Below are 144,179 nucleotides of genomic sequence, written 5' to 3' on the forward strand. Positions count from 1 at the left end.
CGCGCGGACCAAGATTGAGTTGCCAAGTCACGGGAAAAGTCTTACGAAAGCTTTAAACGCTTGGATCTGAAACGAAACAGAAAATTAAGCTTAGAATCAATTAGATCTAAAACGAAAATACTTAAAATAATAAAGGATCAGCCAAGAATCAAAAACACTTATGAATAGCTATTCTTGGAAGCCAAGAACACGAAATTGAATTCAAGAGAGACTCCAAACAGCCGAATCTGAAAAGAATAACACCAAAAATAGCAAATTAAATTCAAAGTCCAGCAAAATGAATTGAATCAGAGTTAGGATGATAGGACGGCAAGATCAATTAAAAAGGATGACTAAGGAACGTTTCTTGCTGCCAAGAAGGGTGCCGATCAGATTCTTGAAGAGTATAATGGCTGGAAACACACAAAGAGATCAAAACAAGTTAATCAATAGATCGGCACAAGCAGAAAAATTTAAAGAGGAATAAACAGCAAGAAAATAAAGAAAAGTCCTAAGAAGCCTTGAAATAAAAAAAAAGATTTCACAACTCCCTTCAAACGGCTCTAATCTCCCCTCCAATGTAAGCACACGGCAAGAAGAAGGCTGAAGATGGCTCCCACAATAAAAAAGATTGTTAAAACTACTTCTAAAGAAAACTTAAGAGAGAATTCTTGGAGAAACTCTAAGAGAATTTTAACTCAACAAAAATCTGAAATTTTAATGTAATGTGTAATTCAATGTGTTTCATAAGGGTGGTCGGCCAAGCCTTAATATAAGCCTCCTAACTATTTTCCTAACCCTATTAGGAAATCTAAAAAAAAAAAACACCTAATTACTAATTTCAAGGGGAAATTCGGCTAAGGCTTTTAATGGGCTGCTTGGGCTGAATTTTTTTACATAGGAATTAAATCATAAAGTCTAAAAATTAAAACTAGGTATTTAAAAATTTACAAATTGGGTCTCTTTGACAATTTGGCCTGCTTTTCAACTAAGTCTAATTTAAATTTCTTGATTGGGCTTGGAACGTCTTATTGGGCCTTGCCTTCAAGAACTTGGGCTTGTAATTCGTTTTCTACTAAAATTGGTTCGTTGATGCTCGTAACTGAGATCCAATGTGCCTTAGCTGCAAGATTCGGTTTCTTGGACGAAGATTTCTAAGATTTGAAATCTTGATTTTCTTGATTCTTGAAATCGCTCAAAACAACAAAATTGGACCAAGATTCGGTTTCTTGATTTTCTTGAAAATAAGAAAGTGAATCTTGATTTTCTTTTCCTTCGTATACACATCTAAGGCCTTGCTAATAAATTCTTGAATGGTTCCATTTAGTTTTGAATGCATTTGCCTGACCTTTGACCTCGTTATTGGGCCTTGTGGTAATTTGAACCCATCACGTTCTTGAGCTTGAGTTGGGCCTTTGTGACTCGTATAGCATTTACATGAGCACGATCTGAAATTGTATTATTATATACTTATATATGGTATCTGTTAAATCTACATCTACATCGGGATTGGGTCTGAATAAAGAAGGAAGTGTGAGCAGTTTAACAATCTACCAACTCTAGTGGCTAAGCCACAAACATTTCTGGTTTTGGTAATTTAACGCATTCTGATTTGGCAATTAGAGGTGTTCATGGGCCGAGCCGGGTTCAACTAAAAATTTAGGCCTTTTTCCTAGGCCTGACCTGAAAAATGGGCCTAAAATTTTGCTTAAGCCCAACCGTATTAATTTTTATATTTTTTATATAATTTTTAAATATATATAATACATGAAAAATACTAAAAAAATCAAAATAAATATTTCCCAACAAATTGAAAATAAAATTTAAAAAATATGTATACTTAAATAACACTAAGATAGATGCAACTTAACAAACAAATGGCTCTAAAATAATAAAAAAATTAATAAATGCCTTTAAAATAATAAAAAAATTAACAATAAAATAAGTTTTATACAATATCCAATAATACCAACAAAATAGTAGCAACTTAATAGTAAAATGGTAGCAAAATAGGGAGAAAACAACAAGAAAAACAAAAAAAAGGCATAAGTTTTTGGTCCTTTAGTGAATTCGTTTCGAGCCCGGGCCGAAAATGCCTTACCCAAGGCCTGAACCATTTTTTAAATGGGTCTTATTTTTTGTCTAAGCCTATTTTTGAAGCCTATATTTTTGCCTAAACCCTTCCACATTTTAGGCGGTCCTTCGGGTTGGGCTATCATTACGCGGTGTGTAGGGATGGATGAGTACTTGATGCCTTATATGGTGTGGCATGGACGGAGATGGTGTGTAGCAAATGGGGGTAGGAATTTGCATCTATATCTTATTTGTTTTGTATCTGTACATGATATTCTCTATTTCTGTTTCTGTATCTCTTTCTGAGGAATAGTTGATCTATGGAAAGTGAAACTATGTCTGTATATTACCAATTACTATTGAATATAAGTTACACACACATTAAGTTATAAACTCATTTGGATTGTTTGTTTAAATTTCTGTAACCCAAAAACTTAGGTTGGTCGGCGTGACAAGAGCTCAGTCATCCCATTTCTTTTTACTTAATGTTTTTTTAGACTTATGCTTTTATGCGCTTAGTTCAGATTCCAATTTGTAAATTGGAGTTCTACGTTGGTTTGTTTATATAAATGATTTCGACATTTAACTTTAGATAATTAAGGTTGGATTTTTCAAATAGTTTGATGTAACCTCCAGACATGGTCTTAATGTCTAGGCCAAGTACGGGGTGTTACATTTAATGGCATCAGAGTCAAGTTCACAAAACCTGGGTTGTGTTTCTAGGCTTCTATTTTTGTTAAAATGTGGTTCAAAGGAAAATTTTATTTAAGTAACTCTAAAAACTGATTTTATAAAAGATCGAGTATTCGGCGCTGAACCTATAAGTACTTCTACTATAGCTATATTATTTAGCTAGAAAATATTGTAACGAATGAACTTGTGGTTCTAATTAGAGACTGTGATATGAACTATGAAATAAGATATCTAATGAGAATTCTAGACTGATCTGTGAACTTCTGGCATTATAGATAAGTTGGTATTATGAGTTCGCGTAGTAGTCGTGGATGTGATTCAGTGGGCGTCGTGGACACCGAGGAGGAGCTCGAGTGGAGCTATCCTTTATGGGCAGTATGCCCAATTTAGAGACCAACGAGATTGTTGGTACTCCTACTATTGAGATTAGGTCTTAGACTCTGACAGTTGAGGATGACGTACTGTCCCAGGCTATGCTGCGTATTTTAGAGAGGTCGTTGCCCCATTCTGAATCCGGGGGTCGAGGGTCTGATACTAAACGATTCCGGTCGAATGGTGTTGAGTTGTTCAAGGGTGTCACTAGAGTCACCTCTACAATGGCCAAGTATTGGTCAGAGGTCACCGAGCATATTATAAACGACATTGATTGCACTTCTACACAGAAACTGAGGGGTGCCGTATCTCTACTCCAAGATAAGGCTTACTAGTGGTGATTGACAGTTGAGCAAAGTGTCCATCCTGAACAGGTTACGTGGGATTTCTTCAAGAGAGCCTTCTAGAGGAAGTATGTGGGGGCGAGTTATGTAAAGGCTCGTAGAAGCGAGTTTATGAGCTTAGTTCAGGGTGAAAGGTTTGTGGTTGAGTATGAGGCCAAGTTTTTGGGATTGAGCAAGCATGCTCGTGGTCTGGTTCTGAACAATTATGAGAAAAGTATCCGGTTCGAGAAAGGATTAAGGTATGACGCAAGAGTTCTGATAGCTCCTTAGAGGGAGCAGGTTTTTGTAGCCTTAGTTGACAGATAAAGATGGTCAAGGAAGTGAAGTGCACTAAGCTCGAGAGGAGAGACCGAGAGAGAGGTCAGAGTAAGCTTTAGAGGGATTCAGGTCCCTCTAGTTCTATTCAGTGTCCTAAGAAACAGATTAGATTTGATGGGCTTTAGTGGACTAAAGGTCCAGCTACATCGACTAACATTTAGAACTATAGTGACTGTGAGGGATGTCATCCGGGAAAGTGTTGGAGGAAGTCAGAGGCTTATCTTTAGTATGGATTGATAGAGCACCATGTTCGAAACTATCCCCAACGATTTAATCAGGTGCAAGCTTCTGCACAGGCTCCGACTCCAGGTCTCATTCAGCTGCCAAGAGCAGCTCAACAACCACCTAGAGGTCGTGGTATTGTCAAAGATGATAACCATTTTGGTTGAGGTCAGAGAGCATCGAGCAGAGGTGTGGGTTAGACTGAGGCAAGACAGCCTGCCCTTGTGTATGCGGCGAGGCACAGTGAGTACAAGGACGTTGTCGATGTTATAGCAGTTATAGGCTAAGCCGACCTAGGTTGATCAGATTCGAGCTAAACAGTTGAGTGATGAGTTTCTAGTTTCTCATTTTTTTCAAGTCAAGGGTCAAATTTATGTGCCTAAAGATGTGGAGTTGAGGCAATCGATTTTGCGGGAAGTGCATAGTAGCCCTTATGCTATGCACCCCAGTGGGAATAAGATGTATAGAGATCTCCATGAGTTTTATTGGTGGCCCAGTTAAAATGGGAGGTAAATGCTTTTGTTTCTTATTGTTTGACATGTTAGAAGGTTAAGGCTGAGCACCCTAACTTTAGGTTTGCTACAACCGGTTAAAATTCCTTTTTGGAAGTGAGAGCGTCTGACTATGGACTTCGTTAGTGGACTGCCTTTGACACCCACTAAGAAAGATTTAGTTTGTGTCATTATGGATCGATTGACTAAGTCTACTCACTTTCTCACAGTCTAGATTGATTATTCACTTCAGAAATTAGCTAAGTTGCATGTCTTTGAAATCATAAGATTGCACGGAGTTTCAGTTTCGATACAGTGATCCACGTTTTACTTTTCAATTCTGGAAGAAGCTTCACGAGGCTTTAGGTACCCGATTGAATTTCAGTATTGCATACCATCCTCAGACCGATGGATTGTTTGATCGAGTTATTCAGATTCTAGAAGATATGTTGTAAAGTTGTGTAATCGATTTCCAGGGTAGTTGGGAGGAGTATCTACTGCTGGTTGAGTTTGCATATAATAACAACTTTCAGACTAGTATTCAAATTGCACATTACGAGGCTTTGTATGGTCATAAGTGTCGTACCCTCTATGTTGGACAGAGTTAGGTGAACATTAGGTTCTAGGTCCCGAGCTAGTATTTGAAATTAAAAATACGGTTAGATTGATTCGAGACTATCTTAATGCAGCTTCCAATCGGCCAAAATTGTATGCAGATTTAAAAAGACGAGATATTGAGTATTCTGTGGGGGATTAGGTATTTCTGAAATTTCTCTGTGAAAAAGGTTCTTCGGTTCAGACATAAGGGTAAGTTGAGCTCGAGGTTCTTCGGTCCGTATTCTAAAACGTATCAGACTTGTTGAGACAGTATCAGTTTGATCCATCTCACCTTATTCTTATGGAGGAGATTGAGGTGCGATCGGATCTGAATTTTGAGGAGGAACTTGTTCAGATTTTGGATCGAGACATCAATGTCTTGAGGAAGAAAGTCGTCCCTCTAGTTAAGGTTCTACGGAAGAATAATGTTATTGAGGAAGCCACTTGGGAACCTGAGGACTCGATTCATTAGCAACACCCTTATCTATTTGAATCAGGTAAATTTCGAGGCCGAAATTTCTTTTAGGTAGAGAGAGTTGTAAAGCCCAAAAAATTTGAGTGTTGCTTGTTAAAATCTGATATAATTAAAACTTTGTATCTATGGCTAAGTGCTATGTTTGTGTGCTGGAGGTTAAGGGCCTAAACCTCACTTTTGGAAATTTAGTTATTTTGTTTGACTTGATCTTTATCTTTGAACATTTGACTTAAGTTTATTTCAGTGCTAATCTGTGTCAAGAATGAGCCTACTGATTTGATAGTTAAGTTTCTGTATACTTCCTAATCTTGTGTTTGAGTCTCTGCGTAAGTGAAACGAGGATATGTTTTTGCTACTCTGCAGAATTATTTTATTTTAAAAAATTAAATGGTTTCCTAAACTTTATTTTTTTCTTTTACATTATTTTTTTGTCTTCTTTTCCTTATTTCATTTTCCCTTCTTTTCTTTTGTTTTCTTTTCTATTTTCTCAATCGTTGAAGTTTGCCATTAAATTTTTGCTGTTGTGTGCTCGGGAAAGTATGCATTTTATTGTTGTCATCTGAAAGGTTAATTGTATGAGTTTTATTGCAGAATTTCTGTTAAACTTTCACTTTTGTCAGTTTCTAGCTTGAATTCTCTGCTAAGTGTTCGTTTGATTTTCTTTTTAGGTGTAGATATTGATAGTAACGATCTCCAACGCGCTAATTCGAGCAATTGCTGTTGACTCATCGATAAGTGTTAGTTTCGTTTGGAGGTTTTGCGTCGAAGCTTTCGACATAGTTAGTTAAATGCTAAATCGTGTGAATTTTGTCGATTAGGTTGTTTAATTCGTTATTGAATGGCCATTTTAGGTGTCGAGATGCTTTTGCATTGTTTCTACATCGAAACTATACCAGGCGTGTAACAAAAATTGATTTTTTACGATTACATGAAGATACTGCAAAATCCTCTGGTGAGATCCAACTATCTCCTAAGGCAACTCCCACATACCGGTTCAATGAATCAAAACAAAGAATTTTGTTTGAAGACACTTTAACAAAGTGTTTAGGCCACCAAACCCCACACCCGAATACTCTGCATTATGGTTAAAAAAAATAGAATGTATCCCATCGCAAACTTTTTTTTTTGTGTATCTCATAATGATGACTTAATTGGTAGCAGACTCGTCATGTTACTATTCTCGCATATGAAGCCTCCCCTATATATACCTCTGATGCAATAAAAGAGGGATCGACCCTCAAGCAATCAAGCCCCCATATCATCCTCAACTTACACGTTTGTATTCTCAATTTCCTTATTCACTTACATTCTTTAACTCTCCGCTAAGACTAGATAAACCGACCTCCATCAACTACACCACATCTTTTTTCGTATCTCCTCCTTTATTGATACTTAACATAAAGGAGTATATTTTCAAGTCTCATAAAGTTCATCCATATTTTTTATTCTTTTCTAACTTATGAAAAATGGAAAATAGATTTTTCATATTAAATTTAAAACCACAACAGATAATCCAATCATTTGTTTTCCTTAATTTTGGCCGTCAACCCAACATTATAATCACATTTATTTTACCATAGAAGATTTGCTTCTAAAGTTTTGTAATTTTGTCTCGCAGCCTAAGTTTGTAAAAGAAAAATATTTGGCCAAATCCGATCTTCTCGTGGCTAATATGCTTTGAGTATATACATAAATATGATCCTTTTCAATCATAATGGCACTGATCAAAATCTGTTTAATTACTTTTCTTACCACTCTACTCACTAATTTATTACTGTGTTTTGGTTGTTGATTAGTAAGTAATCTTTTTCATTGGGAGAAGGCATATCACCTAAGTGAGTTAAGTATTTCTTTAAGACTTTATAATTAAAAGTACAAACTCAATGATAATTAAAACTAACACTTATCAATAACTATAATTATTAGCAGCCTAACCTACTCCAAGATTGAAACATTGGGGTTTTGTCACTGTTAAATTAACAAACACGCTCTTTAGTAACTCTTGTCTACTCCAAAATTGGAATTGCACATTTCAACCAACTTCGACCATTTTTTTTCTTTTGTTAAATGCGTTCAAAAGCAAAATGCTGCTGAACATTGACGTTTCATTGGCTTCCTCTCTTTAGGGATTCTTGTCTTTGCAGTTACGATGTGTGGATTGTGTGACAAATTTATTCTCCAAAACCATCATTTCCAATGTATAAAATATAAGCAAAACAACAAGCAAATGCTTCATTTTAATACAGACAAAATGAGCTATGGAAGGAAGTATACCCTTTTCTTGGGAGGACAAGCCAGGGGTCTCCAAGTCCGAGCCCAAGGTCAACCATTATGATCAAGACTGTCCCATTGGTTTAGAGTTATATGACTTGAACCAAAAAAATTATGTTTCTGATCCTAGTGGCTCGTCCAGCATTTTGGTTCTTGAAAAGAAAGTTCCACCTCCTCCTCCATTATCTGTACAACTGAAGGGGAGCCCTTCCGGGAAAGGCGGCTTGAAGTGGTGGCAAGAGGACCCTTTTCTTCTGGCCTATAAAGAGTGCACCAAATCTGGGGGAAATATGAAGCACTTGTCAAGTGAAGCTAAGGAAAGCACTGGTAGCTCCAAATTATCAAGGAAGAAGAAGATAACTTTTTCCTGCAAGAAATCTTGTGATGTCAGTAATGATAATTTTGTGAGATTGTCTAATCTCCCACCTCTTCCTAAACGTAGAATTCGTGGTTTACATGAATTTGTCTAACCACTACCAAGATTGATGAAACTCTTATAGGTTGTGGTTAATTTAGGTTTAAACATGGCGATTATCAACTGTAAAAATAGTTAGTCTCAAACAGCTTATTGTATTGTTGAATATATTTACATATTAAAGAAATATCTCATGGTTTTTTTTCTTAGAAAACATTGTTAGGTCCTATGCTAGCTAGGGATGTCTATGAAAATGTCAGTGAGCAACTTAAGCATTGATGAACTTGTATTCAACAAATTCTTAAATATTCATAAAGGGTTCTGCAATAAGAGCTTTCGATTTCATAACAAAATCTTTACTGTTTGCAATTACACATGGTACCATCACACATCCTGACAGATACACAGACAACATTGGATTTTGGTGCAATGTCTATGGGATCGATAGTGAGTATATATGATGCTAAGTATTTTTTTTATGTGAAATTAAATTCTACTAATGTTTTTAAAAATTTCAGCTCTCATGCTTTTTGCTTGTAGCTTTGTTTTTGAGTCGATTGTGTGTGAATCGGCTATTGTGATGCCATTTTCTCTTGCAAAGCAATGCGCGTTTGATGTCATTGTCTTTGTTAAGATGTTTTGGTTTGCCATTGTTACACATAATTTGCATGAAGTTACTGGTTCTATTCTATGATGCGTCCCCTTCTAGGACTCAATTTTGTTATCGGATAGAGGTGGAGCATGACCAAATTGTTGAAGTTTGATGGAGGTCAAGATCCCGTGAGCAGAAATGGATGTCTAGGATCATATTAGTTTAGACATTTCAGTGTGTAGATTCATTCAGAACCTGCACACACACACACATATATATATTGTAAATATATGTGAATGTAGCATGACATGTTAACAGACTTATTTAGGTGACATACCATGCATCAACTTCTAATTATTAAATTGATTTTCTAGAGACTTTTTATCTTGTTTTTAAGAAAAAAAATACGAAGAAATAGTGGCTGAAAATGATAATTACGACCTAACAATAAAAGCTTAGCACTTGTGAAAAGCATGAGGTGTTCATAATGGCCACCCTCTAAACGAGTGAAAGAATGAATGGCATGCTAAAAGTCCTCAATTACCTATCGCTTTTCATGCCACTTTCAGTGATCTGCCAATTTTTTCTCACGTCAATGGCTGAGTTTTCAGACCATTACCATTTCTTTAATATACGCAGCAGATCTCTCATCTTTTATATTGATATCTTTTTACAATTCAAATAAAATAATCATCACATAACGAAGATATATAGAAGAAATTTCTTTTTCTTTCTTAAATAATTAATCTGCTCCATAGAATCGAAGAAATTTAAGCAATTCTAAAACTTTTGTATTCAGAACATATAAAATAATTTCATTAAAATTTAATTATGGTGTATAGTTATTATCTATAATTTCAAATAATAAAAAGATTTTGTAAACCTAAATTAAATTTTTTTTATCCCACTCGGCTCCACTTTCCCTAAGGTCTTCTATATTGTGAACGCATGTCAAATGATATTGATTTATTAAATAGGAAATTGGAACAACATTCCATCCATGACGAGAAAAGGAACATTAAACAATAATTCAGCACCTTGCGACTACAATATTTAAGATTTTCGACCTGTCTCATTCAAGTTGGTGCCGTTATCCCTGCTTATGAATATCTAGGTATAATCCCCTATTTGACCCTCTAATTTTGTGAACAAAAATAATTTTGGTTCTCTCTTTAATTTTTTTAATTTTTAAATTTACATTTTTTTGTCAAATCACCCAAACGGATAAAAAATTTATATTTTTTAACTTTATTGACATGAAATACACGTGAATGTCTAAAAGAATAAATTTTCAAAACATTAATTAAATGTTGACATAACATCCACATGACAATTCATGTATATTTTACGTCAACAAAGTTAACAAATGTTAATTTTTCCATCAATTTTGAGTGATTTGACAAAAATACAAGTCTAAGGACTAAAAGTAGCGACAAATTAAATGAATAGCTAAAATGTTTTTTTTGTAAAGTTGGAGGCTAAAAAATCATTATGCCTAATATCTATTATATATATTTGATTGAGTTAGTGTCACGAATCAACTTTCAATCAGTGGAATTACTTAAAAGTTTTTTAAAATAAAGTATTGAATATTAATATAATGGTGTTTTCATCTTATATTATTTTTATATAAAATACTTAAATAAAACAACAAAAAATGTAATGTTTAAGGATTGAATTCATGCCTAAATAATAATTATTTTGCAAATACTTTACTACATCATGTTGAACTTTTTTATAGATATAATTTTAATATTATTTTTTCTTTCACTCACATCATGAGTGTGACAGAATCAACATAAAAGAAATAAATCTCAAAATTATACATAAACTTTGATTTAATGTGTAATGTTATAAATAAACTTTGATTTTGTGTAATTTTATACATGAAGTTTTCATTTGATTCAATTTTACAAATCACTAATACAAATATCAATGTAGAACCATTTTACATTTACATATTGCCTATAAAAATAATTATATTTATCTAATATATATTTAAATTGATATATTTATTCCTTTAAATGTGTATAGTAAAATCAAAATTAAAATTCATGTATACATTTGAACTACAATAAAAATTTCATATATATAAAAATTAATGTGTTTATTAAAATCAAACTTCATAAATTAAATCAAAATTAATGTGGTCTAGATTTTAAATTGATGTATAAATTTTAAAATACTTTAATTGATTCTCTAAAATACTTTTTAAAGAAAATTTCTAAAATGTAGTAATATATCGGTTAGATTTTATTTTATTTTTATCAATTTATACATAGATTAAGAGTGGTTTTAGATGGACGGTGCGTTTACTTGCAATTAGTGTAAAAACAGCTATGGTGGTGAGATTAGATACTATAGTGATACTGTAGTGTGAGACAAAAAGTAAGCTAAACGCATTGCACCGCACCCCACCGCCTATCCAAGCCCACCCTAAGTATTAAATATCTATTCAAATTTAAAGTGGAGTGTATTTATATTGTATGGATAAAATTGTAAATATATGCCTTTATTACTTGGACAATTTGTATCTAATGTGTTAAAAAATAGATTTCTCAATTTTTTTTTGGTAAAAAGATTAAAATTTACACTAAAATGAACCGATCACAAATACCATCTACTGTTATCAAAATGTAGGACTTCTAAAGCCTCCCTTGGCAGATTGTCATAAATCCGTAATTTCTGCTAAGAGCCATTTTGGTTAAGCAATTAGCAACTCGGTTATTTTCTCTAGAAACATGTCTTAAACTTCAATGCTTTACATGCCACAAAATTTGATGAATCCATCTAATCAAACTAGAGTTTGATTCCACCAATACACTATCTTGGATACATTTAATCACCTGTAAACTATCAGAATGATCACAACCTTGTTATATCCTTGCCATTGGATAAGGCCCACACCATCCAATATACCCCATAATTCAGCATCAAAGACCAGCCCTTTCCCCACATGCCTATTATACCCAATAATCCACTCTCCAGCTTCATTTCGCAACACTCCCCTAGCACCACCTAATCTTGAGTCCAATTTTACAGCTACATCTGTATTTAAATGGACCTAATTTCCTGACAAAAACTATCTTCATGGTGACTGATTTGAGTATCATTATGAACTAACATGTATTGTTTTGCCCAATTGTTCGAGACTTTAGCAATCTCAAAAAAGCTCCAAGATACACCTTGGAAAATGGAAATATTTTTATTTTTCCATATGTATCATGCAAGCAAGCAAGCAAACAAACAAAAAAAAAACACAACCAGCTAACCTCTCTTTTATTCAACATCGAACCATTTTGCAAATTAGAAACAAACCAAACTTGGAGATTGGCTGAGAAAAAAGTATCATGGTGATTTACCAGAAGGACCTGTGACCAAACATCCTTTGCAGCTGAACAACCCCTAAGCACATGTAAGATATCTTCCATAGCATAACCACAAAGAAGACAAGAGCTATCATGACCAACACCTTTTCTCACACGCTTAATATTAGTAAGTAATCGTTGTTTGAGCATTAACCACAAGAAAAAACCTTACCCTTTGGGGCCCTTCAAACTTCCAAGCCAAATTCCACTTCGTATTTCTAGGGGACCAAGATCTTTTCCGTATCATCCAATATGCACTTTTCACTAAGAAAGACTCTGTTGGATTATGCGTCCAAATGATCCTATCTGACCCCGCAGAAGGATGGGGAGGAGGAATACTCACAATATTTTTAATGAAATCCTTTGATAGCCAAATCCGAAAAAGGTCTAAATTCCATGTACCTTCATCTGTTACCATGTCGCTAAGTAAAGAACCCGAAGTAATATTGGCCTAAGAAGGAATCTGCTTGATTAAAGGACCTGCTCTCGGAATCCAAAGGTCTTCCCAACAATGAATACTATTTCCATCTCCTACTGGCCATGTTAAATTATCCCATAGCAGGGCCAAAATTTAGAGAGTCATTTCCAAAGAAAAGAGCATCTACTCATTGCAATATTATCTGAGAGTATATCCTTCATGTTATATTTAGATTGAAAAAACAGACCTACAAGGACTTATCCTTAACAACTATATTATAAACAAGTTTTAGTAGAAAATGAGATATTTTGATCTCTCAATTGCCTACGTCTTAGGCCACCACAACAACGTGGTTGGCACACTAAATCCCAGCTAACAAGAGGCATCTTATTTCATCCATTAAAAGAAACCCAATTGAAATGTCTGACCATGCGTTCAATCTCCTCACAAATTCCTTTGGAAATCATTATGGATTGCATAAAATACATAGGAATTGATAATAGCATTACTTGTGCCAACGTAACTCTACCTGCTAGCGAAAGTTATCTAACCTCTCAACTCTGCAATTTGCCTCGAACCTTTTCCACTACAAACCTTAGAGTACTGTTAGTGACTCTTTCATCAAACAGATGAACCCTAAAATAGTATCTCAGATCCTCCACTTTTTGGAAACCAAGCATGTCACTGATTACCCTTCCCAAAATCCTCCCCAACTTCACTTAAAAGGAAAAAAAATCTTCCTAGCATTAATCACGTGTCCATAAAAAACGCAAGAAGTCTCTAAATTATCTTTAAGTAGTCTGGCATGGTGGACATCTGCTTTGCTAAAAATAACCAAGTCATCTACAAAGAAGAGATGAGATAACTAACTTAACTAAAAGCTAACAACATTAAAAGCACTTAAGACATATATTAATGACTCATACTAAATAATAATTAATAAAAGTTGTGGAATTATAAATAAAATGAGATGAACGGTTTGGCCTCAAAAAGCCCAAATGAAAATGTTGCATGGGTTTTGAACGATTTCATCTTACATTTAGTCCCTTCGAGCTTAGGCCAATCTTGAGTCCTTATTGTCAAGTCACATGATGTGACCGGAATCACATCATTCCCTCCCTTTTGAGAATGATTTCTCCTCAAATCGGGCCATTAGCTCGCGAAAAATCTTTCACAGTCACGATTACTGTTGGACTTCGACGCGACAACATCTCATTCAGAAACATGATAATCAAAATTAGATTGAAAATATAAATGGCTAATTGAACACCTCTCCTTGTACGAGCATACAATTATAATGCGAACTTTAGTTAAAACCTTCTCAAATCCTTCCTCTTTAAGAGGGTACCATGTCAAGTTGTCACCTACATATAAAAGAGACAAATCAGTGACATCATGAAATATAATCACAAGATATTTCTTCGGATCCCTTTTCAAAAATGGGATAAACAAACAAACTCCGGGATCAAAGACGAAGTGTTGTCTTACAATTTCAATATGACTCGAAAGTTTTGTTGTTGTCGGCAACTAGAAGAAACATAAAGCATTCGAAAGTCAATCACATAATCATGCAAAACAGAAATCCGATGCTCGAATCCTTTCAACAACAATACAGAATAACAACTTCTGGGATCAAAGATTTGGTTCTGACTTTGCAAGTCATCATAGTTCACATACTTTGTTTTAAAATATAACGACAAAAAATTGAGCAAACGAAAGTGACCATCACAATTATACAAAACAAAATTATGATGCTCAAATTTTCTCAACAATGACTTTGAAAAACATGCTCCGAGTTTAAACACATGGTTTTGTTCACTTATTTATAAATACAAAAAAAGTTTTTCTTTCAAAAACGAATCACACATGCTAAACAAATAAGATTTAGATATATGAATGTTCAAACTATCAAAACTATCAAACTTCTTTTGATTAGGCATGTATATCCACAAAATTTCACCATATTGATTCAAAGAATTCACATAATAATTGGAATAAAATAGAATAATCGATTTATGTGAAAATTCTTTATCACTTACATCAATCGAATTGGTTGAACAAAAGATGTCAATGGATATATCAAATTGTGGTTTAATGTCACGTAATCCAACATAATGTCTGTCATGAGAAAAATATTGCTAAACATTATTCGGGATAAACTTATCAACAATAATAGAAGAATAACAACAAACCGAAACTTTGTAAAAAGGTTCTTTGAGAACAAGATCATTGGCAGCCTTATCAATAACATTCAAAGAATCTAAACTTGGTATTGAGTCCTAAAATTTTCCTTACCTAGCTTACATTTTGTCTCTCATAAAGACCTTTTAACTTTCAACTTACCTTCTTCGATCAAATGGAATCGTCTCTTAGAAGTGGGGCAATGTAATGAAAAAATCGACATTGGATTTTTGCAAACCTATGGCAAAGAAACATTACAAGACAAACTTGAGTTATGGTTAGTTAAAACTAATTCACTCATCACTTTTTCTTAGACATTTTCTCGCCCATTTTCTTTTCCCGCATTGGCATTCTAATCACCCACGCTTTCATTTCTTTCCTCACTCTCGATCTCATTTTCCTTTCTCTCATGCTTTTTTTCAATTTTTGTTTTCTTTTCACTTTCTCTTTTCCCAACTTTTCTTCTTTTACTTCATTTTTCTCAAATTTTCTTTTTCAATTTCATTTATTATTCTTTCAATCTCTCATATTTTTCTTTCATTTTCTCTCATCAACAAATTTTATTTTTATTTCTTTCAAACTCTCAGATTTTTGAATCTCTTAATAATCGATCTTGATCTTTACAAAATGATGTTGAGACGTAATAATCCGAACAATTGAACTTTCTTTGGGTATGAATAGAATGATTGTCATTTGAGGCACACTCCTCTCTTCTTGATGGCAAATCCACATATGAATACTCTGGACTATGCGAAGTAGCATTTGTAGATGTAATTTATGATCGACCAGGTTTATTACCTCGGGAAGTTTCAAACTCGTGATTCACTTTACTCCGACTATGATTCCTTAATGAATAGGAATCAAGACGTGGCTCTCTTCTAAACAAATCATTAGTTGACTACCTTCACAACATTCTTTCCATTTGATCAAGACGTTGCCTCATTTCTCGATTACTATCTATCAACCTTCGCATCTCCGCGTTACGGATTCTATTTGTAGATTCAGAACTTGCCTTCGTCCTTGTTCATTATTCACTTAATCTCCTTGTGGCATGTTTTCAACAAAATATTAAAAGTAAAATAATAAATAAGATGTATACCTCACCAATTCAGAACCTCCATGATTCTTTTCGGAAAGAAAATTTTCTCGACTTATGTTTTACTTCAAGATTTTGACTTTTACCTCTTGGATGCTCTTACCACACTCGAGCTTTTTTCAACTCACAATTTTCTCTCGTAGGTTATTAAGAGAACTAGAAGAACTTTTTCTTGGAAATTGGCTTGGCAATTCATGAATGCTTGTAATAAGAACGCACGTTAAAATGTTTACAAAAATGATTGAAAATACTCAAAATGATATCAACTTTATGAAATGAATAGAAACTGAATTTTTTTCACTCGAATTTTCTTTTAGAAATTTTTTTTTGCTAACACCAAATGATGTAAAATTGGTTAAAATGGTATTTTAGGGGTATTTCAGGTATAAGGCTAAAATGGTAATTTTCTATTCAAAAATTTTTGGTAATGTAAATTTTCACTGAATAGGGTAAAATAGGCTCCAAAATATGGAATGAATGAAATTTCTACATGAGGGTTCCCAAATTTTTTTCTATTCGTAAATCGTCTTTTCCTTTCCTTTCTTCTCTCTTTTTTCACTTCATGATTTTTTTCAAAGGCTTTTTTAAACACAAAAAAAGATAGATACAAACCTAGTTTCAATTTTACTGAGCTCTGATACTAAATGATATGATTTCTCAAACTTGACTGGTTCAGAAAATTGCTCGATTGGGTTGGATTGACTTGAAATGGTTCAACGGATGGAAATCTTGACCCGTAGTAGTAACAACTAAAGAACCTTAGCTATTGTAAAGTTAAGACCCACTTAACTCATGAATCTACAAGAACCTTGGTATAAGTGAAGTCGCCACACCCTGGGATGGTGAACAAATTGATAAGACAATTGAATGCCACAAACATAGAAAGTTTGATAAGTTCGGTATAGTTCGATCAAGAACTAAAGAGAAAATTCTCACAAAGCAATGTGTAATTTAGAAATATTGTGTGTAACCCTACAAATGTTCAATCACTAGCATTATATAGAGCTATAAGTGACCTGTCAAATTTGACACTCAATTAGCTATTAACACAAACATTTAAATTCAGTTTATAACTTATAGTGGACAGCTAAAGAGTCATGTCTTTTCACTTAATTCATGTGTAGCTGAAAAGTCATGTTTCTTCACTTGATGAAGGATTAATGTTCCTTAAATGTGTTGTTTATTGTCCCTTCATTTTCCTTATGGTTGAATGTTATAATTCTTGGCATTCATCTCTTTTAATGGCACCATAATAAGCTTTGAGTGCATGAAATCGATCAGACTTGAAAAGTCATTCCTTGGTTAAATGAATAGTCATCTACAACAAAAATAAATAGATATTAAACATTTGCAACTATTCATAATCTTATTCAACTAAAGCATTTAACTAAAAAAAATACACATACATATTTATGATAGAAATCAGCATACTATAAACACACACAAGCACGCATTTATTTATGAATATGTGACACAAACTAAACCCTTGATTCAATCATGCTAGAATAATCCATGTATATTGTGAAAATTGAACGTCGATAATAATAATGAATTGCAAAGAAAGAGATAAAATAAAACACATAAAATTTTACTTGGAAACCCTTTTGGGAAAAAAACCATAGGCAAAGGAGAAGAAAATTCACTATGTCGAATTTGAATGATATACGAAAAGTATAGACTATGTTTATTTATAGGTTTGTAAAACTATATTCTAATCAAAGTCTAACAGAAGTAATGCAGTAAGGTTAAAACACCTTATTCTAATCAAATATCAAATAAAGGAAGTAAACTTCTATACGGATTCCACTTGTGCAGCCTATACCATACTGTGGGAGCTTCGACTTTCACCCTCGCAGATCCCCTTATCTTGCCACTTGTATTTCACTTTAACAAGAATTTGGTCACACAACTCTAACACATATTTATATCATATGACTAAAACAACAACATCAGATGACAAACACTCCATGCGTATGTAAATATGAACATAGAACTCTAACTCATGCTTAAACATAATTAACATATGGGGCAAATAAATATAATGCATGACATAATTAAATGCAAACTAATTAAACTAAAGCACACTTAATTAATGTTACATTTCACACATATTAAACATGTAATAAGCATCGTTTCGATAGTTCACAATTACTAATCATGGAGTCAGTCCACAAGAAGTACTATGATTGAAAACTCTTTACTGTATACTCTTTACGAAAGTAATTCATTCAACTGATTTGTCCAATGACCTTGTCATGTGTATGTTACTTTCATATGATATCCTCAATTTCCTTGAGTTAAATCCGTTCACTCAATACAATCTTATTTTATCTCATTGTCACCATTGTGTCTTCTTAATCATTAATATGATCACTTTCAACAAATGACAGTGATAAATTGCTTGTTTAAGAATAAGTAACCCGTGGCCACGTTTCATATTTATTAATCCACACAATGCCAATGAGAGGATATCATTAACTCTTTAATTTAGCTATGAATTCCACTGTTGCTAGTAAATTCATGTCATACACAAGTTATGTACCCAACATACCGCTATAGGTTCGATCATCTTTAGAGCATAAGCCTCTATTTATATCAAAGCACATAAGTTCCATATGTATGGTCAATGACTAACTCAGGATTTAGGTAAATCACACCATGAACATTGCAAGTGAATTAATTCACAAACAGATTCAAAATTAATTCATCTTGGGTTCAGTCCAATGTATCATCTTACCAATGAATACATCTATGTCTCTTCTCGTGGAGGCAACTGCTCCGATAGCCAAGACTAGTCATTTCCCCAATTGGAATTGTAAACGACATAATAATCCTTCTCAGTATTTGAATCTCACTTTGACTCTTTTGTGGGATTACGGACTCATTTAGATTATCTACTGAAGTAAGTTGTCTTTCTCGCAATGTAAATGTTCTTTACAATGCCACTTATCTTCAATTTGAATTTTAGACAATCAATGAGCTAATATTTGCTTGTTACAATTTCGCTATGTATACAAAATATAAAAGACATAACTACAAAAGACACAATAGTGAAATGTAAAATTAAATTTATTTATTTCTTCATCGTTTAAATAAATAGAAAACAGTCGTATGTCTACTACAATATGGGCATATTTCCCAACAAGCTCCCACTTGCCTTAGTGAAGTAAATGTGTCATGTTTCGCATTACCATATCCTCGACGTGTTTTTTAAAACTCTTAGTTACAAGAGTCTTAGTAAACAGATCCGCAAGGTTACTTTCAAAAGCTACTTTCATCATATCTACAATTCTTTCAACTACTAGCTCTCATATCAAGTGATACTTCCAATTAATGTGTTTCGTCCGCTTGTGACTTCTCATTTCCTTGGTATTCGCTATAGTAGCACTGTTATCACAATACAGTGTTATAACTTTTTCCATACCAGGAATAAATTCAAGTTTAGTTAAGAACTTTCGAAGCCATATTGCTTCTTTCGTTGCCTTAGAAGCAGCCACATACTCAACCTCCATAGCAGAGTCATCAATGCAAGTTTGTTTTACACTTATCCATATTATGGCTCCACGACCAAGAACGAATACATTTCTCGACGTCGATTTCCTCGAATCTTTATAGGTTTGGAAGTTTGAAACTGTGTATCCAACAGGAGTAAGGTCTTTCCTAGAATACACAAGCATATAATCACTGGTTCTTTTAAGATACCTTAATATATGCTTTACAACTTGCCAATGCTTGAGACCTGGATTCGTCTGATATCGACTAACCATTTCTATTGCGAAACATATATCTGGACATGTGCAAAGCATCGCATACATAAGGCTTTCAACTGCCCAAGCGTATAGAACCTTACTCATATGTTTTCTTTCTTCTGTTGTATTAGGACAATAATCTAAAGAAAGATGAAAACCTGATGTACTCGGCTGAACGCATGGTTTTGCAGCGTTCATTGCAAAATGTTCTAGTACCTTATCGATGTATAAAGCTTGAGATAGTGCTATCATTTTATTCTTTCGATCCCTAATGATTCGAATTCCAAGAATATAACTAGCTTCACCCAAGTAGAATATAACTGTTGAGCTAACCACAATTTAACTGATGAAATTTCTCCTACATCATTTCTGATAAGTAGAATATCATTAACATAAAAAATGAGGAAGACCATCTTTTTGTCCTTTATACGCTTATAAACACAAGGTTCATCAGCATTTTACTCAAATCCAAAAGTCTTGATCGTTTGATCAAATCTTTTATTCCATGAGCGAGACGTCTACTTAAGTTTATAAATGAATCTTAGTAGTTTGCAAACTTTTTGCTCCTTTCCTTTGACAACATAGCCAGTGGGTTGAGCTATGTAAATGGTCTCATCAAAATAGTTATTCAAGAATGTTGTCTTGACATCCATTTGCCAGATCTTGTAATTGAGAGCAGCGAAAATAGATAAGAGTATGTGGATAAACTTGAGCATGGCTGCCGGAGAAAAGATCTTATCGTAATCAATGTCTTCTTTCTGTGTGTAGCCTTTCCCTACAAGTCTAGCTTTGTGTGTTTCCACTTTTCCTTTTGTATTTATGTTCTTCTTGTAGACCCACATTCACCCTATTGTTTTAATCCCAATTACTAAGTCTACAAGTTCTCGTGCCGTATTGGATTTCATAGAATACATCTCGACATTCATGACCTATTTCCAGAGCTTGGAATCAACATCTTGCATAGCCTTCTCATAAGTGACTGGATCATCATCCTCATTATTGGTTTCCATATTATAAATATTACCATCATAGATCAAGAAGTCTGGTTTCTTAGAAACTCTCTCACTAAAACAGATTCCTCTATGTTGTTGATCGTTTGCAGGTAGGGGTGTTCATTCGGTTAACCGACGATTAACCGACCCGAAATTGCTATAACCGAATTAACCGACCTTCTAAAACTTTTAACCGTTAACCAAACTTATTTTTTTAAAAAAAATTAACCGAACCAAAATTTTTTCGGTTAATAAGGTCGGTTAACCAAATTAACCGAAAATGATGTACTTTTTATTTTTGGTTAAAAATTACCCGAATTACCCAAATTAACCGAATTAACAAAAAATACCCGAATTACCCGAATTTTTTATTTTTTTATTTTTAAAATTTAAAAAATTTATAAATTATTAACGTGGCATCTAAGTGGTAATTCATATGTTAGCAAACATTATTCTTTTTCAACTATTTTGAGTTATTTAACAAATAGAGCAAATTTAAGTTACAAGCTCTTCAAATTGCTGAATACCCACCTGATTTCTCCATCCCTGAAGAAACCAATGCTAAGATACAAATTATAAGTGCATTGGCAAGAATTACGGAATAAAGAACAGCACTAGCAGCTGATAAGAAGATGACCCAATTGGGAGACGATGAGAATCCAAACCCATTAAACAAATGGAACCCAAAGAATAAAAGAGAGAAGCTGTTGAATTTGCAGAAAAAAGCATGAAGAAATTGCATATGAAAGTGGATAAGAATTAAGAAATTGCATATGAAAGTGGATAAGAAATTGCAAACATTAAATCTGCAAAGGATTGCAGCAGTTACAGAGAAGTAGTGATAGTATTGAAGGAAAGTGTAGATAGATCTTCTAATGAGGCAGGTGATTGATTTCTCCATCGGAGATGAAGAACCGCTATTCACTTCCACGACTGATTTTAGATTAAAAAAAACTCAGAGAAGCATGGAAGCTTGTGTTTGAACCAAAGGGACTTCTCTTGTATATCATAAACTATGCAAATGCAAGCAACGCCCTTGATGTCTCCCCCCGCTTTTTAACTTCTCTTCAATTTCCTTTTTTTTTAATTTAATTTATTTATGAGGGTATATTGGAAATGAATGGGATTGGCCAACTATAAGCTAACAAATTTGCAGAGGTAAACCTCTTTGGGGGGATTGTTTATAACAATGAAGACCCTATTTTTCTTAGGGTTTTCCATTTTTTCCAATCTACAAATTAGTTGTTATTTATTTAACAAATAAATAAAAGCAGAGAAATCAGAAATGGAGATTTATTACCTTTTTTGAAAGTTGCAAGGAGTTGAGGCTTGAGGGTTGACAAAGTTACAGAGAAGAACAAGAAAAAATAAAGAAAAAGAAGAGAAAAATTAGGGAAAAAGAATGGCAGTTGAATGGTTATGGCAGGCAGGCTATTAGTTTTTAGTTTTAGTCTTTTAGACTTTAGTAAATTGGGTTGGGTAATTGGGTTTGGGCTGGGTTGGGTAATTTTATTTATTAATTTTTTCGGTTAAACTAAAAAATTTCGGTTAACCGACCGATTTCGAACTGAATTAACATTAACCGAAAAATCATAAAAAGATTAACCGACCCCCAACCGAAAAAATTCTATTAACCGATCGATTAACTGAATTCAGCCGGTTAACCAAATTTTTTCGATTTTACCCGAATTATGCACACCCCTATTTGCAGGTCCTTCTACAACTTTTTGGAGAATTAAACTTGAGGCTTGTTCTACCACTCCCAAAAGTTCCTCGAGTACCACTTTACTTCGAGGCTTAAAGTTATCCATATAGCTTTCCTCGAGGAAAGTAGCTTGAGTAGAAAATTAAATCGTATTATCTTTCGGGTTGTAGAATAATCCTCTTTTTGTTCCTTTTAGATATCCTACAAACATGCACCATTTTGTTTAAACATCATTCAGAAGTAGAGTGGGGACTGTTAATAAGATGATAACTTACAAGATGTCTTATTAATAAGATGTCTTACAAGAAGACTTGGTTGGTACATCATTCAGAATATAACAAGTCGTTTGCATCACAATACCTAGAAGGAAGTAGGAAGTTGTGAATAGCTTAATATTAAACAAATCATGTCAAGCAAGGTTCTATTTTTTCTCTTAGTTACAACATTTTGTTGTGGAGTGCCTGGTGCAGTCAATTAGGATAAAATCTCATTCTCTGTGAGGTATCCTAAGAACTCATCGAAAAATATTCCCCACCTCAGTCAGACCAAAGATTCTTTATGGATAAACCTAATTATTTTTCCACTTCCACACGAAACTCTCAAAATTTATCAAAGGTTTCGCTTTTGCAGTGCATTAGATACACATATTCATATCAAGAATAGTCGTCAATAAAAGTTACGTAATAATCGTAACTTCCTCGGGTAGTGATACTCATGGGACCACATACATTAGTGTGCACAAGTTCTAAAGGTTGGTTGGCCATTATACCTTTCGCATTAAAAAAACCTCTTAGTCATTTTACCTTCCAAGCAAGATTCACATTGTGAAAGACTAACTTCCTTAAGCATACTTAAGGGACCATCTTTCACGAGTCTAGTGATTCTTTCTTAGTTAATATGACCAAGTCTTAAATACCATAGGTACCCCTCATTAGAATGAGAATTTTTAAGCTTTTTATTCACTATTTCAGTTTGAAGCATCAAGTAGTTATTTGGTTTGATAAAGTAAAGATTGTTTTTCATTCATCCATTACATATTAAAGAACGATTTCTATGAATAGCAATATCTTTATTAAATGTCACAGTATAATCGTCATAGAATAAACATGCTACAGATACTAAATTCCTCTTAAAATGAGGTACATAAAACACGTTCCTTAAAACAATCTTCCTAAAATTATCAAAGTGTAAAATAACTTATCTCACTACTTTAACTGAAACATAGCTCCCATCTCCGGTCCGCAACGAGAGGCTCCTATGACGCAGACCTTTCGTTTCGCTGAACCTCTGTAAAGAAACACACAAATGGTTAGTGACTCTAGAATTAATAACCCAGTTGTCAAATACTTCTTCCACTAAGCAAGTTTCAACCACAAAGAGTTTCATACATTTGCATTTTTCGGTTAGGTAATTCAAATACTCCTTGTAGTTTGATTTGAAATGCTCTTTCCTATTGTAGAGAAAACATTTGATCTTTTTAGAATCTTTTGTCTTCTTAGCCTTCTTCCTATCCACACGAGGTGGAACCGAAGATTTAGTCTTTTTATTCTTTCTCTTAGCTTTCTATTTCCCCTTAGAGGATGAAAGATGCACAGCTAAGTTTGCCTCAGGTTTTTCCTGAACCGGCTCATAACCATTTAGCATCAACTCATAGGATTGTGATTCCTTCATGAGCCGAGTTAAGGTAAGCGCCTTGTTCCCTAAGTTGTAAGCGGGCCTAAAACCTGCAAACTCCTTGATTAAGGATTTGAACACTATTTCAATTTGTCAGTTCACGTCTAGTTCAGCACCATTGTCCTCCGCTTTTGTAAAGAATCCCATAAGCTTAAGCATATGTTCTTTGACCGGAGTATAGATTTTCAGTTGAGATTTCATCAAATTTGTAATAGTGGATTGTCGAGCCAATGCTACTTGGCCTCCGAGAAAATTCTCCAAATTTATCATTATCTCTTTAGCAGCACAAAAATTTTCGTGTTGCTTTTGCAACACACAACTCATGCTCGCTAACATATAACATCGAGCAATCGGGTCAGAATCTTTCCAGTGATTTCTTGCTTTCGATGAGCTTCAAGAGGGCATGTTTCGTCAAGAATGAATTTATGTTTCTCGCAGTTGAGAACTATCAGCAAGTTTCGTTTCTATTCTCAAAAGTTATCCCCATTTAATTTTTTTCAGTAAGAATGATAATAAGAGGAGTAAGAGACACATTTGAACTGAAAAAATAAAGATTTCACTAATTACTATCTTTTTATTAAGTAAATATTTTTCATTTAAACAACATATCAAGAATGTAGTATGATGCATGAGTCTTAAATTAAAACCTTGGAAAAAAATTTGTTGCTACGATCTTTCTCACACCCATCAACCATGATGACTTGGGGTCCTATAATTAACTAGCAAGAACATAGATTACATCCAATCAATTCGTAAACCTTTGTAACAGCCTGATTTTAAGGTTAGTTAGAATATTGGTTTTGGGAGCACAATCCAAGGTCAAAATAATTATTTTATTAATGTTTACGATATGATAGAATGTTCGTGTGAAAATTTCGTAAAGAAATTTTATCGTTTGAGTGGTTAATTCGATAAAAAGGATTAAATTGCGTAAAGCGTAAAACTTGTGTTCTATTAGCTAAAAGTGTCAAATAGCTATAGAACATTAAAGTAAAGGTCCTTATGTGATAATTAATCCAATTGTGAGTTAGTGGATGATATTTGGTTTGGAATTTGTGTAAATTTGATTAATTTTAAAGGTTAATTTAGTAAAAAGGTAAATAATGATAATAAATAAAATAAAACCAAATTTCATCTTTCTATTCATCATCTTCCACCAAAACTGAGAAAGATGAATAGTCAAGGAAGCTTCAATATTCGGCCAAGTTTTGTGCTTTATTTGGTGAGTCGTTTTTGCTCGGTTTTTAATAATTTCTACGTTTTTTAGATCGTTGCTTCGTAATCTAGCTAGCCCATACCTCCGATTTCAAAACTATTAAAGATTTTGATAGCTGCCACTATTGAATACATGTTTTAATTGATTTTTGATGATGAAAAATGAAATTTTGATGATAGTTTTACATGTTTGGTAAAGTGATTTTGAGTAAAAATGTCAATTTTAGACTATATTGGGAAAATTGATAAATCGTGTGGTAAAAGTGTGAATAAATGAAAAATGTGGGCTGTTATGGGAATAATATAAATTCGGCTAGCTTGGGTTTGTGTTTAATTGCATGGAATTGTGATTTTATGTGATAAGGATTAAATTGTAAAAATGTGAAAGTATATGGGCAATAGTGTAAAATATCCCTAATGTGTAAATTGTGTTAAATTGAGTGAATTAGTGATTAAATAGGTAAATTTTGTTATCATATAGATTGAGAAAAAAAATAAGATTTGGACCTAGAAATAGGAGGAAAACTACGTATTGGATTAGTCGACCTATTTCGTCGTTTCAACGAATGAGGTAAGTTCTATGTTAAATAATATTCTTAAATTGTGTTCTAAATGTTCATTTATCATTGAATTGAATTGAATGTTGATTAGATGAGTATGAGCATGAATCGACAAAGTTACGATGTCTGAAAGTCCCATACGAACATTAGGAATAACTTAGGATACTGGATGTGACTACGTGTAAAACCATGTCTGGGACATTGGCATCGTTATGTGATTCATGTAAGACCATGTTTGGGTAATTGGCATTGATATGAGATTCGTGTAAGACCATGCCTAGGACATTGGCATCGATATGAGATTCGTGTAAGACCATAGTTGGCTATTGGCATCGATATATGATAGCATGTAAGACCATATATGGGATATGGCATTGTGCGAGTTATACGAGATTTCTGAGTATCCCTAGCGATTTCGAATGGTTCAACGGGCAAAGTCAAGATGAAAATAAAAGTGTAAACGAAATAAGTGGTACAGGTACGTACGATACTTATACGTATATTGAATGAAAGAAGATTGATAAATAGATGTGAGCTCGTATATATTACATGGAAAGGTTTGAGTTTATGTAAGTGTTTGATTTATATAAATTCTTATTGAGCGTATCGAATTTCACATGATGAGTAAGTGGATAATTATGGGAAATTCATATGGTTATATTGATAATGAATATATAATGAATAATGGATTGAATGTGGGATATCTTAAAGTGCTTATGCATATGTAAATGTGAATGAATTGGTGAGAATATATTAGATCTATATGAACATGGAAATGAATAAGCTTGTGAGACCCTTGGTTAGCTATGGTATGGATTCATGGTATAACAGTGAAAGCAAATGAGTAACATTGTAATTTGTAAATACTTAATATGTGTTATTTGATAAGTTGAGTATATTATCATATGAGCTTACTAAGCTGTATAGCTTACTTTTTTTTTCTTTCTTATGTTTATAGTGTTTTGGAGGCTTTCTTGGGTTGGAAGTCATTGGAGATTTCATCATACTATCCAGCTATCGTTTCAGTATTTCAAAAGCTTTGTGATTTTGGTTATGTGGCATGTATAGGCTAGTTAGTTTATAAAGTGTATAAGTGACCTTTGGCTATTTATGCATATGTATTTGATATGTATTTAGCCATGATATTTGGCTTAATAATGATGTAAAGTTTAATATGTATAAGCTATGTTCATATTAGTTCGGTATGTAAATTTCCTTGTGAAATGGTATATCTTGGTATGTTTGATTATGGTTCAAATAGCTCAATAGACATTTGGTAAGTGACATGTATATGTTTGGTTATTTGTGGCTTGACAATGAATGCAAATTTGGTGGCAATGTGGCTTAAGAAATGGTATGTTAAATATGAATTTGAAATGATACTTTAGTATGCCTTAGTTTGGTTTTAGATTAAATGATTTGGTTGGATATTTAGTTTGAATTTAAGGCATGTGATAAATACAATTGATAGTAAGTGGTGAACGATGAATCATGTGGAGTTGGAATGCTTTCAGCTAGTTTATGGACATTTGATGAGTAGTAAATAAATGGATATACAATGGTATGAAATGTACATGAAATGGTCAGTTTTGGTTGCTTATTAGATGCGAAATTGATGCCAAAATAATGTGGTTTAGGTATGCATGTGAAAGGTGAGAAATGTGGCTTAAACCAAGTCTATTTTCGTGCCATATGGTCTGAGCACACGGACGTGTGACTCGACCATGTTATCTCTGTTACTTAGAAAATTTTTACGAGTTTCAAAAATTTTTATATGTGATTAGTTTAGTCCCGAACCTTCTCTAATGTATGTTTAAGGTCTCGTAGACCTCTAAAAGGGACAATATGTGTATGATTGAATGATATTTATTAATGTTGGATTACTTGATTGAGAAATGAGTGTTGAATGTTGTGTTTCGATCGGTAATACCTCGTAACCCTATTCTAGCGACGGACATGGGTTAGGGGTGTTACAACCTTAATTCTCAAGACTCCATATGAACTAACGATTGTTTAACATTTGGCCATCATCTCTAGCTTAAATATTGTTTCTTGGGAAACTATTTAATAAGAGATGATCTTGAGTGTGTAGCCATTAACTCAACATCCATCATACATATGCTTTCATTTGTGAGTCATCTTAGGACAATCTCTTTGAAACTTATGCAGGACTAGTTGTCCTTAAAAAGAAATATCATCTAGTGAACCCACATGACAAAGTTTACCTTGGGGCAGCTAGGGTAGGAAACGGTTCAAAACATTATCATGCTATCACTTAGGAACCATCAATGGAGGCCGTAGGTCTTGTTTTTGGACCTTATCCCACTCAATATTTTAAAAACATGTGAGGTTTTTTTATGATCATACAATAGTCCTAGTGGCATTCTTACCTAATCTAAATGACATGCTTCCAATATATGCATTGCATGCTATGGCAATCTTATAATATCCATTCATAAGAATCAATCAATCTTAAAACAAATAATTTTGATTCTCCATAGTTTTTATTTTAAGGGAAAAACAGAAAAAGTGAATGAGAACCAGGCACCAGGTAGGGTCCCAGGAAAGGGAGATGAGTCAAATTTCACTGCTTAAAAACCAAGCCTTTCCTAGCCAGAGCCAATCCTAGACATGCACCTTCTCGTTACCACATTTCTCACAGTTATCGAATAACCTAAAGAAGTGAATAGAAAGACACAACACATGTATTTCATAATGAGATAGAGTGAATAGAAAGACACAACACATGTATTTCATAATGAGATAGATAATTAATATATCAACTATGGATCATCTCATATATATATCTCATATATAATATTATAAACAATTATAAAGCATATATATAATGAGATAGATAATTAAAATAAAGTTATCAGCCAAGGTTTCTATGGTTCTATTTCTAAAAAATAAATGAAAAAATAAAATTACATAATTTTTAACCACAAGGCATTCCTTGGGTCTTCAACCGCCACTGTAACTTTTACTCGTCGTGGACTTCTTTTGGAAAAATTACATTTAAATCCTATATTAGTTTCCAGCTCACAAGAATTTTATGAATTTTTAAAAAAATATAGTCCTACGTAGAGATGATAGTCCACAGTCTATTTCCTAAGAACCACAACCTCGACAAAAAACAATTATATAACAAATATATAATACCACATCCATTCCTATAAATAACTCAAAACATGCATAAGATCTAAACAAGGTCACTTTCTATGTAATTAAATCATTCAAGAAGAAGAGAAATGTATTTTGATTAACTATTTATACTTATAGATAGAACACAACCTGGCTGTGATACCAATTGTTGGAAAAACGAGTTTGAAAAACGTAGTGGAAAATAAATTTAGGGAAAAAAATAGAGTTTTAAAAATTTATCCAAAACAATATCTTGGTTATGATATCTAAAGTAATAAACACTTAATCAAATTTGTACCTTTTCGATTCGTCTAAGATGAGCATTTCGACTGAGTAGCCATCTCCACTATCCTCAAGCTCACATCTGCCGAGTGTAGGCTCGCTTCAAATAAGAAAAATTCTCACAAAAATTACCAATGGAGTAAATTTGTAATTACTCTAAACTTTTGGGTTAAGTTGTAAATCAAAAAAATATCTCTAGAAATTTTTTAGAATAATCTCTTCAAAGAATTTTCTCTCTACAACTTTCTGTTGAATTGAAGTGTATGTAAATAATGACCAGAGACTCTCTTTATATAGGGAGATTTTAGAGAGTTCAACTATAATTAGATTTAATCACTTTAATATTAAATTAATAAAATATTATTAAGATAATTATTAAATGAAATTTAATATTAAAATACTAAAATAATATTATTTTTAGAATAATTAATCTGAAATCAAGTTCTCTAGTAGAGTCCTAGTTGAAGTGTCACTCTTCCACTGCTCAACCACCGACAACCAATCGCCGCCATCCACTAGGACGCCGTCGTTGCAACCACAGGCAACGTCGTATCCAGTGAAGCAGGTGCAACACCCTTATGGCATCCCGAGTCGATTCGACTGCTACCGGTTCAGTTCGAGTCAATGACGACCCTACCGGTCTGGTCTAGACACCAGTTGAACGTCGACCCAGGCCCAATTCGACGAATTTTTGGATCTTAATCTCGATTTTTAGCTCTTGGACCCAATTTACGATCTCAGGTCTAATTTTCAAGTTTAATTACCCATTAGGCCAATTTTCTGACTTGAAAATTAACTTCCAAAAATATCATATTAATTTTAATTGATTTGATTAATTTAATTTTACTTAATCAAAATTATTTTTTTTAAAATCACTTAGGTTTTCCAAATTACTTTTTCAAGAAAATTCTTTAATCAAATTCTCTAATTGAATAATTATCACGACCACCTAATTTAATTCTACATCGAATAAATCGACTCAATTAAATTATTCCCAAAGTCGTAAAATTTTCGTCTAATTCAAATGCAGTCCGCTTGAGCTTTTGTCGAGCTAGCGGAAGGACCAATCGCCCATATACAATTAGGCTCTAGTGATTACAATTATGTCTAGAAGCATCGTTCCGATAATTCGCAATTAATTAATTATGGAGTTAGTCCACAAGAAGTATCATGATTGAAAACTCCTTATTGTTTACTCTTTACAAAAGTAATTCATCCAACTGCTTTGTCCAATGATCTCATCATGTGTGTGCTACCTTCAGATGATATCCTTCATTCCTTTGGGTTAAATCCGTTCACTCAATACAATCCTATTTTGTAACACCCCTAACCTGTCTCCATTGTTAGATTATGGTTACGGAGCATTACCGTACAATCAGAAATATTTAAACATTATAACATTCAATAATTTAAAATATATCATAAATCATTCATTTTTATACATTTCGTCCCTAAATCGAACCTTCGAGGCCCTAGAAATAGCTTAGAGGCAATTCAAGACTAATTTGAAACAAAACAAAAAGTTTAGGAAAAAATTGAAAAAATTTGAAACAGGGGTCACACGACTGTGTGGCCAGGCCATGTGGAATCACCTTAGTTTGTGTAACTTTTGAACAAGGGATACAAGGCCATGTCCCAGCCCGTGTCCTCACCCGTGTAACTTACTGAGTAGGGTTACATAGTCGTGTCACACGTCTGTGTGCTAGGCCGGGTAACTCTCTAAGTTGCCCCACATGCCCGTGTGATAGGTCGTATGTTAGGTTGTATAACTCACTGACTTAAACCCTAAGAAGATCCTCAGATGACACACGGTCGTGTAACATCCCGTGTAAACCCAAAATTCACCTAAAATCAAGCCATTTCATAACCTAACCATGTATAGACATTCAATCTAATTGTGCACACTTTCAACGGGCTAAAATATCATCCAAGCATACATAAAATTGCCATAGGCCCCAATTCAACTAATCAATATGCCATTCAAAGGCACCACAATTAGCATCCAAACATCACTTACCTAAACATGTCCATATGTTACATTTCATGCATACAAACCTAGTCCATATAGGTACTAAAACATGTTTCAATAGGTCATTCTCAAGACAACATCAACATACCAAAAAGGACCACAATAACAAGCATATTAAAGTACCCAAAATGATATAACTTGGTAAGGCATCAAAGTGTACCAAACCAACATAGTTTTCAAAAGCTTATACATGCCAAAACAACATCAACACATTCATCAAAACACCATTAAAAATCACCCTATACATGCCATTATAAACCTTGGCCAAAATGCTCAAAAACTACCGAATTTTCTACTGGATAGTGTGATAGATCTCCAACGAGTTTTCAAATCGATTGAGCTTCCTATAATCTATAAAACAAAAGAAAGAAACTACGTAAGCAATGGGTGCTTAGTAAGCTCATATAAACCTTAAACATAACTAACCATTTCAATAATACAATACATAGATTAAACATAATTCAACACCAATGCCATAAGCTTAGCAAAGCCTAACCAATACCGCCAACTCACAAGTTAGTATGTCTATCCATAACATAAATGAAATCAACTATAAGATATGTAAATTTCCATATGTACCACAACATTTAGTTCATCAATCCTTTCATTAAGTCATGATTCATTCCATTTGCATACTTACCATTCCATTCCCTTTTCTTGCCCGTTGAACCATCTAGAATTACATCAGATACCGGGAAAGCTCACACGAAGTGTACCTTTACATATAACTGTAACCTTTCCTTTACATCAATGCTCACACGAGTTGTGAAATAGGCCTGCTCACATGAGCTGTGGGTCAGAATGTAAGCTACACGATTCTACTCACACAAGCTGTGGAGAATCTGCAACAAATGCAAGACTTCAGTCATTGGTAGGACATTCAAGACCAGCACCCAAAACATGAAGTCCCTAATGACATGTCATTTATATCCTAAGATTTCCTAAGGTTCAACCGAGACTCGATATTCATTAATACATCATATCATTGATACATTTGTATATATATAAGTTCGTTTATATCAAAATCAACATAATGAACATTCAATTTAACTAACATAAAAGCGGTTACAATTTATACGAACTTACCTCGATAACTAGGGTGTAGTAGTTAAATCGAACTAATTCGAAGTTTTAGCTTTTCCTCGATCTAAGTTCAAACGTGGTTTATCTTGATCTAATTAGATCATTTGAATCAATCAAGTACTTATAGAATTTATGTAACAGCCCGATTTTGGGCCTAGTCGGAACAGTGGTTTCGGGACCACAAATCTGACAAGGAAAAAATTTATTTTTCTTATATTTTTATGGTCTACGATTTCACGGAATTATTTTGTAAAAATTTTGTTCGAAAATTTCGACGTTTGGGCACTCAATTTAGTCAAAAGGACTAAATTGTAAAAAGTGCAAAAGTTGAGTTCTACAAGTTAGAGGTGTCTAATTATTATGAAATTTTAAATTGGAGGTCCTTAAATGGTAATTAGACCATTGGTTATTTATGGACAAAAATAGACATGGTTAGTAAGTAAGCTATTTAAGGGCATTTTGGTAAAATGCCTTAATTAATGAATAAAGACAAAATAACATGAAATAAATTATCATCTTCTTCAATTCTTTTCTTCATGGCCGTATGTAGCAAGGGAACACCATGGCTAGGGTTTGTTCATCTTCCAAGCTTCATGGTAAGTCCGTTCTAGCCCGCTTTTCTTGTTCTTTGTATTTTAGCATCCCGATAACTTGCTTAAGCTATTTCTACCATTAATTCGAGCTAGAATTTATGTCCAAAAATTACCCATAGATGAAAAGTGTGAATTTTGATGTTTCATGATAGAATATGAAGCTTAGAATTATGTTAAGCAACTTTTGCTAAGCGATTTTGAGTGAAAACGAGTAAAACGACATAATCGATAAAAATACTAAATGTTCATAAGTAAGTGTTAGAGTTGGAATTTGATGTTTCTATAGAAGGAAAATGTTCAACATGTCATAATACATAAGAATAAGGGATGAAGTTTAATTTACGAGCTTTGGGGCAAAAGTGTAAATATGTAAAGTTTAGGGCAAAATTATAATTTTACCAAAGTTTGAGTCAAGGACTGTTTTGATAAATGTGAGTACTAAATAAGTCAAATGTGTTATTATAGATCAAGAAAGAAGTGGAATCGACCTTGACCGGAGAAAAGGAAAGATTAAAGACTAAATTGCTAAATTTTTATATTATTGCATCAAAGTAAGTTACGTGTAAATAATAGTTATATTTTTATAAATTGTGAATTATATTTGATATGTGAATTAATATTGAATGTGGAAGGAAAATTGTTCATGAATTATTCAAGTGATAAAGTGTTTAAAATAAAGTGTTAAGTGTAAATTCCGGTTGAACTTAGGAATAGAAGTGGATACAAGTGACATGTCACTAGAGATCGATGTTACAGTGTTACAGTGAGTCCGGGTGTTTGGGTGATCTAGCATGTGTTGCAGACACCGACAGCTTGTGTGAGCAGGCCGTGGACATTTCAGTGTTATTGATCGGTGGTAGCTTGGCCACGTATCGCTGGTAGCCGGCCACGTATCGATGGTAACCACACGATCGCTGGTAGCTTCTTGCCACGTATCGATGGTAGCGGCTACATATCGATTGTGGCACTTATGTGCTAATTCTCTACGTATCTATGTATATTCCGAGTGTTCAACGGGAAATTGACTAAGTGTAATTGAATAATGAATATAGGTGTGGAACTGAATTGAATATCGACTTAGAAATGGAAAAGTGAATTTTGAATTGAATTGTGATTGAAAGTGAAAAAGTGAAATTATGAAAGAGTACATTTAGCAACAAAATAGTTTAGACAGCAACAGTTGTGTGACTTTGAAAAATCACCAAAAATGGTGGAAATTTAATTAGAGGCTGAATAATATATGAAATTGAAGCTTAATGAGTCTATTTTCATATAAAAGAAATAGAAAAAGCAAAAGAGTTATATATTTTGAGATATTTGAAGTTTAATTAGACAGAGTCAGAATGAGTTTGGAATCCCCTGTTTTGACTTTGGAAAATTGTAAAAAAATTGTACAAAAATAATTATGGGATAAAGTTTATATGTTTAGAATTATCAGTGAATCTATTTTTATGAGAAACAAACGGAAACTATATCCGAATTCTGTACAGTGAGATAATTAATTTTTAGTGAAGAGAGGTCAGAACTGTCAAACAGTGAAACAGGGGAAACTTTAAAGAATAAACTGTACTATTTGGCTAAACAAAAAATTATGAAAATTTTATGGTAAGAATATATGTGAATCTAGTTTCGGATAAAATTTACGCATCTTAATTTGGAGTTCTGTAGCTCCGCGTAAAAATAATTTAGTGACTATGACTCGAATAGACAGCTTTGAATATACATGTTAGTGAATAGAGAAATTATAGTTAATGTTGTTTAAATGTGATATACACATAAAGGATGTGGAATGGAGAGGAGGAGGAGGACAATAAAATGTAGGAAATAATTGTGTATAATGGTCATATGCCCGATTATAATCGGTAAATGTTAAATTGAATGGTAAATACGTATTGGTACCGAAGGAACTATTGCGGTTTTGAAAAGCAATTGACCAAATGTATAAGAAATTTAGTCTTGATATATATATATGATAATAATGATATATGGATGATTATATCATTGAGTTGCATTGATTAATTCGGTTTATGTCATGGAAATGTCAAGAACATTTGTCTTTGATATGTGATGATCATGGTTTAAGCTCATATGGGAAAATAAAGTTTCATAGTATGAGAGTGTGGTATTGAAATATATATATTGGATTGAGAAATTAATTTGAATTGTGAACACGAAATATTGTGAATTGAATAAAATGGAAATGGAGCTTTGAATTACATAAGTATCGGGTCTCGTAGGCCCTATTTGTTATGAATATAATATTTTGAGGATATGTTATAAAGAATTATAAAAGCATGTTAAAAATTTGAAGAGTTTAAATTTGAATGAAATTTTGTAACTCAGTTTAATACGTTTACATGTGTAAGTGTTCTAGTAATGCCTCATACCCTATTCCGGAGTTGAATACGGGTAAGGGGTGTTACAATTTAATTTAATCCATAGTTCATATTTATGCAAAATTACCAATTTACCGCTAACATTCATAAAAAAATCTATAAATTTACACCTTTAACAAATTAATCCCTTTTTCTAAAACTCATCAAAAATCACTTAACAAAACTTGTTTATTTTTCAACAAAGATTCATAATATATCAATTGAAATCAAAAATCATTCAAAAGCATTCATGTTAAGTCCCTCAACCTTTAACAGTTTTGAAAATTAACCCCCGAGATAGTAAGATTAAGCTAAAACGAACTCAGAAACATAAAAATCATTAAAAATAGGATGAAAAACACACCATGCACTAGGACAAAGCCAAACGAATGCTCCAAGCTTTCTTTAATGGTGTTTGAGGTTAGAAAAGATAAAATGAGAAAGATGATAGTTTTTCTCATATTTTAATTAACTAATATCTTAACTTAATTATTAATTTACTTAATTAACCTTTTAAAACCATTAAATTTTCAATAAAACCTATCCATAACTATTCACTAACTCATTAAATGGTATATTTACCCTTCAAGTCCTTTAACTTTCATTTCCATAGCCATTTGACCCCTTTAATGAACTTAATTTTTACACTTTTTGCGATTTAGTCCTTTTACTTAATTAACCATTTAAACATCAAAATTTCTCAAAAAAATTTTAATATAACCATAATATAATTCCATAAACATTAAAATAATAATAAAACAATAACTCACTCATCGAAATTGTGGTCCTGAAACCACTATTTTTTATATTACTAAAAACGGTTTGTTGCATATTTTATCTCACAGTCACCATTGTGTCTTCTTAATGATTAATATGATCCCTGTCAACAAATGACTGTGATAAATTGTTCATTCGAGAACAAGCAACCCGTGGCCACATTTCATATTTACCAATCCACACAATGCCAATGAGAGGATATCATTAACTCTTTAATTTAGCTATGAATTGCACTATTGCTAGTAAAGCCGTGTCATACACAAGTTATGTACCCAACATATCATTTATGGGCTCGATCATCTTTAAAGCATAAGCCTCCACTTATATCAAAGCACATGAGTTGCATACGCATGGTTAGTGACTAACTCAAGATTTAGGTAAATCACACTATGAATGTCACAAGTGAATTAATTCACAAACGGATTCAAAATTAATTCATCTTGGGTTCAATCCAATTTATCATTCTACCAATGAATACATCTATGTCTCTACTCCTGGAGTCAACTACTCCGATAGCCAAGACTAGTTATTTCCCCAATTGAAATTGTAAACGACATAATAATACTTTTCAGTATTTGAATCAATTGCCCACTTTGATTCTTTTATGGGATTACGAACTCATTAGATTATCTATTAAAGTAAGTTGTATTTCTCACAATGTAAACATTCTTTACAATGCCATTTATCTTCAGTTTGAACTTTAGACAATCAATGAACTAATATTTGCTTGTCACGATTTCACTATGCATGCAAAATATAAAAGACATAATAATAAAATGTGAAATTAACTTTATTTATTTATTCATCGTTCAAATAAATATAAAATAGTTACATGTTTACTACAATATCATTAGTGACTTTCATGAAATAGATGAACCCCAAATAGTATCCCAGATCCTGCATTTTTTGGAAACCAAGTGTGTCACTAATTACCCTTCCCAAACCCTCCCCAACTACACTTAAAAAGAAAATATTCATCTTCCTAGCATTAATCCTGTGCTAAAAAAAACGTAAAAATTCTCTAAAATATCTTTAAGTAATCTAGCATGGCGGACATCTACTTTGCTGAAAATAACCAAGTCATCTGCAAAGAAGAGATGAGATAATGATGGTCCTGAGTAGGATAACCGGATAGGGACCACACGCATACAGAAACAACAGAGTGAATAATGTGACCAAGCCACTCCATGCACAACACAAAGATATAGGGAAACACAGGGCAACCATGCCACATTCCTCTGGCAGGCCTCAATTTTTATGTGGGTACTCCATTCCACAACACCTGTATGGTAGAGTTAGAGATCACAAACATAATTACATTTATGAGGTAGTTTGGAATACCTACAGCCAAAATTGATGCATCGATAAACTCCCATTGCACTTTTTCATAAGCCTTCTCCAAATTAATCTTAACTATCACCTATTGCTTGTTATTTCATTTCCCTTTTATAGAGTGTATAACTTCTTATGCTATAATTATATTATCCACAATACTTCTACCTACGATGTAACATCTCATTTTTTAATAGTGTCAGGAAAATGGTTTCGAGACCACAATTTCGACTAGTAAGTTAATATTTTATTATTTATTTAATATTTATGGAGTCTTAATAAAATTTTATTAAAATTGGGTTAAGAAATTTTTATGTTTAGATTGTTAATTTAGTAAAAGGACTAATTCGTAAAAGTTACAAAAGTTAGTCTCTAATAGCTAAAGGTGTTAGATGGTTATAAAATAAGAATTTATGGACTTAAGAGATAAATATACCATATAGATATATAGTGGACCATTATGGACATTAGTTTGTTATTTGTTAAGTACAATTTTTAAGGGTAAAAGGTAATTTAGTAAATAAAACTAAAACAAATTAAAAACAAAATGTGTTATCATCTTCCAAAAGGAGACACTACTAAAAATTGAAAAGGAAAACACCATTGATGAAGCTTAGTTTCGATTTAGATAGATTGTCTTGCATGGTATATAATTTTTACCCGTTTCTAGTGATTTTTATATTTTTGTGATCGTATTAGCTTAATCTAGCTAACCCGAGAATTAATTCATAAAAATATTAAATGTTTTAGATTATACCATTGATGATTTTGAAGTGTTTTTGAAGTTTTGATAGATTATTATGTTTAGTTGTTAAATAGGACTATTTTGTAAAGTGATTTTAGTAATTTTGATGTTTAAGGATTTAAATGTTAAATTTGTAAAATCTTATGAAAATAATGTGAAATAGAGAAATATAGGAGTTGTTTAAGGGTTATGAAAAATCGACTAGCTTGATTTAAGCTTAATTTGTGTTCAATTTGATAGTTTCAATTTAGAGACTAAATTATATAAAGAGTAAAGTTTAGGAGTAAATTTGTAAATGTGACTACAATGAATCAAATGCATAATTTGATTACTTATTTGGTTTGAATTGATTTAACTAAACTAAATTGTGCTTTAGATCAAGAAACTCAACAGTAGAGATCGTACGAGGAAAATAAAAAATTACCAATTAGTCCCTAATAGTTGAATCACCTGACATGTAAGTTCATACAATTATCTTTAGTTATAATTCATTATTAAATATTGTTAATGATATTAATATATTTTTAAAATTGTTGAAATGAAATTGGTCTATGTGAAACATACTAAATTTCTGAAATGGTTTTGATGAATCGAGTAAAAGTTTCATACATGGGATTTCTGACTAAATTTTTATTTTGGACCGAGCTTTTGCATGTGTTGCGGACTCATAAATACATGTGACTCGAATTTAGCTTGGACTAGTAATCCGTTTTATTTTTAAAGTTTTAACCTAGACTGGTAACCTTACATGTATTCATAGCCCTGACTAAGCTAATTTTATGTGTTGTCATTGGTTTAGCTCAGACGAATAACCTAACACACTTACTATGTACCCGATTAGCTCATATGAGCATTATCTGTTTCCGGACTTATGTATTGAGTACTTTTACAAAGATCCATCGGAAGATTTAAGGTTATTTAATACGGAACCGTTTCAAAGAAATAAACGAATTATGAATTCTATATGTCTGTATGTTTAAATGTTTACCAACTTAGAATTATTGAATCATGATATAATAAGGTTGATGTTTGATTGATTATGTACAAATAGCTATGTAATGAGTATGGTAAGTTAAAGAGTTGAATTGTGGAAACTTACTAAGTATTTTGCATACTTACTTTTGTTATTATTTCTCTGTAGATTTTGAACTTTTGGGTCGTGTTGATCGGATCATCAGAGCTCGTACCTATCATCATCTTTTTCGGTAGATTTTGAAGTTTTAAACTATGGTTGTTTGTTTTATTAAGTTTGAAAATGTATATAGGGTGTTTGTTTTATTAAGTTTGAAAATGTTTTGGTACTTTGGTTGTAAATGCTTTTATATGTAAAGTTGATACATGTATTGTAAGTTTGGTCCTTTTAGCAATGTGTGATAAAGGTCATGTTGAATTGGTACTTAGGGTGATATATGGTATCAAGTTATGAAGACAATGTTGTTAGTTTTTTATGTTTGAATGGATGAAATGAATGAATTTGTTAAGATTGATTGCAAATTGATTTGATAATTGAATTGTGGTGTCAATGAGGGCACATTGATTAGGCACTTAGGTTGTATGTTTTGATATGTTTTAAACTTTTTTGAATGTGTTTTGAAGGTATATAAAGGTTGATTTTAGGTTTGGCTTGATACCTAAGTGATATGTGAAATTTTGCCTTCTTTTAGAAGATATTTTAAGTGCACACGTCCTAAGGCACGGGCTGTCACACGGCTGTGTGTAGCACACAACCTCCTTACACGACCGTGTGTCATTTTCATTTTATGTGCAGGATTGTTCATACTGTCTCAAAGAGTTGCACGGCCTGACAACACTACCGTGTGACTTTATTTCGAATACTCACATGGACTAGCACACGATTTGCAACACTGTAGTATGACCTTATTGAAAATATTCACACAGGCGGGAACACATGCTGGGACACGGCCATGTGACCCATATTTCGATTTGTACACGGTTGGCCACACGACTCGAGCTCTTTCACACGGCCTGGACACATGCCCGTATGACCTTTATTTTCAAAATTTTTCAAGTTTTTCATATTGTTCTGTTTTGATTCAAATTAGCCTCGGATTGTTCCCAAACCATTTTTAAGGAATCGTAAGCTCGATTTAAGGCTTTAAATGTGATTTTAATCTGAATGAAATGAAAATTCAAATGTTGTTTTAATTTATTAAATGAACAATTTAACGATGTAATTTGTTCTATTATGTATTGTAATACTCTGTAACCCTAATCTAGTGATGGAAACGAGTTAGGGGTGTTACATGTTATAAACCCCGCTTGTTCTTGAGCAATTAATTTGGGAAAATAAGTTTAAATTGATTGACTATAATCTTCACAATTAACTTGTAAATGACCGAACATAAACTAATTGGGAAAAATTAAGCAAAACTCTCAAGATTAACATTATTTTTAGAAATTTTCTAAAAATTAGTAATATATCGGTTAGATATTTTTATCAGCCTAGCCATAGATTAAGTATTAAATATCTGTTCAAATTTAAAGTGAGGTGTATTTATATTGTATGGATGAATTTGTAAATATATATGTATTTATTGCTTAGACAATTTGTATCTAACGTGTTAAAAAATAGCTTTTCCATTTTTTTTGTGAAAAAGATTAAAATTACACTAAAATGAACTGATCACAAATACCATCTACTATATCAAAATGTAGGACTTTTAAAGCCTCATTTGGCATACTATCATCCGTCCTTTCTATTAAGAGCCATTTTGGCTAAGCAATCAACAACTCGGTTATTTTCTCTAGAAACATGTCTTAGACTCTAATGCTCTAAATGCAACAAAATTTGATGAATCCATCTAATCAAAGCAGAGTTTGATTCCACCAATGCATTATATTGGATACCTTTAATCACCTGCAAACTATCATAATGAGTCACAACCTTGTTGTATCCTTGCCATTGGAGAAGGCCCAAACCATCCAATAAATCCCATAATTCAGTATCAAAGATTAAACAGTTCCCCACATGCCTGTTATACCCAATAATCCACTCCTTAGCTTCATTCTGCAACACTCCCCCAGCATCACCTAATCTTGAGTCCAATTGTACCACTCCGTTCGTATTTAAATGGACCCAATTTCCTGACAAAGACTAACTAGGACTATTTTCATGGTGACTGATTTGAGTATCCTTATGAACTGACATGTATTGTTTTGTCTAACTGTACGAGACTTTAGCAATCTCAAAAGAGCTCCAAGATGCACCTTGTAAAATGAAGACATTTATGTTTTCCATACGCGCCACGCAAGTAAACAAAAAAAATGGCCAGCTAACCCCTCTTATATTCAATATTGAACCATTCTACAAATTAAAAACAAACCAGTTTTGGAGATTGGCTGAGAAAAACGTATCATGGTGATTTACTGGAATGACCTACGACCAAACATCCTTTGCAACTGAACAGTCCTTAAACACATGTAAGATATCTTCTGTAGCATAACCATAAAGAAGACAAGAGCTGTCATGACCAACAATCTTCTCACACGCTAAACATTAGTAAGCAATAGGTGTTTGAGCACTAACCACAAGAAAAACCTTACCCTCTAAAGCCCCTGAAACTTTCACGCCAAATTTCACTCTGTACTTCTAGGGGACCAAGATCTTTCCCATATCATCCAATATGCACTTTTCACTGAGAAAGACCCTACTGGATTACGCATCCAAATGATCCTATTCGACCCCGTAGAAGGATGGGGAGGAGGAATACTCACAATATTTTTAATGACATCCTTCGATAGCTAAATCTGAAAAAGGTATAAATTCCATGTACCTTCATCTATTACCATGTCGCTAAGCAAAGAACCCGAAGTAAGATTGGACTGAGAAGGAATCTGCTTGATTAAAGGATTTGCTCTCAGAATCCAAGGGTCTTCCTAACAACGAATAATATTTTCATCTCTTATTGGCCATGCTAAATTTTCTCGTAGCAGGGGCCAGACTTTAGAGAGTCTTGTCCAAAGAAAAAAGTATCTCATCCTCGCAATATTATCCATGAGTATCTCCTTCATGTTATATTCAGATCGAAAAACACGGACCCACAAGGCCTTATCCTTTGCAACTATATTACAACCAAGTTTCAGGAAAAAGAAGGTATTTTGATCTCTCAATTCCCTATGTCCTAGACTATCACAGTAGTGTGGCTGGCACACTAAATTCCAACCAATAAGAGACTTATTCTTTCCATTAGAAGACCCCCAAATGAAATGTCTGACCATGCATTCAATCTCCTCATAGATTCCTTTGGGAATCATCATAGACTGCATAAAATATATAGAAATTGATAATAGGACCCCGCTTGTGCCAACGTAACTCTGCCTACTAGCAAAAGTTCTCTAGCCTCCCAACTCTGCAATTTGTTCCGAACCTTTTCTACCACAAACCTCAAAGTACTGTTAGTGACTCTTTCATGAAACAAAAGAACCCCCAAATAGTATCCCAAATCCTCCACTTTTTTGGAAACCAAGCGTGTCACTAATTGCCCTTCCCAAATCCTCCCCAACTTCACTTGAAAAGAAAATATTCGTCTTCCTAGCATTAATCCTATGCTCAGAAAAAGCGCAAAAATTCTCTAAAATATCTTTAAGTAATTTGGCATAGAGGTGCTCATGGGCCGGCAGCCCGACCCGGCCCGACGGCCCGCCCAAAATATAGGAGGGTTCGGGTAAAAATATAGGCCAGAAATATGGGTTTGGGTAAAAAAACGAGGCCCGTCCCGAATATATAATAAATATTTATTTTTTATTTTTTTATTTTTAAAATACTTTTTTTATTTTTTATTTTTAAAATAAATTTTTGGTGTTTATTAAAAAATGGGCCGGGCAGGGTCGGGCTCGGGCTTAAGAATTTTTTCCCGGGCTGGGCCTAGACAAAATTTCAAGCCCATATTTCGAGTTGGGCGGGGCCCGGGCTTAGGACGCGGGCCGAAATTTTTTTCTGGGCCCAGGCCGGGGCATGGTAGACATCTGCTTTGTTGAAAATAACCAAGTCATCTACAAAGAAAAGATGAGCTAAGGCTGGTGCTGAGTGGGATAACTGGATAAGGCACCACGTGCCTATAGAAACAACAGTGAATAATGTGACTAAGCCACTCCATGCACAACACAAAAATATTGGAAGACAAAGGGCAACCTTGCCAAATTCCTCTGCAGGCCTAAATTTTGTGTGGGTACTTCATTCCACAACACTTGCATGGTAGAGTTAAAGATTGCAGACATAATTACATTGCTGAGGTAGTTTGGAATATCATTAATTGTATAACTTCTTATGCTATTAAGATATTATCCATAATATTCTACCTACTATAAACCCCGCTTGTTATTGAGAAACTGATTTGGGAAAAATCAGTTTAAATCGATTGGCTATGATCTTCATAATTAATTTGTAAAGGACCAAACACAAACTAATTGGGTGAATTGAGCAAAACTCTAGGATTAACATTATTTTTTAACAAGTCAAATCTAAATTGTTCATATGGTAGGTATACGTGTTTATATCATAATCAATTTATTTTAAATATGTTTCATGTTAAATTAAAAAAATATGCCTAAATTGATAACATAGTTGACGAAAAGTCAAATTAATGCAATATCAATACTTTAATAACTAAACATTTTAAATTTTAAAATCAATTTAAAATCTGAACAAATTAAAATTCAACAATCTATATTTATATATTAAAGTAAAATTGAAAGGACCTTTATCATATGGACACATGGCACACACTCACTATGTTTTTCTTTTCTTTTCTTTTTTACATTTTATAAAAATGATTAATTTTCAATTTTGGTCTTTCTAATATGCTTAAATTTGATATTTAATCTTTATCCTTTAATTTCTAACATAATTTGGTCTCTATATTTTTATAATGTTATTAATTAGTTTAATATTTTTATAATGTAATTAATTAGTACAAATAATTAATATCGTTAACTTTTTAATTAAAATTTTATATGGTTATATATTATTTGAAACTAGATTTATAAATCCAAAAAGTAGAGAAATTAAGTTTTTAAAGATAAAAGTAGGAGTACTAAATTTCAAATGTACAAAATGTAGAAGTTTAGAGTCATGGTTGTTTGAACCAGTCGTGGTATTGGTTCGGAGAGAGACATCAGACCAATTGACCTGCAAACTAGTATGGATTGGTTAAACCAAACTAAAAAACCGACTGAATTGATATTTTTTATTTTTAAATATTTTTTAATAATTTATTCAATCAAACCATATAAACTAATAATCTAAACAGTTTAATTATCAATTTGATTCTAAAAATCTTACTTAAAAATAAATTTTAATTTTCAAAATTCTACTCTATAATCAATCTAACATACTAGTTAATTAAGAAAACAACATAAAGTTAATTAGATTCAATCATTGAAATAGAAATAAGCCAAATGTTAAGCACATATGGGGGAGATCTTTTCTCGAAGAAGGGAAAAAGTTGGAATAATCAAATAAAATAAAATAAAAAGAATCATCCCTATTTATTTAGGGTGGGTTTGGATGGGCGGTTGAGTGCGGTGCGGTGCGTTTAGTTTACTTTTTGTCTCACGCTACAGTGTCGCTACAGTATCTAATCTCACCGCTACCGTTATTTTTACACTAACCGCAGGTAAACGCACTGCCCATCCAAACCCACCTTTAGTTATTTTGAAAGGAATTATCCCTATTTATTAATTTGCATGTTCAAACCTATCGTATCGCCACTCTCTTAAGGGTATCAACTTCAACCGAGACAAGTTGATTAAAGGTGTTTTTGAATGGATGACAACAGTAAATTTAATTACTATAATTATAAAATACAAAATTTTAGTCCGAAACTTAAGTTTATTTCATAAGGAATTGAAAGCTTATCCTTTTTAATATAAATGATTAGCTGTTGGTTAGGGGGCTTTCCCATTTTGACAACATTCTGTTTCCTAATTGATCTTTTTTAAAATTAGCAGGAGTCTCCCCTTCAGTCCACACGCTTTTAACCCTTCTTCTCTATATATATTTGACATCACCAAACCTCCACTCTCCCCATCTCTTTTGTCTTCACAGCTCCTTAATTATCTCTTTAATTTAGTAAAGCAAATTAAAAGATGGCTAAACTTGCCTCCCTTTTCATCTTAACCCTCCTCCTCGTTTCCACTCTATCCTTGAGTTTTGCCGCCCGGTCTGGCCCAGCTTTCGCTAACGACTCCCCTGCAAAAACCCAATCTCAGGTTACTTAAATTAATTTGACTGGCTTCAATCTCCATTTCATTTTCTCTTTCGTGATTTTACATTTGATGATTTGGGGTTTTTGTTGATATATTATAGGCCACCACTACTTCTACTACAACTGATGGGATAGAGCAGAGTGAAGATAGGTGTGAAGGAGTTGGAGAAGATGAGTGTTTGATGAGAAGAACTCTTGCTGCTCATCTTGACTACATCTATACTCAGAAACAAAAGCCTTGACTTTTTCTTATTCTTGTTTCTTAGTTATAAGCCTTTCTGCTTCTTCCTTAATCAAATTGTCTTATAATACGTATAAACCGGTTACGTTTTTCTACTTTTGTCTGTGTTTGATTCTTCCTTGATTATAGTGGGGCTTTGTCATCACAACCACATTTCTTCCATTTTCTCTTTAAGTTTTGGAATCTGGGTTGTAATGCTATATGTATAAAAAATTATTTCACCTTATTTATTTATAAAAAGTAAGAATATTCCTTTCCAGTAAATAAAGAAAAAGCATCCATCCCCTTGTATGAAGCCTTGCTCTTCATCAGCTTTAATTGAAGCTTCCTTGTTCCTTCTTGCACAGTCTTTGAGCTTCTAGCTGATATATATATTATATAAAATAATGAATTTCTTAGTTTTAAGGAGAGAAAAAGATTGGGACATAATAATGTTGGGACCACTTGATGTATTATCAAATGATTCCAGAGGTCAAAATCTGTAACCTGATAAGGAAGTGTTCCTTAATGGAGTCTATCGAAAAGGATTTCCCATCTCTTCCTCCACACTGATCACTATTTCTTATCTTAGCTGTTTCAGAACACATGCACATTTCAGTAGGATTAAATTTTCTTCTATGTTAAGGAAAAAAAAGAGAAAGGCAACCGAAAGCAATTTGAACACGAACACACGTTTGTGAATGTGGTGTCTTATTCTCTACTTTCCCCTTTAGTCTCATCCACAATGAAGGCTAGAAACAGAAAAAGGAAGGAAAATAGTGAGATTTGACCCCTTTCCTAGCTTTTCACAATTGCTGAAAAACAGGGTTTGATTTAGCACGTTGATTGTGTGGAAATGATAAGGATGGAGGGTTATTTTAAGATAGTAGTGGTGGTTTAGTGCCAATGTGAATAGCCTACCAACTATTTCCCTCAATGTGTTATAAAACTCTGCAGCCTTTACATCAAACTCCCCATCAACCCAACCCTACTTATGAAATTTTTAATTTTTACAGATAATTTATTGATTTTTCTATTTTTTTCTCTTTTAATATGTATTTCTTTTAGAACTTTTGTATTTATAATTTTTAGATTTAAATATGGATTGGCCCTTCCAATTAAATTTGTAATTTTAAAATGGATTCAATTAAATTCAAGTCCAATTTATTTATTTATTTACTTATTATTTCGACTTTTTCTAAATATATCTATAACAACAAATATTGGAGGTAAGGATAATTGATAAGACATACTGCACTCTCAATAAGAGAATGTGAGTCTTGAAGATAACATTGATTGAAAAATAACTATAAATTTTAAATATAAATTAAGATAAAAATACACTTATATTTATTCACTTTTATTCTAAAACTTCATCAAATTATATTCAAGCCAAACTTCTTTTATTTATTTATTAATTTTATGAAGAACTAGTGAGTTTGGGTGGTGGTCTATATATTTGTACATATTATTTAAATTTTTATATATTTTTAATTTGTTTATTTAGATTTTTTTCTCTCTTATTAAAATTTCGATAGTTATTTTACAAAAGAAAAACAAAATACAAGTATCACTTCTTAGACCAACAGCTTAAGTTGCAAGCCGAAAAAAAACCAGAAGTTTCAAACTTTGGTTTAAGGAATATAAACCTTTGAATTTTCGCAAAAAATTAATTAAATTCTTTCTAAAATAATATATTTAATTAATTTTAAACTCTTAAATTGTATCAATTAAATTTATTAAGCAACATTCTTTTGTCTTGAACTGTTATAAGACTGACGTGGCTATTAATGGTGCTGGCATGAAGCTCCATGTCACTATCAAAAAGAAATTCAAAAGCTTTAAAAAAAATTAAAATTAAAAGAAATGTTTAAACCTTGATAAATGTTTGTTTAGGCTCCTTCATTTCAAATCTTAGGGTCTATTTGATAGGGGGAAAATATTTTCCGGAATTAGTTTTCTCCATTTTTCAGTGTTTGATTGGAGGAAAATGAATTCCACAAGGAAAACCTTTTACAAACACGGGTAAAATCACTTCCTTAGTTTTGGAAAACGTCTTATCGATTTTCCTTCCGTAAGACATTTTCCATTCCCTTCTCTACACTCTCATCGTCTCAGCTTCAAAATTTTCTTTGTAGACTTTCTTTAGAAAGGTATGTTTTCTATTTCCACTTTCATTTCTACTCATTTTCTGTGGCTTCTCCCATTCCAATCCATTCTTCATTTCGATTCCCTCAATCCTTCCCGCTCTTACCCTGTACCCGAATTTCAATCCATTCTTCATTCTCATTGAATTATTTCTGTTGGTGAATTAATGCAATTTCCAGGCTTCTACGTGATGGGTTTGTAATTTTCTAAACCTCATAGCTTTTATGGGTTTCTTTTTGTTATTAATTTTTAGCTTTTAATTGTATTTCTCGGTGTTCTTAACTTTTCTTCCATTGGATTGTGGTTTCGTAGCTTATGGCTTTGTGGGGTTACGCTTGTTCTGTTTATAGAGTTTCTTCCATTGGATTGTCATTTCTAGGCTTTTAGCTTTCTTGGGGTTCTTGCTTTTAAGTCTATTGATGATGCAAATTCATGTTCAGTCCTCGTTCGCACGCTTCATGTGCGGTTGATTTTGTGGGAGTTTTTGCTCTTTGAAAGCTAGAGAAGTGGTTGATTTTGTTTCAAGCAAATATCAAATTCACATAAAAATTTGCTTGTGAAGTGTTAGTTGAGCTTCAGGGACTGTTAATTTTTGTTCATATCGAGCTTTGGACTGCAATTATGCAAATCTCTCTGTTTTGCTAATTTTATTTCATTTTATTTTTTAAATTTGTTTTTGTTGGATATGGACAGATTTGGATTTAAAAACATGTTGGAAGAAGCCAAGTCATGAACACTTAAAAGTAGGTTTTGCTTTTCGTATAACTTATATTATATATTATTTTGATTTGGCCAAAATGTGATTACAATTGTATTTTATTTCATGAACCAGGTTGGTGATAAAGAAAGGATTCATGTATATTATGCACATGGTGAAGATAACTCAACCTTTATTCGCAGGTGTTATTGGCTGCTAGATAAGTATGTATGATGTATTTTACATTTTAAAGTTAACCTCACCTATCTTGTCCCTACTTGTTCTCTTTTAACCCAAGTTGCATTGTGTTAATCTCTGATCATGATTAACTTCTTGTTTCAGGTCTTTGGAGCAAATAGTTCTTCTTCATTATCGTGAAACAAAGGAGTTTGGTGTTTACTACAAACAAAAAACTTTGAGATACCATTCCCGAATAAAGCAGTCTTTTATGTTTCTTCCTACTCAGAACCAGTTTGTGAATGATGTTTGTGGATTTGTGCTACAAACAATTGCAGGTTTCACTAGCCACACATTCAAATTCGAGTTCGTTAACAGATCAGTCTACTCCTTTGCTTGTTACAGAAGAGTTTGATTTTGGAATTGCTAATACATATTTTGAAGGTGAGAGGAGTCTAGGTGATGTTGAAATTTTCCAGAGATTAATCATGTGAACAAATACATCATGTTCTCATTAAATGCTATCGTGGAAAGTGAACAGAACCAGGTGAGAGTGTTAATGTTAGAAATCATGAAATGAAGCTTCTTGAGATTAATACACTTGAATGGGATGAGCTTCTGGTGGGAAATGGTGCTAATGATTCGATTGCATCTAGAGGAGGTATTGTATTAGTTTCCAGCATAAGCAGTAACACTTATTTAGTTGCTGAACTGTTGACATATTTTGGTATAGCAGACAATGTTTCTTGCTTTGACCAACAGAACCAAATGGCAGTAAATGACTTCTCAAATTATGTAAGCAGAACCATTTCCTAGTTCTTAAGTTCTTATATATTTTAAATTTGCTTTTGTTAGTTTTTCTTTTCTTTTCTTATCAGGCAACCTGTTAGGGTTGTATGTTGGCTAATAGCTTCTTTGCATGCCTGTAATACTGAAAGACTTTATGCATGTTGTGTAAAAGGCAGAAACTGAAAAGATGGACTTTAAACTAATTTTTAGACCTCCTTGGCATTTATGATTTAGGCTACCCTTTGCTATAAATATGTGTATTTTCTTACATCTGTTTGGGTGTCTTCATTTTCATCCTTATTTTTGTGTGTTCATCTTCTTTTTTTCAATTTAACAATTAATATTGTAGCTTAATAATTCAGTATTATTATAAATAAATCATTGCAATATATATAAAAAAAATTTAAAATATAAAAATTTATTAATATATATTAATATATGTAAAACAACTTTTTCGGAAAATATTTCCAGAAATCATCAAACAAGAGAAAATATTTTACATGATTCAATCAAACACCGTAAAATATTTTCCAAGAAATCATTTTACGAAAAGTAAAACATTTTCCGTAAATCATTTTACGAAAAACATTTTACTGGCAATCAAACGGACCCTTAGTTGTTAAAATTTTATTAATTTGTAATAATATTATTAAAAAGTAAAAAAAATTTAAAATTTAAAATATAAAATGGATCTAGACATAATTTTTGTCCAGATTCAACGTGAACCTGGACAATAATACATCCAGATTCATTGAAGATGATTATTCTAAATTATATAAAGCTTAAAAATATTTTAAAAATTCTTTCAAAAATATGATATGTGTATCAATGTTTTAATTTTATTGATACCTTTTAAAATGTATAAAAATGATTTTAATAAATAAATTTTAATAAGAGCCCAAGTCGCACATCCATAGTGCGTGGAGTTATTGATGAGAATCACATAATTGAAACAATGGTAAGATGAAAAAGTAAATGTGTTTTACATGAACATATCAGTATCACTTGAGAGGTGCCACCATTGTCTGTTTCAAAACTGACACAATCCACACACACTAATATTATCCTTAATATATAAATAAAAGTTTTCCTATTTATATTTTCACATTTAAAAAAACTTTACATGTACATTAATAAAATTATAATCTATTTATATATTTATTTACTAAAATAACTTTTTATTTTTACGTATCTTTAAAGTTACCAATAAAATTAAAACATTCATACACCTATCATGTTTTTAAAGGAAAATATTTTAAATATCTTTTAAACTTTATATAATTTAGGAATCTGAACATAATATCTAGGTTTTCATTGAATCTGGATAATCTTATGTCCATATTCATTCTAAACTTTTAACTTTTAAATGGTTTTGATTCATTTTAATTTTTTAACTTTTGAATTTTATTTAATTTTTTATTAATTTTAGAAATATATAATTTTTTTACAAAATAAAGTTTTGAAATGAATGAATCTAATAAAATATATATTTTTTAAACTTTTTTGAATTTTTTATTTTGCTAACGTGGTAGTTGGCCACGTCAGCAACTATTATTGGCATGAAGTATCATGTCAACACCGTTAACTGTCACATCATCAATATAACAATTAAAGATGAAAAACGTTGATCAAAAGATTAAATAGATGTTATTTGAAAGTTTGAGAGCTTAATTGTTTTTTTTTTTTTACAAAAGTTAAAAGAGTTTATATACCTCTTTAGAAAAAAAAAAAGTTGTAACAACTTAACAGATTGATTCCCTCCCTGTTATCATTTTCCCACTTTTATTAACCAAGTAAAAACGGTTGTAACAACTTAACATAATCAGCAAGGGCCTGAGGATGTTTTCGCTCACGTCTACTCCTCCTTGGCTGATCTGTCACTTGTTGAGATGGCAGTTGCTGATCTGGTTAACGAAGTATTTGTTAGAGCCAATACGACAACCACAAACTGTGATTTTATCTTATATTTCAACTTTGATCCTAGTTTCGTCATTATATTTTATTATTATTAATTTATTGGTTTATCTTTTAACTCTATTAAGAGTTTGAGGGTGTGAAGAGAGAGTCTAAGAGCATCATATAATAAGATTTTTTCTTTCAATTTTATTGAGTGCTTAAAAAGATGATTTGAAGATATGACAAGTTTATAAAGCACAAGCATTTTATAGGGTTTAAACCTATGTGACATGAGTAGGTTATTTTATCCATCTAACGTAAAAAAAATTTAATACTTATAAAAATAATCTTGGTTTAAAAACATTTATCAAAATGACCTGAAATCAACAGTAAATTTGGGTTTTAGGAACCCAATGGCCGGCACCACCTTGTGTTTTGGCCCCATCATTACCTGATGATTGTGTCAGACTTAAAAAAAAATGAGTTTTTTGAGTTTGGGAACCCAATGGCTGGCACCAGAGACATTTAAAAAAAATTTGGGTGCATGCCAGTAGGTGGTTGGCACCAAGTACCTTTTTTGGGTTCCAAGGTAATTTTTTTTTACTTTGGGACACTGATGGTCGGCACCAGTGTCAATTTAAAAAAAAATTGTTTTGGGTGTTGGCCAATAGATGGTCGATACCAGGTACATTTTTCGAGTCCTAAGACATTTTTTTTTTTTACTTTGGGACATTGATGGCCAGCATCAGTGTCCATTAAAAAAATTTTTTGGGGGGTGTTGGCCAGTAGATGGCCAGCACCAAATACATTTTTTGTCTCCCAATGCAATTTTCTTTTTACTTTGGGACACTGATGGCCGACACTACCTTTTTTGAGTCCCGAAAAAAATTAGTTTTGGGACATCGATGGCCGGCACCAACTTTATCACATTAAAAAAAATATTTTTTTCTTATTTTGGAACACAGATGGCTAGCACCAAACCTATATATAGTGGGTGGTTTGGGTTCTGATAGTGTAAATGGATGAGATTTTTTTTTTTTTGAGAGAGCCATTAAAATGAGAGTGTTTTGTAATATATTATCAAATGAGTTTTTGTAATGGATTGTAGATGGGAGTTTTTCGTAGTGTACAATCGAATTTTGAGATTGAATTATATATTGTCATGTTTTAATGGAGTTGAATTATATACTGTCATATCAACATTAAAAGTTATGCCATTAAGGGTTGGATGATTTTTTGCACCATAGATGGCTAACCGAGATGTCCAACGCAGATGGACATTATCTATGATGCAAGAGCGTTTATTCCGCAATTTATAAGTGGGGTACTAATGCAACGTAGACCTGATTCAAGCAGAAGACGACTAATTGTGAAGAAACTACTATTTAAAATAATTGTATTATTTCTTTAGAATGTTTATATTTTTTTATATCTGTAAATTTAATATAGTTGTTTAGGATTTAAGGTTCCATTATTATATTTTCGTATTAATTTCTTAGAATATTTTTATTTTTGTATCTGTAAATTTAATTTACTCAGTATTATATGTAATTTGAATTTAAAATTTTCGTGTTTTAATTTTACCCATCTTTTTGTAGTTTGTTGTGTGTTTAAATTTAATTTAGTCTGTTATATATAGTTTGAATTTAAAAATTTCATGCATTAATTTTATCCATCTGTTTGTAGTTTGTTGGGTGTTTAAATTTAATTTAGTTCGTATTATATGTAGTTTGAATTTAAAATTTTCGTGTATTAATTTTACCGATATGTTTGTAGTTTGTTGGGTGTTTAAATTTAATTTAGTGTGTATTATTTTATTTGAATTTTATATTTTGTGTATTAATATTTATTGTATCTCAGAATTTAAGTTGTGTACTATTATTTATTTGAATTATATATTTTTTATTAAATATTTCGAAGTCATTTATTCAAACAAATAATTATTTTAGGGAAATTAAATTAATATTAAAAACAGAATAATTACAAAATAAAGTAAATATTTACTGATGGGTGTCGAATCCACCAATATAAACCTACGTCTTAAATTGTAAATTATGCAGTATAGGGAGTAGGGTTGATCCCTCAGAGACTGGGTTTACTGTAAATTGTTACTCTCTTGACCAGATTTATGTCGGGGCAGTTGTCGTGCCCAAGAAGTTCGGGGGGGTGAAATTTGAAGACCTGAAATAAACAGAAAAATAACGTAAAAAGTAAAAGTTGAAAACATAATAATAAAAACAGTTAAATAAATATGAAGAAAATTAATTAGAATAAGCTCAGCTTTAGGCACGAATTTTCCTCGTCTTTGAACCGATCCTCGAAATTAAATGAACTCCTCTTTTCCAATAAGCTAGTTATAGCTACCAAGGACGCCTCGGACACCAACTCTTCCTTATGTAAATTAGTTATGGAACGTCCAATAACTAACATTTACCGATCAAATAACTACGAAACGTTTGTGATTTAGAACTCCGGCAGCTTTGCGTTCTAGAAGAGCCTAGCTCGAACCAATGCCCTCAACCGCGTAGGACATTTAAATCCGGTTACTACTTCCCTTGACGGAACCAAACAACAATCTCCACTTGGCACGCCAATGTGTTCACAGAAAATCGATTAGAAACGTTCCTTTCAGAATTCCAACTATACGTCTAACCACACTAAATCAAACGACATCTTTTTTGACTTAATGTTGATCTGACTTTATGAGTTGACAAAATCATACTCTTAATCCGGAGAAGTAATAAGTACTGGAATTTTAGGAGTTAAATTGCTCGGGTTCGTAACTCACGGGTTTTAACGAGGCTAATTTGGCCTAAAGCTGAAAATGGGTTTAATAAAAAAAAAACTTGGTAATTAAAAACTTGATTAATGACTTGATTCAAGACTTGATGATAAAATGAACAAAGTAGTCCACTATTTATACTAGTGGCTTTGCTAAATTAAGAGCCAACTAGTATAGAAAATCAAGGAATAAAATATTAAAAATCCCTACATAATCTCCCACTAAGTCAACAAAAATTTCAGCTAATTAATCTTGGAAAAATTCTGCTTTGGTCCTACTTCTTTGCTTCTTTCTTCAATCTAGCCCAATTGTCTTCTTTTTCTTCTATTTAGCCCCAAATTGCACCCCTGCACAAAATTCAACAAAAACATGGAAAAATTAGTGGTGCACTATCATAAATTAACCAATTTAATTACATAAAATATGTAACTTTAGCATTTAATCATTTACAGATAAAAATCAATATTGTCGTGATCTCGGCGACGTCCCCGGCGCTGACATGTAACGGCCCGGCTACCTCCGTTAGCGATGTCGTGCACCTTATTGAGGCGTTTGATTGTTGCTCAGTCCGGCCTCCGATGTCCCGTCTGGTATACTTAGAAAAGTAGTATAATCATATACACTATAATCGGGAGTTAAGGGGTATTGCATGACTAGAGGTGCCAATGGAAAAATATCCTCAGTAGTAGGTGTACGTGCTTCCCGATCGAGCTCCGGGTGGTATGAGGACAATTCGGACGGTGTCGAATGTTGAGGCTCGAGGTCGTCACCAAAAATATCCTCGAACGATGGAGGAAATTGGGGCTCAGGCTCAGGCTCCGGGTGGTATGATGACAAGCTGCATGTTTCATATTGGGGCTCGGGATCGAGGTTTGAAGCAAAATCGATTTCGGTGTTCCTGAATGGCGAAACTCGGTTATGGTGTGGTCGTGCGTTCTTCTGTTGTCATCAAGAAGATTCTGATTGTGTGTCTTCCGAGATCAACATATAACGACCTTGGAATATAAAGGGCTTTCTGTGTGTCATATACCATTCTGCGTACTCGAGTGTAGAAGAGAACCCTCCCTCTAAGACATACAAGGGAGGGCGCCTCGAATGTCAATATTTCACATAAAGATATACGGTTCATGTTTTTCCGCCCAATTTAAAACGTCCCGACCCGAACCCTTCTTGTCTATTCTGTGGACTCTTTCATGTAAACGAGAGGGTTAAAGATAGGTTGTGCGCAACCGAATTGCCTCAATACCCGACCTTCATCGTGCTACTCCACCATATGGAAATGAATCAACAGAACATTTGACACGAACAGCTGTTGCTGCTCGATAACCCATGATGGTATGAGCATCGCGATCCTTTCTTGACATATGACATCCATAGAAATTGCATAATATAGACAACACATTATTAGTTTTTTTGTGCAATTATTGTATTTAAAAAAGAAAGATTCGGAAGCGTATTTTATGCCATCCCAAGAATGAGTTTCTATCATCATACAATACACAGGTACAACGAATGATCGCCCGATTCTCGGTACAGTTGCACATATAAAAAAACAAATAAATTATCAAATTATTTTTTCCATGCAAAAATGAGTAGACTATATTATACAATTAAAAAATAGATAGCAAAATTGAACTATATATTTACTTGTTCACAAGTAGCCACACATACGGTTGGTAACTCATTGATGCCAAAAATGACATTCGATATAACGCCCAAGGCTGTAGTAGAATTCGTAAACGGCTTTGTCGCTCGACAAAGCTCGCGGTATAAGCATACCAATACTGCAAAGCCCCACCTAAATCTTTCGGCTAGCTCAAGATCCTCTAATAAGGGGAGATACATGATGTAGACTTTATTTTGATTGACGTCCGGCAACAGTATCCCACCTATAAGTTGCAGAATGAACGCTTTTGTGGTGTAGATAATATTCATCTACGTTGGATTGCTCGAAAGATGCTGGAAGTTTTCTCTTAACCAAGTAAATTTAATATAGATTAATCGTCCTTCCTCATTGTTGGGGGGCACTCTTCCAAGTAATCTCTCGCAAGTGCCCCACGGATCGAGCACTTTTTCAAGCCCAGTCATCGCTTTGTCGTTTATAGACAGCCCTAGTTAGACTACTACTTCTTGCAGTGTAATAGTTACCTCCCCACACGAGAGGTGGAACGTATGTGTCTCCGGGGGGCCATCTTTCAACTAAGGCCGATATTAAATCAACCCGCAGCTCAAATATCTGAATGTATGCGGCTACCCCAAAACTCGCGACGTTCAAATAAGGCAAAACTCTTCGATCGGGAAAATAATCAGGATCATACAATTAGGGTCTCACAATTTGATACTGATCCTACATTTATAGTAAATATAGAATGTTATATTTCTCATTTAAAAAAGAATTTAAATGAATATTTAAAATTAAATGGGACATTTTTCTTCTCGTTTACCTTATTCACATTTTTTGCAATGTGGTTGTTGTCATTTAAAAGAATATTAGGATTAGGATCCATCAAGTGATCGGCAGTGGTCGACGATAAACGACGGTTACCGCAAGTGTTTAAAGGTGATCGATGGTCATCGGTCGGCGGAGGACGTGGCGATCGACAGTTAACAACGATGATCGACAGTGAGTGGCAGTTATCGACGGTGGTGATCGAATTTTGGTACCCTATTTCTAATAGGGGACCATAATGGCTGAGCAGGGATAAAATTGGGAAAAAATTAAAAAAAAACTTGTTTCAGGTAAAATTGAAAAAAAAGGCTTGTTTCAGACTCGTTGGGTCACGTCGTGTCACTGGGATGGAAGGCCTACTAGTGTCGGCCAATGGAAGGCCAATGGGCCTTTTTGACTCTGACGCTGACGTAGGCCTTGTCTTTTCAACTTTTTTTTTCATTTCATTTCCATTTAAATTTATTTTATTTTCATTTAAATTTATTTTTTCCTAATATACAAAAAAAATTCATATTAATCACAAGTAGTTTCATTTCAATTTATCTTTTTTCAATTCAAATTTTTTTTCCAATTTATTTCATAATTTTTCATATTAATTAGAAGTAGTCTCAATTACATTTTATTTAATTTTTCATATTTTATTTAAATTTTTTCTCAATTTAAATATCATTTCATTTCAAAATTTTAAATTTCATTTAAATTTCAAAATTTTCTCATTTCCTTTTTTTTAGGCCATTTAGGCCTGGCCTGTTGGGTCAAATAGGCCTGTTGCCTATAGTGCTAGTGCCGACCACTGAAAGGCCATTTGCCAGGCCTGCAGGCCTGAACTGTCCTATCAATTTTTTCTTCTTCTTTTTTTTTTCATTTCATTTCTATTTCATTTCCATTTAAATTTATTTTTTCCTAATATACAATTTTTTTTCATATTAATCACAAGTGTCTTAATTACATTTTATTTAAATTTTTTCATATTTTATTTAAATTTTTTTCTCAATTTAAATATCATTCCATTTCAAAATTTTAAATTTCATTTAAACTTCAAAATTTTCTCATTTCTTTTTTTTGGGGGGGTCATTTAGGCCTGACCTGTTGGGTCAAATCGGGCCTATTGCCTGCAGTGCTGGTGCTGGCCACTGAAAGGCCATTTGTTAGGCCTACCGCAGGCCTGACGCAAGCCTGAACTGTCTTATCAACTTTTTTTTTCATTTCATTTCATTTCCATTTCCATTTCCATTTCCATTTCATTTAAATTATCTTTTTTTTTTTCCATTGAAATTTATTTTTTTCTCATTTCATTTAAATATGTATTGTAATAGGCCAATTTCGCCCGGACCCAAGACCATACAAAAAATAAAACCCCCCAAAAAAAGTTCATTTACAACAAACCCAATTCAAGCCCAACAGCCTAAAACCTAACCTTAGCCCACAATGTTTTCAGGAAACAAAAATGAAACCCTAGCTTGCTGCCGTCGCACCTAGCCCGCGTGCCACCACTGCCACGCCGACTTCCGTACCTGCGAGTAAGACAAAGAAGGACAGACAGAGGAAAAAAGGAGAAAAACAGTAGCAAAATTGTATTTTTTTTCTTTTTTCGGCTATAAAAAGCCACCACACACAAGTTGTATGTTTTTCACGACGAAATCAATACAAAGCAATCAAAAACAGAAAAAAAAAAAAAAGAAGATCTTTTTAAAGGTGGTCTTTTTATTTTTCATTTCATTTCGTTTCATTTATTTATTTTTATTTTAAAAAAGAACAAACAAAAACAGTAAAAAGGAGGGAGATCTTCCTTTTTTTTTATTTTGTGCCAACGTGGAGGGAGTTGAGGCTGCCATCTCCGATGAAAGATAGCATTTTTGAGTCGGAGAAGTCGAAAAGCCAAAAAGATGACATTTTTTTTATTTTTCGACCACCGTAGACGGCGGTTCGACGCCGGAGCGATAACCGGAGCCTAGAGAGGTGAGAGAGAGTTGAAAGAGTTTTAAGTTTTTTTTTCTGAAACAAGGGGTTAAATGTTTTTTTTTCCAAAAAAATTGATTTAAATAGGTCTCCAAAACGACGCCGTTTTGGGCAGGCCTCTTAGGCACCAAAATGACGTCATTTTGTCCTCTGACCCTACGACCCGACCCAAATCCCCCTAGGATCCGCGTGTTTTTTAAAGGGGGTCTATTTGCGCATTTAGTCCTTCCGCATTTTCTATCTTTTTAATACAATTTATTTTTATTTTCAATTTTTACTCTATGATTTTTCTTTTATTTCAATTCGGTCCCGTGCTAAGTGACGCGTTTTGGATGAGAAAGGGAAATTACCCTTTTAGTCACTCCTTGTTATTCGAGTGTTCAGAATGATCCTCCCCTTTATACTTATTTCTGATTTGCCCCTGAATTTTGTTTTAAAGCTCAATTTAATCATTTTTATTATTTTTGCTATGTTATTATTAAGTTAATTAATTAATTAATTAATTATTGTTATCATTAGTATTATCATTTTTCCTTTTATTTATTTACTTGCTATTATTATATTATCATATTAAGTAGTTTCGTATTATTATATTTTATTTATTTATTTACCTAAATATATTTATTTTATTATGTCATTTTATTTATTTATATTCTTTCATATAATTTTTAAACCTTAGATTTATTATTATTATTATTATTATTATTATTATTATTATTATTATTATTATTATTATCATTATTATTAGATTGTTTCATACAATGTTTTTTTATTTTATTTTATGATGGTAAGTTTTAAACTTTAAATTTTAATTTTTATCCTTATTATTTGTTTTGTTTATCATTTTAGCCTGTTTGCCATATTTTATTCTTCATATTGTCATTCAATTTATTATTATTCCGCTATGCATATCGGCTCCGTAATTCATTTCACATTTTATCACAAAATCATGTTACATTTTACCCGATACATTAAAAATGTTGTTTTAAAAAAAAACTTCGTATTTTGAGATTCGAAAAAGTATTACCCTAACTTACGGGGTTTCGATTTTCCCGACAAATCCAAATACACGAACCATTTTTTAAGCATAAATTTTTAAATAATCTCGGGAATTAATAAAAGACTGTGTTCTAACTTACGGAATATGGTCTTTTCTAAAACTGAGATAATCGAATATCTTTCAAATAAGTGAATTTTTCGGCATTTAATCTCGTATCGGGAATTTTCAAGTCATTTTCAAGTCTGACATTACGAGATGATTAATTAGAAACATAGACACGATGTGGGCTAGTTGATCGGTTGTGTCCGGATGTTCGACACACAGTGCACAGTTTGGGTTCGTCCGTCTCCCTAACATCCATGTCATTTCAAATTTTCATCAATTGTGGTCGACCTTTAGGATGTCTACGGAGACTACGGTCATGCACCATCTCGAAAGCAGGAGGTGGAACTTCCCAGTTTGAGAGATCGGGGATTACAGGAAATTTATTTCCCCATATACGCAATGTGTGTTGCAACGTATAGATCTTGTTTGTGAATTGTTCAACATTTAAGTTTGCTCTCGCACACGCTACATGAATATGCACACACAGATATCGAAGAGCCTGAAATATCCCGCACTCACAAAGCCTGTTCCGCAGATCAACTGCGTACAACCTAGGTGGAAGTCCCGAACGACAACTGATGTATTCTTGAACTCGAAAAGTCTCCAAGTCGCACGAATACAATTTTGCGTTCATTGTTTGTGCCTTTCAACTATTTACCTCCATGGCCTTTCGGATGGCATCGTACACGTGTCTGACCTCGATTTGCTTAGCTTGTCTCAACCCCATCCTAGGTATCAATGTGGCCAACCTATAGAATGTTGCCGAGAAAACAGCAAAAATTGACAAATGACGTATGCGCCTCAATATAGAGTTGGCCGCCTCTACCAGGTTAGTCGTCATCTGCCCATACCAAAACCCCTCATCATAACTTTAAGCCTATTGCTAGTTATCCATGCTACCCAACCATGTCCGGAGATCTGTTGGTAAATATGATATCTGAGATTCAAGCCTAGTGAACCTCTGCCTGAATCTTCGCGGTTCTAACTCATGAGCTATATATGCAATTTGGAATCAATATTTTAAAAACTTACAGGTTGAAAAATTTGAAAAGGAATTTTTGAAATAAATACAAACTAAATTTTTTTACCCATGTTCACGAGTTCTTTTTTCCAATCTTTATTCTTATAGTCTCTGTGAAAGTTTGTCGCGATGTGCCGGATGCAATAAACAAACCTCCACGGAACCCTCGATCGCCTTATCGCAGCAAGTAATCATTTCGACCTATCTGATATAAAGCAAATGTTGTCTTCTCTGACAACGCGCCTCCGCAGATTTCTAAGAAAAAATTCCTAAGATTCGAAGCACTTACGCTCCATGATGACGAAAGCGAACGGAAGTACATTTCAATTGTCATTTTGTGCAACAATCAGGAGTATTTGCGTGTATTTATCGTACAACCAGGTCCTATCCACCTGCATCATCGGCTTGCATTGAAGGAAAGCCCTAACACACGGCTCGAACGTCCAAAACAATCAGTGAAAAACTCCTTTCCCCGATTTTATCTCCTCGTCTCGGCCTTTATATGGTAGTGTTTTCAAATCAGTCACTATTCCGGGTACATACTTTCGCATCCCAGCTATCTACCCTTGAAGCTCGTTATATGACGCATCTCAGTCACCATACAACTCTCCTATCGCCATTTGCTTTGCCAACCATGCCTTTCGGTACAACACTTTATACTTGAGTCCAGTTTTCATATCCACAATAAGGACCAACACCTGAATGGTGGGCGACTCTTTTACCAAAGGGATGATGCAGTTGCATATAGTTTTTGCATCTAACTTTCGATGATCTTGCGACATACGAGCAGACATGCATGTGTGTAGACCTTCTAGTTTCCTTATCATCCACATCTGTGTCTGCTGCATTAATGCGGCTCAAACACGCCAGTTACAACCACTTGAGGCTTTCCAACATTCTCCTACGTATAAAGACTGCGTTGACTTTGTTACTTTATAATCTACACCTAACTTCAAGCTAAGTTGTTTTATAGCATGTAAACAGTCTTTTTTGTTATCTAATTGTTGTCCTACGAAGAACTCGAATTCATCATCAAGTAAGTGAGTTGACACAATATTTGTATATTTCAAGAACTCACGTGCAAGAGCTGCATCAGGATCTACGTCGGTCATGAAGGACCCTAAATTATTTCTTATAACTATATCAGGGCCCGTGATCCCAGCCGAATGAGGGTTTGGATTTTCACCCTCTACCGGACCTTTTTCGTCTATATCTTCAGGGATGTCATCCAAATCGGGATCATTAAAATCATCGTTGGGATCATTGAAATCATCGTTGGGATCAAAGTGGGACTGATCATCATTATCGAATCCTTCATCACCATCTTCTATGGTGGCCAACACCTCTGGATGGATCTCTAGACAAGTACACGAGTTTGGGATGTTATACGAACATCCACCAGTGTTTGGATTTTCGGGAGTTGGCATTGACCATCCAAAACCTGACTGATCTTCCCAGGAGACATTAAGATCAAAATCAATTCCAGAGCGTTGGCTTGCTGGAATTACAACTTGAATAGGATCTGGTTCAGCTATCTCCACAAACAACTCAACCTAGTTGGAATTTTCTATCTCAGAGGGTCAATAAATTGCTATCATTGCCATTAGATCATCATCATCTTCAAGCTCCATTTATGAGAAGTTAAGCGGATCTATAGAAACCGGAAATTTGCAAACCAATCTCAACATTTGCTTTCCTCAACGGGTTGCTATCTTTGTACTGATTTTTCGTTTTAAATCCGCCAACGAACACGCTTATTGAATCTCATTCCTATTTTTTTCCGACTTTGAAATAAATAACATTCTTCAGTTGTATTTATCATTTCTCCATCGAAATGAACATAAGCAAACAAAATTTGGGAACTCATATTAAAATTTTTTTGCTTCCTTCTCAACAAAGAAAAAATTAATATTTTTAATCTTGATTTTCAACTAATAAAGCAAAGAAAAAAATAAACAAAAACTTAAATGGAAGACAAAACACCTATATATATTTGATAAATTTGGTGCTGGCCATCTGATTCCCAAAATAAAGAAAACTAATTTTTAATACTTGGTGTCGAGCATCAGTGTTCCAAGATAAGAAAAAATAATATTTTTAATGTGATAAAGTTGGTGCTGGCCATCGGTGTCCCAAAACCAAAAAAAAATATTTCCGGGACCCGAAAGAGGTGGTGTCAACCATCAGTATCCCAAAGCAAAAAAAAAGTGCATTGAAAGCCAAAAAATGTACTTGGTGTCAGTCATCTACTTGCCAGCACCCAAAATTTTTTTTAATGACACTGGTGCTGGCTATCAGTGTCCCAAAATAAAAAAAATGCATTAGGAGCTAAAAATTGTACTTGGTGTCAGCCATCTACTGGCCAGCATACATTGGTGCCGGCCATCAGTGTCCCAAAGTAAAAAAAAAAAAGTGTCTTGGAAACTGAAAATTGTACTTGGTGCTAAATTTTTTTTAAATGTCTCTAGTGTCGACTATTACATGGCCAGAACCAAAGTTTTTTTTTCAAATACTGGTATTTTTGTATACCAATATGATACGATTTAAAAAAAATACTCTGGTGACGGTCATTGGGTTTCCAAACTCAAAAAAATTATTTTTTTAAAGCCTGACACAATCATTAGGTAATGATAGGGCCAAAACACTAGGTAGTGCCGACTATTGGGTTCCCAAAATCTAAATCTACTGTTCATTTCAAGTCATTTTTATGAATATTTTTGAACCAAGATCATTTTTATAAATATTAAAATTTTTGAATTAGATGAGTAAAATAGCGTACATGAGTGCAAGTTGGGTACAGAATACAAATGATAACATTCTCAAAAAGTGTCTTATATGTAGGGGTGAGCAAAACTCGATTCGACTCGAAAAAATCGAAAAAAATTCAAATTTCGAGTTAAACGAATCGAGTTAATCGAGTTATTCGAATCAACTCAAATTTTTCTTTCGAATTTTGAGTTCGAATCGAGTTGAGTTTTCGAATTCGAATAACTCGAATAATTCGAATAATTCGAATATCAAACTATAATATTTTACATTTTTACCCTAAACTCTCAAACTTTTTTACTTTTCCCTCAAAACTTTTACTCCTTCCCACTTTCCCCCCAAAACTTTTACTCTCCTCCCCTCCCAACCCCCCAATCTACCCAAAATCCATTTCCCACCAAAATTTTACTCTTCCATTTATTTTTTCTTAAAATTTTACTCCCAAGAACCCTCAAAACATTTTATTTTCCCCCAAAATTTTTACTCCCTCCCACTTTTCCCCTAAAACTTTCATTCTCTTCCCATCCCACCTCTCACCTTCCATCCACCCCAAACCCTCCCCCCTCCATTTTTTTTTAATATTTTCCCTCCAAAATTTTACTCCCCCTATTTACTTTCCCTCAAACTTTTATTCCCCAAAACTTTTTATTTTCCCCCTAAACTTTTACTTCTCACCCTTTACTCTCAAATAAAAAATCAAAATTATCCAAAAACAAAATCACTAAACATAAATAGTAATAATTTTATTTATATATACTATTTATATTATTAAATTAAATTTCACATTTTATATTATTTATATTATTGAATTGTTTAGTCATATTGAATATTTATATTAAAATTGAATTCTTAATTATGCCATAAAATATTCGTGTTAAAATTTTATATTGGTATCAATTTCACATTTTATTTTTAAAATAAATTTTATTAAAAATCATATTTTTATATTTAATATATTTTTAATTTCAAAATATATAGTGACAAGAATCAAGATAATTGAAACAACTAAGCAAACAAATAAGCTAACCAAGATATAAAAAATTAATAAATAAATTATAAGGTGATGAAAGTTAATAAAAAATTTGATTAAGGTGGACAAATTTTATTACGATGGGTGACAACGGTTACAAGGACCCAAAATTATTTTTTAAAATTTAACTCGAACAAATATATTCGATTCGATTCGATTCGAATTTCATCTCACTCGACTCGATTCGAGAAAACTTCAAATAAAGTTAGGATAATAAAATGAGATTCGAAAACTCGATTAACTCGAAAATTTTTGATTCGATCGAATGCTCACCCCTACTTATATGTGCTAGAATTTAGCTTTGAAACTTGCCACTAGATAAGCGGTTTCAAGAGTAACCTAATTGACAAGGAGTTTGAGAATTGGGACGGTTGATTAAACTAAAATGGGCCTCCAATACTGGGCATTATTAGGACCCTTATTAGGTTTTGAAACTCGATTCTTCTTTCATGCAAGGAAATGATTCAGAAAAGACTCAGATACTCTAATCCTGCCATTGTCAGATATTAGAGTACAAATTTGTGGTCAGCTGAGAATAAGAACTGAAGAAGAAGATGAAGGAAGGTAAAACCCTAAATTGAAATGAGGTAGAATGAAATAGAAGCAGCAAGCTTCTCTCCTTCCCAAAGGTGATTTGGGTCCTTATTTTAATTTATTTATTGTTTTTATCAGTTGGGTTTTTTCCGATCCCCTACAAGTTTGCATGTTCGTTTGTACCATTTTCTTGATGTAGTAGTTAACTACTCAAAATGTCCGAATCCGACCAAAAATAGTGCTTAGCATGTAGGAGAAACTGTCTTGAGATATAGGCCATTTATAAAGCTTTGATCATGTTTGTCTTTTTCTTAATATTCGCTTGCCACAAATGAAGGAAGAGTCTTGAAAGAAGCAAATTAAGATGATGTTGGCACCGAGTAACTACAAAACAGGTGATCTCTTGCCGCCATACTGTGAAGGTAAAGATCTACTTACGGTTAGAATATTCTTTTCCTTATTTGTGTCCCCCGGCTGCTGATAAAGTTTATCAAATACTTATCTAAACAAGTGCATCCGTCCAAATACACTCACGCAAAAGAAGCAATGGCCATCATTTGGCTCAACCTGGAACCAAAAAAAAAGAGGGTCATCTCCCCTTAAATTAATCCAAGCTGCACTAAGTGTTGAGTGTGTATCCAATATGAATATGTACATGATGCAAATAAGCAACTAAAGTTACTTAACCGACAATGCATGTAAGAGTAAATTTCAAAAAGGAAAAAAGAACAAAATACGGTTTGCATTTATACCAGTTAGTACTGTTCTGCTGGCAACATTCAATGAAATGCAGCAAATTTGCAGTCGACGTATGGCATGCATTAAAATGCTTCTTTCTGGTTGCAGAAGTAAATGTGAGCCATTAAAGGCACTTCATCAGCACTAGAGTAGTAGAGTTGTAGGCCATAGCAGAAGCACCACGTTGAAGCTTACTATACAATTGTTGCAGATTAGGCATGAGCTAAACAGCTATTACTCTTCTCCGAGAATGAAAACTAAATTGAATCGACTACATAGGCTTAAAATATTGTAAATACAAAGATTTTATAAATGCTAAATACGTACGAGCAATGAAGCTAAAGATTAATTATTACAAATTCCAACATGAATTTTATTCATGGAAGCAACTTAACATAGAGCGAAGAAATGAACACATGGAGGCGTGGGTGAAAACTATAGGATGACATGACTTGGTGAAACAACTTGTGCTGGCACCAAGATCCAAACACCGCCAAGAATGTGCAAGCACAGAGACAGACATATGGTGGCAACAACTGAAGACTTTGCACTAACATATCTCACTATCTCAAGACCACCTTCAACGACAGCTTCATGAGCAACCTTGACACATTTTTTCATGCCTTGACATACTATGTCCAACAAAGCTTCAAGGAATGCTCTAACTGTTTCGAATGCAATCCTTCCACTCATATCAACAACAAATTTCTTATTTCTTGGCTCTGATAAAGTTGATGATACTTTTCTAACCCACCCATCATCATCATCAGCATCATCATTGACATCATCAGGTGAGTCCTTTGAACCATTAGAATTTGTCAAAACTTGATGAGATGTTTTGACAAGAGCCTCCATTGCACCATTAGAAGTAGTGACCAACAAGTTCCTCAGTTGTGTTGCATGGTTGGGGTTAGTCAACCCTGCAAAGAACTCATCAAAAGTGTTGACATCTTTAGTCTTTTCAAGATAAACGCCCACCATAGAGCTAACAAAAACTTGAATACAATCACCAATCAGCTCCCTAAACTCATCACCACACACCAAATTCAGCCAGAACGGAGTCGAATTTGAGTTTGAATCTCCTTCAGATTGCAGTTCTTTACATGCTGCCATGACCAAATTCCTAGCAAAGCTTCCAACAACAGCGGAAGCAAAACCAGCACCATCTTCAGTAAAAAGCTTATCCATAACTTGATCCATTGAACTAGATTTGGCATTTAAGGTATCACCACTTCTTGCCTCCGATTGATAACCACGTAAAATTCCCACAGTCAGGCCTTGTGTAACCCTTGCTATGGACTGTGAAAACTCATTGGACCTGGTGATTTTCGAAACTTGTTTCAAACTATTTGGAATTTGGTCTAATTCTGATTGGAGAAAACCATTCAAATCATTAGAAACAACTCTTATTGTTTCAGCACAATCAGAGACGGCTTCAGTAATGGAAACCAAAGCTCCTAAAAGCTTTAAAACTCTGTTTCGCTTTTGAGCTATAGCAGGAAAGTGATAAACTCTATAGAAACCATAACTGGTTAAACCAAAAGCCGCCATTAAAGCAACCCGTTTCTTCTTCTTCTGGGCAAATTCCAAACCCTTTAAAGCCAATTGCAGCTCCATAAGTTGCTAAGACAAAACTCTTCGAAAAAAGCCAAGAAAACTCACCTCAATCTCAAATGAAGTCTCCCTCTTCCTTCAAATGAAGTCTTCTAGCCCACATATATAAAAGAAAATAAGCAAAGTGTTTTTTTGTCTTTTCAATCTACGGTAAATGGTTAATACAAGTACAAAGAACATGAAATGGAAGAGATAAAAACAGAAACAAGATCAAACTTAAACTATATTGTAGAAGGCAAAGACGTCAAAGCAGTTGCAGAATAATAGAGCAGTCTGGAGCAGGGATAATATTTGATTTGCATATAATATTTATTTATGCAAAAAAAAAAACAAAGGAAAGAGAGGAATGATGAGCAAATTCAAGCATTCATTATCAGGTTTTCGAAGTTCTTAAGTTTCAACGACCACCAGAAAATTTAAGGTATGTCACCAAACTACTACTAATAATAATAATAAAAGGCGGGCCTTTGCAATGGGCCTACACGCTCACAGTTTTCAGCTTGTTTTAGTTTATAATTCACACACATCTTGTGAAACCTCAAATTTACACCTCACTACTTTTCCATCATGCTTCCTTTCGGGTAAATACATAATCAATTTAATTAAAACATTTTTTTTTAAAAAATATATCAATTTTTTATTAAATCGAAAATCATTTGAACTGATGGCAACTATCCGAGCTAACTAATGTCATTTTAAAAGTGGAAAATCAAATTATGTCCAATTAAAATATAAAGATTAAATCTCAATTTGAGCATAATAAAGAGATCAAAATTATAATGAGTTAATTACATATACACAGTATAGTTAAAATTATAACTTGGCCCCTCCACTATGTTTAAGTTTATTCTAACATAATTCGGTTCCAATACTTTCATAACATCATTTGTAATGCTTTTATTTTTCGCATAGTAAGTGATACTACTCTAGGAGTTGTTATAATGAAATTTTGAAAGAAATTCAAATATGAGACAAATAACGGAATTTTAAATGAATTATAATGATTTGGGGTCGAAAATCAATGAAGAATTTTTCTTTTCACCTTTTCATTCTCTTTCTCAAATCCCACAAAAAATCTTCCCTATTCACCTTATTTTCTTGCAAAAATCTTGTAGAATCCCCATTTCTAAACTTGGTTCCATCATCATCATCTTTTCCATGGAAGGTAAAGTTTTTCTTGGGCTAGAGAGAGAAAGCTTGAATTTGATGACTTTTCTCTTTCAAAGGTAAGTATTCAAGGAACCGTCCTTACTTTAGAGTTTAAATGGCTAAATGCTAAAATGGGATTAAGTGAATGAAATATTTTTAATGGAAATAGAGACAAGTGTGCATATGTCATGGTCTTGGATTTAGATGTGAATATTTTAAATTTAATATGTTATTTTTATACATTAATCATATTTTAAATTTTAGACATATATTTTATTTTTAAAATATAGTTACATCTTATTTTATGATTTTTTTCAAATAATCTACAAAATATATTGATGAGAGATGACTTCTCGTACATTTTGACCTACTAAATATTTAATTACATTATATAGTATTTATTATAAATTATTTATACTAATTTCAATTAAATTATATAGTATTTGTTAATTATTTTTACTTGTCCAAGGACCGACTAATGATGACAATTAGTATATGTAATTATAATATATATTACTTAAACATGATATAAAAATTACGATGCAATCAAAGGACTAAAATTATGATTATAAAAGTTTAAGGGCTAAAACTAAAAAATTATATTAAAAATACTTAAATTAAATTATTAATTTCTCAAAAAAGAACTAAATTAAATTTTTTTAATTTTGGGGAGGGGCTATAAGTGCATTTATAATAACAATAAATGAAAAGAGAATCCAAAAAATCCAAATTAAATAAAAATAGGGGAAAACGTGGGGCAATTTACCAATAAAAGCTCTTTTTTTTTAAAATTACCGAAATGGGCCCATTTTTTAATTATTTACCGGAATGGTTCTTTTTCCGGGAAATCGCGTCCACGTCAGCGCGATGTCAGGGTACGCGTCAGGAAATCGCGTCCATGTCAACGCGAGATGCTGACATGGACGCGATTTCGGCCCGCGCGTGAACAGTACCCAACGGTCAAAAAAATAAAATACCGGGCCCATTTCGATAAATTTTAAAAATATAGGACTTTTTTGGTATTTTGAAAAAATAAATTTTGACTCTTTTTGTACTTGTATTTATTTTTTTAATCAATTAACTCTTCAATATTACATCAATAGCTTATTATCTTAATTATATTACTTACGTTCTAACGATTTATCGGACCTATTCCATACACGTGTCAAATCAAAAAAAATAATACAACAATTCTGTAAAAAAAAATCCGGTGTTTACTTCAAATAAATAAGGAAAATAATGATTTGAATGTTTCAAAATTCAATTTTAAACCGAAAAAATAGAAATTTAGGGGGAAAAAAGGATCTTTTTCGATGAAAACTGAGGCAAACCGCCTTCGGCTGTTTGTCAGCGCGTAGATCTCGAAAAGTTATTTGAAATAAAAAAAAAATCATCTCAATCGGACAACCGAGCGAAAAGTTATGGCCTTTTAAAGTTTTCCAAGCTAAAAAACATAAACTGTTCATCCACGTCAGCAAATTGCGTCCTCGTAGGCGCGATTTGTGTCCACGTAAGCCAAGCGCGCTGACGTGGACGCAATGTTCTGACACGTCCCTGACATTGCGCTGATGTGGACGCGATTTCGGGGAAAATGACCCATTCCGGTAAATAATAAAATACCGGGCCTATTTCGGTAAAATTTAAAAAAAATAAGGTTTTTTTGGTAATTTGCCCGAAAACGTGGTTAAAAAACAGTAATATTTCCTTAAAACTACTATTTTGAGCAATTTTAGGGAAAGAATAAATAGTAATTAGCCCAAATGCAGATCACTAGAAAACAGCTCAGCCTTATAAACTACTCATCAACCAACCAAAAATAGAAAATTTTAATTTATGAAACAACCCACCATGAGACGCCACGTCATCGACACCTAATCCTGACTGGGTAAAGAGCCACAAAAGGTTTGGAGCCAGGTGGCGATGAATGGGAGAGTCGGAGCCGCCCTAACCCAGAAGTGACACGCGTGTTACAACCTCGTACGTGGCTAAATCCGCATCGACACTCATACATTTTCCTACTACGTAAAAAGGAAACTAACCAAATTTTCCATATAAAGCTCTTTTCACATTCATTCACTTATGTAAACACCTCCCAAGTTCCTTGCATCAACTACAACTCTTTTTTTTTTTTTTTTCATCACACACTTAACCATCTAACAAAGAAAACAGGAAATTGGATCAACGTTCTTTATTTTAGTTAGACTCTCCATTTGTTTCGGTTTTACACCATTGTTACCCATAAAAACCTTCCTATAGTTAGCAAAATCGCAGGGACTGTTATTTGATTTCCTTGTTTCCAGAAGATTTGCCTTCTGCAGTTCAAACCCATCTCTTCCTATACAAAGGTATCTTTAGTTTCTTTCCCTTTTTTTTTCTTTTTTTTTTCTTTTTTCATCTCTTTATACGTTTCTTCCATTTGAGTTTCGTGTTTGAAAACACTTAGGGAAGGGAGGGTTTTATAGAAAATTCAATATGTTTTTAATTGTTTTTGCACTTATGCATGCAATGAGAATACGCAGAAGTCAATAGGAATCGTTTTTTGGTTTTATCTCGATGACCCCCAAATCCTATTTGGATTAGATCCAAAGAGATTTTCATTTAATTTTCTTCTCTCTTATCCTTTCCAATGAGTAAATTAAACAAAGCCAAACATGCAGAAATTTTCATATCAGCGTAAAAAACAGCTGTCGTTTGCAATCATATCCTTTGTTCCATATCTATTATCTATAAAAAAAAAAAAGCAAGTTGGACGCCGCTGCTTGCTTATAATCGTATACATTTGTTTTGCCACGCAATTTCAATTATTGGCATGTATATAGATCACGTTGATGCATATCTTTTTCATGGTTCCTAAGGCTTTAGTCTCCAAAGGAAGCAAAACTTGAAAGGCCTTCTTTTCATTATTTGATCCAGAAGATGGAGATTGTTTATCAGCCTTATATTGACCCTGAATTTGAGTCCCTTATTGAACGAATCAATGCTCCAAGGTATTGCAAACAAAATGAATTAATTATATTAATTACTTGTTTTGTTTGATAAATGAAAACGAAACCTGGCTTGGTTTAATTCGCCAGTTTGGTGTTTTGCAGAGTTTGTATCGATAACGACACATGCCAACACTGCACGGTTGTCAAGGTTCAGAATAAACTAAACTATTGATACATGATGTTTGGTTTATATATAAAAGGGTATTTGTGTGATATTTTTGGGGTGTATGCAGTTCTCTTCTAAAGAGGCTTTTAAAGGGTATATAGCCATCTGAAAAGCAAGAATATAACATGGGAAACCAACCCTTCTTCTTTATTTATGTCATCGTTCACAGGTGGACAGTGCAAACAGGCACGGGATTTTGCTAGAAATGGTCCAAGTTTTGACTGATCTCGACCTTGTTATATCCAAATCATACATTTGCTCCGACGGTGGATGGCTCATGGATGGTCAGTGGCTCAATGCTCCTCCCCACATACCATCCACCATAAAGTATCAAACAGTAATTTTCAGTCCCCCTAATTCATTTGTTTTTCCCTTTTTGGGGTTGCATGGCTTGCAGTGTTCCATGTGAGAGACCAGCTTGGGAAGAAAATCACTGATGAGACTCTTAATCTTTACATACAACAGGTCTCTTCTTCCCTATATTTTTTTCTGATATTATATATATATATGGAGTAGCAAAGTTTTGATTTATTATGGTATGGGGGGTTTTGATTTGTTTTCTAATGGGAAAAGGAAATGATAATTGACAGGAACTTTGTGATACTAGGAGGAGAGGAGGGGTTCCAAAGGAATTACAAACATGTCACAAAAGGAAGCTGAGGCCATGCCATATCTCAACAGAGCATACGGCCTTGGAGATAACTGGAAGGGACCGGCCTGGCCTCATGTCTGATATATCTGCAGCCCTATACGAATTGGGATGCCATATTACGGCAGCCGTCGCGTGGACTCATAACGGCCGCATGGCCTGCATAATTCAAGTGGAAGATGGACTCAAAGGAGGGCCTATCATGGTTCAAAAACGGCTGGCTCTAGTACAGGAGAAGCTAGAGAGTGTAGTTGAGGGCCATCATGAGAATGGAGATAAGAGGAGTGTACTGTTAACCGCTCCGGCAGCCGATAGGACACATACGGAACGGCGACTCCACCAGATGATGTACGCCGACAAAGACTACGAACCATGTCAGGGATGTGATGGCAGCTGCAGGCACTGGAATGGGTGTAAGAAGACTCATGTGACGGTTGAGACTTGCAAGGAAAAAGGGTACTCGCTGGTGAACGTGAGGAGTAGGGACAGAAACAAGCTATTGTTTGATACAGTTTGTGCCTTAACCGACATGCAATATGTTGTATTCCATGCAGCCGTCAGCTTAAAAGGCTCCATGGCTAATCAGGTAAGTCAACTTGGAAATTCTTGCAAATGTCTCGCAATGTTATCCTTGTTAATATGGTTTTAAAATTGTTTATTTTTTCAACTTCCAGGAATATTTTATAAGGAGGCAGGACGGCTGCAGTTTGGTGTCGGAAACTGAAAGTCGTAAACTTGCCCAATGTTTGGTTGCGGCAATCGAACGAAGAGTTTCCCATGTTAGTTACATAAAAACATTTAAGTTTTTGGTTCAGTTTCCCATGTTTTGAAATGTGTTAGATACGGACAGATGAAGTGGTATAAAAGTAATATAATCCTTTTATGTGATGGCATTGACGCAGGGGGTAAGGCTGGATATATGTACTGAAAACAAGATGGGGTTGCTGTGGTATTTAACGAGGGTGTTCCGAGAAAATGGGCTATCAATAACACGAACGGAGATAGGAACACATGGGGAAAGAGCAAGCGGATGTTTTTATGTTACAGATGCTTCAGGGAATGATGCAAATCCAAGAACGGTGGAATTGGTGAGACAACAGATTGGGGGATCTGTTTTGGTTGTAAACAAGTCCCCCAATTCTTCATTAAGTGTCAGCAGAAGCAGCGGTGAAATGGAAGAAAGACCCAGATTTTCATTAGGAAATCTCTTGTGGTCTAAGCTTGAGCGACTTACATCCAGTTTCGGTCATTAAGGAACCAAACTACCCTTTCATGGTGTAACTAAACTACCCTTTCATGCTGTAACTATGTCATTGTCTGTACATAAATTTCTTCATCTCTTGGAATAAATCAGCAATTGCTTACATTGATTCTTTCCCCAAAGCAATTCTTCTATGAAAATTCAAAGTAGAGCAGGGCGTTAGTTTTTCCTACAATACAAACCTGTCCCAAGCCTGCATCAAACAACTTCCTGATAAGCATATTGTAGTTTCTAGCTAAGCCATTATGCATCGCTCCACAAAGATACATAACAACTTCAATCACTACAGCTCCAAATTTTTCTCTGATCAAACAGCAATTACATAATTCATTAGACACAAATCCACGTGGAAATCACATGAGCATAAAATTATCCAATTTTAACTGGGTTTTATGTACAAAACACAGTTTCTAGAGCCTTAGCTTGGACTGATGGAACCATACACATATAACCATGAAGAATCTAAATTTCAAATACCCCAAAGGTTTAGAGTTCACATGATCTCTTCAATATCAAGCCAGTCATTTGATTCCTTGGTTTCAGGGTTACGAGCACTTACCTCCTCAGACCCAAGAAGTTTATCACCAACACAGCTAACATCTTTAACCGAGTCTGTAGAGCTCCTGCCAAGTTGAACCCAATCTCTTGAGTCTTTTGTTGAAGAATCAGAACCAGATGTCACTTGCTTATAACTTATTGGCACACTATCGTCATCATCATTCTCAAGGTCACTGAATGAAACATCCTCATCATTTCCAAGTGGGATTGTGGTAGCACTTCTGCCAAATGCCTCTGAAGTTTCCTCCTCTAACCAGTCATCAGCATCATCTTCAAATTTCTCAATAGAAACTCCAGATGAACCAGATGTTGAATGTTGATGTTTAATCACTTTCATCGGCTCTTCCTCAATGACAGACTTGTCAACAACCTGCATCTCACCACTCTGAACTGGATGCTGCTCTGTTTCAATTTCAACAACTATAGCAGTATCGCCTTCTCCACTTCCAGTTGCCTTGAGTAGCACTGCCTTTGATTGACTTGAACAAGGCAATGAAAGAGACTCTTCATGTGGTAAATCAGCTGTTATTTTTGAAGTGTCTCTTTCAGAATGATCTTCTACCACCTTCACCTTCGCTCGATACTGTAACCCTGGCATTAACATCTCTCTAGCTGCAACTACCTGCTTGTAAACCATTAAACAGTTAAAATTGTAGAAAGGGAATGAGGAACAGAGTTAAGGAAGCTGAATCACAAAAGAATAATGAAGGAAATGATGAGCATAAGAGTAAAAAAATGTGTTTACACAAAGATGGTCACTGCAAGGAAATGTCAGGGCTGCTAGCAGAACAGATTGGCAAAGCAGAATATTTGATATACTAGCACTTCTTTCTCATGAGAGAGAATGAGTGAAAATGATGTTCAAGTCTAGAAAAGACATTGCTGAAAACTAGATGAGTTTCTAATTTCCTATCTCACTAAGAATTTCTTTTGCATCTTTTAACTGTAACTATATGTTTTTTTCTCATTCCCAGAACTTGGTAAATGAATTCTTGAAGAGACACCTTGACAACATACCCTACATTACATTGGAAAAACAAAAATTGGTGGTCAACCAATGAAAACAAGAAAACTGACGAACTTACTTGGGGAGTAGACAAAAGTTCTGCATCATGTTCATTGAGTTGGGGATGTAGAAGTATAAAATAGATCTTCCAAAAGCAACCCTCACTCATATATCCCGGGCAAATTTCAATCCTAAGTGCTGCCAATCTTGGTGCAAGACGCTCAATGGCTAAGGCATGTTCTTGTTGTGCATCAGACATGTCAAAATCTGAAATTTAGAAAAGAAAAAACATACAAGGATACTTGTAATCAGCCAGATTCATACCTAAAACACTGATAAGCATAATTAAGGACAGACCAGCCCTTATGGAAGTTGGCAACCCTTAGTTAATATAGAGGCAATGAAATGGTGCTGAGATATGCCATTAAATGCAACTTCATACAAGACATCAAAATATTCAGCCAACTTCTCAAGGGTGAAGAGCCAGAAGTTTCCGTACTAGCGCATGCGCACATATATATTGGCCATGCAAGGCAGCTAAATAGAAGAAAAGACGTTAATTTAACCAAGAATCAGCTAAAAAGAAGGCATGAGTATCACCAAGAAGCAGAGGACGGTATAACACAATATGACCAGAACAAGTACTACCTTACACTCCAAAGTTTCCTAATTCAGAATTAGAAATTAATTGCATAGAGCAAAGAAGAAATTCACAAATCATTAATAAAAGATTATATAGAAAGGTCTCACGTAAGACTGATGAGCAGTTCTGGTAATTGCTTTAACACCAATCAGCCATCCAACTACACAGAGCACCCTAAAGCAGGCAGGCTTATACACACGACAATATAAGCAGCCAAACCTTCCTATACGGGGGTTTTCAGCTAAATCTAATAGAGATTACAAACTTAACCTGATTGAGCAACTACAAAGCATAAAGCAATTGGACGATCCTTCAATGGAAACCAGAAAGGGCAAGAAGAATTACAACATTTTATACTAGATAATCAATATGCACAGGAATAATCAATAATCAAAATCAATCAAATAAAATCCCAATTCGCAGGAAGAAATCTCCAAATAAAAAGAGAAACAGAGGGAATTTACCAATGAATGAACAAAATGTGGGCTTTCTTTTTTATTAAAACATATCAATCCGCGAAATTAGAAAGTAAATTACCATCAAAATCATCATTATCAGGTACGGGAAAATCGAGCCAAGTTCTTGGATGCATCGCGATATCCCTAGCGAAGGCAACAACATCTTCCGTCACACCGACAACGTTTCCGCTCTCGTATTTTTCAAGATTCTCTTCGTCAGATCCCAACTGAAGAAAATTCGAAGCCATCTTAGTGAACTCCGAGACGGCAATATTTTTAGACAGTTTCGAGATTTCGGTCTTGAACTTCCCGCCAATCTCCGATAAATCGCTACGTATTCCCGATATCAATGCCTCATCGGACGCCTCATCCCAACCATCGGACGGTGGTCGGAGGGATTGTTCATCCTCAGTGTGATCGAGTTGTTGGTTCGATGACCCCAGAGGAGGCGGGGCAAGGAAAGAGGCAACGCCCCAGAATTGGCGGGTTAGGGTTTTGGTAAGCTCGGAGATGTCTTCTTTAACGCCACGAGGAGTGTTGGGATCCGACGAAGGATAGGACTGGGAGGGAGGGGATTGATCAGGGTCAAGGTCGGGTTCGGCTTTGGGATTCGGTGCAGCATCTGTACGGTCATCATCGTCTTCGTCGAGTTTCAGCGAGTTGACAATGGATCTAGATAACCACGACATTATTATTGAAGTACAGTTTGGAGGGACGAAAAGAGGAGGAAATAGAAATGGGTTAATTGCACTAAAAATCATCCTACGAATCCTAAAATATGATTATTTAATATTTACGAATTAAATATAATATTATAGTTAATTTTTATCTGAAAAGTTTTGCTAATAGAATAATTAATTATAGTACAAGTAGTGTGTATAAAAAGCCGGTGATTTAAAAAAAGAAGGGCCGAGACCTCGTTTCTATAAACCGAGTCAATAAATATTATTATTAGATATTTACGAAATTATTATATAAATAAATTGAGATAAAAAATTAAATTGCTAATGATATAAGATTAAATTGTAAAAACCATATAAGATAATTGCGAATGATTTTTATTAGTTAAATGAGCCTAAAAGTAACTGTAATAGGATAGGACCATTCTTCATTTGGTTGGACGGTTAAAAGTAACTGTAAAGATGATCACTCTTTTGTTTAATATTCTAAGGTTCGGCCAAGCTTCCATCCATGCATGTGAGTATTCTTGGGCTCTATTTTTCATAAATTTTATATTTTTGAAATCGTTGTAGTTTAATCTAATTAGCTTGGGTGTTAAATTGTAAGACTCTTAAAGGTTTTAAGAGTTTTCATTGATGAATTTTAAGCTTTTTGAATGTTAAATGGTAGATTTTGAAGTTTAAAATGAAATAGGAAGTGAATTTGGTTAGTTTTGAGTTTAGAGACTAAAATGAAAATAGTGTAGATTTGATATATAATTTTTTGTAAATATTGTTTCTATAGGATTAAAGAATGATGAAATTGAAAACGGAGCTTATTTGTAAAAGATATAATAGTTTGGTTTTAGAGACTAAATTGAATAAAATGTTAAAGTTCATAAAATTGTATAAAATGAAATTAAAAGTTCATATGCATGTATTTGAGTATTTTAAAGTATAAGAATTGATATTTTGAACTTAATTATTGTATAGATCAAGAACTAGTAGATAATCGAAGAAAATGGAAAATTACAGATTAATCCCCGACACTCCTACTTTTATTGTTTGCCTGGTAAGTTCATATGGTATGATTGTAATTAAATTGTTATTTAAATTGTTAGATAATTTAATTATGAATTTGTAGATGATAGATAATAATTTGGACTAATTGTGATTTGATACAAATGGTGAGATGTAGATTAAATCGTATAGAATCGAGAAAATTGATTGATAAATTGAATATGATAATAAATGTGGACTAATTGTGTTATAAATACTTGTATATACTTAATGAATCTTGAATGAAATGACATTGATATAAATTTTGAGTTTGGACTCAATTGAAAGGCAATTAGATGTGTATGTGATAATTAAACCATGTGTAGAGTATTGCACAACATTGAGATGATTATGATACATGTTTTAGTTATTGAAAGTGTTGCGATAACATGAATGCCTGAATCTTGAAGAAGTGCTCCTGATAGTACTACGATGCTTTTGTTAGCACTACGATGCTTCTAATAGCATATTCATGCTCCTGTTTGCATTACGATGCCCTGACTGCACATTTGTGCCCGGTTATGTACTCTAGTGCCATGTTTCCACTTCGGTGCTCCTATATGCACTTTTGTGCCTTGTTTATCACTTCGGTGTATATTGATACTATAACATGTGTATTCGAACTCTTTTATTATTGTTCATCGGGCTAATCATTCTTTGATGAAAGAGTATTGATTGACTTGGTATAGTGATTGAAATGAATGAGATCATACAGTTATTTGTATCCATCTGTTCTGATTGAGCAAATGTTGCATTTCGCTTGATAGCTCTGATGAAATGATATTGAATTGAATGACACGAACGAATTGATGATTATATGAATATATATGAAATACTCATCTTACAATTGTGGTGTGTTGTGACAGAAAACTTAGTTAAATTTGTTATTTGGATAGATTTACTTATGAAATGAGGTAAATTAATGTTTTAAGACCTATGTTTTTACTAAGCATATTTAATTCTTAACTGGTTATGTTTTTCCTGTCTTGTAGTTGTCTTTTGCGGAACGTGAAGATCAGATCAACTTGAAGCTCACACTATCCAACTTCTGTCTCGGTAGACCTTTAATCGCCCAAGATTCGGTTTTCTGGCATTATATAGGCTTAATATGTATAAGTGGCACCTTATTTGATAATGCTTATGATATGTGTATAACACTTATTCATGATCATAAGATGGTAAGTTTATAAGTCTTGCTAAGTGGTTGTGTTATATTGAATGGTGCTAATATGGTTCTAGCTTGTGGATAACACTTGAATGATGTTTGCTAGGTGATCAATGTGAAGAAATGTATAGATGTGAATGTCAGTTGATAACTAAATGAGGTACAATGGTAAGCTAATGAAAATGGTATAAAATGCTCAAATAGGTGATGATAATACATGTTAAATGGTATGTTTGAAATGCATGAATGGTAAAGAATGGTACAAACCTATTTGAATAATTTATCATGCTTGTATAATCTTGTTATGAAAAGGTGCCATTAAGGCATATTGGTTAGAAGACTAGGAAATATTTATATATGATATGTTTTGAGATGAATTGAAAATAATATCATGGATGAATAAGACTTATTGTTTAAATGTTGATTACTTAGGTCATTAAGCTTGTAAAAAAGAAAAACATATGTCTTATGAATGAATGGCCTTAAGAATGGTTAGTTGCATGTTTGATATGATGGTTGATTAGTTTTTGTATAGATTGTGTTGCCATTTATTTAGTATATGAATCATAGGCTTGCTAGATATATGATGAACACTGAAAATGGCACATATTTGTCCCACATGGCTTAGCACATGGGCGTGTGCCTCACACGGGTTGGCCACACACCCATGTGGATACTGCAGGTTTAGTAATAAATTAATTACATGTTCACAATTAGTTACATGGCCTAAACACACAACTATCTGACATATGCACACACGTCACAACCTTTCACACGGCCATGTGACCCCTGTTGTACACTTTTGCCCATTCTTTTTTGAAATGTTTCAAATTAGTCCTTGATTATTTCAAGGCTGATTTTAGAGTTTACATCAACTTGATTGGGACCCAAATTAGTTTGTTAATCATGTTTTGCATAAATTATGAAATGACAAATTAATTTTGAAGTCAGAATTGTATGTGATGATCTCTGTTTTATGGTGCCCCAAACCCAGCCGAAAGGACTGACCCGAATCCAGAACATCACATTAGCCACTTATGTGATTCTTCTTACTGGTCATCCAAACACAACCATCACACCATGCTTAATCAAGTATTTCTAGTCATGCAAGCCTAAATCATGCTTCGATTAACACAAATTAACAATTTAACAACATGGATAAAATCGTCATTTTGCATGTCATTGGTGAAAAACACGTAAATCATAAAATTAATCCAACAAGCATCTTGGGAATTTTATTTTAAACCATTTGTGAAAATTTTAGCTTATAACGACATTTAAAACTCAATTTCAAAACCAAATTTTAAAGACTAAAACGTAAATTTTACAAAATATCTAGATAAATCATTTTAAAAAATTGAAGTTAACATATTGAAATTCAAGGTTTAAATCCATGTCATGTAAATTTTCAAAGCATTTCGTGGTGTTTAAGGCCTCCAATTTTATTGTGTAAAAATTAGGACTAATTTGCAACAATTTCAAAATATTCCCAAAACACTCTAAAAACCTTGTCACGACCACGTGCTTTTCACGTCGTGACATCGAGCCCTTTTCGTGACATCCTATAGGGCTTTTCGTGACATCGACTGGAAGAATTGTAGAAAAATTTCAGCACTTACATATAACACTTTGATACTTAAATGTACATACCAATTTGAGGTTTCATGCCATTTTTCCTATTCTAACATATCATATAGCATACTTATATCATATTAATCATGCTCAAACACGTAAGGTCATACATTAACATGCTTTGGCATCCAAATCAATCACCTAAGCTAGCATGTTTTTCTAAAGTCTCAAACCAATTTACTCAACATAAGAAATTTGCATATAAGGCAATTTAAAGTGCGATAAAGGTACATACCTTGCCATTTGGTCATTTTTCATCTGTCCAAGCCCTCAACATATCATTTAAGCCATGTTAACCACAAATCAACAAATCACATGCATGTTATTTAACAATTTAACTAAGCATTCATCTAACATACTTCATGCAATCATCCAAGCAATTAAAACATCCATAAAACAATTATAAAAGTCCTTAAATAGTCCATGGAAAGTCCATTTACAAACCAAACCAAACCAAATCTAAAGTCTAATTCTTCAATATAAACCCACATTGTTATCCCTTATTAACCAAGATCATTTCATATGTTTAACCAAGATGCCTTTACCTTTGGATCTCAAGCTTGCCCACTTCACCACTCCACACAAGCTATTTCTTTGCAAAAATAGACACAAAAGAGTGTGAGCTTAACCAAGTTTCGTGAGTACTCCAAATGCTACAATAAATCACAAACTCAAGAGTTAAAGTAAGCATGCTAAATATACTTATCACATAACATCATCAAACATCATATCATATTGATACATTGGCAACTTGTGAAGATGAAAATGCATAACAATAGATCTCATTGGATACTCGAATATTTATCACACCATGACTCCAAAGAGTCTACATGTCCTAAGTAAGTGTAGCATAAAGCTAACACTCTCCAACAAACCAATATGTTTCATGAATGGAGCAATGCTTTTCCTTATCCTTCCACATGTCCCAATAACAAAATATATAAATGAGTACTCAAATCCTATGGCATTCCAATTATATCCAATGTTTTCAAAGGTTCGTAAGGCTAATATATCCATTTCACACATTTATTTTCTGGTTTATACACACTACACATATCATGCTTTACCCTAGCCAAACACTTACACATGTTCACATATTGCATTACAAGTGCTAACACTTAGTTCATTGAGCCAAATTTATTTTTATACCATAGATGTGTGTGTAATACCAGCTATCCACAAGGCATATTCATTCATATATCCAACACAAATATGCACATCACACGCTTTAGCATATTATAACATAAGTGAGCTTGTTCATAGAATAGCAAAGGTTAAGTAAGAACACTTACTTCAATGACTTATATTAGATGATTTAGTCACCTAAGCCCCCTTTAACTCACTGTTTTGTGCATTAACTATAGCACACAAGATCACTTACCTTAGCAACTAGCTTCCATAATAAGCTAAAGTGAGCTTTTGTTTGCCTTTGTCCTTGTTTGTTGAGGCTCCCAAATGAGTTGGCACTTTACATACATATCAAACACAATATAAAGGCATTACAAACAATAGAAACAAGATTAAATAACTTTAAAATCACAGATCAAAGCCTCTAGATCTCTATATCAAAAACTTAGCTAGTTTTACCAAAAATACGATTTCACCACTCAAATCTTGTTTCTAAACCTTAATTTCGATCCTAATCTTCCTAAATTTCAACTAATTTCATATTTAAACCTTAAATTTAGTCAAATTTCATGGATCTCATTTTTTTGGAAAAATTAAGTCAGATGAGCTTTAAAGTGAAGAGATCATTCAAATATTTCAAAATTACTTAAATATTTGTTAAATTAGGATTGAAAACCTTCTAATAGGATCAAAATAAAAATAAATTGAAAAGAGCTTTTAAACAGTACTTTAACTCAATAAAACAAGATGTATCATTTTCAAGCTCAAAATCAACTTAAAATCAAAAGATATATTGAAATCGTGAATTAATTGATTAAAACTTAATTTAAAAAGCTAACACACCTAATTTAATCATGAAAAGTCAGAATGTTACCTCAATTTTGCAAAATCGACAAGCTACGAAGCTAATTCGAGTTTGAACATGTGAAGAACTTTTAGAGCAATTGAGGATGAAATCATAAGTATTCTTTGAAATTGAAAGGAGATTTTGTGTTTGGAAAGCTTAGAAATAAAAAAGGATGAACTAATTTCGAGTGACAAAAAAGAATTGGTGTATGGAAATTTTTTTTGAAGAGATGAAGAAGGGGAGGGAAGAAACGTGGGTGGTTTTAAATAGCCAACCAGATTTTAAAAATTGGGCATTTGCCCTTTTGACCACCTACAATTTTCTTTCTTTTCCAAATTAGTCCTTGATTTTCAATTAAAGCTAATTTCAAAATTATTTTCAAATCAAGTCTAGTTTTTAGAATCCGTTTTAACCAAATTAATTCTCGAACATTTAGTTTTAATTTTTTAACCTAAAATTTTTAATTCTAATTATTTTAATATTTTATTTAACTATCCCTAGTTATTTAATTATTTAACCTAATTATGGTTTCCGATATACTAATTCCTGATTTACTAACCCAATTTTTGGAATGTGATATGTTTCCTGTGGTAGCATCTCGTAACTCGGGTTCAGTGATTGGACCAGTTATAGGGTGTTACAAATATTGTACGAATTAAGCTTTTTATTTTATGTTAGTTTAAGCATTAAATGCTAGTTTAAAACACGTGAAAAATTACACATATATATCTATCTATTGCATAAATCTCTTCGATTTGATGTGTTTTAAAAAATAATCATTTTAATTATTTTTTAGTATTACTTTTTAAACATGATAGATTTATGTAATAAACTAAAACAACAAAATTTAGATTTCATTCCGTTGCAATTTTCTATCAAGATCAATTGTATCGATTGGTTTTGTCCATAACAGTTGGAATATGATGTACCAATCGAAATATGGTGTCTTGATTGATACAAAATTGAAATATAAAATATAAAATATAAAATTAATTTTTATTATTTATTTTGAATTTGTTGAATGATTATTTATTACATGCATAGTATGAGATAGTCTTTCTGATTAAGCTATGGAATAATTTTTTGCATATTTATTTTGAGTTTATTTAATGGCTAATTGTATTTTTGAATTTTATTGGAGAGTATTTTAAATTAAAGACTTATTTAATATCATATTTGATATATATAAAACATTTTTAAAAATAATAATAAATATCGAAACAAACTATACTAATATATACCGGTATGAGTAGAAAAAGAGTATCTCCACCGGTACAGTTCTACCTACTTTAATCAGAACATTGTAAAGCTTAGGGACCAATATAGAATTTTGTTGATAGTTTGGGAACAAATAGAAATACTAGTGGCAAACTCTTTCTGAAAATAGAAAACCCAGAAGAAAATATTATTATTTAAAGTTTAGGCCCGAGGCCTGCCCCTATAGTTTCCCTTCTCTTTCTTTCAATTTTCTCGGCAAGCAAACAAAAACTCCACCTGCTTAAGCTCATGTAAGTTAGAGTCTTAGAGAGGCTCAAAAAATAAAGCTACTTACTTCAACAGTTGTTAATCAATCCTTCCCAATAAAAAAAATGCTCCTTCGAAATCGTCTCTTGTCTCTCAATCTCACGTCGTTTCTGTCTCCTCCTTCTCCACTTCCCAAATCAGCATCTTTCCTTTTCTCTTTCAACAAAACCATCGCTCACTCAACCCATAAGCGCCCCGAATCGAAACCCGACGTGTCAGCTTCAAGGGCCGCCAAGCAACCGATGTCCGAACGGGCGCGGTTTGCGAAGACGGTGTTGTTCGTGCCACCCGGGGTCGACCCGGAAGACGTGACGGATGAAATGATATTGCCGGGTTCCAACATCGTAGTCGGACCTTATGCGGGTCATTCTCAGATTAAGGAAGTGGAGTTTGTGAAGAGTAGCGGTCGGGCTAAGGATTGTCCCAAAGATGACCGACCCGAGTTTGCAATCTTGGGTCGGTCTAATGTGGGCAAATCTTCACTTATTAATGCTTTGGTTCGGAAAAAAGAAGTTGCTCTTACTTCTAAGAAACCAGGTCGGTATTTTTTTCAATTTTTTTCTCCTTAAAGTTTAAAATTCTTCTTTCTTTTACACCACCATTTCTGAGTTTATTTTTTATTTTTGTTATTATCATTGTTGTGGGATTGTTGAATATGCAGGGAAGACACAGCTTATTAATCATTTCTTGGTGAATAAAAGTTGGTATATAGTGGATTTGCCTGGTTATGGGTACGTTTGATTTCTTCTTTTAATTATCTGCTTCAACATTTGTCTCCTTCAATTCATGTTTGAGGATTTAAAATAGTTGGTAAGACAGAAAAAGGATTGAATTTCCAATGTATCATGCTAAAATTTTCAGAGTTGATTCTGGTGGATGAACATTTTTATTATTATTAACAAGCAATCACGTAACTATTTGATTGTAGTTCTTTTATATTAGTTTCCTTTATACAACCTTTAAATTGGAGGATAAAAAACACTTAAGCACGCTCAATGCCAAATGAGCTAAGCTCAATCGGCAGTTCTATAGTACAAGTTAGATTACATTAATGTAAGCATGTATTAAATGGGGGGGGGGGGATGTTCTTATGCCTAGTTATTTACGTTTGCATGCTCTTTTATTATGGCTGCTTGTTGTTGGGTAACATTTTCATCTGCAAAAGAAAGAGGCATGGACTTGTATAGGCAAAAGGCAAATTAGCTGTACTGAATATATTTACAGTTTGGCTGTCTATCCGGGAATGAGGATTTTATTTCTAATTTTCACATACATTAAATCAATAATCAGATTATGGTATGATTTATAAGTATTATTTGAGTAAGTCAGTATTAGGTTACCATATAATTTTAATATTCTGGTAATCATCTTCCAGCCAGCCGACAACCAGAACAATGAATTTGAACCCAGTAGCAAGATAACACTGCAAGTTATCAGCATGTTTTCTGTTCAAGTCCTTTCACTCTTCAGTATCACTTTAATAAATGCAGTTATGGTAGTATTGTAGTTTGGTACACACAATTTAGTTGAGGATTGCAGATAGTTGGCTTATGCAGTCCCCTGCACTTTAGGCATAAGTTTTTGAAGTTTTTAGTTGGGGCTTTGAGTTTACCCTATGAACTGGTGTCGTTACTCTTTCGAACATTCTGCATATCAAATACGCCAATCTAATGAATTGTTCCCTCCTCCTCTGTTTAGTCTTCATTTTGCAATGTTGATGAGAACTAAATCTATCAGTTAATAGATGTAATAGTGAAATTGCTTTCTTGTTGGTTAGCCAACCCTGCACTTGGAAGTTCCTTCATGTCACTAAAGTTTTTGCTTAATCTGTACCACATCTTCACGCAGATAGGGTAAGAATACTTGAAAAGTCAATGCCTAATCTGGTTGATGGACGCCTCTGTTTACATGCTGGAATATATTAGTATATCAGACTCCTTGACATAGAATATAATCCTTGAAAGGTTCATATATTTGCAGATTTGCTAGAGCCTCCGATGCTGCTCGAACAGATTGGTCTTCATTCACTAAAGGCTATTTTCTAAACAGAGACACTCTGGTTGCTGTGCTACTTCTTATTGATGCAAGTGTCCCACCTCAAAGGATTGATCTGGACTGCGCTAACTGGCTCGGACGCAACAATGTTAGCTTTATCCTTATGACAATCTCAGTTTCTCTTGTTTATTGTCCCCTGGCTTTTAGATTTAGCTATTTCTGACTCATTACTTCATTTTCCTTTTCCTAATTTCAGATACCAATGACTTTTGTGTTCACAAAGTGTGACAAATTGAAGGCAAGCAAAGGAAAAAGGCCTGATGAGAACATCAGGGACTTCCAAGAACTGATTAGAGAAAACTATAAGCAACATCCGGCATGGATCATGACCAGCAGTGTCACTGGTCTTGGCAGAGATGAGCTTCTCCTACATTTGTCACAATTAAGGAACTATTGGGATCAATAGTAGTAGTGGATTTGTTAGTAAATTAAATGTGCAAGTGTATACAAAGCATAGACAAGTGATGCAAGTAACTGCATACAGATTTTTGTTTGGAATCATTTGGATTTTCAGAAGGCGTCCTGTTCAAATAGGCTTTGTAATTTGACTCTGTGCCATAATCAAAGTTCTGTTTTACCTTTCACTCTTTCTTCCTCCAAAACATCTATTTTATACTTATATTTAGGTTTGCAAATTTTTGTGAATGTTATGTAATTGTATTTGTTTAATTAAATATTTTCCTACTGATCCAAACCACTCTTCATTATCTATTATATTTGTTTAACTTGATATTTCATATTTCAAGGATAAAAATGAAGATTTATAAGATATTAACTACTTACAATGCTATATGTAATGGTGATGAACAAATCTTTTCAATATTTGTTTTAAAATCTATAATATATATCTTTAAACTATATATAAAAGGTCTTTTCACCTTCCTGCTATTGATACGTGGCACCTCATACTTGCCTTCTTTTTCATGTTAAATTCTAATTTTGGTTTCCTATTATAACTAAATTTGTGATTTAGTTTTAATATTTTATGATGTTATTAAGTAGTAATTTTATTAAAATATTAATTGGTTATATATAATTTGAATGTTTTAAAAGTTTTAGAGACTCAACCGTAGCTTCCCATTTCTTTTGAGTTTGTCTTTTTTTACATATAAGATGATGGTCAAATTTCAATTTTGGCTCTTATGCTATGCTAAAACTTGAAATTTGATATATATGATTTAATTTTTTTATATAATTTTGTTCCTTTCTTTGTAATGTCATTAGCTAGCCTAAATAGTTAACAAATCAAAATGTTGACATCAATTTTATTAAGAATACTACAATAAAAAACTTATTTTATAATGACGAGTTTGAATGATTTTTTTAAGAAAAAATCCTAATCACTATTTTCAACATTATTTTTATTGTTACATGACTATCAAGTAAATTTTTTAAAATTTTAAAATGTCATTCAAGTAAATTGAATAGAAGAATTTAATCAATAATAACAACTAGACTTAAAACTTTAAATTCAAAAAGTAGAGGACTAAATTCTTGAAAATAAAAGTAAAGACTAAAGTTCAAATGTACAAAGTGTATAGAAACTTAGAGCATTTTTAACTTTCAAATTTTTACTCCATAATTTGACTAAAACAAATAATCAACCGAACGGAAAGTATTTGAACCAAATACATATTTTAATGAAGATAAGCACCATAGAAGTGTTTGGCACAACATTTGGCACCTAGCATTTTTATTTATTTATGAGTAAACTATAAAAATAGTCACTTTTGTTTGCCTCATATTACATTTTAGTCACTTATGTTTGAAATATTACGTTTTAGTCACTTACGTTATTGTTTTGTTACGAAGTGGTCACTCTATCATTAAGCTCCGTTACCTCCCTAACGACAATCCTACGTAGCAGTCCAAATGGATTTTAAATGCCAACTTATATGTCCAACTAGGATGAGAATAGGTTTTTAATTAAATAAATTTAATTAATTAAAAATTTAAATTAATTACACCTTGAACTGGAAAAGAAAAACCGTTCGTCTCCTCTTTCTTTCTTTTCCATTTTAACTAAAAAAGCTATTCTCGTTCAGGTTGAGCATCCAAGTTGGCATTTAAAACTCATTTGGATTGCCACGTAGGATTGCCGTTAGGGAGGTAACGAAGCTTAACAACAAAGTGACTACTTCATAACAAAACGATAAAAGTGACAAAAATGTAACGTTTCAAACATAAGTGACTAAAATGCAATCTGAGACGAACAAAAATGACTATTTTTATAGTTTAGTCTTTATTTATTTTGTTGGGTGGGGACATTGGGGAGAGAAGAGAGGGACTCCGGCCTTGCGAGGAGAAAAAATAGAAGAGAAAAGAGAATTGTAAGAAAATTAATGTCAAAGTATGGTTTTGGTCTTTTTATTATATTTAGATTTGAGATTTTTGCTTATAATTTAATTTGACATAAATTTTTTTCTTTATTTTTATAATTTTAAATTGTGGTTTTGGTCTTTTTATTATACTCGGACTTGAGATTGTCACTATAATTTAATTTGAAATAAATTTAATCTATTTTTATAATATAATTAGTTAGTCCAAATAATTAATATGGTTAATAATTTCAATTAAAATGTTGAAGTGATTTTTCTTTCAACAAAAATAGTACGTATGTTAGTATGATTAGTTAGAAGGTGATTAAGGAATGATTTTGTTACTCCAAATTATAACACGTTTAATAATTTCAGTTAAATTGTTGAACTGAATTTTTCTTTAAACATACTCATTCCAAAAACAAAATTCTTTTTATGTTAATACGATTAGTTAGAAGGTGATTAAGTCATGATTTAGTTAGAAAGGGTGAGTTTTTTTAAAATGCACGACATTATTTTAATCGGCATAGTTAAATGTGTTAGCTATTTAGACTAATTAATGACATTATAAATAAAAGGACTAAATTATGTTAAAATTAAAGTATAGAGACTTAATCCTAAATTTAGGCATAATAAAAGACTAACAACCAAATAATTATAATTTATTTTAAATTAATTTTAAATGAAAATTAAATAAAAATTATAAAAATAAAAATAAAAGCCCGGCGTAGCGGGAGTCACAGTTAATAAAATGCGCTTACATTCAATTACTTTTTTAATGATAAATTGTTCAATATTTACAAGTAAATCAAAATTGAGTTGCGGGGATTTATGAATACTAATTATATTTAAATCATCATACAAAACTCATAAAAAAACAGAATATAATTATATAAACTACTTCTAGGGGTGAGCATTCGATCGGATCGAATCGAATCGAAAATTTTCGAGTTAATCGAGTTTTCGAATCTCATTTTATCATCTTAACTTTATTTGAAGTTTTCTCGAATCGAGTCGAGTGAGATGGAATTCGAATCGAAAATATTTGTTCGAGTTAAATTTTAAAAAATAATTTTAGGTCCTTGTAACCACTGTCACCCATCGTAGTAAAATTTGTCTACCTTAATCAAAATTTTTATTAACTTTCATCACCTCATAATTTATTTATTAATTTTTTTATATACTGGTTAGCTTCTTTGCTTGCTTAGTTGTTTCAATTATCTTCAAATTCTTGTCACTATGTATTTTGGAATTAAAAATATATTAAATGTAAAAATATGATTTTTTAATAAAATTATTTTAAAAATAAAATGTGAAATTGATACCAATATAAAATTTTAACACGAATATTTTATGGCATAATTAATAATTCAATTTTAATATAAATATTCAATATGACTAAACAATTCAATAATATAAATAATATAAAACGTGAAATTTAATTTAATAATATAAATAGTAGATAAAAATAAAATTATTACTATTTATGTTTAGTGATTTATTTTTGGATAATTTTAATTTCTTATTTGAGAGTAAAGGGTGAGAAGTAAAAGTTCAGGGGAAAAATAAAAAAAGTTTTGGGGAATAAAAGTTTGAGGGAAAGTAAATAAGGGAGTAAAATTTTGGAGGGAAAATATTAACAAAAATTGGTGGGGGGAGGGTTTGGGGTAGATGAGAGGTGGGATGGGAAGGGAATAAAAGTTTTAGGGGAAAAGTGGGAGGGAGTAAAAATTTTGGGGGAAAATAAAAGGTTTTGAGGGTTTTTGGGAGTAAAATTTTGAGAAAAAGTAAATGGGAGAGTGAAATTTTGGTGGGAAATGGATTTTGGGTAGATTGGGGGGTTGGGAGGGGAGGGGAGTAAAAGTTTTGGTGGGGAAAGTGGGAATGAGTAAAAGTTTTGAGGGAAAAGTAAAAAGGTTTGAGAGTTTGGGGTAAAGATGTAAAATATTATAGTTTGATATTCTAATTATTCGAGTTATTCGAATTCGAAAACTCAACTCGATTCGAACTCGAAATTTGAAAAAAAAATTCGAGTTGATTCGAATAACTCGATTCGTTTAACTCAAAATTCGATTTTTTTTTTATTTTTTCGAGTCGAATCAAGTTTTGCTCACCCCTAGCTACTTCATGCAATCGGCCCTTTTCCAAAAGGGATGTGTTTAGAGACTGAGAAGATTAGGAGGAAATTTTTATGGGGTGCTTTAGGTATGGATCGAAAGATATCTTTGGTTGGTTGAGATAAATGTTGTATGCTGATTGAAAGAAGAGGGCTTGGGTTTAGACATATTCATAGTCAAAACAAGGCATTCCTTATTAAATTGGGGATGAACTTTATCAATAATATTGAGGCATTCCGAGTGAAAGTGATGCAATCAAAGTACAAGGTGTGTGATAGTTTGTTGAATAAAACCTCAAGTGGGCATTGTAGTTATGTCTAGAAATCAATGTGGAGTATCTGGAAGAATTTACTAGAAAATACGACTTAGAAAATAGGTAATGGTAGGGATCAAATTCTGGACGGATACTTGGTTTAAAGACTTGGGACCTTTACTTTATTATTGTACACAACTAAGTCCAACATTCCCGGAGGCTTCTGTATACGGGATGGTGACATTAAATGGAAAGTGGAATTGACCTTTTTTTATTGGTGAATTGTCACATGAGATTATTCATTTGCTAGTTGAATCGCGACCACAGCTGGAAACCGAAGGATGAGATATTTGCATGTGGAAGGCTATTGCATCGGTTAATTACACAATAACTAAGGGGTATAAATCCCTCAAGCAGGACTCTTGGAATGAAATGAATGCAAAATGGAAAATGATTTGGAGAATTCGGGTTCTGTATAGGATAAGGCAATTCCTTTGGTTATGCATGCAAGGCCATTTGCTTACCAATGAAGAAAGATGCAAAAGGGGCTTAAAGAATGATGGGTCATGTTATATCTATGGCCATAAAATGGAGAATATTGGCCATGTCCTAAGAACATTCCTAATGGTTCTAGTTGTATGGAAAAGGTTAGTTCCAATGTATCACCATAAAGATTTCTTTACAATGAATTTTGATAAATGGTTACTTTCATGTCCCACCTTAAAATTGACGGATCTGAGAGAAAGTAGAATAGATGTGAAAGTTACCTTTTTTGGCACACTATTGTAGTACAGTCCGCCACTTCTTAAAATTTTAACAAGTTGAATCCTGACGTATAATGTATTTACCTGCGTAGAATTTGAGGTTTTCATCTCGGGATGTTTTCCAATTGTAGAAGAGTATGCCAATCGAAGAGTACGCCTTATGAGGGTTACAGCCAAAGGAATGGTACTCCTGGTTTGCTCGAATGTCGTGCAAAGTGGGTTCTGTAATGTCATGGGTTGGTAGTCAACTGAATGGATTTACAGGTCAAACCGTATCTACACCAGATTCTCTTTTATATTTTTCCCAGTTTTTGTAGGGAAATTAAGGGACAATTTTTGTATGCATTCGACACATGTCAAAATCCACTGAAAGGAACTAAGTATATGTATGTGGTGAGAAGGGAACATTTAGATGAATTTTTCTTCTTTTTTTTCTATGCTTTGGTTCTTCTTAAGACTAAATATCCTCTTCTTTCTCGTTAAACTGAAAGTTAAGGTCTTTAGGTTAGTCAGTGGCTGTTTCAATCTTCTGGCAAGTTTTATAGCTTTGCATGTTATGATTTTGAAAGAGTAAGGATGTTAAGAGGCATAAAAACAGTAGGGTGTGAATAGGAGGCCCTACATAGGGGTCGTCTATAATTGTGATGTTAGTAAACTGTTTGTAAATGGAATTTTAATGGAAATTCCATAATCTTTTAAGCAGTTGCTACTAGTTCGGGTAGGATTATCGGAGCAAAAACTCTAAGTTGAAGTAAAGGTGAGTTCTCAAGTGAGTCCTTAGCCTCGAATCCTACAAGTCATTTCAGAAAGTTTTTTATCATGGTTAATGTTTTATTGATGATGCATGTTTTTTGAAGTAACTGTTGAACATATATGTCTGATCCTCGTATAGTATCTGCATGAGCTTGAGTGTGTGATGGGTTGTATGCATGAGTGTCTGTGGTCCTATTAAATGTTAGCTTGATAAATCAAACCGAAATTGCTAAGAGGGGGTGAATTGGCTTATAAATTTTTTTGAGAAAGCTAGAAAGAAAATTGAAAGATGAATACGATAATTTATAGTGGTTCGGCCTCAATTGCCTACTCCACTAGCTTAACTTTCTACAACTAAGGATTTTCCCAAATTCACTAATTTGATAACCTTTGAGGATATGGTTTAACCTTACAACTCCTTTAAGATTTCTGCCCAAAATCTTAAGACACAAATCCTCTTAAGGAAATACAAATAAGCAAACAAAGAAATAATCCTTACAAGATCAAAGTGTTTGTAAATTAAGCTCAAATACAATGAAATACATTCGAGCAAAAGAATAGAAGTAAAACTCATTTTAACTTTATTTTAAAGTTGTTTCAAAATTTTATCTCTTAGACTTCAATTTTAAACAAATTATTTTGTCAATTTTGTTTAATTTTAAATTTTATTCAAAAACACTTCAATTTTTTGTATCAAAACATTTTATCGATAAAGCTTGGTTTAACAATCTCCTTTTTTGATATAACAAAACATTTGGTAAATTTGTTTTTAATAATTTGCTCCCTTAATAAAATTCATTTTGAATAAAAGGCCAAAATAAAATTTGGCATTCATTTTTTACTTTAAGGAAAATTGGTGACAAAATTTGCATATTTGCATGAGTTAGCATAAACAAACAATTAATCAATTTACCTTTTCTTCTCCCTTTTGTTATATCAAAAGACAAATAAAACTTAAGGAGAAAAGAGGTTAGCCAATCATAATAGAAATAGAAAAAGTGAATAGATAGAGAACTGAACATCAATGTATCTAAAAATACCCATAAAGCAATAAAGTGAAATTAAATATAGACATAAGCAATAATAAAGAAACTAGATGCAAAAGGTAGGAGTATGAAATGAATGACTTAAATCTACTCCAATCATCACTAGGGGAAAAATGAGGAGTCAAAGAGAAACGAGCTAAGAGAGACGTCATTTGTGCCTCCAAAGTCGATAGGCAAGTGTTGACATCTTCCCTAAGACTTCGAACATCATTGTTCAAAGAATGGATAGCATCAAAGATGACATTATTAACCTCGGAAGAGGGTTGTGCTGCATGTGAAGAAGCCGATGGAGGAGCATGCTCGGGTGAAAGAACATGTTCAAACACGCCATCATCATCATCATCATCATCATCGGCAGTCGGATTACCCCTATTGATCCACTCATCAGAAATAGCATCATAGTGATAGCTAGCATGGTGAAGTGCCTCGTAACTTATGGGTTGATTGAACATAATGGGGGAGTCTCCAAGGGTGCTAATTCCTAACCATCTAAAGATATGTGACAAATACGTGCCATGAGGAAGGGTGATATTTGTATTCAACCCTCTCCCGATAGCCTTAGTAATATCATTAAACATGACAAGAGCAAGGTCGGGATGCCTATTATTTTGGATAGAGTCGAGCCACCAATAATCGGTGTTTTGAAGCTTGGCATGTTTCATAATAGGACGTAAATTCCAAGTAAGGATAAGATGGAAGACTTGATCGTAGAGAGAAATTTTAGAGGCTAAACTGGACTGAATGAAAAGAGCTTGATTAAAAGGGCCTTTTTCATTAGAGTTACCCCAGAAAGCAAGTGTAACAAATTGCCAAACTCTTTGACAGTAATGCAAATGAGAGTGTTCATTAAAAAAGAGATGATGGTAACAACAAGATTATCGAACTCGTCATGTTCGACCTTGGCATTTGAATAAAAAGCTCGAACAATGTTATAAAATGTCGATGAAGAAATTTTCAAAAAATCCATCCAACCTCAATCTTGAAAAGTAGATAGATAAATAAAATTTATTGCTTCAAGCATGCCAAAATCTATTTTTCTAGACTCCCAAAACTTTTTCGAAGTAAATTTTTCATTAAAACGAGATCAAGAGTTTGAGGATTGAAAACACACACTAAAAGAGGACTCTACCGCCCTAGATGGGTTAGAAGACGTTGCATCGATTCTTGGATTTTTCTTAGGGGTCATTCTAACTAATTAGACACTTAGAAACACTAAGATTTAAAAGAAAAACTCTTTGGGGAATTTTAACAAACACCTGGTGGGCAAGGGTTTTAGGTAAAAAAATTTAAGAAAACTTTTAAAAATAGTTAACCTCCTGTAACAAAACACAATATATGATGTTCAAAACAACCCAATAAACCATCAACAAACACTATTTCAACCTACGTTTTATAAAATTAACAAGTTAAAGGTTTTAGATTTTTACCTCAAAAATGTTGAAATAGTCAAAATCTCTAAGCAATGTTGAACAAATCTTGAGGAAAAGATGTTTAAAGGTGTTGAAGGGCCAAGATTTGTCGAAAAAATGAAGAAATTTTGGAGAGGTGTTGAGAGATTTCAGCGGAAGGAAGAAAAAAATTTTAGGTTTTGAAAATATGTTTTAAAAGCTGGTACATGTACCTTACAACACCCCGTGGTATTGATAATTTCACATGAGTATTGATATTTTTATAAAAGTATCGATACAAAATTATGATTTTGTTTTCCAAGTGCAATGAAAATTACAAAACCGAGATTTTTGAGTCTTAAATGTGATTTCTTAGGACAAGATTGATATCTAGCACACAAGGATACACTAAATATAATGTCGAGTCTACTTGCGATAAGATAAAGCAAAAAACCAATCATTAACCTATATAATTTTAAATCTACACATTTACCTTCCTCATCTTTATCAAGCTTTGTAGATTGACTCATGGGAGTAGCTTGTGGTTTGAGAGTGTCCATCCTAAACTTCTTAGGCATTTCCTTTGTGTACTTAACTTGATTGATGAAGATGCCATCATTTCTTTACTTGATTTGCAGCCCCAAAAAGAAATTTAGTTTTCTCATCATGTTCATCTCAAACTCACATTGCATTAGCTTAAAAAATTCTTGATAAAGAATATTATTAGTAGAACAAAAAATAATATCAACATAAAGTTGAAATACTAATAAATCTGTCTTTTCTTTTAATAAAAAGTGTTGTGTCAACCTTCCCTTTACAAAAACCTTTTTCAATAAGAAAATGTGATAATATTTCATACCAAGCTCTAGGAGCTTGTTTCAAACCATATAAAGATTTTGAAAGTTTGAAAACATGGTTGTGAAATTTTGGATCTTCAAAATCGAGTGGTTGTTCAACATACATTTCTTCATTTATAAAGACATTTAGAAAATCACTTTTTACATCCATTTGAAATAATTTGAAATCATTAAAGCATGCAAAAGATAAAAGCATTCTAATGGTTTCCATCCTAACTACGGGAGCATAAGTTTCATCATAATCCATTCCTTCCTCTTGAGAGTAACCTTGAGCAACAAGTCTAGCCTTGTTCCTTACTAAGTTACCACTCTCATCTAGCTTGTTCCAAAAAACTCATTTAGTACTTACAATAGATTTATCACTAGGTCTATCAACTAAGGTCCACACTTTACTTCTCTCAAATGTATTTAACTCTTCTTGCATAGCCAATATCCAATATTCATCATTTAATGCTTCTTTGATATTTTTAGGCTCAACGCATGAGATAAATGCAACATAATTACAAGTATTTTTAAGAGAATATCTAATAATTACCCATTGGGATGGATCTCCCAAAATCATATCATCCTTCACATAGTTGAACTCTTTTGGAAAAGTGATTTCTCTTTCCTCAATTGAAAGTTCTTCTAGAACATCTTGTGTTTGTTCTTAAATTTTTTTCATTTGATGATTGATCCTCTTTATCATTGTTATTAAAAAAATTTACATTATCATCAACACAAGAATCATTTTTAGAAGGAGGATTAAAGTCATAAAAAACATGTATAGACTCTTCTACTACTGAAGTTCTTTTGTTAAAGACTCAATAAGCTTTAGAACTTAAAGAATAACCAAGAAAAATTCCTTCATCACTTTTTTCATCAAATTTATCAAGATTATCTTTTCCATTGTTTAAAACAAAACATTTGCATCCAAAAGGATGAAAATAACTATTGTTAGACTTTTATTTTAAAAAGTTCATATGGAGTTTTCTTTAAAATAGACCTAATCATCACTCTATTTACAACATAGCAAGTTGTGTTTGTGGTTTCCATCCAAAAATATTTTGGTAAAATTATTTTCACAAAGCATAGTTTTAGCCATTTCCTCTAAAGTTCTATTTTTCTTCTCAACAACTCCATTTTGTTAATGGGTTCTAGGTGTAGAAAAATTATGGCCAATTCCATTTGAGTTGTAAAATTTTCAAAACCAAGATTTTTAAATTCGGTTCCATGGTCACTTCTAACACTAGTGATAGAGTAACCTTTTTCATTTTGGTTCATTTTTGAAAATGTGATTAAGTTTTCTAAAGATTCATCTTTAGTACTTAAGAAAAGAATCCAACTAAATCTAGAGTAGTCATCAACAAACACAAAAGCATATTATTTTCCACCCAATTTAGTTGTCCTAATAGGACCAAATAAGTATATGTGAATTAGTTGAAGAGCTCTACTAGTTGATACATTATTAATAGGTTTGAAGGAAACTCTTTTATATTTACCCTTAACACATGCATCACAAAATTTATCTAGTTCAAAATTAAATTTAGGCAAACCTCTTACTAAGTCATTTTTAGCTAGTTTATGCAATATGTTCATGCTAGCATGTCCTAGTTTTTATGCCATAATAAATAACTATTTTCATTTTTAGCAACAAGGCATATATTAGAATAATGCAAATCATCTAAATGCACTATGTGTATATATTATATCCTATGTCCTACAAGCACAATCTTATTAGAAGCAATGTCAATAACTTTACAACCTTTTGACTCAAATATGACATTGAAACCTTTATCACATAATTGACTAATACGTAGAAGATTATGCTTAAAATTTTTGACCTATAAGACATTCTTAATAATAATTGAAGAGTTTTTACCAATAGAGCCTATCCCTTCAACTTTTTTTTGTGGAGTTGTCACCGAATGTAAATTCTCTTCCACTTTTTGACTTCAAATTGATAAAGTGAATCTTGTCAACGGTCGTGTGTCTTGAGCATACATTATTAATTTACCATAAGTTTTTCCTTGTATAGTTCACCTCAAAGCAATGCTCATTTTTCCTACAAACATAGAAATAAACTTTGATTTTTGGTACCCAAATGCTTTTGGGTTCATAAGCATTAGTTCCTATAATTTTAGTTCCTTTAGGAATCCATTTTGAAACCAAGTTCCTATCTTGAGAAGTTATAAGTCCTTTACGACCCATACACTTTTAATAAATTTTTCTTTTGTAAAAGTTTTGGGGACCTTTATGTTTATAGAAATTAAAACTATTTTTAACAAAATTTTGTTTTGAATTTTCTCCTTTTTCAAAAACTTTATTAGAGTGAGGCTTTTCACTCTTAAGCAACTCAAGTTGCTTTTCATGATTATCATGAACTTTAGAAAGTTAATTATGAAAATCTAAATTCTTTTCAAAACCATTAATAATTTCTTACATTTTGTTTACTTTCTCTTCAAGTTCATGATTAGTTTTGGAAAGCAAGTCATTTTCATTTTTCAAATTTGAAATATTTTTCTTATGTTTTGAATTCATGACTTCAAATTCCAAACCCAATTCATCATAGGTATTTTGCAACTCATCAAAAGAATAATAATTGAAATAGATAAGTTAGAAGTTACCTTAGAATCATTGATGGCCATGAGACATAGGTTAACTATTTCTTGTTTTTTTTAATCAGATGAACCGTCATCACTGCAAGTAGCAACATTGGCCTTGTGTTTTTGTTTGCTAGACCCCTTCTTTTTCCATTGAGGACAATCAAACTTAATGTGTCCCAGTTTCTTGCACTCGTAACAAATGATAGGATCTTTCTCCTTGGTTGATTCAATTTTGAGTCCTTCCTTCTTTTGAAATATTCTTTCTCTATAGGACCTCATAAATCTCTTGAATCTTCTTGCAAACATGGCCATGTCTTCATCCTCATCCTCATCAACATATTTATTAGAATTACTCCATTATATTATGAACTTAAGAGCAACACCAACCTTCTTCTTTTCAAACTTTTTCTTCTCCTTTATTCACTCCCTTGAGTCTCATTTCATGAGTGAGCAAGGGACCAATTAGCTCATCTAATGAAAGAGTCGCGAAGTTTTTAGCTTCCTCTATGGCTGTAACTTTCACAACCCAAGACATAGACAAGATTCTAAGCATCTTCCAAACTACTTCATTAGGATAAGTCTTCCCATATGATTTGAGTTCGTTGTTGATGATGGTGAATCTATTGGACATAGCTTTGATGTCCTCATTGGGCTTCATCATGAAAGTCTTATAATTGAGAGTGAGAATTCATACATTTGATTTCTTAACTTGATCGGTACCCTCATGAGTAACCCCCAATTTGTCTCAAATTTCCTTGGCATTAGAACATAAAGAAACTCTACTATATTCATTCGAACCAAGTGCACAAAAGAGAATGTAAATGAACTTTGTGTTAAGTTAAATGTTTCTCCTATCTTCCTCATTCCATTCATTATTGCTCTTTGGAACTAATTTATCTTTTTACTTTTGAGGAACGGATGGACCATCCATGATGATGTCTTACACGACAAGATTGTTGGCTTGGAGGAACAACGTCATTCTAGCCTTCCAATATGAATAATTTGCACCATTGAAATAAGGAGTTTTGGAGATAGATTGAGACTCACCAACCATAATGGAGGTGGAAGAAGATGTCATCTTATGTGGTTTGAAGAGATGAGATTTGAGTTACCTCGAGGATCTTCTCTTGGTTGTTAGACCGTCTTTTAGAGATAGCTTTAATACCAATTGTTAGCTCGATAAATGAAATCAAAATTTCCAAGAGGAGGTGAATTGCCTTATAATTTTTTTTGAGAAAGCTAGAAAGAAAATTGAAAGATGAACACAATAATTTATAGTGGTTCGGCCCCAATTCCCTACTTCACTACCTTAGCTTTCTATAACTAAAGATTTTCTCAAATTCACTAATTTGATAACCTTTTAGGATAAGGTTTAACCATACAAATCCCTTAAGATTTCTACCCCAAATCTTAAGACACAAACCCTCTTAAGGATATACAAATAAGCAAACAAATAAATAATTCTTACAAGATTAAAGTGTTTGCAAATTAAACTCAAATACAATGAAATACACACGAGCAAAAGAATAGAAGTAAAGCTCACATGTGTATGTAAATGGAATATGAAAATAGTAAGCTCAAAGGTTGTTTGATTGATGATTTTAGCTTGAAAGTTCACGCGATAATTATGTCATTTGTTTGAGTTAGGTGTTTAATTTTTTTTGTCTAATCAAGTACATAAACTTTGTTAATATAAATTTGTTTTTATTTAACATTAATATAATTTTTATTTAATTATATTTTAATGAAGTGGTGACATGGCTCTTTTTGATTGGCTAGAACGATTTTTTTAATGAATGTAACGGTATGGGCCAATTTCGATTATGAAATAAAATTTAGATATCTTATTCAACTAAAAAAAAGTTTGAATACCTAACTCAAACAAAAAGCATAATTTAAAGGCCTCTTATTGAATTAAACATTTCTAAAACTTTTTAAATTTACCTCTTTGATATGGAACGTGTGCGGAACAAGATTGCAAGTTTATCTAAGTCACGAATTTGGCCTAGGGCTCTAGACGAATGAAAGAAAACTTGGAGTTTTTCACGACCTGAGATGTAAACAAGTCCAAGTTAGATCTAAAAATTAAAAAGGGCAGGAATTAAAACAAGATAGAAAAAGAACAAGGAATCCAAATTAAACAATAGAAACAATTAAACAAGAACAAAATAGAATATCAAAGAAACCGAAACAAGATAGATAGGGGTGAGTATTTGATTGAGTCAAATTGAGTAAAAAATTTTCGAGTTAATCAAATTGACGAAACTTATTTTAGCAATCGAACTCAATTTGAAATTTTTTTGAATTGAGTCGAATTGAGTAAAAAAATTTTGAGTCGAGTCGAGTTAACAAATCCTATTATTTATACTTAATGTTGCGTTTACATGGACCGATTATTTAACTAGTAGACGAAGTACAATTTTATTAACTACATAAAAAAATATAATTTACTTAATAATTACATGTAAAGAACTATTTTAGGCATGCAAAATAACTATACATAACATGCAAGATGATCATTGTGGTCATAATTCGAGTCAACTACATAAGCTATTACACCACACGCTTAACTATATTTACAGAGTGCATAATTATGCATTATGCGTCAAGAACTATCTTATATACAAGATAACAAAATGGTATACCAAAAGTATGATATAGGGATACATGCACTACTACACAAAATATGATATAACAAAATGATACACCAAAAGTATGATATAGATGGTGTGATGCTCCAAGAGTCGAATTCAACAAAATAGATTCAAGCTTCCTACACAAAAAAAAAAATCAAGAGTTTAACCAATTGTTTTGACCAAATCAAAGAAAATGCAAGGTTTAAGTTTCCATAAGAATTAACAAAATATCTATTGTAAAAAGTTAAAATCAAACTATCTTCAAGCTTCATCTTCTTCAAACATTGTCATTAGTACCAAAAATTATGAAACAAAAATAAAAATATATTTTTAAATTATGAAAATCTTTACTAGAAAAATTAAAATAAACATTTAATTTTGTGAGTTGTAGTTAAGTATGTTACCATCTTCACGTTCTGATAACTTTGACAATAGATGCAATGATTGAGATAGAAAAGGATAACATATTTCGAGCCATTTACGGAACAATTGGGAATATTAGACTATTAACTTTCCACCACAATAACAAATCAAATGAATCTGAATTATTTTCACAATCTTTTCCCAAATATTTATCCAACTCAGATTTGCTTTCCAAGCCAACATATTGCTTTTTCTTCATATATTGTTGCATGACTGAGCTTATTTTCGGTTTTACTTGATCTATTTCATTTTTCACTTGAACTTGGAGCTCTAGTAGGAAAATTAAATTTAACTTCAATGTTCATGTGATGGTTCCCCTCAACAATTACAGAATATTCATCAAACAAACAATGCAATTATCAATTGACCATCCTTATAATGTCATCTGCAATAGTACGAAAAAAACAAGTTGACTCCAAATACAAGATAAATAAGCAAGTTCATCACTTTTGAATCACCCCAATACTTCTTGTACTTGTCATTCATATTTGAAGCCGTAGACATTATGTCTAAATCCCTACAATGTTTCCTCCTATTGAGAAGACAATGCACATCTGTGACTATTTTAAAAAAAAAATTAAAGGTGACATGTAATACCCAGACACCTTCAATGCAAGTTCATGAAAAGGCTCAAACGCTTTTGTAACTCTTTGAACATTTTTCCAATCATCACATGTCGGGACTCCATATCCAACACTAAGGTCTAGAAAAAAGCTATGATCATTATGAACATAAGTTTCAAACACACATTCATATTTTTTAACCACATTTAAAATCATATAGGTTGAATTCCTTCTAGTAGCCACATCAAGACATAAATGAGCCCTAGTACCTACCATTTCTTCTTCTGCCCGACAATTGAATTTAGACAACCTTGATGGTGATGCTCTAATATATCTCATAGCTCCTCTAACTCGATCCACAGATTTAGAAGTGTCCTTAACCCTTTCTTGGGCAATGAGATTAATAATAAGTGTCGCACATCTTATATGTATATATTTACCATTCGCAACAAAAGCTTTTCGATGAACCAACTTCTTTCTCAAATAATCAACAACAACATTGTTAGAAGATGCGTTATCAATAGTTATAGCAAAGACCTTCTCAATCTCCTAATCCTGAATACATTTCTCAAGGGCTTGACCAATGCTTTCACCACTATGAGCAGAAATTAGGCAAAATTTTATAATTCTCTTTTGTAACTTCCATTCATCATCTATCTAATGAGCTGTTAGAACCATGTAGGATATCATTTGCAATGAAGGCTAAGTTTCTGTTGTCAAACAAATTATTCATGGAATTAAACAAATCAAGATAACCCTTTCTAATTTCCAACAAGATGAAAGATGAAACCTTGGGCATGCTATAGAAATAAAGAACTTAAAACCCTCCCATTCCACAAATTTAAAAGGTAATTCATCCACAATAATCATATGATCAATGCATTTCTAAAATCATCTTGATTAAACACCCAAGTTGACAAATCTACATTTTCTTGGCTAGATTTTGCAAATGCAAGTTCTTCTTTCTTAAGATTAGAGGTATTACCTCGGGGTTTTCTTGAGCAAGTCTTCAAATGGTTATTTAGATTGGTGGTAGAAGCCCCAACTTCCATTGTATAAGTGGCATCACAATAATTTCACTTTGCCCTATTCTCCCCATCTTTTGTTGAGTATTTGTTGAAATGTTGCTAGCAAGGTGCCCTTAGTTTGGTCATTCTTTGAGTATTTCCCCTATTTGTTGTGTGGACAACTTTAGTAGGAGAAGTAGGTGTAGCTTCTTATAATGGTTTTTTTCTTTGAGAATTTTGCGATGACATTGAGTCATTCATATACAATAATAAATATAACCAATTAGAATTACAAAATGGTCAAGGGCCATAATTCCATCAATGTTTTATACTCATAGATATGTTTCACACAAATACCCATCAATAATTCAAATTAAAGTATTCAAAATTAACCCAAAACAAAAACAAAAGAGTAACTTATAAAATATACTAATTTAACTTATAGAATATAATAAAGAAAGTTATAATTAAGTAAACTTAACAAAAATTCAAAAAAAAAATTGAGAATAAAAAGCCAAATTCTTAAAACTCTTACTTGAAACTTGAAGAGTTGTGGTTTGCATAAATAATAATAAAAAAAAGCAAAGTTTACAATAAATAATATAAAAATAAATCAATAATAAAAGATGAAAGAAGCCATAACACTTATTTTGGGCTTTACTTAGAAAGCTTGTAACACCCCTAACCTGTCTCTGTCGCCAGATTAGGGTTACGGAGTATTACGACACATATCAAATCAAATAACATTATAAAACCATTAAATTATTAATTTAAACATCAATATTCAATCTACACATTAAACATAGTATATATACAATTGCAGGCCTTATATCGAGCTTACCAAACCTTAAAAGTAGTTTGGAAACAATCAGGGACTAATTTGAAAAAGATAGAAAATTTTGAAAATTTTAAAAACAGGGGTCATACGGCCGTATGACAGAGCCCAGGCCGTGTGGCTCAAAAACATGGACATGTGGTCAAACTGTGTACAATTCAAAATTTGGGTCACACAGCCATGTCGTAGACCGTGTGCTAGACTATGTGGGATTTGAAATAAGGTCACACAGACGTATCTCCAGGCCATGCAATAGTCTGATTCCATGTGGAAAACCCTACACTTGAAATCAAAATGACACACGACCATGTGATGAGACCATTTATGGCACACGACCGTGTGATAGCCTGTGTCCTAGGTCGTGTGCACCTAAAATGACTTCTAAAATAAGCCAAAACACTACCCATTTCTTAGGTGCCAAGCCAAACCAATATCAAACATTTGCACGCCTTCAAAACACATTCAAACAAGCAAAACATTCAACCTAAGTGCCTAACCAATATGCTCTCAATGGCACCACATTTCATACTCTATCCAATTCACATTCAAATTTCACAAGTACTTACTTTAAACACACACTAAACTTACAATTAATCCATACCATTCATACCTACTTCTACCATAACATATTCATTCACAAGTAGCTTAAACCAAAATGGCCAAAACATATACATATGAATCTTTACAAGCCAAAAGCCAAAGACATATATACAAGTGAGCCAAAATCAAGTTTACATAACATAATCCAAGTATAATATGTATCACAAGTAATAATGATCCAAAACACATACAAGACACCTATTACATGTCATATAACCCAAAAGTAAACATGTCAAAATTTACCGACAGATATCTGGCTAGTATGATCTTCAGGTTGATCCAATCGTATGATCTCACAAAACGTTATCTACAAAGAAACGGGAAAATGACATGAGTAAGCTTCAATAGAGCTTAGTAAGTTCAACAGTTAAAACGATAAAACTTATCATATAAATATAGCAATTATACATTATAATGATTAATAAACAACAATCTTGTCAACCACAATTATTCAACAAGTGAGTTTTTATATACATATACGAGTTGCATAATTCATTCAATTCCACGAGATCATTTGATATCAAGTCACGATAATATCAGAAAATAATGCAAACATTTATATAATCCAACAAGAAGTCATCTATCACAAAAAATTTGTCTGATGAATGATATAATGAATACAAATATGTGGTTAACCAACCGAGAACACGCCTTGGCACCAAGTGCCTAGCCCATATGCTAACATCCCTCTGGAAACACGCCTGGGCACTAAGTGCGAAGCCCGAAGGCTTTACATCTGCGCCCGGTAACATGCCAATATCATTGTAAATATAACACGATAGTTCATAACAAATGTTGAACTCTGGTATATTCAGTGGAAAATAACAAATCATGAATCATCATCTCATCACAAGTCAATCCCATACAGGGCGCAATATAAGCTATTGGCATGGCAATTATACCCTATCCTACGTTCATCCATGCTTAAAATATATCATCGTATTAACAATGTTCAGTCAATTACTTTCTCAACTCTCAACAGTTTATAACAATACAATTATACCAAAAGTATTCAACAACCACAATTCACAATCAATATAACATTTCAAATTATACTAAACTAAACCGTATGAATTTACTAGGGATAGATTGCAAAGATAGTAAAATTTTTAGTGACTAGTCAACAACTTTCTCTTTTCCACGATTATCTACTTGTTCTTGATCTTTAAAATAGTTTATTTCAATTTATTAGCTTCAAATTTATATAATATTCAATTTAATGCATATAACTTCCTATTTACAATTTTTCACATTTGGTCTAAACTTTTACATTTCATTCAATTTGAACTTTAAGACCAAAATATGATTATTTTCACAATTAAACCTTATATCCATTGAACCTAATTCATAACCATCCCAAATCAGTCCTCGTCATCTAAAATTTCACAATAAAAACATGTCACGTTTTATTATTTTCAATTAAATCCTAAACTTAAAAATTATACAAAATTACTTTACAAAATAATTCTTTTAACAACTAAGCTTAATATTCTACCATTAAACTTCAAAACACATCAAACTCATCAATGACATCTTCCAAAACATTTAACAGTTTTACAAATTAACCCTAGAGTTAGCTACATTAAGCTAAAGTGATTATAAAAACACAAAATTAGTAAAAACAGGTGAAAATGAGCTTACATGTAAAGAAATGGATAAGGTCGAAGCTTCTCCTAGGTTTGCAATGATACTTTCAGTTTTGAGTTAAGAAGAGAATGAGAAATATAATAGTTTCAAACCTTTTATTTTGTTTATTCTTTCCTTTAAATTACAACTATGCCATTAATTAACATACTTTTTAATTAATCCATACATATATACTGTAATACCTAAATTTTACCCGCCCCTTTTGTAAATAAAAAACCAAATATAAAGCCCAATTTGTTTTTTACAAAACAAATAACAGGCCACAAGGCCCAAAACCTGAAATACAGCAAGGGGCCCAAAGTTCAGTGGCCCAAGACTGATTCAGGAAACCCTAGGGTTTCCAGGAGGCAACAGCGCCGCAACCGAGCCAAGCCAAGCTCTGAATCTTCCCCGATCTTCACCTGCAAAACAAGGAAAGAAATCAAACAGTATATGGAAAGAAAAATCATGTATTTGCGAATCGAAGATATGACCAGATTTTTTCCTTTCTTTGATTTACTATTTCTGCTATAAAAAGCCATAAACACACTGTAACAAGGATCGAATTTTGGAGAAATAAAAAAGGCCCTATTTTTCACAATACCAGCAGAGAAACAAACGAATCAAAGGTTGTTATTTGCATTTTTATTGTTGTAATTTTTTCATTTATATACATAAAATTAAAATAAATAGAAAAGGAGAGAAACCACCTGTGTTTGGAGCCCCAAATCACCGTGAACGGCCGAGGGAATCGTCTCCGAGGAAAGACGATCGAAAACCGAAGAGTTTCCTGGGGTTTTGGAGGTTTTTCCCCTTACTTTTTGAAGGATTTAAGCCCAGATTCGGGCATAAAGGGGTCGAGAAGGCTAATAGGGAATTTTTCCCCTTTTCAAGCCACCACAGAAGGTGGTGCCGGTGCCGGAGATCGACGGCCGGCGCGGTGGCCGGTGACCGGCCGATGATCGACCGATGGCCGGAAAACCAAGAGGCTGAGAGGTTTTTTTTAGAGTTCGATTTTTTTTAAAAAGGGTTTTGAAATGAAATTTTGTTTTAATTTTGGCTTAAATAGCCAATTGAAAACGGCGCCGTTTTGAGGGGAGGATCCGCGCGTCGACCCGACCCGGACCTAGGATCCGCGTGTTTTTTATGCGGAGGGGCAAATTGCGCTTTTAGCCTCTCCGCCTTTTTATATATTTCCAATTAAGTACTCTTGTTTTTTTAATTCGGCCTTTAATTTATTTTAAATTCCAATTAAATCCTTTTGAGCGGTCTTGTTTTAGAGGGAGGGAAAATTTCCTTCCAGCCCCTCTATGCAATTCAGCATTCAATTTAATCCTCCGGACTTTATTTATTTGCGGATTTACCTCATATTTTTACTTGCAATCCAATTTAGTCCCTTTTCATATTTTCTTCAAAAATCAATATTTTTTTGATAATGCAATTGTTTTATCTTATCTTATAATTCTCATATGTAACTATTATTATATTGTATATATATATTTTTAAAAAATGTAGTTATGCCTTTTTTTAGATTAGTATTTTCATATACTTGTATATATATACTTGTTTCATTTATTTAATTATCTTTGATATTATTTATTTCAAACCTATATATTTTTATGTGTACTTGCATGTATTTTTTGTGTTATTTATTTTAATTATTCGTTTATTAATTTATGTTTGCATATTTTTGCTCATTTATTTGATATCTTTTGCACGTCATTATTTTATATTCATTTGTTTATATCATTTCTACGCTATTATTGTATTTGATATCATTGTTATTACGATATTTGCGCATATAAAATAATGTTACATCATTTTTTTTAAAAAAAACTCAAATTTAAAAAATATAAATTTTTTAAAATTTTTGTTTTTTTCAAAAAAATGGTTTCGACAGCTTGGCGACTCCGCTGGGGAATTTTTTTTAAAAAAATAAGAGAGTCGAGCCACAAAGTTGATTAATTTTTGTCTTATGGTCGAGAAACTATTTTTTTTTAAAAAAAACTCATGACATCCTTTTGCATTCATTATCCTCGTGTTTAAATATTGTTTGCATTTTACGTTTCATGAGTTGAACAATTTTACCCTTTTAAGTGGGAGTGAGAAGCTATGCCTTCGTGAGGTTTTCACCTCCGTATAGGATAGTGGATCGCTTTCGGGATACATCGGTACCTATGCCTTCGTGAGATTTTCATCTCCGTATAGTCATAGGGAAAATGTGTCCCCCTGAACCGAACTTGATCTATATGAGCCTATAATGGGTGAGGATCAAGGAATCTGCTGGTTCGGATACCTTTACTTTAGAGCCAAACCGCATATAATGAGCCTTAGAAGCTTGCCTTAGGTAGAACTACACTAAACCCTAGTAGATGTCCTAATAGACGTTTTACTCTTCCTTGATTATATGCTTGTATTGGATACTGACTCTTGTGTTTTATTTTGTTTGCATGACATGACATTTCATTTCATCATAAAAGGCGTCAGTTCAGATTTGGTTGCTAGATAGAAAGCTTAACATGGAAAAAGGGTTTCTTGATAAAGTGGAGGACAATGCGGCTGTCCGAACTTGGTCTGAAACAACGCAGCAAGAAAAGGGTGATACCCTGGCCGATGGGTATATATCGGAATTATAGGATTTTACTCGTATCAGTGTGGCTCAAAACAATTTGCAGGAGTTGAAAGAAATTTGGGATCAGTGGAATAATGAGGTGAGGCAGTCATTTTACGACAATTATAGGGACTTGCCTTATTTGCTTAATGTGGAGATAGACAAATATTTGTTTCGAGCCCTCGCCCAGTTTTGGAATCCTGCTTACAGTTGCTTCACGTTTGGGAATGTTGATTTGGTACCTACGATAGAGGAGTATGTGGCTTTACTCCGATGTTCAAAGTTTCAAGTGGATAGGGTTTACTCGAGAGCGGTGAATGTGCCAACCTTTTCAAAGAAGCTGATAGGAATAACAGGGATGAGCGAGCAGTGGGTCGCTGCATGAGTTAAGCAAAAGGGGGACAGCAAGTGCATTCCTTGGAGGAGCTTAAAGGATGCAATCCTCACCCACCCAGACATAAGAAAGAGGTTAGATATCTTCGCTTTATGTATATACGGCTTGGTTGTCTTCCCTAAAGCCTTGGGGCATGTGGACGAAGCAGTCACCGATTTATTTGATCGGCTTGATAAGAGGGTTACACCAATTCCTGCAATTTTGGCGGAAACCTTCAGGTCATTGAGTGCATGCCGAAAGACGGGTGATGGTAGATTTATCGGATGTGCGCAGCTTCTACTCGCATGGTTTCACAGTCACTTTTGGAAGGTGGATAAAGTTTCGTATCGGGTTTTCTCTGAGAATTATTCACTACTAAAGGAGATAGTCGCTACACCGAGGAGAGATGACATTTCAGAGGAAAAATGGATGACCATTCTTCAAAATCTTCAAGAGGAAGATGTTGAGTGGAGAGCTCCTTGGTTACTACCAGATGAGATCCTATATAGGTGTGGAAATTTCGATTGGGTACCTTTATTGGGTATTTGGGGCGCTGTCAGATATGCCCCATTATTGGTGCTAAGGCAATATAGGTCAAGGCAGTTTATACCTGCTCCTCAAGGGATAGCTGATTGTGAATTTTCATACAAAGATGATGGTTATAGAAAGAAGATTCAAGAAATGTCCAATGCGAGGAAACAGACTCGCCGAATGAAGAGATTAGCTGTGGGGCCAATGACAACTCCTGAGTATTATGGATGGTGGGCTAGGAGGATTAATGATACACACCCAAGATAAATCATGGGGACGACCAGTCAATAGAAGAGCATTTGCGAGTTATCCCTTTGGAATTGGAAATGGTAAGACAAGATTTTGAGAGGAAGAACGCGGATTTGGAGAAAAGGATAGAGCAAATGGAGACGGAAAAGACGAACTTGAGATTGGACATAGACGTTCAGAAGCTTGAGAATGAGAGGTTGGAAAAAGAGAAAAACAAGGCTAATGAAGAACTGGGCAGTCTAAAGACGGATTATAAAAAGTTGCGTTTGTCAATAAGAACTGGTGGGCTAGGAAAGACGTCAGAATAGTGGTGAGCAGAAATTCAAGAAGAAAAGGACAAGGTCGATAGATGGGAACAGAGATTTCAAGAGATGCAAAGGTGAAATGAGGCTTTAGAAAAAAGTTTGTCAGAAAGCCAAAAGGAAAAGGGCGAGTTAAAAGATAGGGTGATTGTGTTGGAAAGATCTCTTCGTCAGTATCGAAGACGAAACTCTACGATAGAGTTGAAAGCAAGCTTGAGCAAGATTGACGAAATGAAGAAAAGAATCGAAGAACTAGAACAGTGCTGCAAAATTGTGAGATTCAGATCAAGCACTTGAAAGCAAATGAAAGTCGTAATAATGAACAGCTTCACCACTTTCAAAGTCAAGTTAGAAGCAGAGATCATCTTATCGAGGAAGTTGTGGTCCAGATTTGAGAAGTAGCTGATCATATACAGACTTTACCAGTACAGGCTGACACGTTGAGTGTGAAGTATGAATTAGAATCGGATCGAGGGCAAGAATTAGCTTTGTTACTTAGAAAGATTAGAGTTCTGGGTACTAGGGCAAAGTCTTATTTGTAATTCACTTTATGTAAAGAAAATTTCTTTCTAGTAAGGTTTTCTTATATGGAATTGAATCAGAATTGACGTCTTTTTTTTTGCATTCATGCATTGCATTACTTCATATGCATTTAAAAACATTAAACGATTCTAATTAATTCAAATCACTCCTCAGTTAATCTGGAAACCAATCAACCTACCAAACACTGCTACGGTACTCGATTGAAAACTAGAGACATGGACCAAAGGCTAGAATAGTTCCAGAAAGAAATGCAAGAGCCAATGAATGAGCAACTTGAGAAGATTCAACAAAAGATGATGGATAAAATAATTGAATCTTAGGGGAGTATGATGGCTAAGTTGACTCAGTTATTGACTGGAGGAGTTTACAAAGGGAAGGGCTCGGTGCTCAACATTGAAGAAGGGGACAACGAGGGACCTGTTTATTCCTCAGGACTTACTTCTCAACAAGCGGGGATATATCCGCGCAAATCCTCCGTCACTGTCAAGCCTCAAGACGGTACTGAAACACCAATAAACTTTCAAGCTAGATTAGGCTCCAACCCTGGAGACAATCTTGCTAATCCTGTTATCCCTGACTTCGACGAGACAATCGAGAAAATGAATGGTGAAATACCGAAACAGCTCAAGGAAAAGTATAAATGGCTGGAAGAAAAACTTAGAGCGATGGAAGGTACTGAGAGCTACCATGGAATTGACGCTAGAGAATTGAGCTTGGTTCCAAGTTTAGTACTTCCTCACAAGTTCAAAATGCCAGAGTTCGAGAAGTACAACGGGACTAGTAGCCCCGAAGCCCATATTACTATGTTCTACAGGAGGACGACTGGATATGTTAATAATGACCAATTGCTGATACATTGCTTCTAGGATAGCCTCACAGGGGCTGCATCCAAATGGTACAATCAACTGAGCCGTACCCAGATTAATTCATGGAGAGATCTAGCACAGGCATTCTTAAAAAAGCAGTCTGACCATGTGGTGACATGGTACCTGATAGAATTACTCTGCAGAACATGGAGAAGAATCCTGGTGAAAGTTTCAGGCAGTACGCACAGAGATGGAGGGAGGTTGCTGTCCAAGTTCAGTCATCTCTTCTAGAAAGAGAGATGACGATACTTTTCGTCAACACATTGAAGGCACCATTTATTACACATATGTTAGGAAGCGCTACTAAAAGTTTTTCTGACATAGTTGTGAATGGCAAGATGATAGAAAAAACTATCAGAAGTGGGAAAATAGATGCTGGAGAAAGTAGCAGAAGGGCGGCCTCGAAGAAGAAAGAGAACGAGGTCAACAACACAAGTTCATATTCGAAGAGCGATTAAAGTGAATCGGTAGGAAAAGTGGTCATTAACCAGCAAGGATCATCAAAGCAGAGATCTGATACAAGACAAAATACAGAGAAAATTCAATTTACGCCAATCCCAATGACGTATAGGGAGCTATATCAGAATCTATTCAATGTACACGTGGTTGCCCCTTTCCACTTAAAACCTCTGCAGCCTCCATACCCCAAGTCGTACGATGCAAATGCACGGTGCGACTATCACGCGGGAATTGAGGGGCATTCTATAGAACACTGTACGCCATTCAAAAAGTTGGTGGAAAGACTTATAATCTTGGGCGTGGTTAAATTGGATGATTCACCCAATACAGAAAATCCGTTACCTGATCATAATGGAGTGAACATGATAGGTAGAAGCATGGGTAGAAAGATCAAGGAAGATATATCAGAGGTGAAAATTCCTTTAAGGTGGGTCTGGAAAAATATGGTAAAAAGGGGATTGATCATCCCGAGTTCAGAGAGAAGCTTCGAAAAGGTGGAAAATTACTGTGAGTTCCATCACGAGGAGGGACATAAAATCCAGGAATGCGCAGAATTCAGAGCCTTGGTTCAAGACCTAATGGATAACAAGGAAATGGAATTTTATGAAGAAGTTAAGGAGGAGGGGAGCATTTGCACATCAGAGTCTTCGAAGGTTCCAAGAGTAGTGCAACCTGTGGTCATTATCTCACGACCCAAGAAGGAAGAGGTGAGAACACCAGCAATGCCAAGGATTATAATAAAGAAACCTGCAACATTTCCTTACCAAGACAGCAAGAAGGTTCCATGAAACTACGAGTGCAGTACAACTGTCCCAGGAAAAGAGACTGCAAAGAGCCAGTGTGTGAGTGCCAATCCAGAATCTATGAAAGAGGCCATAATAGGGGAGCAAAAAGAGAAAATAGTTGATCCCGTAAAGGAGGAAGAAGCTGTGGAATTCCTCAAATTTTTAAAGCATAGTGAGTATAATGTCGTTGAGCAGTTGCATAAACAACCGGCCCGCATATCTGTACTGTCCTTACTCTTGAATTCAGAAGTACATCGAAATGCGTTGATGAAGATGCTAAATGAGACCTATGTGTCCAAAGATATTTCTGTCAGCAAGCTAGATCGGTTGGTCAATAATATTAGTCCTGATAATTTTATTTTTTTAATGATGATGAGATACCTCCTGGGGCATGGGATCTACCAAAGCTTTGCATATTACTGCACGATGAAAGAAGCATATTTTGCTAGGAGAATTGATTGACAATGGATCAACTCTGAACGTACTGCCATTATTCACGCTTAACAGGCTACCCATAGACAGTTCACACATGAAAACGTGTCAAAATGTAGTGAGGGCATTTGACGGTACAGAAAGGAAGGTCATGGGAAGAATTGAGATACCACTACTGATTGGCCCAACAGTCTATGAGGTAGATTTTATTATGATGGATATCAAACCTTCCTATAATTGTTTATTAGGAAGGCCATAGATACATTCGGCAGGGGCAGTACTGTCATCATTGCATCAGATGTTGAAGATAGTGTCAGATGGTCGGCTAGTGACAATAAAAGCCGAAGAGGATATAATAGCAGCTGTATCCAATGAGACGCCATACGTAGAAACCAATGACGAGTCAATAGAGTGCTCATTTCGATCTTTGGAGTTTGTAAATGCGGTATTTGTTCCTGAAGGGAGCAAAATTTTGGTGCCAAAATTATCCAAAACTATAGAGATGGGTTTACAGTTGTTGTTGGGAAAAGGAGCTTTACCCGGAAGAGGGCTAGGGAGATATATTCAAGGGAGAACTGAGGTTCCAATGCTGAAAGAAAGTAAGATAATTTTAGCTTAGGATACAAGCTAGATAGAGGACAGAGAAGAAAGGAGATAGAGAAAAGGCAGGAAAGAAGAAGGGCGCGTTTAAATGGGGAGGAAGCTAAGTGGGAGCCAATGATAATTCCCCACATATCCAAAACTTTCGTATCTAGAGGAATTATTCATCAGGAGAGAAAGAAATCGGTTGAGGAAAGCGTCGAGGAGACGTTGGGAAACATGCACATTAATGCCATTCATGAGCTTGAGAATGAAGTGAGAAGATGGCTAGGCATTCGTCCTTATGAGCCTGGGAGTGTTCTAGACTATTGGACTGCGGAAGAAATACCTAAAGTCTTTAGAGCTGTCTCAGAGTAATATTCAGAACAAACTTGTTGTTTTAGTCTAGAAATAACAAGAATTCTTTTGTGAAATAGGCTTATGTTTAAAAAAATTATTATTTTAATAAAATACATCTTTGCAATTGTTTCGAGTAAATATTCTTTCATTCTTCCCATACGCCTAAATATATTCTTTCATTACATAAATAATTGTACATAAATTCATATATTCTTTTGTAACCATAATAGGTCTCTGTGTATCAATGACGTGAATGACACTGCTACGAGCTCAGAGTGCACTTTTGAATGAAAAGTGTGTTTAGAGGGATCGGGCGACTTTGAAGGTGATGAAGAGGGTGGTTTATCTTTGGACTTGTTGAGGATGCTGGAACAAGAGGAAAAGCAAATTCTACCTCACAAAGAGTCAATAGAAGTTATGAGCTTGGAAGAAGGGAAGGAGGTGAAAATTGGAACTGAAATTCTCGCAAAGACAAGATGAGACCTCATTAAATTACTCCATGAATTCAAAGATGTCTTCGCATGGTCATACTAGGATATGCCTGGATTGAGTGCTGACATTGTAGTGCATTGCTTACCCATAAAAGAGGATTGCAAACCAGTTCAACAGAAGCTTAGAAGAATGAGGCCTGATATTGTGCTCAAAATAAAAGAGGAGGTTAAGAAACAGTTTGATGCTGGTTTTTTACAGGAGGTCAAATATTCTGAGTGGGTAGTCAATTCGTCCCAGTCCCTAAAAAAGATGGAAAAGTACGAATGTGCATCGATTACAGGGATTTGAACAAAGCAAGCCCAAAGGATAACTTCCCATTGCCACATGTTGATACTTTGGTGGATAATACGGCGGGATTTTTGTTGTTTTCTTTTATGGATGGGTTCTCAGGATATAATCGATAAAGATGCATCCAGAAGATATGGGAAAGACTACGTTCATTACTTTATGGGGAATGTTTTACTATAAGGTGATGCCATTTGGATTAAAGAACGTGGGAGCAACATATCAGAGAGCCATGGTAGCATTGTTCCATGACATGATGCACAAAGAAATCGAGGTGTATGTTGATGATATGATTGCCAAATCCAGAACAGAGAAGGAACATGTGCAGGTCCTAAGAAGATTGTTCTTAAGATTAAGGAAGTTTCAGCTCAAGCTTAATCTGACAAAGTGCAATTTCGGAGCCAGGTCAGGAAGATTGTTGGGCTCTATAGTTAGTGAAAAAGGAATTGAGATTGATCCAGACAAAGTCAAGGCAATACGAAATCTATTGCCACCACGTACCCAGAAAGAAGTTCGAGGTTTCTTAGGAAGAGTGAATTACATTGCTCGGTTCATTTCACAGTTGACCGAGAAATGTGATCCCATATTTCACCTTTTGAAGAAACATAATCCTGACGTTTGGAATGAAGAATGTCAAAAAGCCTTTGAAAAGATAAAACAATACTTATCAATACCCTAGTTCTGTCACCACCCAGCCCAGATAGACCCTTGATTTTGTATTTAACGGTGTTCAACAACTCCATGGGATTCGTGCTGGGTCAACATGATGCGACTGGAAAGAAGGAAAAGGCGATTTACTATCTCAGCAAGAAATTCACTGATTGTGAGATGAGATATTCGCCTATTGAAAAATTGTGTTGCGCCTTGATTTGGACAACCAAGAGGTTGAGGCAATACTTACTCTATCATACGACTTGGCTAATTTCAAAATTAGACCCTTTGAAGTATATGATGGAGTCAACAGCATTGAATGGAAGAATGGCTAGATGGCAAATCTTGCTCTCTGAGTTTGATATCATATACGTAAGTTAGAAGGCCATCAAGGGAAGTGCGATAGCAGATTTCTTGGCTAGCAGGGCTCTGGAGGATTATGAGCCTCTAGACTTTGATTTCCAGAATGAAGATTTGTTGTATGTGGCAAATGCTAAAGAGGATCCTCAAGAGAATCATTCTTAGAGATTAAACTTTGACGGAGCATCGAATGCACTAGGCAATGGGATTGGGGCAGTCTTGGTGTCTCCGAATAGAGATTATCATCCTTTCACCAGTAAATTAGACTTTGATTGCACTAATAACATGGCTGAGTATGAAGCCTACATCATGGGTATACGGGCAGCCATAGAGCAGAAAATCAAGACATTAGAGGTGTACAGAGACTTAGCATTGGTAATATATCAGCTAAGAGGGGAATGGGAGACAATAGACCCTAAATTGATTCGTTATCGGAGATTGGTTTTGGAATTAATCGAAGAGTTTGACAACATTACCTTTTGTTATCTCCCACGGGAAGAAAATCAGATGGCTGATGCTCTTGCTACTTTAGCTTCCATGATTAAAGTGAATCAGTTAGAGGACATGAAGCCCATTCAAATTAGTATTTATGAGATCCCAGCCCACTGTTACAGCATTGAAGAAGTGGAGAATGATAATCGTCTCTGGTACCAAGATATATTGCTATATGTGAAGAATCGCGAATATCCTGATTAGGCAACGGAGAATGATAAGAGGACATTGAGGAGACTAGCTATTGACTATGTCTTAGATGGGGAGATCCTATACAAAAGGGGAAAGGATCGAGTACTGTTGAGATGCGTGGACACTGTAGAGGCTAAGGAAATTTTAGAAGAAGTCCATGAAGGTGTTTGTGGAACGCACGCTAATGGATTCACCATGGCTAGACAGATTATGAAATTCGGGTATTACTGGTCCAACATGGAAGGAGATTGCATCAATCATGCCAGGAAATGCCATAAATGCAAAATTTATGGGGATAAAAAGCACGCGCCTCCTTCTCCTCTTCATGTTATGACTTCTCCATGGCCTTTCTCCATATGGGGTATGGACGTCATTGGACCAATATCACCGAAGGCTTCTAATGGATATCGTTTCATTTTTGTGGTTATTCACTACTTCACTAAGTGGGTAGAGGCAGCCTCATATGCTAACGTCACGAAGTCAGCAGTTAGTAAGTTTTTGAAGAAGGAGATCATATGTCGATATGGAATGCCTGAAAGAATCATATCTGACAATGCGTTGAATCTGAATAACAGCACAATAGCGGAAGTCTGTGATCAGTTCAACATTAGACACCATAATTCATCACCGTATCGCCCAAAAATGAATGGTGCAGTGGAAGCAGCGAATAAAAATATCAAGAAAATCGTGGCGAAAATGGCTGAAACTTACAAAGATGGCATGAGAAGTTACCTTTCGCTCTTCTTGCTTACCGAACATCTATCAGGACTTCTACTGGGGCAACACCTTTTTCGTTGGTTTATGGAATGGAGGCAGTTTTACCCATTGATGTTGAAATTCCTTCTCTCTGAGTTTTGGCCTAGTTGAAATTGGATGAGGCCGAATGGATCCAATCTCGGTATGATCAACTGAACCTGATTGAAGAGAAAAGATTAAAAGCCATTCGTCATGGCCAAATGTATCAGAAGCGAATGATGCGAGCTTATAATAAGAAGGTTCGTCCTAGAGAATTTCATGAAGGGGATTTGGTTTTGAAAAAGATCCTCCCTTTACAAAAGGATTTCAGAGGGAAATGGATGCCAAAATGGGAAGGACCCTATGTCGTGAAAAAGGCTTTTTCCGGAGATGCTTTGATTTTAAGTGAAATGGATGGCAAAAATCTTCCGAATCCTGTAAATTCAGGCTTGGTTAAGAAATATTTCACTTGAAGAAAGGGAGGAATCAAAGTGAAAACCCGCAAAGGGCGCTCTGATTTCAAAAAAAAAAAGAGAGGCCAAGGTGAAAACCCGAAAAGGGCGCCTTGAGACCAAAGAGGGTTTGAGTTGAAAACCCGAAGAGGGCGGCTCAAACATTGTTAGATTGGGGCATATGGTGATCTTGCTTCGCTAAAGTCAATAATAAAAGGATGTACGACGTCTTGGGGGCATTGACAAAGTACTGTAGATCCCCTAAACACATGTTAAATTCAGAATGGTTCTTGGCTTGCACAGAGAAGTTCAAGCGGCGATATCCAAAGCACCTAGTCTTTATAATATTTGTACCAAATTTGTTGGTTCTTGTAAAAAACTTCATTCTTTGCTGTTCTTGAATACTTTTTCTTTTCAGGACACTTACTATCAATAAATTCTTGAATTAATTCATCTCTCACTCAGTATTTTTGATCTTTGTGCAAGCATGTCGCATTAGAATAATGATTGATGGACTAATAAACTTTCACAAAAGAAGTTTAGTCTATTACTTGGGAATTTCTAAATAATTTAGTAACCTGAAACAGGACTATTGTTTAAAACACCCCGAATTCAAAAAGAGCCTAAGAAGGAAAAAGTCTAAATTAAGACTGCTTTTTTGGATTTGGTTGTCCAAATAGTGATTGAGACAGCAAGAAGTCTTGATGGGGTAGGAGGAAGTCCCCTATGGAAAGAAAGATCCTCATTTAGACATAAGCATTTGATAAGACACCCTGAGAGTGGTGTAGACAAATTTCATAATTTGTATCCTTGAATTACGATAGGAGAAGACTGAGAAGAGTCAAATTTTCCTACTCTTAGGTCACGGTGGAAGAAATATGGTACAAATTCTGTGTCTTAGAGGGTTGAGCTTTGAAGCGCACAATGGGGGCAATTTGATTGAGTTTTTTTTTGAAGAGATCAACCAAGCAAAAGGCGTCAGCGACAAAACCTTAATAAATTTTGAGAAATGATAATTCGTGAAAAAATGAAATTCTGCATTCATTCATGCATGCCTAGTTAGGAGCATGCGATGCATTCTGATCATGCCATCCTAATCATTAGGCATAATTAGGTTCATTATACAGGTCATGTTCCCTAGAGAACAAATCAGTAAAAATAGCAGATCTGGCATTTCTGCATCGACAGCGGAGCAGATCGAAGACGGCAAATCTTATCTTTCCAAGATAGTGGGAAGCAAGATTTAAGCCACCAAGCCTTATCTCCCTAAGCAGCAGTGTAGTAGGTTGAAAATTACAGATCTTATCTCCTTAAGCAGTAGTGAAGCAGATCGAAGATGGTAAGTCTTATCTCCCTGAAGTTGCAGTGGAGCAGATTAAAGCCGATAGTCCTATCTCCCTGAAGTTGCAGTGGAGCAGATTAAAACCTCAGATCTTACCTCTCTGAAGTTGCAGAGACCAGATCGCATCTAGTCTTATCTCCCTGAAGTTGCAGTGGAGCAGACTAAGTAAGCAAGTCTTATCCTCCCGGTTGCAGTAAGGCGATCAAGATGGCAAGTCTTATCTCCCTAAAGTTGCAGTGAAGCAGATTAAAGCCGATAGTCCTATCTCCCTGAAGTTGCAGTGGAGCGGATTAAAACCTCAGATCTTATCTCTCTGAAGTTGCAGAGACCAGATCGCATCTAGTCTTATCTCCCTGAAGTTGCAATGGAGCAGACTAAGTAAGCAAGTCTTATCTTCCTGAATTTGCAGTGGGGCGGACTGAAGATGGCAAGTCTTATCTCCCTAAAGTTGCAGTGGAGCAGATTAAAGCCGATAGTCCTATCTCCCTGAAGTTGCAGTGGAGCGGATTAAAACCTCAGATCTTATCTCTCTGAAGTTGCAGAGACCAGATCGCATCTAGTCTTATCTCCCTGAAGTTGCAGTGGAGCAGACTAAGTAAGCAAGTCTTATCCTCCTGAAATTGCAGTGGGGCAGACTGAAGATGGCAAGTCTTATCTCCCTAAAGTTGCAGTGGAGCAGATTAAAGTCGATAGTCCTATCTCCCTGAAGTTGCAGTGGAGTGGATTAAAACCTTAGATCTTATCTCTTTGAAGTTGCAGAGAGCAGATCGCATCTAGTCTTATCTCCCTGAAGTTGCAGTGGAGCAGACTAAGTAAGTAAGTCTTATCCTCCTGAAGTTGCAATGAGGTAGACTGAAGATGGGACTAATTCCTATACTTCTGTAGAGTACCAAGTCCAGCACAACCGGGCAAAATTTGGCATTTTTAAAGTCTTTGCTCTGTTCCCGTTACACGACTACGAGCAAAGAGGGCCAGCTGTAATACCTAAATTTTACTCGCCCCTTTTGTAAATAAAAAACCAAATATAAAGCCCAATTTGTTTTTTACAAAACAAATAACAGGCCACAAGGCCCAAAACCCGAAATACAGCAAGGGGCCCAAAGTTCAGTGGCCCAAGACTGATTCAGGAAACCCTAGGGTTTCTAGGATGCAACAGCGCCGCAACCGAGCCAAGCCAAGCTCCGAATCTTCCCCGATCTTCACCTGCAAAACAAGGAAAGAAATCAAATAGTATATGGAAGGAAAATTCATGTATTTCCGAATCGAAGATATGACCAGATTTTTTCCTTTCCTTGATTTACTATTTTGGCTATAAAAAGCCATAAACACACTGTAACAAGGATCGAATTTTGGAGAAATAAAAAAAGGCCCTATTTTTCACAATACCAGCAGAGAAACAAACGAATCAAAGGTTGTTATTTGCATTTTTATTGTTGTATTTTTTTCATTTATATACATACAATTAAAATAAATAGAAAATGAGAGAAACCACCTGTGTTTGGAGCCCCAAATCACCGTGAACGGCCGAGGGAATCGTCTCCGAGGAAAGACGATCGGAAACCGAAGAGTTTCCTGGGGTTTTGGAGGTTTTTCCCTTACTTTTTGAAGGATTTAAGCCCAGATTCGGGCATAAAGGGGTTGAGAAGGCTAATAGGGAATTTTTCCCCTTTTCTGGCCACCGCAGAAGGTGGTGCCGGCGCCGGAGATCGACGGCCAGCGCCGTGGCCGGTGACTGGCCGATGACCGACCGATGGTCGGAAAACCAAGAGGCTGAGAGGTTTTTTTTGAGAGTTCAGTTTTTTTTTAAAAGGATTTGAAATGAAATTTTGTTTTAATTTTGGCTTAAATAGCCAATTGAAAACGGCACCGTTTTGAGGGGATGATCCGCGCGTCGACCCGACCCGGACCTAGGATCCGCGTGTTTTTTATGCGGAGGGGCAAATTGCGCTTTTAGCCCCTCCGCCTTTTTATATATTTCCAATTAAGTACTCTTATTTTTTTAATTCGGCCTTTAATTTATTTTAAATTCCAATTAAATCCTTTTGAACGGTGCCGTTTTAGAGGAGAAGGGAAAATTTCCCTTCCAACCCCTCTATGTAATTCGCGCATTCAATTTAATCCTCCAGACTTTATTTATTTGCGGATTTACCTCATATTTTTTACTTGCAATCCAATTTAGTCCTTTTTTCATATTTTCTTCAAAAATCAATATTTTTTTTGATAATGCAATTGTTTTTATCTTATCTTATAATTCTCATATGTAACTATTATTATATTGTATATATATATATTTTTAAAAATGTAGTTATGCCTTTTTTTAGATTAGTATTTTCATATACTTGTATATAAATACTTGTTTCATTTATTTAATTATCTTTGATATTATTTATTTCAAACCTATATATTTTTATGTGTACTTGCATGTATTTTTTTTGTGTTATTTATTTTAATTATTCGTTTATTAATTTATGTTTGCATATTTTTTGCTCATTTATTTGATATCTTTTGCACGTTATTATTTTATATTCATTTGTTTATATCATTTCTATGCTATTATTGTATTTGATATCATTGTTATTACGACATTTGCATATAAAATAATGTTACATCATTTTTTTTAAAAAAAACTCAAATTTAAAAATATAATTTTTTTTAAATTGAGATAATGTTCGTATTTAGGATTTTCAAGGAAATTGAGCCCTAACGTATTGGGTTCCGATTTTCTTCGTTAAATCTAACCATCGAGCATTTCTCTTTAATCAAAAAATAAGAGCTCAGTATTGGGAATTCAACACTTTGTGTCCTAACGTATTGGATGTGATGCATTGATTTCTCGAAATGAAGATTTTTTCTAAAAATAATAAAGGAAATATTCCGAGTTTGGGATTTTGAAGGAATTGTGCCCTAACGTATTGGGTGTGATTTTTTATATCTTGGATAAGTGGATGTTATTTTAAAGTAAAGGAAATATTCCGAGTTTGGGATTTTAGAGGAATCGTGCCCTAACGTATTGGGTGTGATTTCTTAAATCTTGAATAAGTGGATGTTCTTTTAAAGTTTTATTACGAGTATCCTAACCTAATTCATTTTGGAGGAAATTAGAATGTTGTGCCCTAACGCATTGGGTGTGGCATTTTTCTCCTCTGAAATGAGAACGGTCTTAATACATAACGTTTTAAGTTCTTTTTTAAAAAGATTATATTTTTAAAATTTTCGACCTTAAGACACTAATTAATTAATTAGGTACCAATTTTGGGCGTTACGAGGGTGCTAATCCTTCCTCGTACGTAACTGACTCCCGGACTCGTTTTTCTAAAATTCGTAGACCAAAATCATTTTAGGTGATCCAATCACACCTCAATAAAATATTGGTGGCGACTCCCAATTTTTCATTTTTTTTAAGTCGACAACCTAAAATTTTTGTTTTTTTCAAAAAAATGGTTTCGACATATACTGTTAACTACTTGAGAGATGGTTAAATTACCCTATTAGACAATCTAGATATGTTTTAATAAACGATTTCAGTATTAAACACTTAACAAATGACTTTTACAATATTTCCAATTTAGTCTTTTTTTTCTTTAATTAACTAACCAAACATTAAAATTACTAGATTAAAATTTAATATGACTATTTCTGACACTACTATAAAACGGGTTGTTACATACCCAGGGGCAAAACCAGGAAATTTTTTTAGGGGGCAAAAATTAAATTGCAAGTTTTATAATACAAAAATATAATTTTATCTTTTTAATAGCCTATATCTTTATAATTTTTAAATGATTAAATCAAATTTTTATATTTTTAGGGGGGGCAAAGTACAATTTTACCTTTACTAATTTAAAATTTTAAAAACTTAAAGGGGCCTAAATAGAAATTTTTTTATTTTAAGGGGGTCAGGGCTCCAGCCAACCCCTACTGGGTTCGCCCCTATACATAGTTCTTCATTGCTTTTGAGAAGTGCTTTTAAGAAGTGCTTTTCAGAAGTGCTTTTGAGAAGTGCTTTTCAGAAGTGCTTTTGAGAAATTTGAGTGTTTGGCATTGCTGTCAAAAAGTACTTTTGAAGAATAAAATGTCCATTTTAGACATGAGATTATAAAGTAATAAATATGTATTTAAATAATGTTCAAATTAGTTAATATTATGATATTTTAGCAAAAATATAAAAAAATAATTTATTATAACTTATTGTTAATATTTTAATATATAATATTAATTTTAAATATTTCTAAGTAATTAATATTGATTATTTATAAAATTTAATTAGAATATATAAACTATATTTAAATATAAAAATTAAATATTTGTAATTAGATATTGACACGATTGTATTATTATAAAATTATTTTTATTTTTAATTAATGCTTTTAACACATTTGTATTATTTTATTTTAAAATGTATTTCAATATATAACTCATATTATATACTAACATAACATTAAAAACATAAACCTAACTAATTAAAATATTACATATATTTAGATTAAAGTTTTAAAAGGGATAATATTCATATACCAAATATAAATACTAAAAATTTGTCAATAACATTTACAATTTAAAATGAATTGATTAAACTAGATGATATATTTGATAAGCATATGAAAATAATTTGGTTATATTCAATAAATGATTTGATTAATACAATACTTATATTTAATAAGCATATGAAAATGAGTTGGTTAATATAATACTTATATTTGATAAGCATATGAAAATGAAAGTCGAGACAAACAGACACAAGCAAAAGGAAATGATATAATTAAATGGTGTCTTTTGCTTCATTCCCACTTCCCTCACTTAGCTTGTAAGCTACCAGAAGGTCATGTCATTATTGATTTTAAAATGTTCGGTTAAGGTTCCCATTCATCCTACACTTACTAACACATCTGTAGCAATGCAACTAACAAAAGTTAGTCTTTGATCCTACAATTATCCCAGCAAACAGCAAAGCATTCCAATCACTTTCAGCATTTCAAATCCCACTAATTTCGTACATACAACGATCCATCATAGAGCTGAAGAAAACAAACTAGACTAGTACTATTTAAGTCCTTTCCTTCCCTTTTTCTGGATTCAAACACGGCCCCACTTAAACAAAACTGAGAATCATTGACAGGCACTCACACAAACTGCAACAAACCCTTAGATTCTACATGTTTCCTCAACTGGTCTCCGACTTCTCCAATGCTACCACAAAAAAAAAAGAAAAAAAAAGGCAGTAAGTAGAGAAAGCAATTCTAAACAAAGCCAGCACTAAGATGAACAGAAGCATGAGATACAGAGGAAGTCCAAACAGAATGAAGGCAAGAAAGAAAGACAGCTTACTGTTGTAGTTCAGAAGCTTCTCAATGAGGTCAACATGAGTCATAAGCATTCTCCTACAGCAGTACCGAACCAATCCCAAAGCATCAAGAGCATCTCTGCATGTCAAACAATTTACATTTATAGCAATGATACATAAATTTAATTATGATTCGCATCAACTTGCAATTCAATATTATCAAATACATTCTTGGTCTCTTATCCTTTAGCCTATAACACTAACAAAAATTGATAATTTTGCATTTGGAGGGGCCAGTTAAAGCATGCAAAACATGTTTTTAAAGCAGGAAACTCCATCAGCAGTCCCCTCTCTTAACTTTGGGAGGATAAAACTTACACTAACTCTTGAAGCTATGTACACAAAGCAAAGGAAAAAAGGGCTACTTCAGCAAGCAAAATGAAATCATCTCAATGGTTATATATCAAAAAGTTAAGAGAATGCATGCATCAAGAGAATAACTTTAATTGAGATTACACATTCAACATCAAAGATTCCTGAATAGAGATTGATGCACAAATAGAGATTGATGCTTCAGATGAGCAGCCTGTTTCACAAAAATTAGAAATTATGGAACATCCTATAGAGCCAAAAACTAAAGTCTAGCAAACAGATTTGAGCTATATATGATGACAGTGAAGTAACATGTAATATCAAACCAAAAATGAAAGCAGAAACAACTGTATATGCCATGATACAGACGCGTATGTAAAAGAAGGGGAAAACAATATCATAAGCCAAATTACATCTCGCTTTACAAAATATTCTTGGACATAAGATATACAAAGAGGATATTGCTTTCCCAGAATCCCTATCACTTAAATTCTAACCTGCCTGATTATTTCCATTTTCAACATCACATGGAAAATTATAGAAAGTAAACTCAGAACAGAAAAGGTCTGGGACAAATTGAAGTCAAATACCCATTACAAAAGGTATGGGATTTGCTTCCAAGAACAGAAAAAGAGTGGTCTATTGAGTCTATCTTTGAGTTTAGAGTCAGACAATTAGTTAGGAATTATGTTGTTTTGAGTTTACTATAAATTCATGGAAATTCCATTGTCATATTTCTACTTTCTTCTCTCGACTGATTCACAGCACAAGGTTAAAACCATGATTCTTCTATTCTTATCAACTAAAATAGTTTGGAAGAGTTACGAAGCGAGCAAAAGAGGCACAAAACAAAAGAGGCAGAGCAAAGCAGCAGTAGAGGCACAAAACAGTAAAGCAAAAGAGGCACAAAAGCCAGAATTAAAAAGTAAATAAAAACAAAGCATAACTAATAATTAAAGAGAAGAAGAAGAAAACGAACTCACCTGCGGAAGAGGAACAAAGAACAGGAAGGAGCTTTCACAGTGAAAATGTGAAAAAAATGGGTATAAAACTTTCACAGCAGAGGAAAGAACGTTTTTCCAAGGGGGAGAAGACAGGTTATTCTGGTCATTTATCAGCCAAAAGCACTTCTAGCTTTTTAGATGGTGAAATTTTCAGCTTCTCCATCAGGAGAAAATGACGTTTGAGATGGAGAATTTTTTGAGAAGATGGAAAAGGACTTTTTAACGCAAAAGTCCATTTAAAACGCAATAAAGAACGGGGCCTATATGTACAAAGTTGAGCTATAAACAAATCAATAATCTTGTCCTTTTTTCAGTAGACACCAAAAATTCTTACCTATCATTAGCAAACTATGTAACATGAGAAAAAATGAATATATATAGAGTTATTAATAATTAAAAATGAATTAAATATGATAAATCATAAGAAACGAAGGCTACAATAACATTATTTGCCAAAATTTTAGGATTTCTACATTTATTATTCATTTTAATGTGTAAAATTATTGTAAAATTTAAAAGATGGAACAAACAATTTATAAATCCAATAATATTTCCACTTACAAGAGAGTTTATAGGTATATTGGTATTGCCATGTAAATTGCAAATTGCAAATTGCCAAATTAACAAAAAATTACTTTTCTCCTTTATTCAAGATTAGTTCATGCATCTCTTATGGTAATTAACAAGAAAAAAAACTCTAAGCCAACATGATTCAAGTAAGTTTAAAGTTGGATCTTTTACCATTCTAAAGCATCATCTAAAGTAAATAAATTATATATAAATATAAAATGGTATATTTACACGTAAAATGCTAAACAAAAAGGAGGATATATTTCTTAAACTGGTAAGTAAAAGTTGAAGTCTATGTGATAAGAATCTCAACATTTGTAAGCTTTAGTCAAATATATTTTCAAACTATAGAAAAATAAATAAATAAACTCAAAAAATCAGAGCAGAGACCCAATTGAAGGTGAGCTTTCATATTGAAAAGTCAAGCTATATGTTATGATATGTTGCAAATTTTAATTCTCATCTTCCTTGATGAAGCAGTTTGATATGTTTAAAGACATAGGTGGATTGCTGAAAAAGCAATGTAAAGGCAAAGGAAAACATGAAAACAATGAAGAGTTTCATGCCTAAAGTATTGACAATTAATGTTTGTTCTACAAAGAAAAGGTTTTTAGATTATCTGATAGCAAAAATTGAAATATCGTGAGAACCAAACAGAGAACTAAGGAGAAATAGCAAATATACAAGGTTCTATTGTTCTAGAAAGAAACCTCCCATGTTCTCGGCACAAAGTCATTATAGAACCAAACGTGAAAACACTCACTCACTCACTCACTCACGCACAAAGCCAAAAAAAAAAAAAAAATTTATAGTCTCACCTTAAACAATTGATGGTGGTTGTGACCTGTGGGACCATGGTCATGGGACCAAACAAGAAGCCAACAATAGGTAAACAATTAAAAGTGGGGGGCGTCAAGCGTGGGGAAAGAATCAAAGATTTTGAGAAAAAGAGAAAAGGAAAGTAGGGGGGATTTAGAATGACAGGAAGGAAAGTAAGGCTGATGGATTAAAAATATTAATTTAAGATTTATCAAAACGACGTAGTTTTGCATTTTTTTATTTAGATTTTCGGATAACTCGAATTATGTAATTCATATTTGAGTTAAACCGAAAATTTTGATTTTTTTTTATTAGAGTTGATCTGAATAACTCGATTAACTCAAAAAACTCAAACTATTTAATTCAAAATTTGAATTTTTTATCGAGTTTATCGAATCGAATTGGATTTTGCTCACCTCTAAAAGTAGATGGAAAGTGGCATATAGAGGTCCTAAAGAGCCTTGGAAACCAGATGAATTCAAAACTCCCTTCAAAAAACTGTAATTTTCCCTTCAAGAAAGAAAACTAGATAAGAAAAAGTTTGAAAATGATTTCCACAATATGAAAATATTGTTAAAACTCTTTTAAAGGAAAACTCAAATAAAATTTTATTAACTCAAAGAGAGAAGTGGTGAAGAGTTCTTTATATAGGCTAGTTAAGTACATCCAAATAAAAATTTCAAGTATATTGAAACTCTAATTAATTTAAATAAGAAGTAGTTTTAAACTAAACTTTCTTTTGACATAAAATTCTAAATAATTTAAAATAATTTAAAATACTTGAAAATATATATAGCATTCGGAATAAATAAATAATGAAATAATAATGCTTAATAAATACAATATTAGGCTAATATATAATAAAAGCTAAGCCTAAAAATCGAACACAATATGATTTAAATTTGAATTAAAATCCTGAAACTCATAATTTTCGTAACAATCCCGTCCATAAATTTTCCTTGCGTAATCTTCACTAAAATATGATCATAACTTGAGATTCCAAACTCAAAATCAAGTGGTTCAAAGTACATTTTGAAGTTAAGAGATAGATCTTCAAACACTGTAAAGGTATCTCAACCCAAAAATATTTAAATTCCATAGTCACAAGTCAAACTTAAAAATTAACAACTTGAATAAATAAAATTTAATAAAATTTACCCTATCTATCACTTCGAACTTTCATTCAACGTGGATAATTGGACTTACCGTTTTGAAACACGGGAATCTAAACACCAATGACAGATATTTTCAGATCTGCTTACAATAATAATTAAAAGAAAACATTAAAATAATGGACCCATCACCCATAACAAATTCCCCAAAATGTCCCCTGCAACATTTAATAATCTGTGTCCACGCACCACAGTATACAGTACACACCCATTTCCAATTTATTAGGGAAAAAATTAACGGCTTTTATTTAATAATGTAGTCAAATATATTTATTAGTGTGCCCACTTCATTTTCATATTAAATTTTTTTTAATCTAATACATCTTTTAATTATAGTTGACCTATAAAAGTAGTTGCTTTTATTTGCTTCAAGTCATATTTTAGTCATTTACGTTTTGGTTATTTACATTATCGTTTTGTTACGAAATAGTCACTCTACCATTAAACTCTGTTAATCTCCTTAACGACAATCCTACGTGACAGTCCAACTGCGTTTTAAATGCCAACTTGAATGTTCAATTGTTGAATGGAAATAGATTTTTAATTAAATAAATTTAATTTAGGCTGTCACGTAAGACATTCAAGTTGGTATTTAAAGCCTATTTGGATTGTCACATAGGACCGCCGTTAGGGAGGTAACGGAGCTTAACAGTAGGGTGACCACTTCGTAACAAAACGATAATATAAGTGACTAAAACATAACATTTCAAACATAAATGACTAAAATGTAATATGAGACAAATAAAAATAGCTATTTTTATAATTTACCCTTTTAACTAATTATCAAACTAATACGTCTTTTAAAATGCAATGTATAAACAGATTTCCCAATTTGTCAGCTCTCTAGTTCAATTTCCAAAGTTGATTTCATCAATCTCAAGCATAAATTTAAAATATACATTAATTAGGTGAATCGCTAAACAAGATCGATTTTGCATTTTAAATTTCTAAAACTTATTTTGGTAAAAAACTATTCATCCCTAAATATTTTCTTCGGTGAACAAAATCTAATTCAATTCGAAAATTTTATAAAAAATTTAAATTTTGAATTAAATAGTTTGAGTTAATTGAATTATTTGTATCAACTTGAATAAAAATAAAAAATTTTATTTAACTCGAATATGAATTACACAATTGAATTATTCGAAAATCCGAATAAAAAAAGTAAAATTACGTCATTTTGATAAGTATTTACCCATTAAATTAAAAGCAAAACCATAGTATTGTTTATGTAGTTAAAGAATATTATACTTTGTCTACTAATTAAATATTCGGTCCATGTAATACAACATTAAGTATAAATAATTGGATTGTTAACTCGACTCGAAATTTGTTGATTCGATTCGAAAAATTTTCAAATTGAGCTCAACTGTTAAAATATGATTTATCAACTTGACTAACTTGAAATTTTTTGACTTAATCGAAAGCTCACCCCTAGCCTCTACCCCCAATGCTTGTCGGTCACACCACCTCCCTCTTATTCTATATTCTCCCTTTCATTTTTATAACAATTATTCGTTATAATAGTTAAATTTTAATATTTTTTAAATTTTAAAAAATTAATTAATTGTTTATGTGATATTCTTGTGACAATTCATATATATTCGTTATATATTTTTCTATTCTTTTTGGGATGATTTTTCAAATATTGCAAAATTAAAAATTAAAAATAACAAAAAAAATTAAAACTAAATGACTTCTTTTTATAAAATTAAACAACCATTATGATGCTTAATAAGAAGAAAGGAGAAATGGTTTTAAATCACAATAATTAAAATTAAAAAAGTATAAATCAACTTCTGACTGAATTAAAACTTTGGAATTGATAAAAGTAACTTTGGAAACTGGAATTTTATATTTATTTATGATAAAATTTGAAACATTTTAAGAATATTATGATTAAGAAAGTAAAAACAAAATAATATAAATTTTAATGTTTAAAATTTGATAGTTTATATAAATGAAGAAAAACAATTTAATATTTAAAATAAAGTATCAAAATAATAGAAAAATAAAATTTAAAAAGAATTCATGATGTCAATGTTTTATATCTTTAATATGTACAGTTTAGTGCAATATTAGCATGTTAAACGATAGTTTGGAAAAATTAGAATGAAAAGAATTTTATATGTAAAATAGAAGGTGTGGAAAACCTATACAACTAATCATTTTAGTCGTCCTTGACCATTTATTAAAAAATTAACTTTAAAATTTTGGTTCTAGAATATTTTATTACTACAGAAGACATTGTCAGGTGGGGCGGCACATCTATTAGAACCTTTACAAATATTTTTATTTTTCATATTATTACTACAAATATAATAATTTAAATCTTCTTTTTAAATATATCAATTCTTGGATTTTCTTATTAAGAGCAATATAATAATTAAAAATTCAAAAGCTTGTCAAATTAAAAATGTTTTATTTTAAAATAAGTTTTTTAATAAAAATGCTTTAAATTCACAAATAAGTTTTTGCTGTGCAGGTATCAATGTGTAGTATAATTATTCACTTGATTTATGGGGCACATCCTGGTATATAAGGTAATAATATAATGTATTTTTGTTAATATTTTTAACATTTTATTAGGATTTACAATATTGTTGCATTAAATGTATATGTGTACCTCAAAATAATGCTAATTACTACAATTTATATTTTAATATATATTATTCCAAAAGAATAAAAGAAATGTTTATAAGACTAACAATGTAAAACTTAGATGAATAGTCATTACATGTTAATAATTTTTAGTTTTAATAATATTTCATAAGTAAAATATTACATTTTGGTGATTACTCTAAATATTAACATATTTAATTTTAAAAAGCAATTAGTTGGTATAAAATATTAAAATGCTAACATTTGCTTTCAAAACATAAAGCAAAATAACCAATAGTTAAAGAAATAATATAAAATAATTAGTGAATGTATTAAAATGTAAAAAATATATATATTCATTAATATAGAATTTTATTCCCAAAGTTTAAAATAGATATATTGTGTGGTAATCTTATAAATTATACCACATTAATTCTTAACATAAAGCTCATAAAGTTTCTTCTTAAAATTTGATAAAATGGTTAGCTCTCTTCCCCGACTTTGTTGTAGAATCGAGAAATTCATCACAATTTCTCTTTTTACTGAGTGTATTGTTATTCGGAGAGATTTTTTTTTCTTTTTTGTAAAAACCAACTTGAAGAGTGAGTTCTTTGATTATTTGGTTGAGATCTGCTGTGTATATCTTGCATTTCGGTCAAATTTGGGCACAATCAGGCTATGACGTCACAACAAGGAGGAGCTCCTCATCTTGACGACGCGACAACTTTTAAATGGCGAAGTAAGAGACGACGTCGCGATGAGCCGATAAGCCACGTGGCGATGTTTCATCCAATTTTCTCGATTTTTTTCTTCTAGTTAAACTCTGATTATTTGTTTCAATCAAAGTCTGATTAGTGTAGATTATTTTATTATTAATTGACCTATGAACTTAGCCTATAAATAGACTCTTTTACAACCTTAGAAAAAATGACAAAACCCATAACACATTTAGGTATTAGCTTTTACAAGCTTTCGGAGAATTTTGTGTTTACGTTTTGAGGGTTTTTGTTTTTCGGGTTTCAGAGTTTAGTTTTATCTTCACCTTTTATACTCTTTGTTCTTTTGTTGTTTTAGTAAAATTATCTTTACTCGTGATTTTTTATCTTCATCAGAAGTGTTTTTCCATGTAAAATATTTGTGTTAGATTTTTTAATTTCTTCGTTATTTTACTTATTCGTTGCTTAACCGGATTTGTCCCCACTAAACTGGTATCAGAGCTATTTTGATTTCCCAAGATCAGTCTGTTCAGAGATGGATGCAACAAGGTTTGATATTGAGAAGTTCGATGGTGTCATAAATTTCAATTTGTGGCAAGTTCAGATGATGGCAATTCTTGTTTATGCTAGCCTGAAAAAGGTTGTTATCGGGAAAAAGCCTAAGAATCTACATCAATTAGAATGGGAAGAGTTTGATGAAAAGGTCTTGTCTGCAATCCAATTGTGCCTCATAAATAGGGTATTGCAGGAGGTATTGATGGAAAAAATCCCATTCGCTTTGTGGAAAAGGTTAGAAACCTTTTATGCGACTAAGTCTTTGGCCAATAGTTTACTGTTAAAACGTCTATTCACGTTTCGCATGAACAAAGATGAGCTTATTAGAGATCACATCAGTTAATTTATTACTCTTTTGAATGATTTAAATAACGTTAAGGTTCAGATTGATGATGAAGATTAGGCTATGCTATTATTGTGCTTTTTACCCACTTCATACAAATCTTTCAGGGAAACCTTGATTTATTACAGGGATAATCTCTTGTTCGAGGATGTGAAAGGTCATTTTTTGAGTAAAGACAAACTTAAAAATGAGTTTGGTTTGGATATCAAGGCAAATAGGCAAGCATCCATTTTGGTAGCATCAAGGAAGTAAGACAAGATGTGTCGCTATTGTAAAAAGTTAGGTCACGTCAAAGTTGATTGTTACAAACTGTAAAATAAAAGGGCTGCTAAGAGCAACAAGGAAGATATAATTGGTGCTAATTTGGCCGATGAAAGGGGTGATGATTTATTGTTGGTGTCAATGAGCGAAAGCTCCGAGCTCTTAACCTTTAAATTACATATTTAAATTTGAACAACCTCTTAACCCTTACTCATGATAATATTTCTTTTTGAATATAGCTCTACTTAACAATGGTAAAAATATGTAAACATAATCAAAAATATATTTTTAGAACAAATACAAATACAATCATAAAGATAGAAAATTATAAAATTATACAACATCCAAATCAATTCAAAAAAAATATTGTTATGAATGCTATTAAGTGGATTTTCATTATAATCACCTTTCACCTTTCATCTTCCTTAACTCTTCACATTTCATCTCCTTGTAACCCTTTTCTATTTATGTATTAGAAAATGAGGAGTCTAATCTCTCTATATAAGAGTATACTACATGTAATGATGATGAAAAGAAGAGAAATGTAACAGAAATCCCCTTTATTCTCATATATTATTCTTGTGTTCTTTGTATTATTATTATTTCATAATATGTTATCAGCACGAGCTTGCTTGATAGTATCCAATATTTCGTTAGAGAACAAGCAATTGAGAGGCACAACGTCCTTGTTGAAGCAACAATCCTAAAGTGTATAATTTTTTATGCGTGCTTGAAAGATTTTGAGATTTCAACATTCTTAATGAAAAAAAAAGTTAAAAATGATGCTATTTTTTTTTCATATTTAAGTTTGAATTTATCTTTTATATATTCTATGGTATGCTTATTTATGATCTAAGACTTTGAATAAGATTGAAGTATCAACAACTTGAATATTTTTGCTTAAATATGTATATCTTTCATAACATATGTTATTGATATGATAACTATGTTGCCTATTAGATTATTTCTAATAGAGCCACACACGATTTGTGAGTATAAATGAATTTGAATTTGTATTTAGATAAAGAAAAAAATGTTAGTTCGATGGAACAAACTGAAAATTCCAAGAGGGGGTGAATTGGCCTTTAAAATTTTAGGTGAAAGCAAAGACAAAAAATGAAACAATGAACACAAAGAATTTAGAGTGGTTCGGCCCCAATTGCCCACTCCACTACCTTAACTTTACACCATTAAGGATTTTCCCAAATTCACTAATTTGTTCAACCAGTGAAGACAATGTTTAACCTTACAACTCCTTAAGATTTCTACCCCAAATCTTAAGTTACAAACCCTCTCAAAGAGATACAAATAAGCAAAAAAAGAAACAATCCTTACAATATTAAGTTGTTTGAAAACGAAACTCAAATACAATAAAATACACTTGAGAAAGAGAATAGAGATTAAGCTCATAAGTGTATGTAAGAAGAATGTGAAAGTATTAAGCTCTAAGGTTGTTTGATTGATTTTTTGCTTGAAAGTAATTTTTTTAATGTTGTAAGTCTTCGCAGGATGGTATTTATACCCCCTAATAGATTTTCTACCGTTGAAGTTGTTGGTGTAGTGAATATGGTCGTTGGGGATATAAAACCAGAACATTTATTTCACCTGCAACTGCGAGTATCGATACCAAATAAAAGGGTATAGATATTTTTTTAATAAATGTTGATTTAGTGACCATTGGGATTCATTAATCGATGACAAAAAGATTCATCGATACTTTTTGAAATATGTATCGATACCGGGTCGATACTTTGTAAGGTGTAAAAGAAATAGAATGCTATTTTGGTATCATTTTTAAAAAATGTATCGATTATTTTCAAAAAGTATTGATACCCGAAAAATGGTATCGGTAATTTCTAGGGTTCTTGAAAATAGAATGCATGTTTGGTCTCGATTTTTCTAAGGGTATCGATAATTCCAAAAATATCGATACTTGGGCAAATGGTATCGATACTTTTTGGCCTGGAGCAATTCTAACTTGTTTGAAAATAATTTTGATGTGTTAAAATAATTTTAACTTGATTGAAATCATTTTGAATTGGTTAAAATCATTTTCACTTGATTTTAAAATTATTTCAAAATTTTCTAAGAGTTTAATGTAAATATTCAAAGTTTTATTTCTTAGACTTCAAACTTAAAAATCATTTTGTCAATTTTAACTTATATTCAAAAATACTTCAATTTGTTATATCAAAATCTTTTATTAAATAAAGCTTGGTTTAATAAAAACCATTGTTTTTGTCCAACATCATCTAAATGAAGGATTAAAATGGAATATCTAATTGCAAAAATTCCTCTTGACTATTGAATTGTGTAATAATTTGAAAGAATGATTTGACCATTAGAAAATGATAATACTCTCTAAAGCTTTTTATGATTGAAATATCTTATTTGCTCCTACAGCAACAATATTGTGAAAAAGGTTTTAAAAAGTATTTTGAAATAATCACATGCCTTCTAGTGAAACAGCTTCATTTCCTAAAGTGAATGTAACAATAAATAACAATTATGAAAATTTAAATATAGAGATCATGGTTTTGATGTAATTGAGGATGAGGTTGGAGACGTATTAATAATTGTTATCATGGTGGTTATAATAGTGATACTTCTAATCACTAGAAAAGAATAATAAGGAAAAACAAGAAAATGGTGGTTAAAATATTCGAAGATTATTGAAAATTCATGCTACCAATGTGGTATGAAATTGCATTGGTCATGTACTTTTATGTTTAAGCATCTAGTAAAACTTTATCAAACCATCCATTTAAAAAAAGGGAAACAATATTGAGATAAGTTTCGTTATCCCAAAATGATGAAATGGAGGATAATTTTTCGGCAAAAGATGAAAATTTTTACTATGAGGCTAAAGTTGACTATGCATACAAGGATGATTAATATGTTCTTAGTTTGTGTCAAAATTTTGTTTAGATACAAACATTGAAATTTAATTGTTTGGTTTAAGAATCATTAGAATCAATGGCTATTTGATATTTGCTTGGGGATGATCTTTTCTCTTTTTACAAAGTATGTTTATAATCATTGCTTCTCATCTATGGTAACCTAAGTCAGTCTAATCAACTTCTTTTGAAATTTGATTTTATTTCTATTAAGAAATTTAATTTATATAATTCTCTGTCAGTAACTCTATGAATTTTTAAAACTCTTCATGCATTTAGTTTTGGGATTTTTATGTAGAGGTAAATGTTTTTACTTTTTATTGATTCATTTTAATAGGATTGATTGATTTAATTTTAATTTTGATTAAAATATATGATTATTTTGGAATAAGAGTAAAAGTACTTATTTGTCATGAACTTTAGGATATTCATCCTATCTGGATAGTTTCATGATTGAGGTGGATGTTAGAAAATGTTTATGTTTAAACTTTTATAGTTGTAAAGTTACTTTAAACTGGCCTTATAATATTTTGTATTTTGTTGTGTTATGGTATTTATATAAAAATATATTATCTAACCATAATGATTTATTAGTAATATGAATTTATTATTTGTTATGTTTAATATTTGTTTTATTTATACCTATTCATTTTATTTTATATGAATAAATAAAGTTTTTGAAGATCAATTTTTTTATCATTCATGTTGAAAAGAAATGTAAAAGTGTATATTATTTAAAATAAATTAAACATTCATTAATGTTATATAATAAAATAATTACATGCTCTGGAGAGCTAATCTGTATCAAACTATAAAAAGCTTTTTAAGAGTTAATACTTACCTTCTTGCGATGCAAAATTTTGCAAAACATAATATTATTTTTCAGATCAATAAGTTGAAGGAAATCTTTATATGTTATACACTAAAACCATAGATAGAAATGACATGAGATACTCATGTTTTGTATTATAAATATTCCTCGAAAGAATACATTACACATATATGATTGACATATGAGATAGAGAAAAGAAATACAAGTGTTGGTATGACCGGTTAGACCATCCCGGGTCAATGATGATGCAAAATAATTTGATGAAAATTTATATGATTTTATTGAAGAATTAGAAGTTATATTTTAATAATTGTCATCAATACTAGTTCTTTGGAGAAAATATTAATCTAACACCAGCTAAATGTAGAGGTCAGTTGCATTTTTGGATAATAACCAAATGATATATGAACTCATGTACCACATGTGTGCAACCCGAAGTTTGCGATATTATTTTTTAAAATAATTTGATTGTGCACAATCTCTATAGTATGCAATTTGTGCTAACCATGCTAGTGCATTATATCCTAAGCTTGATTTTCTTAATTTTATCTGGGCTTAAGTTGTCTATGTCTATATATGCTATAATTAATGGTTAAAAAAATTATGCCTCCATTTAATTTCTTAACCATTAATATAAGAATAGCTTTAAGATAAGCATGCAATTTTTATTTGCATCAAGCCAAAATGTAAGAAATATTTGTCTCATGAGAATTAACTTTCATTCATAAGCCAATAGATTTCATCTAATAATATTTGGATGTCGTTGTCTATTTTATGTTCCACCATAATGCACTAAGATGAATCATCAAGCATAAAGTTGAGAAAAAAATTAGAATTTTCATTAGATGTTAAAAATTGAAAGGAGATATATTTATAATTTTGAAAAGGTATTGTCATGTTGCAAATTTTGTTAGTATTAAAGGGAGACAAGTTGGTTAAATTATTATGTCATCACTTTTGTGATCCTCACTAATATTATGTGCACAAAGTTTGAAGGATAAAATTTTTGTTAGACATGTTTAACGATGACATTTAGAGATTGCATATACTAGTTTATACATATAAAAACTAAGAAGCTCTAAATAATTATGCTTTCCATTTGATAAAAATAAATCTTGGGCATGCTAGAAGCATGATAAGCCAATTGATTCCATAAAACGAAAAATTCTTGAAAGAAAGTGAAAAGAAATGAAGATGGTTACATGCTAAATGAGACATGTATTCATGAAGAGACCCAAGAAAAAACTTTTGATAAAACCCCAAAAGAGGTTTAGGCACCTAAAATTATGAATATAATGAGATATCTCAATTCGTTATGTCATAACCAAAGATGATGGAGCTGACAAAAGGAAATATTATGGAAAAATGAGAATTTTGAATGAAAATATACTTGAAAGCATTGAGATGAGAACAAGTCATCAAAAGAAATAAACGCTTTTATTATAATTTTATTATAATTTATGAAATGTATCTTAGACATGAAGTCCAAACACTCGGAAGGTGTAAAGCCAAGTGGAGTACATGTTAGCATAATAGCGAAAAAATACAAGTCATAATAAACAGAATTGACTTGTAACACAAACTTTCACAAGACACTTGGTTTTGGTTATGAAAAATGATTTATTTGTTGTGGATGCAATAGTTTGACATTAAATAAAATTATTTATTTAGGTCTAATGAATTTGTATGTAGTTGGTATAAATTATTTGATAATATTGATGCCTAAAGCATAAAACTCGAGTTTCATAAGAAAATCATTAAATGTGAATATAATTTTGTTCAGAGTTTTATTAATTAATGTATTTATACATATAGGTTATTATCATCATTGTTGTATTAATGTATCAAATATCTTTAGAGTTCCTAAAGAATTTTCAAGAGGAATAATTATTTGGTAGATAAACTTTATAATGAAAGTATATCTAAAAATTAAAATTTGTCTCGAACTAAAGATTGAGCGTTCAATAAGAAGAAATGATGAATGGTGTTATAAAATAATGGTCCTGAAGTATCAAATCTTTATGTGTCCAATACACTCATTGTATTGATGATAGTGAATGATACAATACATTATGCTTTATGAAGTTGTTGGCGACATCTAAAGTATGAGAATGCAACTGAATTTTATTACTATTGTAACAAATAGAATATCAGTAATGACAATATATCACAAAGAAAAGAGAAATAAAATTAAAGAACACACAGATTTTTACGTGGAAACCCTTTTGGGAAAAAACCACGGGTAGAGGAGAAAAAAATTTACTATGTCGAATTCAAATTATTATAAGAGGAGTGGACTATGTCTATTTATAGGCTTGTAAAACCATATTCTAATAGGAGTGTAGTAAGATTGAAACACCTTATTCTAATCAATATCAAATAGATGGAGTTTAATAAGGTTTAAAAAAACTTATTCTAAAATAAAATAAAAGAAGTATAATTCTATAAGGATTTTAATTTTATTTTATTTTACCATTGTATTTGATTTAAATAAGGATTCGGGTCACTTAATTCTAACAATCTCCACCTTGACACGAATTCTTAATGAACAAGTTCTTCATCGCGAACTCTCAACGAACAAGTTCTCCACCTCTTCCATAAAAACCCTTAATGGTTTAACTTCAACAATGAAAACCAACCAAGTCTAAACAATGCTCAAACTTGGTTATAGGAATTGACTTAGTCATCATATCTGCAAAATTTTCATGAGTACTAATTTTGCTCACAATAATATCACCATGAGCAATAATATCACGAACAAAATGATACCGAACATCAATGTGTTTTGTTCTCTCATGAAATATTTGATTTTTTGTAAGGAAGATGACATTCTGACTGTCACAAAATATTGTATTGATTTGAAGGTCTTCATTGAATTCACTAAAGAGTCCCTTCAACCAAATAGCTTCTTTACAAGCCTCAGTAATCGACATGTACTCAGCTTCAGTGGTAGACAGAGCAACGATAGTTTGCAAATTGGCTTTCCAACTGATTGCACAACCTCCAATTGTAAAGAAATAACCTGTGAGAGATCTTCTTCTATCAACGTCTCCAGCAAAATCAGCATCAACATACCCAATAACTCCATCTCTAGTTCTTCCAAACTGTAAGCAAACATCAGTAGTACCTCGTAAGTATCTTAAAATCCACTGAACTGTTTTCCAATTTTTTTTACCTGGATTTGTCATGTATCTGCTAACTGCACTGACTGCATATGATAAATCTGGACGTAAACAAACCATAACATACATGAGAGATCCACTGCACTAGAGTATGGAACATGTGACATGTACTGAATCTCATCATCTGATTGTGGAGACAAAGCCGATGAAAGTTTGAAATGGGCTACTAAATGAGTACTAACAGGCTTAGCATTCTGCATATTGAATCTGCAAAGAACTTTCTCAATGTACCCCTTTTGACTTAGGTACAATTTACTTGTTTTTCTATCTATAAGAATCTCCATACCAAGTATCTTCTTTGCCGGTCCCAAATCTTTCATCTCAAATTCTTCACTTAATTGGGCTTTGACCTTTCTTATCTCTCATTTATCTTTCGCTGCTATCAACATGTCATCAACATAAAGGAGTAGATACACAAAAGAACCATCACTATTTTTCTTAAAGTAAACACAACTGTCAAAGCTACTTCTTTTGAAATAATGAGAAGTCATAAAGGAATCAAACCTCTTGTACCACTGTCTTGGTGACTGTTTCAAACCTTAAAGGAACTTTTTCAGCAAGCAAACATAGTTCTCTTTTTTCTTGAGACTGTAAAACCCTCTGGTTGTTGCATGTAAATATCCTTCTCAAGTTATCCATGCAAAAATGCAGTTTTTACATCTAACTGCGCAAGCTTCAAATCATGCATGGCCACAATACTAAGCAAAGCTCGAATCTAACTATGCTTCACAACTAGGGAGAACACATCTGTGAAGTCCACTCTTGAAATTTGACTGTAACCCTTTGCAACAAGTCTTGCTTTATATCTGGGTTTTTCAACTCCTGGAGTTCCTTCTTTCTTTTTAAACACTTATTTACAACGACCAATTTTTTTACCTTTAGGAAGTTTCACAAGATCCCATGTTTTGTTTTTGTGGAGTGATTCTATCTCCTCTTGCATAGCAAACATTCACTTTTCTAAGTCTTCATAGCTAACTGCATCAGAATAATTAGATGGCTCTTGGTTTGCATCTATATCTTTAGCCACATTTAAAGCATAAGCAACTAGATTAGCCTCGACATACTTCTTTGGAGGTTTAATTTCTCTTCTAGTTCTATTTTTGGTGATACAGTATTGTGGTGAAGAAGCAACTCTATTCTGAATTTTTGTATTGGATTGAGTAGCCGACTCTGTTGTAGATTTTGGATTAATCTGATGCTCCACCTACTTTTAATTTTCTTTATTGGAAGAGTCTTTAAGAGAAAAGTTAGGTAGCATAGCAGTTTCATAAAAAAACATCTCTGCTAATCACAACTTTTCTATTTTCAGGACAGCATAACTTATACCATTTTACACCAGCTTTATAACTAAGAAAAACACATTTAATGGATCTCGGTTCCAATTTTCCATTATAAACATGAGCATACACAGGATACCCAAAGATCTTTAAATCAAAATAGTCAGTAGGATTACCTTACCAGACCATACCTCTAGTGGAGTCTTTTTCTCAATGGCAACAGATGGAGATCAGTTGAACAAAAAACATGTAGTAGAGGCTGCTTCGGCCCAAAATGACTTTGGTAAGCTGGCATTTGACAATATCGTTCTGTTCATTCGTTCTGTAGTGCCATTTTATTGTGGAGTATGACGAACTGTCAAGTGTCTCATGATCCCTTCTGACTTGCATAGTTTATTAAACTCATCAGAACAGAACTCTAAGTCATTGTCTGTGCGGAGGTATTTTATTTATTTTCCCGTCTATTTTTGAATCATAATTTTCTAAGAATTAAATGCGGAAAACACATCGCTTTTCTGCTTCAGGAAGAACATCCACACTTTTCTGGAAAAATCATTAATAAAAGTTAGTATATAATTAGCTCTACCTCTCAAAGGCACCGTAGATGGCCCCCACAGATCATAATGAATATACTCGAACGTTCTCTTCATGTTATGGATTCCTTTGGTAAATCAAACTCTCTTTTGCTTCCCAAAAATGCACTGCTCACAGAACTTCAGTTTTCAAATTCCTTACCCATCAAGAAGTCCTCTTTTGCTCAACTTTGCCATGTCATTCTCACTCATATGCCCTAGGCACATATTCCAAAGTTTAGTAATATCATCATCTGACAAGGAAGAAGATGTGACAGTTGCATCACCAGTAACAGTAGAACCTTGCAAAACATATAACTTGGCAGTCTCTCTGCTCTTTCATAACAACGAGGGAACCTTTGGAAATATTCAAAACCCTACTTTCAGCTGTGTATTTGCACCCTTTTGAATCAAGAGTACTCAACGAAATTAAATTTCTCTTCAATTCTGGAACATGTCGTACGTCACTAAGTGTTCTGACAACTCTATCAAACATCTTAACTTTAATTGTTTCAACACTTGCAATTCTACATGAAACATTATTTCCCATCAAAACAACACCTTCAAACACTGTTTCGTAAGTTGTAAGTCAATATCAATTGAGTATCATGTAGAAGGTGCAGCCCGAATCAAGGATCCACTCCTCGCTCACTTTAAAATTGTTGACAGAAGCAACTAGAAGTTCACCATTGCTGTAGTCTTCTACAACATCAGCTTTGCCAGAACTTTCTGGTTGTTTTCCATTTTGATTCGCTGCCTCCCTTTTGATCTTGTTCTGTAGCTTATAACACTCAGATTTAATGTGCCCTTTTTTCTTGCAAAATTTACAAGTTTTACTTTTGTTTGAAAACTTCGATCTACCCTTAGATTTATCGCGAGGTTTTTGTTCCTATGTCCTTCCACGATCATCATCAGCATTTCGATCTTGTCTTCTACGAACAATGAGACCCTCTCCTTGAAAGTTAGTTTTAACCACAAGATGCTTCATCTTATCATACGAGGGTAAAGAATCATAAACCTCATCAACTGTGAGAGACTCACGGCTATAAAAAATCGTATCTCTAAAGGTTGAATAAAACGGGGGCAACAAACAAAGTAAAATCAACCCTAGATCTTCCTTATCATACTGAATCTCTATGGCCTCCAAGTTTGAGAGAATTTCTTTAAACACTGTTAAGTGTTCGTGCACAGACGCACCTTCCTTCAAACGATGAGCATAAAGACGTTGCTTCATATGCAGCTTGCTAGTTAGAGTTTTCGACATACATATTTGTTCCAACCTCTTCCAAAATCCAGCAGCGGTCTTCTCCTTCATCACATCCTGTAAAATTTTGTTTGACCAATGCAAATATAACCGTGTTAACGCCTTTCGATTTTTGCGCTTCTTCTCTTCCTCCGTTAATGTTGAAGGCATCTTATCTACCCCTAGCAGGGCTTCCTCTAAGTCTATCTGTGAAAGAACTGACTGCATCTTTATCTGCCACAATGCGAATCTGGTGTTGTGATCCAACAACGGAATTTCATACTTTAAAGATGCCATTACGTGATTGAGATGAACAACCCGGAAGCTCGGATACCAATTTGTAAAAAATAGAATATCAGTAATGACAATATATCACAAAGAAAAGAGAAATAAAATTAAAGAACACACAGATTTTTACGTGGAAACCCTTTTGGGAAAAAAACCACGGGCAAAAGAGAAAAAATTCACTATGTCGAATTCAAATTATTACAAGAGGAGTAGACTATGTCTATTTATAGGCTTGTAAAACCATATTCTAATAGGAGTGTAGTAAGATTGAAACACCTTATTCTAATCAATATCAAATAGATGTAGTTTAATAATGTTTAAAAACCCTTATTCTAAAATAAAATAAAAGAAGTATAATTATATAGGGACTTTTCTTTTATTTTATTTTACCTGTATTTGATTTAAATAAGGATTCGGGTCACTTAATTCTAACAGCTATATTGATATGCATTAACAAATTTTTTTGTATATGTTAATGATTTAGTATTAATAAATAATATTGAATGTCTCAGTATTGAGTAATAAAATCATGTTTAAATAAGAGGAGCATAATATGCACTGGTGTAACACCCCTCCCCTAATGCGAAGAATAATCAAGAATTCGATTAGACATTCCCTACCGTTACATTTGAGAAGTTAATTTTCAACATTGGATTGTGTCGTTTCAAAGATCGTAAGTGATACTTACATGAGGGGGAATAAATTTGCACTACATTTTTCTTTTAAGGTTCTGACATACTGTGTATTAAAAGATTATATACTCTCTTTTTTCCTTCACTAGGTTTTTGTCTTACAAGGGTTTTTCTAGTAAGGTTTTTAATAAGACATATCCTTTATACAGTGAACATCCAAGGGGGAATGTTATGAATGCTATTAAGTGGATATTCATTATAATCAACCTTTTATCTTTTATCTTCCTTAACTCTTCACCTTTCATCTCCTTGTAACCCCTTTGCCTATTTATGTATTAGAAAATGAGGAGTCTAATCTCCCTATATATATATATACTACTTGTAATGATGATGAAAAAGAAGATAAATGAAATAGAAATCCCCCTCCTTCTCGTCTATTATTT

General features: G+C 33.0%; 6 protein-coding genes and 2 long non-coding RNA genes across 13 annotated transcripts; 5 read left to right on the forward strand and 3 right to left on the reverse strand.

Moving 5' to 3' along the window:
• The first annotated feature begins 32,496 nt into the window (after nucleotides 1-32,496).
• On the forward strand, nucleotides 32,497-33,579 carry LOC128034663 (uncharacterized). The gene is made up of 2 exons (XR_008190798.1): nucleotides 32,497-32,934; nucleotides 33,397-33,579. It is a non-coding gene; the product is annotated as an uncharacterized LOC128034663 (long non-coding RNA).
• Nucleotides 33,580-45,132: 11,553 nt separating this feature from the next.
• On the forward strand, nucleotides 45,133-45,778 carry LOC105804063 (phytosulfokines 3). The gene is made up of 2 exons (XM_012636557.2): nucleotides 45,133-45,390; nucleotides 45,488-45,778. The coding sequence occupies exons 1-2, from the start codon at nucleotides 45,268-45,270 to the stop codon at nucleotides 45,626-45,628; spliced, it is 264 nt and encodes an 87-aa protein (XP_012492011.1). The 5' UTR covers nucleotides 45,133-45,267; the 3' UTR covers nucleotides 45,629-45,778.
• Nucleotides 45,779-47,233: 1,455 nt separating this feature from the next.
• On the forward strand, nucleotides 47,234-49,620 carry LOC128034622 (calmodulin-binding transcription activator 4-like). 4 transcript variants are annotated; one of them, XM_052623312.1, is made up of 5 exons: nucleotides 47,241-47,948; nucleotides 48,448-48,497; nucleotides 48,587-48,675; nucleotides 48,794-49,072; nucleotides 49,170-49,620. In XM_052623312.1, the coding sequence occupies exons 1-4, from the start codon at nucleotides 47,921-47,923 to the stop codon at nucleotides 49,041-49,043; spliced, it is 417 nt and encodes a 138-aa protein (XP_052479272.1). In that variant the 5' UTR covers nucleotides 47,241-47,920; the 3' UTR covers nucleotides 49,044-49,072; nucleotides 49,170-49,620. The 4 variants fall into 4 exon arrangements, 2 of the variants coding, with proteins under 2 accessions (XP_052479272.1, XP_052479271.1); XR_008190741.1 differs by having other exon boundaries at nucleotides 47,234-47,952; nucleotides 48,794-49,620; XR_008190740.1 differs by having other exon boundaries at nucleotides 47,240-47,759; nucleotides 48,794-49,620.
• Nucleotides 49,621-65,948: 16,328 nt separating this feature from the next.
• On the reverse strand, nucleotides 65,949-67,715 carry LOC105804061 (protein PHLOEM PROTEIN 2-LIKE A10). Its single transcript, XM_012636556.2, has one exon. The coding sequence runs from the start codon at nucleotides 67,312-67,314 to the stop codon at nucleotides 66,133-66,135; it is 1,182 nt and encodes a 393-aa protein (XP_012492010.2). The 5' UTR covers nucleotides 67,315-67,715; the 3' UTR covers nucleotides 65,949-66,132.
• A 2,870-nt stretch (nucleotides 67,716-70,585) lies between these two features.
• On the forward strand, nucleotides 70,586-73,626 carry LOC105804060 (ACT domain-containing protein ACR1). 3 transcript variants are annotated; one of them, XM_012636552.2, is made up of 8 exons: nucleotides 70,586-70,805; nucleotides 71,316-71,447; nucleotides 71,550-71,595; nucleotides 71,783-71,897; nucleotides 72,011-72,078; nucleotides 72,204-72,848; nucleotides 72,937-73,041; nucleotides 73,165-73,626. In XM_012636552.2, the coding sequence occupies exons 2-8, from the start codon at nucleotides 71,377-71,379 to the stop codon at nucleotides 73,513-73,515; spliced, it is 1,401 nt and encodes a 466-aa protein (XP_012492006.1). In that variant the 5' UTR covers nucleotides 70,586-70,805; nucleotides 71,316-71,376; the 3' UTR covers nucleotides 73,516-73,626. The 3 variants fall into 3 exon arrangements, with proteins under 3 accessions (XP_012492006.1, XP_012492008.1, XP_012492007.1); XM_012636554.2 differs by having other exon boundaries at nucleotides 71,374-71,447; XM_012636553.2 differs by lacking the exon at nucleotides 70,586-70,805 and having other exon boundaries at nucleotides 70,838-71,447.
• A 161-nt stretch (nucleotides 73,627-73,787) lies between these two features.
• Nucleotides 73,788-76,936, reverse strand: LOC105804059 (uncharacterized). Its single transcript, XM_012636550.2, has 3 exons — nucleotides 76,268-76,936; nucleotides 75,167-75,354; nucleotides 73,788-74,703 (listed from the first exon to the last, which is right to left on the reverse strand). The coding sequence occupies exons 1-3, from the start codon at nucleotides 76,875-76,877 to the stop codon at nucleotides 74,017-74,019; spliced, it is 1,485 nt and encodes a 494-aa protein (XP_012492004.2). The 5' UTR covers nucleotides 76,878-76,936; the 3' UTR covers nucleotides 73,788-74,016.
• A 7,149-nt stretch (nucleotides 76,937-84,085) lies between these two features.
• On the forward strand, nucleotides 84,086-86,841 carry LOC105804058 (GTP-binding protein At2g22870). The gene is made up of 4 exons (XM_012636549.2): nucleotides 84,086-84,739; nucleotides 84,864-84,933; nucleotides 86,183-86,345; nucleotides 86,454-86,841. Exons 1-4 carry the CDS (start codon nucleotides 84,268-84,270, stop codon nucleotides 86,661-86,663), a joined length of 915 nt encoding a protein of 304 aa, XP_012492003.2. The 5' UTR covers nucleotides 84,086-84,267; the 3' UTR covers nucleotides 86,664-86,841.
• A 37,088-nt stretch (nucleotides 86,842-123,929) lies between these two features.
• On the reverse strand, nucleotides 123,930-125,918 carry LOC105804057 (uncharacterized). The gene is made up of 3 exons (XR_001136708.2): nucleotides 125,756-125,918; nucleotides 124,445-124,539; nucleotides 123,930-124,306 (listed from the first exon to the last, which is right to left on the reverse strand). It is a non-coding gene; the product is annotated as an uncharacterized LOC105804057 (long non-coding RNA).
• Nucleotides 125,919-144,179: the final 18,261 nt, after the last annotated feature.

This window comes from Gossypium raimondii, chromosome 11 (genome assembly GCF_025698545.1).
Source record: "Gossypium raimondii isolate GPD5lz chromosome 11, ASM2569854v1, whole genome shotgun sequence".
Classification (NCBI taxonomy): domain Eukaryota; kingdom Viridiplantae; phylum Streptophyta; class Magnoliopsida; order Malvales; family Malvaceae; genus Gossypium; species Gossypium raimondii.

What these genes read in the sequence shown, in the direction of transcription:
- LOC105804058 (XM_012636549.2), top strand. Translation starts at nt 84,268, where the DNA reads ATGCTCCTTCGAAATCGTCTCTTGTCTCTCAATCTCACGTCGTTTCTG. An exon ending in TCTTACTTCTAAGAAACCAG is followed by an intron (nt 84,740 to 84,863) that starts GTCGGTATTTTT and finishes TTGAATATGCAG; the next exon opens with GGAAGACACAGCTTATTAAT. An exon ending in GTGGATTTGCCTGGTTATGG is followed by an intron (nt 84,934 to 86,182) that starts GTACGTTTGATT and finishes ATATATTTGCAG; the next exon opens with ATTTGCTAGAGCCTCCGATG.
- LOC105804060 (XM_012636552.2), top strand. Translation starts at nt 71,377, where the DNA reads ATGGAGATTGTTTATCAGCCTTATATTGACCCTGAATTTGAGTCCCTT. An exon ending in GAACGAATCAATGCTCCAAG is followed by an intron (nt 71,448 to 71,549) that starts GTATTGCAAACA and finishes GGTGTTTTGCAG; the next exon opens with AGTTTGTATCGATAACGACA. An exon ending in AACACTGCACGGTTGTCAAG is followed by an intron (nt 71,596 to 71,782) that starts GTTCAGAATAAA and finishes CATCGTTCACAG; the next exon opens with GTGGACAGTGCAAACAGGCA.
- LOC105804063 (XM_012636557.2), top strand. Translation starts at nt 45,268, where the DNA reads ATGGCTAAACTTGCCTCCCTTTTCATCTTAACCCTCCTCCTCGTTTCC. An exon ending in CTGCAAAAACCCAATCTCAG is followed by an intron (nt 45,391 to 45,487) that starts GTTACTTAAATT and finishes GATATATTATAG; the next exon opens with GCCACCACTACTTCTACTAC.
- LOC128034622 (XM_052623312.1), top strand. Translation starts at nt 47,921, where the DNA reads ATGCAATTTCCAGGCTTCTACGTGATGG. An exon ending in CAAGTCATGAACACTTAAAA is followed by an intron (nt 48,498 to 48,586) that starts GTAGGTTTTGCT and finishes TTCATGAACCAG; the next exon opens with GTTGGTGATAAAGAAAGGAT. An exon ending in TGTTATTGGCTGCTAGATAA is followed by an intron (nt 48,676 to 48,793) that starts GTATGTATGATG and finishes TTCTTGTTTCAG; the next exon opens with GTCTTTGGAGCAAATAGTTC.
- LOC105804061 (XM_012636556.2), bottom strand. Translation starts at nt 67,314, where the DNA reads ATGGAGCTGCAATTGGCTTTAAAGGGTTTGGAATTTGCCCAGAAGAAG.
- LOC105804059 (XM_012636550.2), bottom strand. Translation starts at nt 76,877, where the DNA reads ATGTCGTGGTTATCTAGATCCATTGTCAACTCGCTGAAACTCGACGAA. An exon ending in TGATAATGATGATTTTGATG is followed by an intron (nt 75,355 to 76,267) that starts GTAATTTACTTT and finishes TCTAAATTTCAG; the next exon opens with ATTTTGACATGTCTGATGCA. An exon ending in AACTTTTGTCTACTCCCCAA is followed by an intron (nt 74,704 to 75,166) that starts GTAAGTTCGTCA and finishes GTTTACAAGCAG; the next exon opens with GTAGTTGCAGCTAGAGAGAT.